This window comes from Orcinus orca, chromosome 16, assembly GCF_937001465.1.
Source record: "Orcinus orca chromosome 16, mOrcOrc1.1, whole genome shotgun sequence".
Lineage (NCBI taxonomy): Eukaryota > Metazoa > Chordata > Mammalia > Artiodactyla > Delphinidae > Orcinus > Orcinus orca.
The window spans coordinates 50,100,052-50,240,325 of record NC_064574.1 but is presented as its reverse complement, the minus strand read 5'-3'; the positions used below and the strand labels follow the sequence as shown (position 1 = coordinate 50,240,325).

Genomic DNA, 140,274 nt, shown 5'->3' with positions numbered 1-140,274 from the left:
GGCCAGGGGTTGCCCAGGACACAGTGAAGAGCCTGAGGGAACAGAGAAGCCATGGGCGGGCAGGCGTTTTCCTGGGAGGAGGGTCTGTGCTTTCAGAGGGTTTCTACCCCAGTCAGGACCCCTTCGGCAGGGTGGACACACGGCTGCCTGGGGTTCTCATACACGGAGCAGGATGATTTCCACATCCCCAGCCCCAGACCCGTGATGTATCCAAGTGCAGTGCAGGGCAGGTGCCGACCACACCTCGGAGAGGGCCACTGCCCCCATTGACTTCCAGGACATGGGGAATAGTTGCCATGGCCCCCAGAGGCTGCCAGGAGGGCTGGTCCAGGACAGCTGCTCTGGCATCCCTTTGGCTGTGTCTGCACCGTGGTCCGGCCCCAACCTCACACACCTGGGTGACAGGTGACCTGAGGACCCACCCGACACGCCCTTGGGAAAGTGCTGGGCTCTGCTGCATCTCAGCCAAACCCTGGCCCCTCCAGACACCAGCCAAACAACCGTGAACATCTCAGTGGCCCAACAAAGAGTGACAGGGTCCCCGCAAACCCCAAAAATGCAGTTAAAGAGAAAGCAACAGACCAGCCAGTGCACGATGTACTCCAGCATAGCACAGCTGCAAAAGCCAGACCCAGTGCCGGGCAGTCTGCAGTGACCTCAGCCCCTCCTGCCCCTTCTGCCTGGGACTCAGATGGCTTTGCCATCCGTTTACACGGGTGCTAATGGCCAAGGGTTGTGGGCTGGGCAGCGGGAGAACCGAGGGGCCAGGCAGTGCCTGTGGGCACAGCCGTCTGCGCAGCCAGGGCTGGAGACGCCAGCCCAGTCGGGCCGTTGCCCTGTCTGTCGCCGGCCCTGCACGGCGTGCCTCGCTGGGTTTCAGCTGCCTTCCGAGAGCGGTCCCCTGCTTGCTGATTTGTGGCCGACTTAATCCCACACTAATTAGATTTCTGCGTTGGTGGCGAAAGGGCCCCGTGCCGTGCGTGCCAACCCCCTGGCAGCCCAGCCTGTGGCTTGTTTTGCACAGAATTTTAATTGTTTCCAAATTAATCCTCGGACTTGAGTGAGCTCAGCACAGATAAGCCGGTCGCCAGGAGGGGAGCAGCCGCGTTCCCATCTCCCCGGGCCGGGGCTGGCAGCCCTCCGGTGGGGCGGCGCGGGGAGGCCGAGCCTCGGACATGACGCGATCGCCCAGAAATGTCCAGGCCATCTCCCACCTCCTGCCTCTGAGAGCGCTGCTGGGCTGCCCGGCCCTGGGAGTTTTCCTTCTGTTTGCTCTTGGCTCAGCTTCCCTCCTAATCCTATTTTCGCCAGTTTCTATCCAATTTAATACAGCTTCTGTAAGTCAGAATTAATTACCCTGTGTGCTTCCAGCCCCGCGTCCTCTGCTCACCATTCGAGGGCTGGGCTCAGAAAGGTGGGGCTTGGAAGGCAGGCAGGTGGAGGAGAGGAAGACAGCACCACACGTGGAGGAGGGTTTGGTGTCCCACTTCCACACCAGGGAGCCCTGCCAGGCTGAAGAGGCTGGGTCCCAACACTGCAGCATGAAGGACCAGCCTCTTCCACCAGGAAGCCTTCCCTGATTGCCTCGGCCTCCCCGGGCTCTGCTGACAACCACAACGTGTACACAACGCCAAGCCCACCGTCCCCACCACCCTCAGGGAAAGACCCACGAAGGACTCGAACACCTTGCAAAATGTGTCCATTACCTTCGGATAAAAAACCGAGAAAGATACCGTAGGCTACAGAAGAAAAAAATAGATAAATGACTTCACCAAATTAAAAACTTCTGTGCTGCAAAGGCACCATCAGGAAAAGGAAAAGACAACCTACAGATTGGGAGATGTTTGCAAGTCATGTATCTGATAAAGGAGTAGTGTCTAGAATATAGGGAAAACTCGAACAACTCAGCAATAAGAAGACAAATCACCTACTTTAAAAAATGGGTAAAGGATTTTTTTTTTTTTTATGGCTGTGTTGGGTCTTCACTGCTGCATGAGGGCTTTCTCTAGTTGCGGCGAGCGAGGGCTACTCTTCGTTGCAGTGTGCAGGCTTCTCATTGCGGTGGCTTCTCTTGCTGCAGAGCACGGGCTCTAGGAGCGTGGGCTTCAGTAGTTGTGGCACGCGGACTCAGTAGTTGTGACTCATGGGCTCTAGAGCACAGGCTCAGTAGTTGTGGTGCACAGGCTTAGTTGCTCCGTGGCATGTGGGATCCTCCCAGACCAGGGCTCAAACCCGTGTCCCCTGCATTGGCAGGTGGATTCTTAACCACTGCACCACCAGGGAAGTGCTGGGTAAAGGATTTGCATAGACATTTCTCCAAAGGAGATACACAAATGGCCAGTTAGTACATGAAAAGATGCTCGACATCATCACTCATCTGGGAAATGCAAACTAAAACCACTATGAGATACCACCTCACACCCACTAGGATGGCCAGGATCAAAAAACAAAACAAACAGGCTTCCCTGGTGGTGCAGTGGTTGAGAGTCCACCTGCCGATGCAGGGGACACGGGTTCGTGTCCCGGTCCGGGAAGATCCCACATGCCGCGGAGCGGCTGGGCCCGTGAGCCATGGCCGCTGAGCCCGCACGTCTGGAGCCTGTGCTCCGCAATGGGAGAGGCCACAACAGTGAGAGGCCCGCGTACCGCAAAAAACAAAACAAAACAAAACAAAAAAACCCCAGAAAATGACGAGTGTTGGGGAGAATGTGGTCATGGAAGTTTGTGCACTGCTGGTGGGAATGGAAATGGTGCAGCCACCAGGGAAAATAGTATGGCACTTCCTCCAAAGGTTAAACACAGGATTACCATGAGATCCAGCAATTCCACTTCCAGGTAGTCACCTGAGGTAATTGAAAACATATGTTCACACAAGAACTTGTGCACAAATGTTCATAGCGTGATTCACAGCAGCCCAAAGTGGAAACAACCCAAATGTCCAACAGAGGAATGGATGAGCATAATGTGGTCTATCCACACAATGGAATACGATTCAGCCATAAAAAGGAAGTACTGACGCACACTACAACACGGATGGACCTCAAAATCATCACGCTCAGTAAAATAAGTCAGATACAGAAAGACACACACTGTACGACTGTCCCTTTATGAAATGTCCAGAACAGGCAAATCCACTGGGACAGAAAGTAGATTAGTGGTTGTCTAGGGATGGGGGCTGAGGAGGGGATGGCCGAGGGGTATGGGGTTTCCTTTAGGGCGTTTCAAAACGGATTGTGATCCTGGTTGCCCAACTCCAGTATCTGTAGTGAGTATCCTAAGAACAATTGAATCCTACACTTTATTTTTATTTTTTTGCGGTACACGGGCTTCTCACTGTTGTGGCCTCTCCCGTTGCGGAGCACAGGCTCTGGACACGCAGGGTCAGCGGCCATGGCTCACGGGCCCAGCCGCTCCGCGGCATGTGGGATCTTCCCGGACCGGGACACGAACCCGTGTCCCCTGCATCGGCAGGTGGACTCTCAACCACTGCACCACCAGGGAAGCCCATGAATCCTACACTTTAAAATGGCAAATCTTGGGACTTCCCTGGTGGTGCAGTGGATAAGACTCTGCACTCCTGATGCAGGGGGCCCGGGCTCAATCCCTGGTCAGGGACTAGATCCCACATGCATGACACAACTAGAGTTCACATGCCACAGCTAAGAAGCCTGCTTGCCACAACTAAGGAGCCCACCGGCCACAACTAAGACCCGGAGCAGCCAAACAAACAAACAAATAAATGTTTCAAAAAATAATTAAGAAATTGCAAATATTACTGCAGGTTAAGTAATCTAAGAAAAGTGATTATAAAAAAATGAATAATGAGTGAAGAAAGGAAGAGGAAGTACCAAAAGAAACCAAGAAGTCCAGAGAGTTCCCAAAGCCCCCAAGACAGTTGAGGTGGGTCACACCCTCTGCTTCGAGCTTCCCGGTAGGCAGAGCAAAGATGGAAATGCACTCACAAATGATGCCCTTTGCCTCCGTGATCACATTCCAGGAACTTCTCACCTGTCAGCCAAGTTCATCCCCAGCAGAAACAGGCAGGAGGCTGGCTTTACAGATGAGAGCACCGAGGCAAGGCCAAGGTCACAAGCTGGTGAATGGCAGAGACCAGATAGGCACCCGGGCACTCCGCACACCCCACTGCCTCCCCACCTGCCCGTTTGTGTCCACAGAGATGTGAGCGGTCACCACCAGCAAGAGTGGCCTTTCCAAACGAGGTTCTGTAACCTGTTCTTGAAGACGAGGGGGGGGTCACCCCCACAGGGTAACACACACCAGGACCAGCCAGGTGTCCCTTGCAGACAGAGGGCAGGATTGGGGGCAGCCGCAGGGAGCACATCCAGGGCTCATCACAGAAGGATGCTGGCCAGAGAGGCGGATCCTGGCCACCACCATGACTAAAGTTTAAAGAATGTTTGAAGCCTTGAGGATTTTATGAAAGGGCCCATTCCTGAGGGCATTTGGGAGCGTCTTGGTCCCTGGGCAGGGAGACCCTGCTTCCCGAGGTTGTCGGCCCGGCCCCCCACCCGATGCGCACACAGAAGCACTCACGCCCGTGGATTTGAGCAACGCTCCAGACATGCCTGTCTCTCCAAGGCCCCAGGCCCTGGGGGTTCCAGGCTTGTGGTCTCGGTGGTGTCTTCCTCTTCACCACTTTTCCCTGGGGCGACATTGGGCGGGGAGCAGGCGCCACAAGAACACAGTTCCCACGGCCAGCAGCCCCTCAGAAGCCCTGGCTGGGGCCCCAACAGAGGGGGAGGCCCGGGGGTCCCTGCAGCCTGTGCCTTGCTTGCTCTTTCCTGGGACCCTCCGCACTGGGCTCTGCCCGATTCTCAAGTGCCCAGCGTTGCAGTCCTGGGAGCGATGCACCAGTCTCGGGTCTCCTGCAGAGTTCGGCTCGGGGGCTGGGAGTCTCAACCCCTGCAAATCCTGAGGCCCTTTGCCAAAGAGAACCATGTCGCTGCCTGTGCCTCACTTCCCTCTACTGGACCTGGGGAAGAGGGGGCGCCCGGCCCCACAGTGACCCTGCCTGGAGTTTAGACAGGTGGTCGGGCCCTGCCTCGGATGTCAGAGTTCCAAAAGTGGCCCCTGGGGCGGACAGGAGTGCAGGGGCCTCCCCCGGGGCACTGCAGGATCTGTCCCGGCCTCTATCCAGCTGCTGGCGGTTCCTGGGCGCCGGGCAATGAGTTGACAGTCTTCACAGGCGCTCTCCCTGAGTGCGCTGTGTCCACAACCTTCTCTGAAGGATTCCAGTCCCATTGGGTTAGGGTCCGCCCCACTCGGGAATGACCACATCTTACCTTCACTAACTATAGCTGCAATGACCCTGTTTCCAAATGAGGTCCCCCTTGGAGGTACTGGGGGTCAGCACTTCAACACAGGAATTTTAGAGGGTCACAATTCAACCCTTAACATCCCCAACAGAATTCCACCATCAATACGACTCGTGTGAGGCTGAAATGTGTGCTGGGGAGTGGACCGCACCCGACGACACTGTTGGCCTGGGTGCAGGTTCTGGGCGTGGGGACAGCTCTGCAGGGCCTGGTTGGGGGAAGGGTTGGTGGTTCTGAGGGGTGCCAAGGCCCAATGGGCTGCACTGGGAACAGAGAGCACAGAGGGTGGGGTCCCTGGGGTCCTGCCACGTGGGGCCCGGGGCCGTGTTACGAATTTGCCCACCAGCTGACCTGAGATGGGATTACCCTGGGTTATCTGGGTGGGCCCAGTGTCATCCCAGGGGTCTTCAGAAGTGGACGAGGAGGCCAAGGAGACGTGAGTGAACATGGAGGAGGGGGCTGAGCCAGGGACGTGGCACCTCCAGAAGCTGGAAAATGCAGGAAACCATTCTGCCCTGGAGCCTCTGAGGGGCCGGCCCAGCAGACCCCGTGATTTCAGCCTGTGTGGGACTCCTGACCACCAGACTGCGAGAGAATAAAATGTCACTGTGTTAAGGCATTGAGTTCGTGCGATCTGTTACAGCAACCACAGGACACCAGTATGCCCCGTCCCCTCCCCCTCCTGGAACGGGGGTTCCAGGAATGAGGCCCAGAGCCCTGTGCCACCAGGTGGATCCAGCTAACCAGCCACAGAGGGTTTTGACTGAATGCTGGGCTAGTGCCACGGAGAGTCCCCCAGAAGGACGAGAAGGAACACAGTACGGCCACACCTGTGACGGACACTGCACACCTGATGCCACGAAAGGCCACGCCCTGTGAGCTCCACCTCGATGAAGGACAACTCACTTTGATGGGTGACCAGAGCTCTGAATGTGCCTGTCCTCGTGGCCTAAGGCCTGGGGCAGCCTTGGGGGTCCTGGAGCTCATGGGAGGCCTGAGGGACCCCGATAGGGCTATGTGCCCCCCGTCCCACCCCAGGCCCAGGAGATCTCTGTCCTCTGCCAACCCCGGCCCAAGCGGCCAGCCTGCCCAGCTGCTCCGAGCAGACGCAGCCACAGAGAGTGGGCCCAGCCCCAATACACACAGCCCAGAGCCCTGGCCGAGAGCAGCCTCCCAGTGGGAGCGGCCGCCAGCTGTCCAGAGCGCCGTCTCCGTCGCTGAGACTGGTGGGGTTGTGCCACCCCCAAACACCGTCCCTAAACTTGGACAGTGTGTACAGTGCTCCGTGCCACCCTACTGCTCAGACAGGGAGACTGAGGCTCAGAGGGCCAGGGGCCACCAGCTCTGAAGCCCACACCCAGATCCCCACCCTAAAGGGACAGCTCACCCATCCTATTCTGTGCACAGACCTGGGGAGGGGCCAGGAGGGGAATAAACACCCACTGGAGCTCAGGCTGCCACTGGGGTGGGGCATCTAGACCTCGGTCCCCACCTCTCCCGGAGCTGGGAATGGTAGCCCACGAGAACTGTCAGGCCCAGAGGAATCCCAAGCCCCTGGCCCATCTCTGCCCTCGGGCCACTGCATCCCCCTCCAAGAAGTGCAGCCCGGGTGGGTCTCCAGGGCCCACACCTCATCAAGTAAGAAGGAGCTCCCTTGGGGGCCCTGCAGTGTGGGTGGGGTCCCTCAAGCCAGCCACTGGCCGTCCCTGCAGCCCTTGCCCATCGTACTCACCCCAGGGTCCTCCAGGGTCACGGCACCTAGGACCTCACAGGTGCTCAGAGACAGAGCTTCACCCCAGACCCAGGGCCCCGCCTCTTGGCACAGCTGCTCAGAGCCCAGCGCACAGTAGAGTCTCCCTAAACACCCGTCAGATGCAGGTAGAGTAAGGGGCTCCTGGCCAGCAGCATCTCCCCCTGCCCCCGGCCACTAGGACTCCAGTTAGAGTTAGACTGCTGCCCTGGGCCAGGCTCAGCTCACCAGCCTCCACTCCCCAAGCACCCGGCCAGCTCCTCCTGCAGCTCTGTGTCCCCAGCGCAGTCAGGACTGCACTGGAGCCAGTGGAGGTTGGAACAGCCCACGAGGAGCCACTAGGGGTCCGGACACAGAGTGGATTCAGGAGAGGTGGGGCTTCCGAGCAGGAAGACCCCAGCACCTGCTTCACAGGAGATGAGCGGGCAAAGAGGACATGTATGAACCTGTGCCTGCAACCTACATGTGTATGAGCACCACACATGTCCGCGTGCACGTCCCTGTGTGTGTACGAGCACGACAGTTTGTGCACGTGTGTGCACTTCTGTACGTGTGCATCTACCTTGTGCGGTGCTCCTGTGAGCTTTGGGAGCCGTGAAGAGCCCAGCCCAGCCCCAGGATCCCTGTGGGCCACAGCCATCTGTCCTCCCTGGACACTGTTGGAGCCGGGCCCTGGGCCTGGGGTGGAGCTGAGCAGGCCCCTCGGCCCTTCCCACCTCAGATACCCACCCTCCACCCACCACGCCCCACTCTGTGACTGTGGGGAGGGCCTGTCGGGCAGGACAACGGCACGGACAAAGGCAGGGAGGTGGGACCCCGCGCAGCCTGTTCCCAGGACTGGGCAACATCGGTGGGACACCCCAAGGCCGAACAGCCAGGACCAGAACGGTGGCCTGAGCGCATGCGTCCCAGGACCCAGGGCAGCCCCTCCCAGCGCTCTGCAGTGACCCTGGGCTGCCTTCCCAAAAGTATGGATTCCAGAGCAGCTGTTCGGCTATCCAATCACCTTGGGAAATACAGACACACACTGCCTGGCAGTGCCGGGGTAATCCACGCCTTCCTGGGGACACGGTGACCACTGGGGAGCCCTGAAGACTGATTTTCCACCCGATTTAGCCAGCTCCACTGTCCCTCCCAGCATGGCCCCCACCGTGCTCTGGGTGAGTTGAAGGGTGTGGCTCCCCCATCGCCCCCCAATGGGCCCCACACTGAGGATTCAGGGGCCTTGGGTGAGAACCCTTCTTGCCGGCAGGTCTGTGCTTCTTCCAGTGTGTGTGGACCGGAAAGAGAACTCCACCAGCATCACAGACCTGCCTCAGGAAACCTCCTTTCAAACAGGCTTGAAGCTCAAGTGGATTTATTTTGAAGAAAAGTAGGTCACTAGTGGCACAGGTGGCCATGGGTCCAGCAAGACAAACAGTGTTGACAACATCCTCCTTGAGTGCGCACACGTCTGAACAAGTATTGGGGAGATAAGTTGGGTTAACAGGTGTCTTTCAGCACCTACTATGCACCCAGCTCCACGCTACCTGCCAGTTGGTATATTTAAGCAGAGAGAAGTGCGTCATCCCTGAGGCCCAGGAGCTGTGATCCCCGCGGAGAGTGGGCCAGGGGCAGGGGCAGGACAAGCCCTGGGGTTTCCTGACCCACGGTGGGAGGAGAGTAAGGCCACTGGCCGGAGGGGGAAGGAGCCGTGTCCCTGGCCTCATGGACACCCAGCTGGTCAATCATGGAGATGGTTTCTTCCAGCTCCCCAGGCCCGCCAGGCACCACACTCCTGCTCTCTCCATTCACCAGCTTCTCTCTCCTCCCCAGGGGGTGTGGTCCATCAGAATCAGGACAGAGTGAACCCCTACGGGAACCTCCTCTACTATGTGGGACAGTCAGGTAGCCGGTGATGGATGGAGAGAGCAAAGGGATGCGGCCACTAGCCAGGAACACCACAGATTGCCGGCAACCAGGAGGCCGCAGGAAACCAGTGCAGACAAGGGTCCAGGAACCCAGGACCACAAATGGGTTAAAACAACAGGAACTTAATCTCTCACAGCTCTGGAGGCCAGGTCAAAAATCAATGTGTCAACAGGGTTGAATTCTTCCTGAGGCTCCAGGGGAGGATCCTTCCTGCCTCATCCAGCTCCTGGTGACTCTGGGCCGTCCTGGGCTCCTGGCCACGTGCCCCAGCCTCTGCCTCCGTCCTAACACAGCCGTCCTCTCCCCATGTCTTTTTTTTTTTTTTTTTTTTTCTTTTTTAATGCAGTACACGGGCCTCTCACTGTTGTGGCCTCTCCCATTGCGGAGCACAGGCTCCAGGTGCGCAGGCTCAGCGGCCATGGCTCACGGGCCCAGCCGCTCCGCGGCATGTGGGATCTTCCCGGACTGGGGCACGAACCCGTGTCCCCTGCATCGGCAGGCGGACTCTCAACCACTGCGCCACCAGGGAAGCCCACCCCATGTCTTCTTAATGTCTGCCAGGGTAGGGCAACTCCGGGCCATGCCCAGTCCTGCCCACGGGACGGAGCCCGGTGCCCATGGCGCTAACCTGCTTGCTCCCCAGCATTCCTGGAATCATGTCCTCCTGGAACCCTTGTCTGCGGACACGCTGGGCTCAGGCCATCTCCCTTGATACCCGGAGATCACTGAGGGGAAATGCTGGCTGCAAGACGCTTGCACAGAGAACACCTGCCTCACCTTTCTGCGTTTCTCCTCCTGTGGAAGTGAGGGTCTCCTGCCTGTGGATGGGCCACATGGACGCATAGCCGGTCACCCCGAGCAGAAGCAGCCTCGGCCTAGCAGTGTCATGGAAACCACCGCGCTCGCCCCCACATGCCTGGAGCCCCGTCCGTCCGCGGCACTGCCGAAGGCCCTCTGGTTTCCGTATCGTGGCTCAGGCTGCCCTGCTTGTTAACAGGCAGGTTTTAAATTCAGCGTTAATACCACGGTCCAGCACTCGGCACCTCAAATTTACAGCAGGAAGTCCTCCGAGGTCTCTCTGCACCCAGCCTTATTTATGGCCTCACACTCAAGATGCCAGACGCCCCCGTCCACCCCACCCCAGGGATCCTGGACCTGGGCACAGGATGGGGCGCAGGATGGGGCGACGGTCACCTAGAGAAGCGTGACTCGGGCCAGGCCTTGCCGGCCAGCAGCTGTGCCTGAAGCAGCTGCTGGCCAAGGCAGCCCGGTCGGGCCTGGAACAGGCAGGCCAGCCAGGTGCCCTGCAGCCAGGCCAGGGCCCCCACCTGTGCAGCCCCCACGTTCGTCTCTCCTGATGGACGAGGAGACCAGCTTGGTGGATGCTGTGCCCGCCTGTCCCTCTGTGGGCGCCCCCCAGGCTGGGTCCTTAATGTCCCAGCAGTAGGCACATAACCTGCAGGGTGTGCTAGGAGGACGGAGGCTCAGACAGCGGCCTCAAGTCTCCCTCTGCCAGCATCAAGATGGCATTTCTGCAAAGCCCTTTCCGTGGACGTTGTCTGAACACCTACTGTGCGTTCAGCCCACAGACCAGCCTCTGTGTTTAGCCTCGGCCCCAGAATGCCTCTGTGCTGCCCGCCGGTCTCCCGTCCCCAACAAGACCTGTGACCTCCCACCCTCATCCCCAGGGAAGCTCTGTTCTCAACTACCCCCCTTCCTCTATTAAAATCACAGGCCAAATCACACCTCAGAATGGGCTCTGGGGTTGCCTTTCTGCGTGGTCCATCAGGACCCACCAGCCGCCCCACCTCCCAGACCCCCCATTCCCCCAGGAGGCAGGTCCCTGGACGCCTCTTTCCCTGTCTGGCAGCTCCCTAGGCATCCATCTCCAACCAGCTCATTCCCCTCAGCGCCTGGGTGTTCCCCTCCCATCCACAGACCCCTGCGCTCCCCAGAGCAGTCTCCCCACCACAGGAGTTGGCCTGGATCTGGGGGCTCCCCCACCTCTCTGGGCATCAACTGCTTGAGCTAAAGTAGGCGCTGCCCTGGGCGGGTAGCATCCCCAAAATTCACATCCGTCAGAACCTCAGAATGAGACCTTATTTGGAAATAGAGTCTTCACAGATGTAATTAAGTCAGAAGAGGTGGTCCTGGATTAGGGTGAGAGTTAATGCTCTGACACGTGCCCTTCTAAGCGGAGAGGACAGACAGAGGGAAGAGGGAGTCACACTGGGGTGAGGGGCTCTGACCTCAGGCTCTGGCCTCCAGAACCTGCAGGCAGTGTTTGCTGCTCTTCTAAGCTGCCCAGTTTGTGGGGGGTGGTTCCCATGCCCAGGACACTGACACAGGCACCTCATCCCTGCCCCTTCTCCCATGGGTATCAAGAGCCCATCAGCCCCATGGTCCCACCCTGAAGGACAGTCTGTGAGCAACGAGGTCCTGCCTTCCCTCGGGCGGGCTGGGTCGGGGGCAAGGACAGGACGCCAGCCATGAGGTCCCAGCCGTGGGTGGACACGGGAGCCCTGGGTGACGGGGTCTGCGGGAGCCAGGCTGGAGGTCCCTGCCGAGAGTCTGCAGGCCCAAGTGGGGTGGCCTGGGAGACCCTTGGGCCTTTGGGGACCTGCAGGGCCTCAAGGATCCCAGGGCCCCGGGGAAGGGGGCAGTAGGGAGTTACAGGAAGTCCGGCAGAAGCTGGTCAGGTTCCCCGCCAGGGCCTGGCAGAGCCCGCAGGGGTGGGAGGAAGACGTGGAGCCTTATGGGGAGGAGTGGGGACAGCCAACCGCCCCCTGCTGTTTGCACAGGGCCAGAGGGCTGTCCCAGGCCAGGCTCTGGTTACCTGGCCTGGCAGAGCTGCCCAAAGCTCCGGGCACATTCATCTTGCTGGGTATCCACACTCTCCTCCCTTGCTGGACGCCTCTAGGGCTATTTCAGGCGCCTGGTGAAGACACGATCCGTCTGGCCAGACAGGGGTATGGCCCCCGCCCACTGGGCCCTCCCTGCCCAGGCAGCCTGGCCCTGCATGCTGTGGTGACTCATGCCCACCATCAGGCCACCAGCCATCTCAGGGCAGGGTGGCCCGCAAGGATTCTGCTCTCCCAGCCTCCACTGCAGGGAGACCCCCATGTCGGGGACCACTGTGCTGGGGCCACCGGGCCTCTCCTTCCAGGTTCCAAGCCAGCCTTCTGCCAGCTACTTCCCCACCCGGAAGGGGGAAATCAGAGTTACACTGCCATCCTCACACTCCCTCGGGGTCCACACCACCCCCCGGCCTCACGCCGCACCAGCCTGCTCTGGGCCACGTCTCAGAACCCCACATTGCCAGGTGATTGAGCTGAGGGCCCACCACTGAGGTCCAAGGGGTGGGACAACCGTGGGTGACAGTTTCCCTGTGGATGGCAGCAGGAGTGACCAGCTCCCGGGCTGTGGCCACAGTGGGAGGGTCAGACGCTGAGACTGGCCTCAGTGCCGTGCCACAGGGGATGAGACCAAAGACTGTCTGAGTCTACGCCCACTGGGGCCAGGGTGAGTTCACACTGGTGGTACCAAGACCCCAGCCCTCACGGGCACCTGGCTGGGTGCAGGGAGGGGGTTATTGTCCTGAATCCAAAATGCCACTCCACATGCCAACCCCTTCACACCGCATGTGCCTGCTCCCTGCAGAGCGACCCCAAACCTAACAGAAGCCCCATACATCATGTGCTGTGAGCACCAGCACCCCTGTTCCCGACAAGGGGGTTCAGCACACGGGGCAGAGCTGAACTTGGACCCCCCACTGCCACCTCCCCTTCATCCCCATCACATTTTCCAAAAATTCAAATATGCACAGAACCCAGAAAATGAAATTGCTTCTGTCCATTTCACGCTGCAGTTCCCATTCTACTCCCTATGTACCGGTTACTGGAAAGCAAGTTTCACAAACGGCTTTCTGTAAAGGACTTGTTTTTGGCGAGTTTATACAGCTACCTTTGTTCATATAAAAATCTGGAAGCTGCCTTCTGTGAGCTGGGCCCCTCCCCCTTGGACACTTAGGGAGGTATTTCTGCATGGAATATGGTCCCTGCTCTGAGGGAAATAACGAGCAGGCACAGTAAATTCTGAAGTGGAATTTGTTTAACCTATCACCCCCACCCCTACCCCCCCGGCAGTAAGTGTGACACTGGGCGGCCTAGAGCACTGAGGTATTTTTATGACGCTTGGCAAGTCCGCTTGGGAGGCTGGAGGAGACCCGCCAATCGGAGCTGCTGCCGGGGTGGGCTCACTCCCCGGCTGACTCCTCTCTCAGCAAAGGTTCTGCAGCCTCATGGGTCTCTGCAGCAAACCATTTAATCGTAAGTTTGTTCGTTCATTCGTTCATCCATTCACGGCCAACTTCGCTCTCTAGCCAGGCTGGCTGCTGCTGGACAGGACCATGAAGATACTGCCCCCGGCCCCGGTCTGCCCTGACACGGTGGGACAGGCCATGGGGAGCGGGGAGTTTTGTAACACTCCCAGAAGGAAGGGCTGAAGGAAGAAGGAGGGTCCCAAGAAGCTTTGCTGCCCCTTGAGCAGCACATGCGGGTGGCCTTCACAGAGGGTGAGCCTCCCGGCTCTGGTCGTAAGCAAGGAGAGGCTGGGGAACCCCAGAGAGTGCTCTGGGCATCTCCAGGAACGCCCTATCTCCCTGCTCGCTCACACACAGCGTGTTCCATGGGCCTCGGTCTGCAGCCACAGGGCAGAGCTGCTTCTTCCTGCCAATGGCAAGGATTTGGAAGGAGGTGATGGGCAGACCAGGAAGGTGAGAACTTGATCCGACACACACGTCCACACTGGAGACACAGCCCCTCACCGAGAGAGGCCCAGCTCATCACCTCATGGCCCTGGGTTTTGTGAGACTCTGACTTTTCGGCCCCAAAGCGCGATTAGGGCCCCATGACCATCCCATGGAGAGACTGTCCCTCCATGGCCATCAGCCTCCAGGGGCTGCTATAGTGTCTGGGATCAGCAGGGCATTCAGGGAAATGGGGACAGTTTCACTGCTAGAATGCCCTCCTGAAATTGACGTTTTATCATTTGAGTCTTAATTGAAATAAGTTAGGAAAATTCTCCCCCACTTGGCTTTGCAAAGCAATCAACCTATGTGAAATGGCGGGTGCCCATGCAGGTGCTGCAGCCCCAGCCCAGCTCACAGCCCGCATCTCTCCCCTCAGCCCCCACCTCTGCCCACAGCCCCCATCTCTGCCCACAGCCCCCTTCTCTGCCCAGCCTGAGGGCTCTGTCCCGCTCAGGCCCTGGGGCCTCGGGCAGCATCCCCACAGTCACCCTGCAGTCTCCCTCCACCCTGGAGGCGTGGCGGGTGCCACCTCTGCTCTGCATCAATATTGACCCAGCCTGGTGGGAGTGGGGGGCCCAGCGGCCCGCAGGGGGCTTGCAGAGTCATTCACGCCTGCCGTGCTCCCCAGGCCCCTGAAATGTTTGTGGAAAGTTGGAAACCACCCTGGGCTCCACATTTACATTGGGAAAAATAACAGGGTGTTTTGGTTTTTTTTTCATGAAAAGTTCGTTAATGGCTTCTGGAGGGGAAAGAAACCTTGAAACCTTGGTATCAAACTTACCAGGAGTGTGAACCTCACTGTTGTGCCTGCCACAAGGCCCGGCAGGCGTGGAGCCAGGGCAGAACATTCCGGGGCGGCTTCTCCTCAGAGCACTGATGCCAAGGTTTGGTTTGGGGGAGGGCCAGTGCGAGACTGGGCACTGTGTGTGTCCAGGCTGTGCTTCCTGCAAAGGGGGACCTGCACAGGTAGCATGGAACCCTGATGAGTAGACAAGATCACAGAAGCTTCTGGAACCTCTCCCAGGGTGTGGACACAGCTGCCTAAGTCACACTGCACTTGACCTGCAAGTATTTCAGTGGCTTTTGTCTGCTCAGGTGGCCAGAGAACAGAGCCCCACTGACAGGGGGGCTTAATAGCAGGAATGTGTCTCCTCCCAGTCCCGGTGCTGGACATGGAGATCAGGGTGTGGGCAGGGCTGGGTCCTCCGGAGGCCTCTGTCCTCGGCATGCACACGACCGCCTTCTCCCTGTGTCCTCCATGGTCTCCCCTGTGCGCGTCGTGTCCTGATCTCCTAAGGACACCAGGCATGTTGATTAGGACCCATCCTAACAACCCCATTTTTACCTTCACCACGTCTGTAAAGACCCCCTCTCCAAATACAGTCACATCCTGAGGAACTGGGGGCTGGGGCTTCAACACAGGAACTTGGGGGACACATTCTGCCCATGAGAACTTCAGTCTCTGACAATCGCCCTGGGGTGATGGTGAAAATAAAAATCACTGCCCAGACGCTCAGAGTTTTGTAGGTGCATCATCCCCCTTCAGCCCCACAGACAGGGGCATCGTGATCTCCCCATTCCCAGGCCCAGGGGTGGGGCATGGAGATGGGGACACACTCGCTGTCCAGGGGTCCCAGGCCTCTGCCATGGGAACCCCAAGGGACATGCAGGACCACAGGATTGGTGGAGAGGATGGAGATGACTTGTAACTCACTCTGAGCAGTCCCCAGGAGTCCTGAAGCCACACCTGCACTAGGCGCACCAACTCTCTGAGCCTCAGTATCCCCATCTATAAAGTGGGTACAACCAGAGTCCCCACCTGGAGGTCACGTGTGTCAGCACTTTGGCTGGCGCTGGAGGAGAAGGTTTCCTTTCCGTGGCCACTCTCATTATCATCAACGACGCCACAGATTGGGAAATCACATCCAGGTGCAAAGGTGGGCAGAGGGCACACAGCTCCTGCCAGAGGCAGCACCCAGATGGGCCTGAGCGACCAGTGCCCTGGAAAGTTTCTCCTCCCCACCTCCCCCAGGAAGGCTGCTGCCTGTGCGTACCCCTGACACACGGGCCCGGCCCCCACACGCCCGCCCTAGCAAAGGTGGGGCCTGGCCATGGAGGAGCACGGCCTCCTGAGATGCCACGGCCTCTGGGGGCACCAGGGGCCACTGCCTGTGGCCAGCACTTCCTGGGGGACCAAGGCCTTCCCGCTCCCCATGGAGATGCACCAGCCTTCCACCTGACCGTTAATGGGGCCTGATAGCTAACAAATAATGAGAGGGAACAGTATGCAGGTGGATTTTCACTGGGGGGTTTGCCTCATGTGCTCTCTGGGGAGCAGGGTGAGTGGGACCCTGGGTGACCAACGGCCACTCCAGCCCCTTCTGGGGCGTGTCTGGGGTTCTAGCCCAGCTGGGCTGTGTGAGGGGCCCATCCCTGACTCCAGCCATGGGCAGCACTTTCCAGGAAGCCTGGAAAATCTCCTTGGGACCCGCCCCTTCCTCAGAGAGTGGTGGGTGACTTGGGGAGGCGGGTGAGCCCCTGGGCCCCACGGGGCCACGTGGACGGGTACAGGGTATGTGTGCACGCAACCTGTGGGGCCCGGACGAGGAGCACCAGCTCCTCACTCTGAGCCACGGTCCTTGGCTCTGGGTAGACCCCGTCCACACCCCCAGGGAGACCACATCCCCTCCTGCACCTCTGCAGTGTCTTCTCCATGCCAGCTTCTCCCAGGAATGCCAAAGGCTGTCCGGGATCCTGGGCCCACACCCCCGGCCTGGCCCAGGCCCCCCACCCCTCCTGCTGGGCCCAGCCCTGACAAGGACTTTCATTTCTCCAAACTCAAAGCCACTCCCCGACCTGGGAGGGCCAAGCCTGCATCCACTGCTTGTATGACATGGCACCTGAGCTTCAGTCCCCTCCTGCCTAGGAGGAAACCCAGCCACCTGGCCGGTGAAGCCTCTGCTCAGCCAGTGCGCCTCCACCCTCCCTGGCCCGAGCGACCTCACTTTGGTCTTTCAGTTTTTGGAAAAGTTCGGATTTGTCTTTAAATGACCACAGTACAAATGGTCTGGATGAGTCACCCCCAAACCTGGGTCATCTTGGCTGCCATGAATCTTTCTATTTTAATTTATTGAGTTGAGATTCACATAACATAAAATTAACCATTTTAAATGAACATTCTCAATTCGGTGCAGCCACCACTTCTCTGGAGTTCTGGAAATTTTCTACCCCCCGGAAGGAAACCCCGGCCCCATCGGTCACTCCCCATGCCCCTCCCCCAGCCCCTGGTGATCAGTGATCCATTTTCTGTCTCTGTGGATTTGCCCGTTCTGGACATTTCGCATACATGGAGTTACACACTATGTGGCCTTCTGTGTCTGGCTTCTCTCGCTAAGCATCATGTTTTCAAGGTGCATCCATGTTGTAGCAAGTGTCCGTGCTTCATTTCTTTTCATGGCTGAGTGATACTCCGAGTGTGGACGGACCACACTTGTTTACCCCTTGGCCTGGCCCTTGTCACCAGTTGTCCCAGGGCCACGGGAGCAAGCACTGCAGAGCCTCCACACTTGGTCCCAGCCCACGTAGCTGGCCACCACGCACCAGGTTTCGGCTTTGCAGCGGTTTATTCTGGGGACAGGCTCTCCAAGGACAGGTTGGATTTCACTAATTTTTTTTTTTAAGTGAGCTTTTTTTGGGGGGCCGCACCGCATGACATATGGGATCTTAGTTTTTCCTGACCAGGGATCGAAACTGTGCCCCCTGCAGTGGAAGCACAGAGTCTTAACCACTGGACCATCAGGGAAGTCCCTGGATTTCACTCATTTTAATCAGCCCTGGTGTGGCGTATCAGGGCCTCAGGGCCGTCCCAGCTGCCCCTCTGTGCAGAGACACTAATTCCCTGTTCACAGAGGTCACTCACGTCTGCCGTCCCCACCAAAGGGCAGCCCCCATCATTTCAGAAGCAGGCTCTGAGGCTGGTGTAAAGGGGCCACCTGTGTTCAGTCACCTGATCACTGCAGAGCCCCCACGTGAGGAGCAGTGCCCAGACAGGCTAAGAAGCATATCTCAGGCTGTGTGGCCATGGGCAGAGCGGGAGGCCAAGCCCCGCAGCCTGCCCAGGGTCCAGACCTTCCCTCTCCGCTCTCCTGAGCTCAGCTTCCAGCTGACTTTCCTGCTGGCATTCCGAGGAAAATCCAATCCTCCTGGGTGGAAACGGCATCTGTCCAAATGAGTTTTCCGAGTCTGGTTGAAAACACTCTGGGAAGCTCCAGGAGAGAAAATGTGGTTTTGATTTTCTGGGGCAGCCAGGCCCCCAAACTCAGCCCACGTGGCCCAAGCACGAGTCTCTCCGATTCTCAGCCAGATGCAGCGCATCACTGAGCAGGAGCTTGCTGACAGGTGGCCTCTCCCCAGGGCCTGGGGCTCCTGTCCTAGGGTGCTGCTCCCTCCGGCCTCACCTTGGACAAAGCCCGCGTCTGAGCTCTGACTGGTCACTTCTCAAGGTCACTAAGAAACTTGGGCAGGGAAAGAGCTGACCCCATGGGGCTTCCGGGACATCCCGACCAAGCCTGGGTTCACAGCTGCTGCCTCCTACCTGGGACTGTCCAGCTAGGTAGTGAGCTCCTCTGCACAAGAAGGTTGCCAGAGCAGCTGGGCACGTGGACAGAGGCGAGGTCCTCCCAAGCGCCCATGCCCATTCTTGTCTGAAGTCAGAGGTGTTGGTTGTGTCCACCTCTGGCTGGAGGATCCCAAGCCCGTAGGCAGCAGGGAGGGTCCGGCCACCCAGAGTCCATGGAGGGGGTCTGTGGGCGGCTCCTGCTTCCTCTCCCAGGCCAGACTCTTGGGAGCCCACAGGAGCACTTTGGGGGAAACCCGTGGCCTCTGGGGGCTGAGGTCATGGTGAAAAGGTCCTCCTGCTCCCAGGGGTCCCTGGGGTTCTACTCACTTCCCTGCACCCCACATCAGCTAGAGAGCAACTCAAGAGGCCTTACCAGTCTCTGATGCCTTGTAACACGGAGACCCCAGTTCCCCATCGGCAGAGCGGGGAGACCCCCGCCCAGGCAGGGAGTCTGAGCAGTATCATGAGGGGTGTCGGCAAGTTCCAGGGCTCAGCTGGGGGATGGGACTGGGAGGTACCCGAGCACCCCCCACCCACCCAGACTCTGCCTCCGGAGCCCCTGTCCACCCCTGATGGTCAGCTCATGTGCCTGACATGAGGCGTTGGGGTCAGCAGTGACCACAGTGGGCCCGCCGGTGCCCTCTTGGGGCTCATGATGTGTGGGCAGGAGTCCCACCTGTTGCAATGACAGCTGACGGTGACCTGGGCTACTAGGGAAATAATCAGATAGGCTCATTATGTGGGGTAGTGCAGAAGGCTTCTCGGAGGAGGAGGCATCTGGGCCGAGGGTGACGGGGCCAGCAGGGGAGAGGCAGGGCAGGCACGTTTAGCGCTGAGGACACCACTCCCCACTTCTCCCAGGAGGGGAGATGTCCCCTTATGGCAGCAACTTGTAGGACGGTCTGGCTGGTGCGCCTTCCCCTTCCTCCCGACAGTGGAAGCAAACAGGTAACCCACTCAGTTCCCGTCAAGTCTCCTGGGAAGCAGCAATGCCCGTTCCGGCCTCTCTTTCTTCCCCCATCTCTCTCTCTTTAAGTCTGGTGCAGGGACGTTCTGGCCAGCCAGCCCGGCTCCCCTCGTTGAACCCTCCCTCCCTGCCCATCTCCTCCACCTCCCCTGCAGCCCCCACCCAGGGGCGGCTCCTTGGAGTACTCACCAGGCCAGGCTATTTGTATCCCCTCTTGGCACCCACCCAGGAGCCAGGCGCTATACCTGGTTAATTGTTTCCTACCGCTGTTGGGAGCCCCCACCCACACACCTCCCACAGGCTGCCCCCTGCCTGCTCCAGAGCTCTCAGAGTCTGTGTGCACCCCTGATGACCCAAGGGCAAGGTCTCTGGGGCCGCTGGGCACGCATGTCTCCGTTTCGTGGGCCTCCTCCCCAGGGACCACCCAGCCTCGCAGCCTGGCCCCAGCACCCATGGTTCTGGCTTATCCACCCCATGGCTGCATAGGAATCTCCCAATTTAGTCCATTGCTCAGGCTCCGTGGGGCTCAAGCCTCTGCTCACTCAGGCTGACCTCCTGGCTGCCCATGGGGGAAGCTGTTCCTCTCTTTCCCCGTTGGCTCCCTCGCCGCTCTGAGGTGCCCAGGCAGGCGGACTTGGGTGCCCATTTCCCAGATGGGTAAACCGGATCTGAGCCTTCCCAATATGCCCAGCCCAGGGGAACCAGCAGGGACCGTGAAGCGGCGTCTTGCTGGGGTCCCAGCATCCATCTGGGTGGCAGGGGTAGGAGGGCATTTTGCAGACTGGAGCTTCAGGGGCTCAGTATCAAGGAGGATTTGGGTGGGGCCTCTCCGGGGCTTCATGCAAATGAGCCTGCGCTGGGGCTGTTTTGTAACAGCCTCGCCCACACTCCGGATCTGCCGCGCCCGCTGCCGCCCACGGACCCTGCGGAATTAGCTCGCAAATGGGAGGAACAGGTGACAGGGAGCCCGCGTGAGGGGAGTCAGCCCCGCCAATCTCACACCCGGGTGTGCGGAGCGGGAGGCAGGCGGGGGCGAGGGCCCGCGACCCCATCAACCCATCACAATCAAGATGTAGTTTGTCTCCTTTCCAAAGGCACCGAGCTGGCTGTGTCCCTGCTTTGCAAGAAAATGACTTTCCTGTCAGCTGGGAGCAGGACGCCCACCTCCCCAAAGCTCCAGCTCTGTCTTCCTCCACGACAGCGCCTGCTCCATCCACACTGCGGGCATTCCCGAGGCGATGAAAACCCCCGCTCAGCCTGGCCTGTGACATCCATCTGCCCAGGGTGGGGCTGGGGCTGGTGTTTCATGGAAGGAAACACTCCAGCCAGCGCTTCCTGCTCAGGTTGCCTTCTGTCCCTGCCGCTCCCTCTGGGCCTGGCGGTCAGGTCAAGGAGGCAGGGCCGGGCCAGGCTCCGCATCCAGCAGCCCCCAGTGTGCACCCCACCCCCACCCACCACTCAAGCCAGCTCCCAAGGGTGCCTGCGGGGCCTCCCTGGCCTCAGGGCCAGCCTGAACATCCAAATGTGCTGGCCGCCCTCCCGGGGTGTCCAGAGGGGTCCAGAACATTTTCTCAGCCTTAGATCGTCCTCTAACTAGGACACCCAAGAATGCTTCCCTCTGTGGGTGATGCCAGCGCATTCGGGTCCCCTGGCAGGCCAGCTTGGGGGCTGATGGGGCAGAGGCACCTCTGGCATGACCCACCGAGGCAGAGCCCAGGAGGAGCATCTGAGCCCACAAGCCCCTTCCATCCAGCTGACAGAGTGAAGGCCCTTCCCCTTCCCAGCGAGGAAGCCCACAGTGCTCAGAGGACAGACAGGTGTAGGGTGTCCTTTAGGGCAGGAGATCCTGGCACGTCCTGCCGCTGGGGCCTTGCCCCACTTTGCTTTTCTGCCCAGGGCTTGGCCTGCAGCCCTGGCCAGCAGAGTGACCACGGGGGAATCACAGACCCTTCAGGCCTTTGCTGAGATCACACTGGCTGAGCACAGGCCAGCCCAGTGCCCAGCACATACTGTACGGTCGCCACTGTCCTCACGCCCCCTACCCTCTTCTGCACACCCACCTGCCCCCCCAACCCCTTACGAATAGATGCCTCCCCAGGTCCTCACAGAGCATGTAGGTTTCCTCTTTTAACAGGACCATGCTCCCCACCCAGACATTCCTCTCCGGGGACCTGGGCAGCTGTGAGGGGCCCCCGCCTGCCTTGCCCTCCTCACCCTCAGCAGGAGAAAGGCGTTCTGGACTCCCTTTCACCATCGCTCTCTTCACCATCACTTACCTGTTTCAGGATATTTTCTTTCTGTCTGCTGAATAGAGTGGAACATTCCACAGTGTGGAAACGTGGGGACATGGGTCCCCTGACTCTGGGAAGAAAAGTTCCAGAGACCCCACTTTCCATAGAGTGATCAGAAGAACTTTGGGTTGATTTTGGAAGAAATCCTCCTACATGTTTTTCTCACTGCCCTGCCTTAAAAAAACAACAACAAAACAAAACACAAAAACCCTTATCCTGGATGTGAATGGAATCTCCCGGGTGAATGGAATCTCACGGTGATCCCTGCCTTGGGAGGCTCCGTGATGCCTGGCTCCTTCTCCCAGCCGTGATGGACCCCAATGTGTGTAAAGATCATAATTCACTTACTTACTCAAAGGGCACTTGGGAGGCTCCCAGTTTGCAGCCTACAGAGAACCTTCTCGTCCTGTGAGCACAAGAGCTTTTGGCTGTGTGTGCACACCCAGGAGCAGGACTGTGGGGTTGTAGGGCACCTATGTGTCACCTGCAGGTAGGACTAAAGCCGTTTTGAGGGATGAGGCCCTGGTTCCCCACATCCTCTCCAGCACTTGGTGTTTTCCCTCCTCTTAATTTTGGCCTTTCTGGCAGGTGCCACCCCTTCTGGAGAAGGGAGTTCACACACGCTTCAGCTGTTTCTTGATAATTCAAGGTCTCAATCATCAGTGTTACTCACAGTTCCAGATTAAATAGCTCAGAGCAGACCAGCCCTCCCCATGTTGTGTGCTTAGCACCCCTCTCACAACAACTCACCGTGCATAGACCACCAGACTGCCAACCAGAGTGCCCGGGGCTCCCAAGACCTCCTTTGTGCCCTGTCAGCCACCCCTTTTCACTCCCTGCCACTCCTGTACAAATATTGTCACTATCTGAGACATATTGGAAGAGAAAACAGTGAGTCCCTGGGCATCCTGCCATGCTGCTGCCCTGCCCTTCTGTGACCACTGGGCCTTCGTCCGGCTTCAGGCTTTGGAAGAACTGAGACTCGCCTCATCTTCCTCTGTTCATTCACAGATTCATAGTCAGCAAATACTCCCTGAGCATCTGGTCTGTGTCCAGAACAGCCTATGTCATGGATGAAGCTCAAGCACAGCCACAGACCTGACCCTGTTGAGCTCGTAAGGCCACCCAGGGGCACACTACCCATGCTGGGATGGGGTTGCCCCCCCCAACACTGCCCCCACCCAGAACCCAAAGTGCATGTTTTCCACAGAGGGGCGTGGGCAGTGTGGGACCTCCCACACTTGTTTATTGGGTGACCACCGTCCTGGTTCTCCAGGGACAGAGGGCCTCCCAGGATACATGACAGTCAGTGCCAAAGCTGGAAATGTCTGGAGAAATTGGGGTGAGTATGGACCCAGAGTTGTGGGGGGCTGCACCTGGGTCCTGGCCCAGACACTCTGCCTGCCTTGGGCATGGCTCAGGTCTGCCCCTGTGTCTTCTCAGTGCTGTTGCCCACTCAGGTCCAGTGAGAAAAGAGCCAGCCAGGGCTGCCTAAATGGGCTTCTGAGGCTGAGTGAAGGAGCGAAGGATGATGCCATTTACCAGGATCTGTACTAGGCAAGGCTGAGGTCACAGATCCCTGCTCAGAGGCAAGACTCTGTGGAGGGGATTTCCCTGGTGGTGCAGTAGTTAAGACTCTGAACTCCCAATGCAGGGGGCCCAGGTTCTATCCTGGTCAAGGAACTAGGTCCCACAAGCATGCAGCAACTAGCAGTTTGCATGCCACAACTGAGGAGTCCATGTGCCGCAACTAAGGAGCCTGCGAGCCGCAACTAAGGAGCCCACCTGCCGCAACTAAGACGTGGCGTAACCAAATAAATAAATAAATATTTAAAAAAAAAGACTCAGTGGAAACATCTCAGGGAGACGTCTCCATGACAACCCGCAGAGAAGGCTGGTCCCTGTGTAGGTTCCTACAGTCCCCTCCACTTGTCCTGTGTGACCCTTTCTTGATGCACTGAGAAGGGGGCAGGGCTAGGTTAGTCTCCTTCTCCTTTAAAGTCCTATACCTGGTGTCTGATGGTCATTGGATGGATGGAGGGATGGATGGGGAGAATGTCGGCCCTGTCCAGCAAGCAGGCCGACTCCTTGCTGAGGTGTGAGTCCTAACTTCAGCTCAATGACAACTTTGGGTGATGTGTATTTAGTGGCTGCTCCTAACCAAATCCTGTGCTAAGGACTCATCTCCCATGCTTCTGATCACCGTTCCTGGGGAGGTACACACCATCCTTCCCATTTTACAGAGGGACCTCAGAAGCCAGAGAGGCCTACCAGATGCCAGGCACCGTGACCCTGTCTTGATAACCCCCTCCTGTTTGGAAAAATGTAGAGACTCAGGTTTCTAGAGCTAGGGTCATCCAGGCCCTCTGGCCACCTTCATCCCACCCCTCCCTCTCCCTTTAGTGAACAAGCTCCTCAGAAGACCCATGTGACCCCAGGAAATTGGGCAGAAGGAAGGGGAGACCCCCCCTTTGGGGGTGATGCCCAGAGTGTCCAGGCCCACCTTAGTCCCACACTTGTGTGTGAGCGGGGACGCACACACAACCATCGGGGGTACAGGGTACAGAAGCGTAGACAATACTTCCCAGTGGTGTCCAGACGCCCTGCCACCGATGAGACACTTGTTATCTGGAAATGGATGTGGCCTCTCCTCCATGCAGCCCTGGCTTGATGGAGCTCCCTCCACCCAGGGACACCCAGCACTTGCCCTCTGCCTGCACTAGGGGCTGTCCTCTGGACAGAGCAGCCCCTCATCCTCCATCAGCCGGGATCTGGAGCTGGTCCAAGTGTCCCAGTGGTGGTGTCACCTGTCCCTTAACATCCAGCCCAGGAAGGGACATTGACTGCCTGGTCAGGTCACACACCCTGCTTATTCTCCCACATCCCCTGCTTATTCTCCCACATCCTCATCGCCCCACGGCAGGGGGACCCCTCTCCCAACTTGTCTGGCATTTCAGTCCCCTCCCTTCCACCCCCAAGATGACACCCAGGAGGCACAAGACATGCCGTGAAGGAGCAGGAAACCAGGGAGCCGGCACCGGATCCTCTAGGCGGTTTCCAAATCCAGCCCCCCAGGGGGTCGCAGGGAGGAGCCGGCTGATCCTCCCCCGCGATGCACTCCTAAGTCACAGGCTCAATTTTTCTGGTGGGAGAGCTAGATCTGTGGGTGGCACTTTTTTTCCGGGTGACGTCTAAATAACCATGACAGCAGCAGCAAAGGATGGCAGAGCCTGGCTCTCGGAAGAGTTTCTTCTGGGTCTTCCAGGCTCCCTCTACCCTCACCCCTCTCTTCCCCTCTTCTCTCTTTTTTTCTACCCTCCTCACCTCACCTGTCTCCTCTTTCCTCTCCTCTCAGTCTCTCTCCTCCCCCCTCCCCATCCCTGCCTTCTGCTTCTCACAATGCAGGGAGCACAGCCACTGCTGGCCTCTGTCCCCTGAGCCAGGAAGTAGAGTCCAGGGGCCAGGATGCCCACCCGCCAAAGTCCCCTCTGTATCCAAATATTTACACTGTGTCTGCACACAAAAATTAATACATCGATTTTGTCAGCCGATTCCCACTGCCCGCTTGGCCTCTGGAGAGTCAGGCCGGTACTGGCCCGTCCTGCCCGCCACAACGGCAGCACCCACAATGCTGCCCAGAGGCCGGCTGGTAGCGCATACAAAGCACCCGTCCGGCCATTATCATTCCGGAGCCGAAATCCACCCCGGCGTGCATCTCATCGGTCATTCAGCAGCCCTTAATGACTTGTCAGTTCCTTGCCCTGCCATTTTCTGTCTAATTAATTCTTTTATTGTGCACCGGATAAAGCAAGACAAAGGCCTCCCCGGCAATAATGATTCATTAAAATGCAGCGCCTTCGCTGGCGCTCTTGGCCCTGCACCAGCCCGGCTGCTCTGCTCAGCCGCCTGCACTCCCGCCAGGCCTCCAGCACCTTAACCCTTTGCGGGGTCCTGCGGGTGGCACCCTGGCCCAGGGAGCCAGCGAGCAGGGCCGACCTGACCCGGTTAGGGACCTCTTGGAAAGGCCCAGCAGCAGCCTCAGCAGACCGAGCCCTACATTCTGGCCCCAGCCCCCTGGGGACGGCAGGGGTTATGGAGAGCTTGGGGGGGCGGGGGCGAGGTATCCGCTGCACACAGGACCTTGCTGGGGACAGCCCAGCCTGGGCAGGGGAAGCAGGAAGGCTGTGCAGGCCTCCACCACCGGCCATTCTGGGGCTGAGCTGAGGAAGTCACTATGAGGCTGGGGGAGATGAGGGGAGGGAAGACCCCAGGGGTCCGGGGACAAGTCTGCCAGCAGGATGGGGCAGGAAGGTTCCTGTCCCATGTGTCCAAGTGCTGGCCTCAGGCTCACCAAGTAAATCCTCAAGGCACCTCGGTGAGACCATCATCACCCCATGGTCATGGGGGGAAACTGAGGCACAGAGGGGTTGACAGGAAAGTGGCAGAGCTTCTATCCACCGGCCCAGACTGCCTTACTGCAGGGAAGCTTGGAGGACACCTCGGTGCAGCAGGAGGGGTCCCAGAGGCAGAGGCTGGGACGGGGGCATCCCAGGCCCCTGGCCTTTGAGTGCACATTCTCTGCCCATTTCACTTTTACTTAATTTTCTTACCAGCAAATCCACCTTATTCTGCAGATGAGCAAGAAGCAGCATCATGTGATTGAAGGTGGTAATAATAGAACCAAGAGTTCTCTCAGGTATCTGTGCAAACGCTCCATCGCGGGCAGGTCCTAATCTCACTGAGTCCCCCCAGTATGTCAGGGGGTCTTTTCCATCTTTCCTCCCTCCCAGAGGGAGGCCAGGTATCCCAAAGCCAGCCTGAAGAAGCAGAAGAGAGGACACCTCTCACAGCCTGGTTGCCCAGGCACGCAGCCAGGGGTGGGCAGTGCTGGGCTCTCAGGGCCAGTCCTCGGCCCCACTCTCTGCTCCAGGACGTTCCTCACATGAAGGGGGGGCTGGAGCCCCATGTGCATCTCCCTCTTTTGCTCCTTCCCTCCCTGACTTCCCCTTTGTAGCCTCCTGCAGCCCCATCCTTGGAGATATCTGTACAGCTGCTCCCTCCTGGAGGAGAAGTGCCCGGGCCAGGGGGCCCGAGTTTGGGGGCCGAGTGCGGCTACAAGTCTCCTTCCTCGAGAATGATTCCTTACCCCCAGTGCCTGGCAGAACAGCCCATCTCCCTTGTCCTGGGGTCTACACTGGCTCTGGGGTGAGACTGGGGGATTTGGCATCACGGGCTTTGTGGCCTCCAGACTAGGTCCTGGTCAGCACAGGTTTTCCATGAAGCCTGTTGGAATGTGTCCAAGGAGGCCGTCCACACAGGGTGTGAGGGCTTGCCTAGTGTCTGGTGGCCATCGAGTCACCACCTGGAAACACATCCTCCCAGCCCCACCTGATGCCATGGACCGCAGCCGCTGCAAACCTGATCAGCCAGAGATGGCATCCACAGAGACCCTAGAGCCCTCTGTCCTGGGCTGGACTGGAGACCCCAGCTACACACTGGGGAGGAAAGAGTTGGTTCCACACCAGGCCAGGACTCTAAGTCTGTGATGCCCATCCTGAGTGCTGTCCCCCTAAATGTGGGCCAAAGTTGCAGCAGGCTGGGTGGGTCCTGAATCTGACCCTTGGGATCGGCCGGGTGAGCAGGACTTTGGGCCTCTCCCAGGCAGCTGCTCAGAGGACACGGGCATTCCCTGAAGCTGACAGCCACACTGGCCATGAACTCCCATCCAAACAGAAAATCCACTTCTGAAAGCCGATATCATCCCAGGAAGAGTGATTGTGAACCAGAAGGGGCCTTTCCAACACATCAGAGCAGGGCTGGATCATAAATGCCATTTCCCCTTTCTCCCTGAACAGGGCACTCTGTTCATCTGAGATCAGAGAGGCAATGCTCTCTGTTCTGCATGAGGAAATGAAAAATGAGGAACTTTTCCTGCCAGCCTGGCCCTGGGATGGGCCAATGGAACAGTCTAAATGAGAACAAGACTCCGGACCAGCTTGAGCAGACACTCTCTTAGACTTGGGGCGAGGCGGGGCGAGGCCGACCTTGGGAGTAACCTCATCAGCTGGGCTTTCCTCAAAAATCCTTCACCAGCCTGAGGACCAGGGTAGCCCAGGGAGCCCTCTCAGCAGCCCTGACCCCCGGGGGGCCGCCCCAGCTGGCTTCTCAGAGTGTCACTGAGGGACCCAGCATTTGGGGAGACAGAGACCCCACCACTTCTAGGGTCCTTGGCTGTGGGCTCGGCCTGCGATGTCTGCCTGAGAATGCTCCCAGCGGGGAAGCCACCAGCCCAGGCCCCAAAGACGGGAGGGGGCCCTGGAGGGGCAGGGACAAGGTGCAGGGCACTGGGTCTCCATGCCCTGGGCCAGGCAGGGTGTGGTTGCGCCAGGACCACATGGCTGTCCTTCCTCTCCCTGGAGCGTCACGAGCTCAGATGTAGGAAACCCATGGGAACCCTGCCCAGAACCCAGGGCCATGGGGGCTGTCACACAGGGTGGGTCAGCGGGAAAAGACCGGGACCTGGGGAGTTAATACGCAGGAGCCCCTCCAACTCCAAACAAAACTGGCAGAGCCTCCAGCCCTCGGGAACCTGGCAAGGCCTGAGCGATCCCAGAACAGCAAAGGGGAGGCCTTGCTCCCTCTGTCAGCAAGCTGGATGCTGGGGGCTTTCCTTGGTTTGGGGTGTCAATGCGAGGGCTTAGAGGGCCATATGGACCTGGACAGCCCTTCGCTGGATGCAGGGCAGGCTGGGTTGGCTCCTCGCAGGCGGCCGGCTGTGAAGGCAGCGGGCCTCCGTGAGCCTGGATGTCTACATCCCCCCACCTCAGACCCGCCTCACCCGGGAAGCTTGGCAAACACTGGTCTCACGAACCCTCATAAATCCGGGCAGCTCTTCCCAAACGCTGCTCTTGGCAGGCCCTGGATGTGGCTCCCCAGTGCGGGGTGAGGGACGCGCCCTGGATTGCAGCCACGCGAGTGGCTGGGCAGGCGAGGGGACGGGTGCGTGGCCCTATACCCAGGCCATCCATTAAAATTGCATAGGTTAACTGCCTTGCGTATCTGGGTTCTCTTGAGAAGCATAATCTTCCTCTCACCCCCAGATGCATCTGCACAGCTCAGAGGTGGGTGCCTCCAGGCCCGTGTGCTGGGGAGGCCCAGCCGGGGAGCGAGGCTGCCCCTCGCTTGCTGTTGCTCCCACAACCGTTTCTTCCTAGAAACCCTTTCTGCCAACCAGACAGTCCTGTCCGGGGCCTGCAGGGCAGCTTTTATCCAGCTCCCAGCCTGGCTCTGAGCCAGTGCCCGAAAAATGTCATCAGCCACCCAGAAACCAGCTCTGGGATTCGCCTGGGAGGAAACCACGGCCCAAATCTGGCCCATCTGGACCCATTTTGCCTACTGAGAAGGTTCCCCCCCCAACACACACCAGGAGGAAGATGCATCCCCCGCTTCCTGGAGGCTTCTGAGATCTATTCTTTTCAAATTCAGATGCAGCACCCAAGAGGGAGGGTGGTCTGGCCAGCCGGCCCCTCCCCCCGGGGAGCCTGGGGTTAACCCTCACAGAGCCCACTCCTGCCTTGGCCAAACTCCTTCAAAACAGGACCCCCATGGTCTCGGAGACCCACAGCCCCCACGCTTATGGAAAGCAACACACAAAATGCAGCCCACGTAGATAAAAAGCATTTTTTAATTTTATCAAATTGATCTGTACAAAAGTTAGCGTTGCTTGGTCAGAAAGTAGCGAAACACAGCAGGTAAGTGACAGCGAAAGTCCAAACTTGACACCGAAAAATATATTGCATAAAAATGAGTTTGCTGTAGTTCCCTGCCCCCACCCCCAGGAAGAGATATGCAAAACAAAAAATTTTTTTCTAGAAAATGGTAGGAAAAAGTAGAAAAAGTAAAAAGAAGCAACATCTCAGATGTACTTAAATTTACAAAGTTTTAAAGGCACAATTTTCCATGAAGTAAGCGGTTATCATCGCTCAGCACACAGCAGAAGCAGGACAGGGAAATCAGGTATTATTCTTCTAAAACTAAGAATCTAAAAGCGCTTAGTGGAGAAGGTTTTAGTTTCACAGCTTGTAGGTGGCGCCTGGTTCCTAAGAGCCGAGATTAATGCATTTCTGGAGCCACCACGTCCCAGGAAATTCCCGCCTCCACCACTTGGCACGGTTGTGAGCAGGAATGAAATTCAGCGACACCCTGCCTTCTAAACCTTGACTTAATGCCAGGTGCCAGGGGCACCTCAACCTGATCAGAGACACCACAAGACAAATCCCTTCTCCTGCCTCGGGGTTCCGGCCACCTCTGGGGGCCCTGGAGCTGGGGCTCTGCCTGATGCCTCCCAAACAGCCAGGCTCGCAAATGCCTGGAGCAAGGGCCCCACCCCATCTGCCCCCACCCCCAGCCCTCACCCTCAGCTCTGCGGCTTCCGTTTTGTCTTAAATTCTGCTCTCTGCACAGATTACTTCATTAATTAAAGATAAAATAATACAGAACATAAATACATTTTAACAGCTTTCAAAACAAATCAAACACATTGAAGCTTCAAAAATAAAAATTAAAAAAATAAAATAAAAAGAGAGAAGTGTTAATCACAGCCAAACCTTGCTCGGAAGAACCCTAACTACAAGGAACACCTCAGGTCTAATGAGCTGGTCCCAAGAGGTGCTCCCGCGGACACATCCCCGCCAGGCTGTGGGTGACGGGTGATGACCAGCCTCAGGAACGTCATCCATTGGTCTCGGGGAGCTCTCAGCGCCAAGGGTGGCCAGGACCTTGGAACACGGGCGGCCTGGAGACCCCACACCTCTTCCCTCCTTTTGTCCTTTGTGCTGTGGCTGCTGCTTTGCAGACACTGAGGTGCAAAACCCAGACGCTGGCGTCTGCTCGGAAGAGGGACCCAGTGACTGTCCGTCAGAGTCGCAGTCCCCGCAAAAAGAGAGCGAGAAGGGAAGGAGGGCTTTGTCCATGGACAGGAGTTTGGAAGTCTGGAAGCAGAGGGGACTCGTTTACAAAGCCTGGCTTCCCGCGGACCTCAGCAGGCACTTGACGGAGCCGCGGCTCCTCCCCACGTCACACACCTTCTGGAAGCCCTCGGAGGTCTATCTATCTTTGCCGAGATCAAGGTTGTCCTCGGCCGCAGCCCGTCCACGCGGCCGCACCCTCAGGGTCTGGTCAGGGTGGTGTACACGGGCTGCTCCCAGTTACTGGGGGGGCTGTGGGCGGGCGGCACGGAGAGGCCACCGAGCAGGGGCGAGGCGTAGGGTCGGCGGGGCGAGTGGAAGTAGGGGTACTGGTAGAGGCCGGACGGGTAGCCGGGGTATGGGCCATAGTAGTTGGGGGCCTGCAGGTCGGTGTAGTCGCACTGTGAGCTGGTGAAGGAGCTGGCGGCCGCGGCAGAGGCGGCCGTGGTGACACTGGCCTGAGCGCTATAGGAGCCGTAGTCGGTGTGCCCCGGAGAGCCGTGCGACTGGTCGCTGTAGTGGCCGGGGCTCAGCTGCTCCGTCTTGATGTGCGGCCTCGGGGGCCCTGCCTCAGTGGGCGACGCAGAGGCCGATGGGGCTCCCTTGTGGGCCCACACAGGGGACGCCCCGATGCCAGCCGCCCCGGAGTGCGAGTAGGAGGTGCCTCCGTAGGAGCTGGCGGCCGCGGGCTGGCCTGGCTCTGTGGGCAAGGCCGAGTGGCCGTTGAGGGGCAGGTACTGGTCGAACTCGTGGACGTCAAAGGTGTCCATGTTTCCGATGACCTCACTGCTCAGCTCAGAGATGTCCACGTTGCTGAAGTCGATGTTCTGGCGCCCGCTGTCCACCAGGCGGCGGCCTTCCAGCTTCAGCTCCTGCTTGCCCCCGTGGTGCAGGTCAGTCTTGGGGGTGGTGGGGGGGGTGGGCGGCCCATGGGTCTGCCCTGGGGACAGAGCACATTTCAGGGATGAATGCCCCTTCTGTAGGGGGCGGCCAGGCTGGTGACGTGCACACAGGAGGAAAACCAGCCCCGCTAACTGCCGCAGGTAGGAATCAACGGCTTTTTGTTCCTGTACATTTCCCAGAAATTCCAGCAAAGCCAGACCTAGACCTCACTCCTCGCCGAGGAAATTCCGTTAAGCACTGTTCTAGGGAAAGGCCTGGGGCCAGGGAGGCCCCATCGTGAAGAGCAAGCTGGGGGCAGGGGGGAGGAGAGGAAGTGCCCAGCCCCTCGCCCACGGCAACAACACAGTCCACACAAAACCTGTCTCCCCAGGCCCGTGGCTGTAGCCAGCATGACTAAGACTGCTCAGCTGGCCAGGATTCCACCCGGGTCAGTCTGATCCTGAAACTGGGCTGCTAACCACCAGACCGGTGGCATGGGTGAATCCTAGGTCAGAACCAGCAAAAAGGCCAGCGGAGCAGAAACGCTTTCGGGAAGGACAGAAAACACCCAGGTCACAGTGCGCTAGACCAGGGCAAGATATCAGGCCCTCAGTCTCAGAGGGGGCTAAGCAGGCCCCCGTGGGCATCAGAAACAGCTGCCTTTTGGGGCTATGGGGCCTTTTCCCAGGTACCCGGGGAAGGTTTGGTTCTCTTGAGGGTGCCTGCCCTGGGAGTGAGCCCCTGCTCCCACCCCCAGGAGCCCACCTGTGTGGTCACCGTGGTGGTGTGCGTCACCGAGGCCGGCGTCAGTCTTGTAGACAGCACCGCCCGGGTGGTGGCCCAGCTCGGCGCCTGAGTCTGAGTCGCTCTGGCCAGTCTTCACACTCTTCCTCCGGCGTGGCTGGTACTTGTAATCTGGGTGGTCCTTCTTGTGCTGGACCCGCAGCCTCTCTGCCTCCTCCACGAAGGGGCGCTTCTCACTCTCACTCAGCAAGCTGCAGGGCAAAGGGCAGGAACAAGATGACGAGGGGGCCGGCACCACCCCAGGTGTTGGCCCGCGCATCAGGTGAGGCGCTGGGTAGGACCAGGGAAGCCCGAGTGCATGCCCGCAACCTGGTGGGCACCAGGCAGGTGCTCCCCTTCTCTGAGGACAGAAGGGATCAAGCCGGGGGTGAGGGCATTAGGTGAGGTCAGAGGAACAAGCCAGAATAAGACCCAAACCTTCCGGCTTCCATCTTCCTCCTCTGACTTCCCCCCTCCCTGAACCTGTCCCCTCCCTTTGGGACTTTCTATGGCAGGTGGGTGAAGAGGCCAGGACCCAGCTGAGAACACACTGTGGACAAAGGGAGGCTTCTGGGAACCAAGCTGGGACTTTGTGGGCAGCTGGGCTTCCCAGACTTCCAGAAACACTGGCAAAACCCAGTGGTCCTCGCTAAGGCTCAGAACACACACCGGCCCCCCATACCCTTCCAGAAGCTCATGTCTGCCTGCAGGACAGGGTCTAGGGATACAGAGGCACAGGGCTGCCATGGGTCCACAGCACCCTGACTGGACAGAGGCCGGAGCACAGAAGACATAAACACAAGCTTTGAGCTCCCACTCATGAGGTGAGGAGCAGGAAACGAGACCAGCACCCTGGATCCAGAGCTTTAAACCCCAGTAGAGAGCGTTTGGTGGGGATGGGCTGTCCCAAGCAGCAACCTTGTCACTGCTGCCCACTGCTTGCCGTCCTACTTTCTGCAAAACGGCCAGCCTCATCACACCAAAGTGCACACCAGTGCTGAATACCCCCTCCATCCCCTTCCTTCCCTGGTGAGGGTGCAGAGGTGGCAGAGCATTGGGAGAAGCTGCGGGGAAGGTGCCGAAGGTGCTGGTGGGGCAAACACACACCATTCCATCTGCCTTCTGGACTCCCTCCACAGGGTGGTCGGGGAGTCCTTTCCAAGGAGGGGGCACCTCCAGAGAGTTGTGTTCTGCTTCCAGAAAGAGGCCACTTTCCTCTGGGAGGGACAAGCTTCCAGGCTCTGCGGCCACTCACAGCTGGGGTCCCCAACTCGGCCTGCCATCCACTGCCTAGAGAAGGCTGTTTCTGGGCTCAGGGAATGTGCTAGGGGCTGCACACTGCTCCTGCTGCCCTCTGCGTGCCCAGGCCGTCCTGTACCCCGCGTCCCATCCGTCTGGCCAGATCGGGTTTTTCCACTACGACTCGCCCTGGGAACAGCCACTGGGAGCAGGGCCGAGGCCGGGCGCTGCGCCACCGCCCAGCTCCACGCACCCCAGAACCCGCTCCCCGCCCCGGCCTCGGGACAGTGCACTCACCGCCACAGCTTGCCCAGCGTCTTGCTGAGTTCCGCGTTGTGCAGGTGCGGGTACTGATCCGCCAGCTTGCGGCGCGCTGCTTGCGCCCACACCATGAAGGCGTTCATGGGCCGCTTCACGTGCGGCTTGGCCTTGAGCGCACCGCCGCCGCCGCCTCGCACCGGCATGGGCACCAGGCTCCAGTCGTAGCCCTTGAGCACCTGCGACACGGCGTCGCGGATGCAGGCGGGGAAGCGCTCGTCCGCCGCCTCGGCCGCGTCGCCCCGGCCGCCGCCCCCCGCGCCGGCCGCACGGCCCAGACCCTCGGAACCGGCAGGCGACGGCGGCGCGTCCGAGTCTGAGTCCTCCACGTGCGACATGGAGCTAGCAGTGCCAGATGGGCTGCAGGGCGGCTGGGCGCGGGTCTCGCTCATGTCCAGCATCGGGGCCGCGCGCGGAGAAGCGCGCACCAGGGAGGTGCACCGAGTCCGATGCCCGGCTGCGCTGCAGCCTCTCTGGGACCCGAGGTCGTCGCGCGGTGGCCCGACCCGCGTCCCGCAGCCTCCCAACCCCGGTCCTCTTGCCGCCGCCGCCGCCGCCGCCGCCGCCGCCGCCGCCGTCGCCGCCGCCGGAGCTCAGTCCCCGCTGGGCTACCCGCAACAAGTTTCTTTAAGCAGCGGCCACAAGGCTCCGCCCCCCGCCCGGCTCCCCATTGGCCGGCGCGCACCCCACTGCCACTGGGGGCGGAGCTTGGCCGCCCCCGCCCCCTCCCCCCACCTTAAAGAAAGCGCCGCAGTTCCCCCTGCGCCCCCGCCCACCCCGCCTGGCGCCGCACCACGTGGGGCCGGCGCGCCCGGCAGCCGAGGACCGGATCCCGGGCTGTGCAGCACGCCGAGGGTCCCCCTTCCAGGAGGGGCGGGAAGGAAAAAGGGGGCAGAGACGGGTAGAGGTGGGCGCTCCGGGGTGCCCTTTGCCTGCTGGGGTTCTCCGCTGCGCTCCCTCTGCTGGCTCATAGCTGCTCCTGTGCGTCCGGGCCCCGGTCCCATTACCCAGCCTCGGCCTCCCGCTGCGTAAGGAGGCGGGTCCTCAAGAGCCTCCCCCACAGCTTGCGTTGAGCCCCGATGTCTTGCCCACAGCCCAGAGGCGCCGGGGTCAACTGCTGCCAGCCTGCGGCCCAGGGCGAGGGGTCAGCTCCCCGCCCGCAGGGCCGGCGCGACGTGCAGGAGCCTCCCGCGCGCCAGTCTGCACGCCGCGCACGTCCAGGTAACGGCGCGCCCAGGGACCACGGCTCGGAGTTGGGCGATCCCAGGACCCCGATCCCGTCCGGGCGCGGAAAGTGCGGCAGGGGCGCTGCCGCAGAAGCCGCGGCCGCCGAAGGGGGCGGGAGCGCTGGGCGGGGCCTGGGCTGACCCTAGCTGAGTCCCTAGGGCGGCCCGGCGGATGGCGTGGCCGGACGCGGGGGCCCAGGGCCTTCCGGGCGTGACCCGGGGGTTGGGGGCACAGAGGCCGTCCGCCGGGGCGGTCCTGGGTGGTCTGGCGGAGGCGGAGGCCGCTCCGGGCGCTTGGAGTGGAGGAGGTGGGCGCGCCAGCCAAGGAGAGAAGGGGGCGGGGTGTGCCGCCCTGTTGGGGGCGGCGGGGTCGGAGAGGGGACATTTACCCGGAGGCAAGCGCCGGGCCGCGGCTCAGAGTCCCCGCCCGAGGCCGCCCCCGCCAGTTGGCCGTGGGCCCGGCGGTCCCGGAGGGCGGCTCGGATTCTTTCGCCAAACCCGCCGAGAGGCGACGGCCCGGCCGCCCAGAGCTTCGCCAGACTACCCCCCCCCACACACCCAAGACAGCCAACACAGAACACGCGCGTCTCCGACCTTGCGACCCGGGTGACCCTAGTCAAGGGCGCCCAGTTCCCCAACCATGCACCTCCTTCCGAGTCATGGATTCCCGGGCGAGTGGCCACGGCAGCCTAAGGAGTAGAAGGGGCGGGTCTGTTAGCAGAAAACACCAAAGCTGAAGAGTCTCCCCTATGTGCTTTTACCAACCCAGGAGCTCCCTCCAAGGCTCTGACCTCGCAGGGAGAGCCTCCTGCCCTCACCCCGCCCCCACACGTAAGACAGGGCTCCAGCCAGTTTCCAACTGAGTGTGCCATTGCCTGGGCTGTGAACTCCTTAGTTAGGCCTTGGAGACAGTTTCTGCCAGACGTCTAGTGGGCTCTGGGAGATGCCGGGGATGCCCGGGACCCCCGCAGCCTTGCATCTGGAACAGCTGGCACAGGGCCTAAGAGGCAGGGGCCAGCGCCCAGGCTGCCCTGTTCCCCACCACCTTCAGGTGATGGAAGGGCTACCCCACTGGCCCAGGTCAGGGAACCCGACCTCCAATCTTCCAGGAAAGCACCATGAGGAGCCTCGCTGTAAGGCGAAACAGTGTGCTGGGAGGACGCCCTGATACCAGAGGGAGAGCTGGCCTGTCCCTTTGCCTCCCCTCCTGTCATCTGCCTGCCTTTGCAAGGTCACCTGCCAGGAACATCCTTCCCGCTGGTCTGCGGTGGCTTCCCTTCAGAGGTCCTGCCCTCCTCTTGGAGTCCCACCCTGCAGTCGGAGGACACCAGGGAGGCCCAAGTGAGGGCTTCCCCAGGGGCATCCACCAGATGCAGAATTGAAGTGGGGGGAAGGAGGTAAGGATGACAGACCCGGCCCAAACTGTCCTGCCTCCAACCCTGTCCTGGGGATCAGATCCCACCCCTCCCTGCACTGGGCATGCCGTTGGGCACCAGGTCTGCGTTTCCATGAAGAGCTTTGCTTTGCCAGGGAAAATGGAGCACGGTCTGCATTGGGTACACTGGGCAGGGCAACCTCTCCCCGCTCCCCACTGACCCATGGTGGGGCACCACACAGCTATGTCCCCTAGGACACAATCAGTTGACCACTGGGACCCTTGGAGGAAAAGAGGCTGAGCTAGGAGAGTCCAGTGCCAGATCCAGGTCACAGTGTGTGTGCAGTGTGTGCCACAGTGTGTGGCATGTGCAGTCCTAGGCCCCACCCTCAGCTCCACCGGGCTGCAGTGACCACCTCAGGGACTGATGGGGTCCTGGTGGGCAGCTTCTGTCTTATATGTGCAGGCCACCATTCCCAGGGGATGGGCAGGCAGATCCCTGCCAGGGCTTGTCTCAGGCTGGCTGCTGACACAGAGGGTGGCACCCAGAAGTGCCCCAAAGCTCCCTCGTGGTCTTGAAGGCTGTAAAATTTGCCATGTGCTATCTGGCCCCACCCATTAGTGCTGACCTCGATTCATATCCTCATCTGCTAGGCAGCCCCTGAGTGGACACCAGGACGTAGCCTTCAGAGGAGGTGGTGGCCACAGTTAATTCCTGTGTTTACCAGTATTGATGAAGTGCCTGCTGTGTGCTGGGCTTTTCTGGGCAACACAGCACAGAACCACACTACACCGTCCTAGCCTAGAAGATGTGGCGTTTGAGGAGGGGACCAACAGTGAACACACCAAGGGGCTGAGACATTCACCATGGGCGGCAGGGGGGTGGTGGTGGTGGGGTGATCCAGGAAGGCGGCTTTGAGGAGGTGACAAGTTGGGGCCTGACACTTCTGACCAATCGAAGAGAGAGGAAAGAGCATGGTGGGATGGGGAGCATGTGCGAAGGTTCTGTGGCAGCAAAGAGCACAGGTTATCTGAGAACAGAGCCAGGCTGAGGGGCAGCTCTCAGTCCACCCCCGGCTCCCCTCTTCTCTGAGCTCTTCCTTTCTGTCCCCACCCACCCCAGTCCACATGCCTCTACCTTCATCTGTGGGCTCTGCGGTTTCAGGGAGACGATCTGATTGGCCAAGTTTGGACCAGGTACCTGCCCCGGGACTATCAGCCTGGGGCGTGGGAAAGCTGACGTAAGCAGGTTTCTAGACCCACACCCCTGGCAGAGGCTCCAAGGGGACCTGCAAAGAAGGAGGTGTGGGCTGCCAGGCACCCCCCGTGCCTATGAGACCTGGCCAGTGGAGGGCTGGAGAGCTCCAGGGAAACCTCTTCCAGGTGCAGAGACACCCCCCAGCCCATCCACTCGTTGGCTTCTAGGCCGGCTTGGGAAGTCCATGTGAAGGGGCTGCTGAGGGCCAGATCACCACGGAGAAGGACACCTGCCCATCCTCTGCCCGTCCCCTGCCTGGCTCTTCTCTCAGACAGTCAGGGCGGCCATGTGTGTAGTTGGTAGAGTCTTTAAGAGAAAGACCTTGGGGGCAGGTCATGTGGGCCCATGAACCCCAGGCCGATGTGTCCCCTGTGTGTCCGCAGCCCTGGCCTGGGCCTCTTGGCAAGCCAGCCTGAGGCAGTTGGCATTACATCCTGGGAACCCCGGCTCAACCTTGGGGATTAATTGGTACTTTTAATTACTGGCCGGTCTGCAGAACCAAACTTCCAGGCCAAAGATGAAGGGACAGCTCTGAGCAGAGGCCCCATAAAGGCAGCCTCGTCCTGGCCCACCAGGTCTCCAGAGAGAGAAGAGAGGGGGCTCCCAAGGGTGCCAGGGGTCCAGCATCCCCCAGTAACAGACTCTCGGGGCTCTGGGCCAAGCCTTTTGCTGAAACTCCCCTCCCCGACATAATTGCCAGCTGGTGTGGAAGTTCTGGTTTGGGTGGAAGCCTGCCCCTTGGTTGGGCTAATATCCCCTCGGGAGCTGGCCGTAGCTGTTCCTTGTCCTGTGCAGAGGACACTGGAAGATCACGCCCAGATTCCTCCCCTCTCTGCCCGCAGGGCCAGGGTGTTGGGGGCCAGCCCGTGGCAGGCGCTGGTCCCATGTAGCTTGCTCCTGAGCCCTGTTACTGCTTCCAGCAGACACCTCCTCAGGATGCCTCCCCACCTCCAGGTAGGGAGAACCTGCTCCAGGCTGTCCCTCTGCACCTTTTCATCAGCTCTAAGGCCTCCTGATAAGTAAACCCATACGGCCTGGGGGTGACTGCTGACTGCTGGTGGGACCCCCTGCTGTGGCTGTTCTTCTCTGGGGAGGGGGCAGTGCTTAACCCAAGGACCCCAAAGTACATTGTCTGCCCAGTGAGATGTGTGTGCACAGATGTGTCGGAACAGCTGTGGTCTCTGCTCTGGCCTCCACTCACCCCCTCCTGGTAGTGGTCCCCAAGCCTCCGGCTGTGCCCATCCATCTCTCTCTGGCCAGTGGGCCTGGAGCTGACTCCACCAGCAGCCATTAGGTCTCTTTGACTGCGGGAAGAGGGTGATTCTGCAGCCAAAAACGTCTCCAGGCAGGGTCCCGGGGGTAGAGGGAGCACAAAGGGGTCCAGGCCAGGCACCAGCAGCGTCTTCCACAGAGGAACTGAGTGCTGAGGCGTTAGCGTTTTGGCATCGGTGTGTGCCTTCCTCTGGACGTCTCCCCCGTCAGCCAGTAAATTCCATTCCTTGTCCCTGCAGAAGGGCTCTGCGTGCTACCAGACTCCTGGATCCCTGGACCCCAGCCCCATGCTGGGCCCTCACTCCCCTGGGCCCTGGACTCCACCCTCATGTTGGGCCCTCAGTCTCCTGAACTCCCAGACCCCACTCTCATTCTGGGCCTTTGCCCCCTGGACCCCAGCGATGGGGCCAGGAGAGACTTCCTCAGCCCCCCTGCAGGAGGGGACCCAGGACATTGAAGCTGACTCTCACTTCAGAAAATCAGCTTTCTGAGCCCGAACAGGCTGCCAAGAGCTATGCTTGTCCTTCCAATCTTGGCTTTCAGATTTAATGAGGCCTCTTGTCCAAGTTGAACCCCTCAGAGTGTGACTGGGATGGGCCAACATGGCTGAAAGTAGACACGTCACAGAGAAAATCCCTTTCTGAGTAAGGGGCTCTGGCCAGCAGGGACCTGGCCGCCTCTGCCACAATGGAAGGTTCCAGAGACCCACTAGTGTCAAAGGCAAGTTAAAACACACCCTGTCAAAAGATTACCACCCAGGTCTCCCAGGTATTTGTTTTTCTGAACACAGAGTAGGAGGGTTTAATTAAGATGCTCTCAGGCGGGCACACTGGGGTTCTTCTGCAGTGAGGTGGGAGCCGGCCTGCAGGAGCTCAGACATGGGTGTGGCAAAGCTTTGCCTCTGGGGTTGTTGGGCTGGGGCAGAGGTGCAGGAAACTCCTGGTCTTCTCTTCGTGGGTCCCTTGGTCCCTCTGGGCCTGGCACGAGGAGCTGGAGGGGCAGCCGCTGGCAAGAGAAAACCCAGCCTCCTCGGCTGCAAACCCCAACGTCTCCTTCCTCTTGGGACATGGCGTGTGTAGAACAGGACTGTCAGCCACCTGCTCCCGAGCCCCAGGACCTGAGGACTTCAAGATACGGGCCAACTTTGCCACTTAAACTGGTGATTCCCACCCAGTCACCTGGTGTTGGTTTGAGAAGGAATGGGCTCCTTGGCCAGGTGCAAGCAGGAGCCTGGCAGGTCATCAGAGGAGGTAGCTGGCACCCCGGGGGCGGGTATATTGGAGCCTCCTGAGGGCTGGTGGCCTGCTGCTCCCTCTCCATTCCCTTGCTCAGGAGGGGCCCTGAGCTGGCTGTGTGGAGGTGGGTGCTGGAGTGGCCGGGATGAGCCAGCTCCGAAAGCTCTTGATCACGTGACCCCTGTGCGTTATCTGGAAGTACAGTAATGAATTAACCCGAGCGGTTAGAAGCAATTTCTGGCAGCTTTCAACATTTCCTGTGACCACGATGAGATGGAGAGCCCCCAGTGGCCGCTGTGCAGGGCCATTAGACTAGATCGGGATGGGGGAAGTAAGCGTTCTGTATTCTATAGCTCATTCTGAAAACACTTTTGGGGCTTCCAGGCCAGACCTGTGTTGGTGCTGGGACAGTGGGTGACGTTCACAGGGGCTCTGCCCTGTAGAAGCTTATGCCGGCAAAGCGTTCTAATAAAGTGTGGAAGGAGGTTTCCCAGCTGGTCTGTGAACTGGGGCTGCACAGTGGTCCCTGCCCCTGCCTCCTGCCTCCTGCCCTTGGGGTGTGGAAAGGGGCAGGAGGGAGTTGTGGTGCTCCCCCGAGAAGGTGCTGGAGTTCTAGAAAGGAGGGCGTCTCCAGGTCATGGGTTCTGATGCTGTTCTCTGTGGCCTCTAGCTTTGGGCAAGTTACGGGGTTACTCTGGGCAGCAGAGTACCTGTCTGTCCCGGGGGCCCCACCAGACCTGCACAAGTTGATGTCCGTAGGATTCTGGGTGTGCTGTAGACAACACCTGATGTGTCCTGCATTTTCTCAGTGACCTCACCATCATGCGAAGCTGGCAGAGTTCCGAGCACATCTCCCACTGTCAGGCCCACTGGGCGTCCTGTAGGAGAACCTGTAACAGCAATGCTGCCCTCTCTTTCCAGAAATGAATCGTCTGCTTTAATCACGGGGTGAGTCTTAAGAAGGTAAGATCTGGTGATGCATGGCACTGGGCACAAGCTCCCCCAGCCCAGCCCTCAGCACCCCCCAGGTTTGGGCCAAATCACGGTCTTGGATGCCGGTGCCTTCAGGAGCCAGGCAGGGAGGGGAATGTGGAAGCTGTTGAGGGCGAGGCTATAAGGAGTGGTGCGGCCTGTGGGTGGCCGGAGAGAGGCCCTAATGGCCAGCCAGGGCTCTGCTGCTACCCAGCCCTCAGCTGACTGCAGAGGCATACCTGAGCCAGGCTGGATGGGAAGCACTGCCCAGCGACACAACAACTTGTGGCTTTGAGGCTGTTTGTTACGTGGCATTATCGTGGTGATTGGTAAATGATACAGTTCTGTGGGCCGAATTCACCTGCAGGCCTCCTGATTGTGACCTCAGCAGTTTTCAAGACTTCTTCCAGTTCAGAATATGATTCCGTGAGAAAAACATAACTGTACACTCTTTCCCCTATAGGGCTCTACAACCAGAGAATGTCACTGCACTGGGATTATTTGCTTTCCACTCTGCCTGGCAGTCATGGCTCACCAGCTTGCAGGTCCACACAGGGTCACATCTCCTTCTGGGGATCAGGGGTAGGAGTGCTCGTGGCCCGGAACCGAGGTGTGGGGACAGGAGACGGGCAAGCCAAGCAGAACAGCCGTCCATGAGTCATGGTTCCAGAACAACCAGCAAATGGCCAGCACCTGCTCACCCACCCCCTCCCGCACCTGCCAGCCTCACCAGGGGGTTTTGGCCGCTGGACAGGCAGGGTGGGGCCGGCCCAAACTGACCACCCCTCCAGAAGAAAGTGACAGATGTTAGCACCAGCAGGTCCTGCCCTCCCCATCAACAGATGTCAAGACATGAAAAATTGGGGTAAATGAAGGGTGCACGATTAGATTTGGGCCCAAGCTGGGTTCTTGTGGGTGCCAGAGACAGCTGCAAAGGCACGTCAGGGACAATCACCCTGATGCGGTGGGGACTGCCAGGCCCGTGTGCCCAGGGACAGCTGGACGAGGTGCTGACATGGGGCTCCTTCCTCTGAAGCCGTCCCGCAGCTGCTGGGAGTGCCGCCAGCTGTGAGCTTGTGCGCCTCGGCTCCAGGGCCGTGCTGGGGAAGCTGCAGGCGGACCCACCTAGGGGTTCCTGGGACACTAGCCCATCTTGAGCTGAGAGCTCCTCTCAGGGGAGCTCCCTTTCTCCCCTCCCCTCCCCTTCTTGGCCCTTTCTGGCTCTGTCCAGGTGGGGCTCAGCTCCAGGTCTCTTGAAACCAGCCCGGAGGGTAGTCAGGCCTCCTCTCAGCACCTCTGGCCTCTCCTGTATCTTGGCTTGTTTTCATATAGTTTTTTCCTTGAAAATGTAGGTTCAGGAGCCTCCCCCAGGCTCCTGGCGTTGGTGAACAGCTGCTTCATAGAGACCCCAGCATGCAGGCGCTGAGTGGTGGGGCAAGAGGAAAGCATCTCAGTGCCCCGACCCAGCACCAGGCCCCGGCCCTCCGGCTTGGGGTTTGCAGAAGAGGTGTGTTTTAGAGTGGGGCATCTTCGCGGGGCACAAGATGTACCCATGTCTGAATATTATTTTAAAACTGTTAGTTGCTCTCTAGCATAGATGAAGATGTAAGTTTAAATGAAGATGTAAGTATAAATGACATGACTTATTCCAACAGGTAAAAGCAATGCCTTTTTAGGTGATTCTGAAACAAGGACCAGAGCAGATTTTTTTTTTTAATTTTGGTGAAATTCACATAGCATAAAAGTAAGTTTTTTTAGGTGTACAATTCAGTAGCATTTAGTACATTCACCATGTTGTGCAAGCATCACCTCTATTTAGTTCTACAATATCTTCATCACTCTACAAGGAAACCCTGTCCCTGTTAGCAGTCACTCCTCATCCCCCTCCCCCAGCCCCTGGGAACCACTGATCTAATTTCTGTCTCTGTGGATTTGCTTATTCTGGATGTTTCATATAAATGGAATTGTACAATATGTGGCTTTGTGTGTCTGTCTGGCTTCACTCACTGAATATGTTTTCAAGGTTCATCTATGTTGTAGAATGTATCAATATGACTCTTTTTTATGGCTGAACAATACACCAGTGCACGTTTGATTAAATTCAGGCTGAAACGGGCACAAACTGAGCCACTGGCCAGCCCTTCCATGGCCAAGCCCTGCTCGATGGGGTTCATTCCCGTGAAGGTTCTAGACCCTCAGATGGACTGGACCTCTGCAGTCAGCTCAGAGGAGGACCCTGGAGGAGACATGAGAACATGAGCTCCCGGTGGACCCTCTGATGGCCTCGCCCACCCTGTGCAAACCCGGGGAGGGAGCCCAGAGCCCAGCGAGCTGGAGGCTGGACAAGGGGCCCCTTTCTGCTCTGCACAATGTCCCATTGTGCCCTTCTCAGGGGGGAACAATGCAGCCCCAGCCAGGGGAAGCTGAGGACAAAGGGCCCTTTGTGAAAACTGTCCCCACCTGAAAAGCAGCACCCGGGGTCACACCTGACAGCAGAGCCATCCTTCCTTGCCTCCATCCCCTGTGCAGCTCCCACATCCAGGCGGGGACCCAGGGAAGCTCGGGCAGGCTTGGGCTGGGGGCCCTGGACTCTCCCCACTCTTCCCAAGTGGCTGTGTGGGCTCATCCGAACGTGGCACCCGGACAACAGCGGGTATGGAGGGGAGGTGTGGGTTGTGGGTTCCTGTGGAAGGACCTGGAAGCAGGGCACGGCCAGGGCTCCCCAAGGCTTGAGCCCTCAGGATGAGGGCTCAAGGAGCTAGGGGCTCTCCAGGCTACAGAAGATGTTTGCACCCTCCGTTGAAAATCTCTTATAGGTCTTAGAGATGGGGTCCGAGGGAAGGTTTTTCATGAAAAAGAAAAGGGAGCTTTTTAAAAAAAATCACACTATAATATACACGTAAATGCTATTACCCCAACAATGGGAGGGTGGGGTGGCAGCTGAGGGCTGGAGGGGGGGTTCCGGAAGTTCCTGGTCAAGCCTAATTTGGGAGAGCCTATGTCCAGAGGCAATCACTGCCCTCATGGGGCTTACACTACAGGTGAAGATATAATTAAACATGCCAGAAAAACTGATCATTTGACTACACAACTATTGATAATTTACATACCAAAGACTAGGAACAAGACGTAAAAACAAACAAAAAACCCAGAACATTTGCAATATACAGACAAGAAGATCTTTCTTGACAAAATTCACCACTCACTTGTCTGGGCTTGTTGTGTGTAGTGCATTTCACATCGTATGACTAGGTGGTTGTCTCTCCCCTACTAGACTGTGAATTCTTTCAGGATCAAAACTATTTCATATTTACCTTTGAATTCTCAGTGGCCAACACAAATGAAAATGGTATAGTTAAAATGAAAACTATACCTCATGGACTTTAATGTTTTTTTCTTTTAAACTATAAAGTGAGAATGTTGATCTACTTCCACTTTGAAATGGAAAGATATTTTAAGTAGATAAAATCCCAAGCAATATTAAAAAAAGAGGATCTTTAATATGTAAAGAGCTCTAACAAATGAATAAGAAAAAAACACACCTACCTCAATCATTTCCTTCCAAGCTCCCCACAGTTTACCCAGTAACCCCTAAGGTCCACTCTCTCACACAGCTCTTCCTTCCTCTGAGGAATGCCTACCATTCCACCTGCTTAGAGACACCTCTCCTGTATCTTCAGAATGTAGAGTTGCTTGTGTCCTCACTGGGGTTATGCTTGGGTCATTGGTCAGTAAGCTCTTCCTTAATCTGAATCCTCAGCCCACCACTCTCCCCTGCGGCTGGAGGTCCAGTCTTGAGGGCCAATAGGAGCGCTGACCGTCTAAGGGGACTTTGCTGTCCTGTGCAGAGATGTTGTGGGGTTGGTGGGGGGTAAAGGGAAAGAAAGCTGGAGCGTCTGAACTTTAGGGCCCAGCCACTGCGTGCACTGTCCCTCACTAGCTGTGTGATCATCACCCCAGCACCCTCCTCAGACAGCAGAGATGGGGAGTTGGGAGGGGACACCTGTGAGGTACCGGTCCACACCACCCGTTCAGGCAGTGGCAGCCTGGAGCCCTGGGGTGAAGCTGCTGCTCTGGCCTTTCCTCTGCAGGAATGCAAGTCTACACACTGCCAGGGCGTGCAGCAGGAGCGCAGTACCCTCCAGGGTCCTTGGCTGCCCACATCTCAGCTGCCCTGGACGCGGAGAAGGCCTGTGGTCTGATACGTGCTTTCCAATAATCTCTTTCACATTGCATTTCTGCTTCTGAAGTGCCATCCGTCCCTCTCCAGTGTGAGGGTCCAGGAGGGGAGGCGCCTAGGTAGGGGAGTGCACTGGGGGCCTCTGCAACTTTGGCTAATTCAATGAATGAATGAGCGAGTGAATGAACGAGTGAGTGGGTCAAGCCCGCTCCAGGTGGGGCGACGAGCCGTTCTCCACGAACCCACCCCGTTACTCTCACGGCTGCAGCGCCCCGAGCGACCTGCGGGGAGCGCGAGCGGTATCGGGCCAAGTCCTCACTCCCCGCGCATGGGCGTGGCTGGCCGGAGTTGGTCGGACCTCTAAGTGTGGGCGGGGTCTCTCGGCGTGGGCGGGGCATTTTCAGCGCGCGGCGCTCCTCGCGCATGCGCTCCGACGGCCCGGCGATGGCGACGCCGGAGGAGCCCTTGAGGAGGCGGAAGGCCGGGGTCGCGGGCCCGGCGCCTGAATCTTCGCCAGGGCCGGGGCGCGACCCTGCGGGCTGCCCAGCCCGCCTCCGCGCGGGCACCTTCTGGCTGACCAGGATCGTGCTCCTGAAGGCCCTCGCTTTCGTTTACTGTGAGTTCGCGGGGCCAGGCGCCCCAGTGTGGTCCCTCCGCTCGCGCCCTGCCCCCCACCCTCAGGCCCACCCCCAGGCCCACCCCCAAGCGGGTTCGCGGCCGAGCCTCGGCCCTGCGCCCCCCTCCGTCCTGCAGGTCCGGGGGGCCCCCACGCCGACCCCGCGCTGACCAGGAGCTCGTGAGGCGGTGACTCCCCTTTGCCGCCTACAGGTCCCACGAGCTGTGGCCCCGCCGCCTCCCCGCGGCTCCAAAGCTTTGAGGCCTGAGCAGCAGGTGCGGCCTCACCTGCGGGGTTCTGTGCGCGCCAGGTTTGATCAGGCGGAGAACCGCGTGGTCTGCCCCAGTCTCCCTCTCTCCCTCCCCTCGCCCCAGGCCGCCCCCCAGAACACCGCTGGACACCCGACGCCCCCCGTCCGCGCGCGCGCGGAGTGCACACCCCCCCAACCCCGATCCCCACGCCTGGAGGGGCACAAACGCCCTGGGTCGAGCATTGGTGCCTGAAGCCAAACTGGGCTTCTCAGACAAACGTGGCAGTGCGGGGGCCAGTGGGGTTGGGGCACAGCCCCCGGCTGAGATGGCCTGGGGCCAGTGGGCAGTCGCCCTTCTAGAGGGTTCCGGAGGGCGCTGGTACCCGGCGGGCCGGCCGGGATTGCACGCCGCGGGCACCGGCCGTCCCGGCGTCATTTCTGAGTTTTCAGAACATGCGTTCCAAGGGAGTGGAAATGCCACGCTTTGCACAGCGACCGTCATCACACACCGAGCGGGGCGCCGCGGGGACCAGGGCCCGGCGCGCGGTGAGGCTCGGTGTGCGGCGCTGGGGGATTCAGCTTCGACTCTCGTGCGCTCTAAGTTACTATAGAAAATACTTCTTGCCAGTATTGCTTTATTCTCCACGGGATTAGTCATTCTAAACGGTTGAGCTGTCACTTAGTAAAAGATGGAGTCAAGACAAAGTTAATCTCCGAGACTTTAACAGACCCTTAAACCGGCGCCATGACAGTAGAAAAACCCCGGTGGCTTAGCTCGCAGAGAGCACAGCTTATAAAAAACTCAGCTTGGCTTTCCAGTGTTAGGGGCTGCCTTTGATCTCCACAGGGATTCTCTGTTCGGTTCAGAAGGAAACCGTTTTGAACCAGTGGGTCAAGAAGATATTTTAAGGCCGGTACTGAGCACAGAATGATTTGCTTTGGCATATGCATTCCCCCCACCCCCATCTTTTCTCGCTATTTGGGGTAGAGTCAGTGCTTTTCAGCTGCACGAAGGAACCAGTTTACCATCTTCAGGGACGAGGGTCCCTGGCTGAGATGGCTCTGGCAAGTAGGCAGTCGCCCTGTATTGATTTCTTTCTGGAGGGTTCCAGATCTCCTGGGGACTGTGAGCTACCTCAGAGTCCCTTAAGTCCCAGGAATTTCCCACAATGCCACAGACTGTCCACAGCTTTCACTTGACGTTGAGTGTTACAGTTGCCCTCATGGACTGCTGACCCCACCAGGAGGCTGAATAATGGACCCCTAGCCTATGCTTCCTTCACCCTCTGCACATCTAACAGAGTTCTTAGTGTCATTAGTCTACCTGTCTGTGCGACTCCCTGGGAGCTCCTTGAAGCCAGGGTCGGTGTTTAATACCTCCGTCCTCTGTCTTCTAGGAGCAGCTCCTGCTCCATAAAATTTCCTTGACGTTTTGCAGCCTTTATCATTGCTCTGTGCCACCACAGGATACTTTTCCAACTGTGTCCTCCCTCCTCCCCAGCTCGGCACCCCAGGCCCCGGGTGTGACACTCAGGTCAGAGACTGCCCACCCGAGAGGCCCCTGGTTCTCTCTGAGTTGTAGTTGTAATTCCTCAGATCTCGTGTCTTGTTTTGGGGTTTATTCTCTCTCTTTACTGGAGCATATCCCAAAACAACGTTCCAAGAAAAGATACAGAGAAGGTGAACTTTCTGTGTCCTTCCTTGCACACGTAGAAATTGGCCACTTGCCTGGGTCTGTGGCTCTCAGAGCAGTTTTCCTCAGAACTTTGTGATGTCAAGGGGTCTTTACACAGTCTGACTCCTGCTCTTTTGCAGGTGACTAAAGGGAAACACTTTTATTTCTTCTGCTTACATGCTTGTGACACCAGATGTGGGTTTTTTCTCACAGCGAGTAATCGTCTGATTGTCCAGACACCACGTGAGTGTCCTGCAAGTCAGTGCGTTTTGACCCTAACTGCCCGGCGTCCCCACAGGCTGAGGGCTCAGTCCCACGAGACACCCCCCAACACCACAGACGCCAGTGAGAAGTCCAGGCCGTCACCTGTGCTTCTGACCAACCATATGTAAATTGGGGTTCCCACGACCCCCTCCTCGGGTTCCATAACTTGCCAGAACAGCTCACAGAACTCAGGGGAACACTTTGCTTATGTTACTGGTTTATCATAAAGGACATGACTCGGGAACAGCCAGATGGGAGAGATGCCCAGGGAAGGTGTGGGAAGGGGTGCAGAGCCCCCACGCCCTCCCAGGGAGCCACCCTCCCAGCACCTCCCTGAACCCCTCCATTTGGGGTTTGTGTGGAGGCTCCATTACACAGGCAGGACTGATTAAATCCCTGGCTGTTGGAGATCAGCTGCATCTCCAGCCCCTCCCCGTCCCGTGAGGTTAGAGGTCAGGAGTGGGGCTGAAATTTCCTCTGGCAACCAGCCCCCATCCTCCAAGAATCACCTCATTGGTATAAACCCAGGTAAGGTTGAAAGGGGCTTGTTATGAATAACAGATGCTCCTCTCACCTCATCACTCAGGAAATCCCTGGGGTTTTAGGAGCTTTGTGCCAGGAACCTGGACGAAGACCAAATAGATATTTCTTATGATATGACAATACCACAGGGACCTTTTTTCCTCTCTGGGAGCTTTTCGAGTCTGCTGCCTTGCCATCCTGGCCCGGGTCCTTGTCATGTGATGGCGTGGCTCTGTGAGCTCCCTTCCTCGTTCCTTCGCAGGGCCCAGGTGAGCTCACTCAGACTTAAGACTCCTGCCCTAGTTCTGGACGAGCTTCTCTGGCCCTGCCCAGTCTGCTGACTCCAGGCCGCTGTCTGTTCAGACCCCCCAGTGGGTCCCAGATGTACCCCTTTGGGGACCACCAATGCACTGAGGCTCCCAGCTCAGACCTGAGCCTGAAGCTAAACGAGGATCTGTTGCAGAAGAAGGTGAGCTCCTCCCAGGCCTCGGGAATTGTGCCCTCATATGGGACCCACCGCCGTGATGGCCAGGACCGTATGAGTAACCATGTGTAGGTGACTGCCGCCATGGTGCTCTCCAAGGAACTGCAAGCACTGGAGCGAATGGAGGACTTTTTGACACATCAGCAATATTATTTATCTCCCCAGTTTCATATGGTACCTTGGAGTCCCCGGGATAATATATCTTTTAAAATCCTACTTCAAAAAGATCTCACAACTAGTTTCAGCCCAACTCTGATTCCTGGCTTTGCCAGCTTACGGTACTGTCCTTTTGGTTCAGATTTGCTGTGCAGTGTCATGCTTGAGTCTTTCCTTGTTTACTTTACCTGTAGTAGAGTTTATTAGGTCTTTCCTCCCAGCTGCCAGTCACTGTTAGAGCGTCTGAGGTGAACCTAAACTGCACCCTCTAACAGCGGCAGCTTGTCTCACTCATGGTCAAGAGGTCTCACCTGGGGTCTGGTAGCTTAGCCTTGCGGCCAGTCAGCGCCCAGGCCCAGCACTGGCGCAGCCCAGCAGAACCACACACACCTGCATTTGCTGAACTCTTAGGTGTTCTTTGGAAATTTTGAGGAAGAAAATGGAACCAAAAGAGTACTCGAATCTTGCTTCATTTTCTGTTGTTCTGAGCTTTCAGCGCTTCCAAGATTCATGGGAAGTTAGTTCTTCCCTCCAGGCCCCTTGATTGCTAATGAAATGCTCTGCTTGGTTTCACAAGCTTCTCTGTAAAATGCTTCCAGTTTGTTTAAGAAATAAACCTGCCCTACGTCTGAGCTCTCTACAGCACACACCTTTAAAGAAAACCTTTAAAGAAAAAGTACTGGAGGTTATTTTTCTAAGGCCCAGAATTTAGCCACAGTCCATAAAACCACCCATCGGAGAGTGACATTTCGGAGATGATTCTGTTTTAATTTTATAGCACTTTATCTGAAAGGGAGAGAAAACTAAATTTTTTCTTTTTGATATTTTAAAGAAAATATTTGCAGACATCCTTGATAATGCATATTAGGTGACCTGGTAACCTCTCCTAGGTCAGTCTGTGGGTTACCCCACCAGGGAGCAGCTGAGAGTCTCATGCCTGGGCCCTGTCTCCTTCCTTCCTAGAGCTGGTCAGGGGCTGTCTCCTCCTTTCCTAGAGCTGTGGGGGGGGGGGGGTGTCCCCTTCCTTCCTAGAGCTGGGCAGAGGGCTGACTCTTTCCTAGAGCAGAGTGGGGGCTGACTGAGCCTTTCTAAGTTTGGTTGTTTGGTTTAGCTTTGAGATCCTATGATTTTTTGAAAACTTTTTTCTTTATTTAGGCATTTCTATAACAGGAGTGAAAAATGAATAGGTTCTTTTCATCTGAAATTTAAATCCATTCTATTTTCATTTTTTCCTGTAAGGTAGGAAGTTTCCTATGATGCTTGCCTTAGATTTACTTTTTTTTTTTTTAGTTAAGATGGTATGTTTTATGCTTTGTGTATTTTACCACAATTTAAAACTTTAAATTTTTTTAAATTAAAAATTGAAAATATCGTAAATGGATGTTGAACTTTGTCAAAAGTTCTTTCTCCATCTGTTGAGATGATCATATGGTTTTTATTCTTCGATTTGTTAATGTGGCATATCACATTGATTGATTTGCATATATTGAAGAATCCTTGCCTCCCTGGGATGAATCCCACTTGATCAGGGTGTATGATCCTTTTAATGTGTTGTTGGTAGATTTACTTTTTAACTAGTGAGACCAAATTTCGTTTTTCTTTCATGGCATTGGAGTGTGGTTGTGGGGAGGGAGGATGTCCAGCTGTTCAGCCATTGCTAATTAGGTCCCCACGTAGTCTGAGTCGGGAGAGACAGGCTCCACCTGGGTGCGTGTGTGTGGATGTGCACACACACGGCCAGGGCTGGGTGGGCACCACTGTGGGGGTGGCCTCCATGTTACCAGGAAAGTCGGTGGCATATGGACTTGGGCAGCTTTTGCCCAGTGATGGAGGCAGCAGGAGGGGTGCGAGGAGAAGACCAGGGGAGCACTCCCTGCTGACCCTCTGGTGTCCAGTGTTCTGTCTTTATTCCTGACATCCTGGACATCTGCTGTCATGGGGGGGATCAGGTCTCAATTTTCTTCCTGCAGTTACAGTGAGCCGCACGTAGTATTCAAGAAACATTTGCCTTTAAAAACAAAACAAAACTATTAACCAAACTCCAGACCTTATTGGTTTTCCACCAGCACCCCTTCCCATCCGGTGTCCCCGCACTGCGTTAGCCGTCATGGCTCCTCTGTCCCCTCTGGTCTGCAGCAGTCTCTGGACTTCCCTGCCTCTTCATGACCTTGACAGTTTTGAGCATGTCTGGTCATGTGTTTGGTAGAATGTCCCTCAAATTGGGCTTGTCTAATGTCTTCTCGTGACTGGACAGGTTGTGGGGAGAATCTCACAGAGGAGAGGCACCCTTCGCATCACGGGTGATACTGACCTGGATCACCTGGTTGGGGTGTGTCTGCCAGGTGTCTCCTCTGTCAAGTTCTCCTTTTTCCGTCCGTCATGGGGTCCAGTCCATGCTCCAGGGACCCCCCGAGGTGGTATCTCCACATGTTATTTGGATATCCTCTGTAATGAATTTATTTGGCAATTGTCATATTTGTTTACACTGTGGGTTGTGGTCCAGCAGTGTTCCTCGTGGTATCAAATTGTCCAGCTCTGGTCAGTGGTGGTTCTTCCCAGTTGTCTCCCGTATCCCTGTGACATGCCTCCATTCTTTATTTTTCGAGAGCTTCCTTACTTTGTGGTACTACAGGATGCTGCAGGCTCCTCTCATTTCCCAGCCCTAAAACCAGCCATTTCTCCAGGAGCCCTCGTTCCTTTTGAGAGTGGTGTTAGGAACCCAGATCTGGGTGCTGTGCTGAGAGTGCCCATTGCTACTGGGGTGTCACTGCTTCCAGACTCTTTTAGCAAACAGAGCTAGGTTACATATGTGGGTGTGCTCACTCACATATGGTCATTTCTCTGCATATCCATTTGAATGTATATTAGGGTAAACATGAATTCTCATTGGCATCTCCGATTCTCATCCAGTATGTGGGGTGTGTGTTGGCCTTCCCTTTTTGCTTATCTGGAACCTCCTTCTCCACTAGTGAGAAATCTTGCCCCACCATCCCCCATGGTTTATTTGCTTAACCCCAATGCACATGCAAAGCAGTCTTAGAATTGTTCGCCTACCCCCAATTAGACTCCGGTGTTTCTATACAGTTACTTTTGTCTTTGTCCTTAGTTTTTACTCAGAACAATTTCCAAAGTTTCTTAGGCCAGCCCTCCCTCTTTCCTTGCATTCAGTGTGGCCGAGTTATACATTTGTGATAGAGTTTGATTCATTTGTCACAGTCTGCATTCCATGCTGGCATCCCCTAACCTCCTGCCTAGGTTGTTTTGATAGTTTATATACATTAAAGTTCGTTTTTTATGATGTACAATTATGGGTTTTGACAAATGCATAGTTATCAGTCACTCTAGTACTGTACCAGAATAGTTACATCTCTTGAAAATTCCCCTGTCTACGTAATCGGCTTCCCCCCGCAGCCCCTGGCATGCTCTGGTATGTGTTCTGCCCCATGGTTTTGTCTTTTCCAGTGTGTCAGATGAATGGAATCCTACAGTGTGTAGCCTTTGGGTCTGGGTTCCTTTACTTAGTAAAATGTACTTGAGATCTTTCCATGCTGTTGAGTGAATCAACATTCCGTTGATATTCTCTCTGAATATCATACCGTTTTATGAACGCACCACAGTTTTTATCCATTCAAGCTCTGAGGGACATCTATGTTGTTTCCAGTTTTAGCAATTATGACCAAAGCTCCTGTAAACAGTTGCATGCAGGCTTTTTTGTAAATGTAAGTTTTCAGTTCACTTGAGTGAACACATAAGAGTATAATTGCTGGGTCATATGGTAAATCTGTGTTTAACTTTATAAGAAACTGCCAAACTGTCCTCCAGAGTGACCGTACCAGTTTGCCTCCTACGAGCAATGAATGAGAGTTCCTCTTTTTCTGAATCCTCTGGAGCATTTGATATTTTCAGTTTTTTGGATTTTGGCTGTTACGATAGGTGTGTGGTGATACTGCATTGCGTTGTTTTTTTTTTTTTAAGTTTTTTAAAATATTTATTTATTTAATTAATTTATTTTTGACTGCGTTGGGTCTTTGTTGCTACACGTGGGCTTTCTCTAGTTGCGGTGAGCGGGGGCTGCTCTTCATTGCGGTACGCAGGCTTCTCATTGCGGTGGCTTCTCTTGTTGCAGAGCACCATGGGCTCTAGGCACGTGGGCTTCAGTAGTTGTGGCTCGCGGGCTCTAGAGCGCAGGCTCAGTAGTTGGGGCTCCCGGGCTTAGTTGCTCTGCAGCATGTGGGATCTTCCCGGACCAGGGCACTAACCCGTGTCCCCTGCATTGGCAGGCGGATTCTTAACCACAGCACCACAAGGGAAGCCCCTGCATTGTGGTTTTAATTGGCGTTTCCCCACTAACAAATGATATTAAGCATCTTTTCATGTGCTCATTTGCCATCTGTGTATCTTCTTTGTGTGAAGCAGATGACTTTCAGTATCTGTTCAGATCTTTTGCCCTTTAAAAAACTGGGTTGTTTGTTTTCTTGTTGTTGAGTTTTAATGGTACTTTATTCTGGATGCAAGTCCTTTATCAGATATGTGATTTGCAGGTATTTTTCCCAGTCTATGGCTTGTCTTTTCGTTCTCTTAAAAATATCTTTTACAGGGCTTCCCTGGTGGCGCAGTGGTTGGGAGTCCGCCTGCCGATGCAGGGGACTCGGGTTCGTGCCCCGGTCTGGGAAGATCGCACATGCTGTGGAGCGGCTGGGCCCATGAGCCATGGCCGCTGGGCCTGCGCGTCCGAAGCCTGTGCTCCGCAACGGGAGAGGCCACGACAGTGAGAGGCCCACGTAGAGCAAAAAAAAAAAAAAAAAAAAATCTTTTACAGAACAAAAGTTTTTCATTTGATAAAGTAGAATTTATCAGTGTTTTCTTTCATTGGTCATGCTTTGGGTGTTGTATCTAAAAACTCATTGCCAAACACAAGTCACATAGATTTTCTTCTATATTTTATTTTAGAAGTTCCATACTTTTATGTTTTACATTTAGGTCTCTGGTCCTTTTGAATAAATTTTTGTACAAAGTGTGAGTTATGTGTCAAGGTTCATTTTTTTTGCATATGATGTCTAGTTGTTCCAGCACCGCTTGTTGAAAATACTGTCTTTGTCTGTAATTGTCTTTGCACCCTTGTCAGAAATCAGTTGACTGTCTTTGTGTAGGTCTACTTCTGGACTCTCTAGTCTCCCATTGATTTATGTGTCTGTACTTTTGCTAATACCACACTGTCTTGATTACTGTAGCTTTGTAGTAAGTCTTGAAATTGGGTAAAATGAGTCCTCGAACTTTGTTCGTCATCGGAATTATTTTGGCTATCCTAGTTCCTTTGCTCTTACATATACATTTTAGAATCAGCTTGTCAATATCTATGGAAAAGCTTACCAGATGTTTTGATTGAGATTGCATTGACTCTATAGATCAAATTGGGGAGAACTGACCTCTTAATAATGCTGGCTCTTCTTCCAGTTCATGAACACAATGAATCTTTCCATTTATTTTGATCTTCTTTGATTTCTCTCATCATGTTTTGTAGTTTCCCATGTACGGATTCTGCATATATTTTGTTAGTTTGTTATCTAGGCACTTTTTTTTTTTTTTTGCGGTATGTGGACCTCTCGCTGGTGTGGCCTCTCCCACTGCGGAGCACAGGCTCCGGATGCGCAGGCCCAGCAGCCATGGCTCACGGGCCCAGCCGCTCCGCGGCATGTGGGATCTTCCCGGACCGGGGCACGAACCCGTGTCCCCTGCATCGGCAGGCAGACTCTCAACCACTGCGCCACCAAGGAAGCCCTAGGCACTTTTTTTGGTGGCTATTGTAATATTTAAACATTCAGCTTACAGTTGTTCATTGCTGATATATAGGAATATAATTGACTTTTGTATATTGGTCTTGTATTCTGTGACCTTCTTAAACTCACTTATTAGTGCCATGAGGGCTTTTTTTTCTTCTTCTTTCTTTTTTGTCGATTCTTTGGGATTTTCTACATAGGCAGTCTATTAATAGAGATAGTTTCATTTCTTCCTTTCTAACCTATATACCTTTATTTCTTATACTTGCTTCATTGCACTAGCTAGGATTTCCTATACAGTGTTGAATATGAGTAATAAGAGAAGAGATAGTCTTGCTTTGTTCCAAATCTTCAGGGAGAAGTATTCAGTCATTAATCTTTAAGTATGATCTTGGCTGTAGGTTTTTCATAGTTACGTTTTATAGACTGATGAAGTACCCTTCTATTCCTAATTTGCTGAAAGTTTTTTTACCATGAATGGATGAATTCTTTCATGTACTTTTTTGTGGGTCTATTGTTACTATCTTATGGTTTTCTGATTTAGTTTGTTAGTGTGGTGATTACATTGATTTTTTAAAAAATATTTATTTATTTATTTGTTTGGCTCCCTGGGTCTTAGTTGAGGCACTTGGGATGTTCCTTGCCGCGTGTGGGATATTTAGTTGCGGCATGCAGAATCTTTTAGTTGTGGCACGTGGGATCTTTTAGTTGCGGTGTGCAGGATCTTTACTTGTGGCATGTGAACTCTTAGTTGCGGCATGTGGGATCTAGTTCCCCGACCAGGGACAGAACCCAGGCCCCCTGCATTGGGAGTGCAGAGACTTAGCCATTGGACCACCAGGGGAGTCCCCATGGATAGTTTTTTGTTTGTTTGTTTTGTTTTGTTTTGCGGTACGCGGGCTTCTCATTGTTGTGGCTTCTCCCGTTGCGGAGACAAGGCTCCGGACGCGCAGGCGCAGCAGCCATGGCTCACGGGCCCAACTGCTCCGCGGCATGTGGGATCTTCCAGGACCGGAGCACGAACCCGTGTCCCCTGCATCGGCAGGCGGACTCTCAACCACTGCGCCACCAGGGAAGCCCTTAAGTTATAAATAAAAGTAAAATAAGGTGTATATTATTTTTATTTTTTTTTTACATCTTTATTGGGGTATAATTGCCTTACAATGGTGTGTTAGTTTCTGCTTTATAACAAAGTGAATCAGTTAATACATATACATATGTTCCCATATCTCTGCCCTCTTGTGTCTCCCTCCCTCCCACCCTCCCTATCCCACCCCTCTAGGTGGTCACAAAGCACCGAGCTGATCTCCCTGTGCTATGCGGCTGCTTCCCACTAGCTATCTGTTTTACGCTTGGTAGTGTATATATGTCCATGCCACTCTCTCACTTTGTCACAGCTTACCCTTCCCCCTCCCCGTATCCTCAAGTCCATTCTCTAGTAGGTCTGTGTCTTTATTCCCGTCTTAAACCTAGGTTCTTCATGACATTTTTTTTCTTAGATTCCATATATATATGTTAGCATACAGTATTTGTCTTTCTCTTTCTGACTTACTTCACTCCGTATGACAGACTCTAGGTCCATCCACCTCACTACAAATAACTCAATTTCATTTCTTTTTATGGCTGAGTAATATTCCATTGTATATATTGCCACATCTTCTTTATCCATTCATCCGATGATGGGCACTTAGGTTCCTTCCATGTCCTGGCTATTGTAAATAGAGCTGCAATGAACATTTTGGTACATGACTCTTTTTGAATTATGGTTTCCTCAGAGTATATGCCCAGTAGTGGGATTGCTGGGTCATATGGTAGTTTTATTTGTAGTTTTTTAAGGAACCTCCATACTGTTCTCCACAGTGGCTGTACCAATTCACATTCCCACCAGCAGTGCAAGAGTGATCCCTTTTCTCCACACCCTCTCCAGCATTTATTGTTTCTAGATTTTCTGATGATGGCCATTCTGACCGGCGTGAGATGATATCTCATTGTAGTTTTGATTTGCATTTCTCTAATGATTAAGGATGTTGAGCATTCTTTCATGTGTTTGTTGGCAATCTGTATATCTTCTTTGGAGAAATGTCTATTTAGGTCTTCGGCCCATTTTTGGATTGGGTTTTTTGTTTTTTTGATATTGAGCTGCATGAGCTACTTGTAAATTTTGGAGATTAACCCTTTCTCAGTTGCTTCATTTGCAAATATTTTCTTCCATTCTGAGGGTTGTCTTTTCATCTTGTTTATGGTTTCCTTTGCTGTGCAAAAGCTTTTAAGTTACATTAGGTCCCATTTGTTTATTTTTGTTTTTATTTCCATTTCTCTAGGAGGTGGGTCAAAAAGGATCTTGCTGTGATTTATGTCATAGAGTGTTCTGCCTATGTTTTCCTCTAAGAGTTTGATCGTCTCTGGCCTTACATTTAGGTCTTTAATCCATTTTGAGCTTATTTTTGTGTATGGTGTTAGGGAGTATTCTAATCTCATACTTTTACATGTACCTGTCCAGTTTTTCCAGCACCACTTATTGAAGAGGCTGTCCTTTCTCCACTGTACATTCCTGCCACCTTTATCAAAGATAAGGTGACCATATGTGCGTGGGTTTATCTCTGGGCTTTCTATCCTGTTCCATTGATCTATCTTTCTGTTTTTGTGCCAGTACCATACTGTCTTGATTACTGTAGCTTTGTAGTATAGTCTGAAGTCAGGGAGCCTGATTCCTCCAGCTCCGTTTTTCGTTCTCAATATTGCTTTGGCAATTCGGGGTCTTTTGTGTTTCCATACAAATTGTGAAATTTTTTGTTCTGGTTCTGTGAAAAATGCCAGTGGTAGTTTGTTAGGGATTGCATTGAATTTGTAGATTGCTTTGGGTAGTAGAGTCATTTTCACAATGTTGATTCTTCCAATCCAAGAACATGGTATATCTCTCCATCTATTTGTATCATCTTTAATTTCTTTCATCAGTGTCTTATAATTTTCTGCATACAGGTCTTTTGTCTCCTTAGGTAGGTTTATTCCTAGATATTTTATTCTTTTTGTTGCGGTGGTAAATGGGAGTGTTTTCTTAATTTCACTTTCAGGTTTTTCATCATTAGGGTATAGGACTGCCAGAGATTTCTGTGCATTAATTTTGTAACCTGCTACTTTACCCAATTCATTGATTAGCTCTAGTAGTTTTCTGGTAGCATCTTTAGGATTCTTTATGTATAGTATCATGTCATCTGCAAACAGTGACAGCTTTACTTCTTCTTTTCTGATTTGGATTCCTTTTATTTCCTTTTCTTCTCAGATTGCTGTGGCTAAAACTTCCGAAACTATGTTGAATAAGAGTGGTGAGAGTGGGCAACCTTGTCTTGTTCCTGATCTTAGTGGAAATGGTGTCAGTTTTTCACCATTGAGGACGATGTTGGCTGGGGGTTTGTCATATATGGCCTTTATTATGTTGAGGAAAGTTCCCTCTACGCCTACTTTCTGCAGGGTTTTTATCATAAATGGGTGTTGAATTTTGTTGAAAGCTTTCTCTGACATCTATTGAGATGATCGTATGGTTTTTCTCCTTCAGTTTGTTAATATGGTGTATCACGTTGATTGATTTGTGTATACTGAAGAATCCTTGTGTTCCTGGAATAAACCCCACTTGGTCATGGTGTATGATCCTTTTAATGTGCTGTTGGATTCTGTTTGCTAGTATTTTGTTGAGGATTTTTGCATCTGTGTTCATCTGTGATATTGGCCTGTAGTTTTCTTTCTTTGTGACATCCTTGTCTGGTTTTGGTATCAAGGTGATGGTGGCCTCGTAGAAGGAATTTGGGAGAGTTCCTCCCTCTGCTATATTTTGGAAGAGTTTGAGAAGGATAGGTGTTAGCTCTTCTCTAAATGTTTGATAGAATTCGCCTGTGAAGGCATCTGGTCCTGGGCTTTTGTTAGTTGGAAGATTTTTAATCACAGTTTTAATTTCAGTGCTTGTGATTGGTCTGTTCATATTTTCTATTTCTTCCTGATTCAGTCTTGGCAGGCTGTGCATTTCTAAGAATTTGTCCATTTCTTCCAGGTTGTCCATTTAATTGGCTTAGAGTTGCTTGTAGTAATCTCTCATGATCTTTTGTATTTCTGCATTATCAGTTGTTACTTCTCCCTTTTCATTTTTAAGTCTATTGATTTGAGTCTTCTCCCTTTTTTTCTTGATGAGTCTGGCTAATGGTTTATCAATTTTGTTTATCTTCTCAAAGAACCAGCTTTTAATTTTATTGATCTTTGCTATCATTTCCTTCATTTCTTTTTCATTTATTTCTGATCTGATCTTTATGATTTCTTTCCTTCTGCTAACTTCCGGGTTTTTTGTTCTTTCTCTAATTGCTTTAGGTGCAAGGTTAGGTTGTTTATTCGAGATGTTTCCTGTTTCTTAAGGTAGGATTGTATTGCTATAAACTTCCCTCTTAGAACTGCTTTTGCTGCATCCCATAGGTTTTGGGTCATCGTGTCGCCATTGTCATTTGTTTCTAGGTATTTTTTGATTTCCTCTTTGATTTCTTCAGTGATCACTTCGTTATTAAGTAGTGTATTGTTTAGCCTCCATGTGTTTGTATTTTTTACAGATCTTTTCCTGTAATTGATATTTAGTCTCATAGCATTGTGGTCGGAAAAGATACTTGATACAATTTCAATTTTCTTAAATTTACCAAGGCTTGTTTTGTGACCCAAGATATGATCTGTCCTGGAGAATGTTCCATGAGCACTTGAGAAAAATGTGTATTCTGTTGTTTTTGGATGGAATGTCCTATAAATATCAATTAAGTCCATCTTGTTTAATGTATCATTTAAAGCTTGTGTTTCCTTATTTATTTTCATTTTGGATGATCTGTCCATTGGTGAAAGTGAGGTGTTAAAGTCTCCTACTATGAATGTGTTACTGTCGATTTCCTCTTTTATGGCTGTTAGTATTTGCCTTATGTATTGAGGTGCTCCTATGTTGGGTGCATAAATATTTACAATTGTTATATCTTCTTCTTGGATCGATCCCTTGATCATTATGTAGTGTCCTTCTTTGTCTCTTCTAATAGTCTTTATTTTAAAGTCTATTTTGTCTGATATGAGAATTGCTACTCCAGCTTTCTTTTGGTTTCCATTTGCATGGAATATCTTTTTCCATCCCCTCACTTTCAGTCTGTATGTGTCCCTAGGTCTGAACTGGGACTCTTGTAAACAGCATATATATGGGTCTTGTTTTTGTTTCCATTCAGCCAGTCTGTGTCTTTTGGTGGGAGCATTTAATCCATTTACATTTAAGGTAATTATCGATATGTATGTTCCTATTCCCATTTTCTTAATTGTTTTGGGTTTGTTATTGTAGGTCTTTTCCTTCTCTTGTGTTTCTTGCCTAGAGAAGATCCTTTAGCATTTGTTGTAAAGCTGGTTTGGTGGTGCTGAACTCTCTCAGCTTTTGCTTGTCTGTAAAGGTTTTAATTTCTCCATCAAATCTGAATGAGATCCTTGCTGGGTAGAGTAATCTTGGTTGTAGGTTTTTCTCCTTCATCACTTTAAATATGACCTCCCACTCCCTTCTGGGTTGCAGAGTTTCTGCTGAAAGATCAGCTGTTAACCTTATGGAGATTCCCTTGTGTGTTATTTGTTGTTTTTCCCTTGCTGCTTTTAATATGTTTTCTTTGTATTTAATTTTTGACAGTTTGATTAGTATGTGTCTTGGCGTGTTTCTCCTTGGATTTATCCTGTATGGGACTTTCTGTGCTTCCTGGACTTGATTAACTATTTCCTTTCCCAATTTAGGGAAGTTTTCAACTATAATCTCTTCAAATATTTTCTCAGTCCCTTTCTTTTTCTCTTCTTCTTCTGGGACCCCTATAATTCAAATGTTGGTGTGTTTAATGTTGTCCCAGATGTCTCTGGGACTGTCCTCAGTTCTTTTCATTCTTTTTTCTTTATTCTGCTCTGCAGTAGTTATTTCCACTATTTTATCTTCCAGGTCACTTATCCGTTCTTCTGCCTCAGTTATTCTGCTATTGATCCCTTCTAGAGTATTTCTAATTTCAGTTATTGTGTTGTTCATTGTTGCTTGTTTCCTCTTTAGTTCTTCTAGGTCCTTGTTCAATGTTTCTTGCATTTTCTCTATTTCCAAGATTTTGGATCATCTTTACTATCATTATTCTGAATTCTTTTTTAGGTAGACTGCCTATTTCCTCTTCATTTGTTAGGTCTGGTGGGTTTTTATCTTGCTCCTTCATCTGCTGTGTGTTTTTCTGTCTTCTCATTTTGCTTATCTTACTGTGTTTGGGGTCTCCTTTTTCCAGGCTGCAGGTTCGTAGTTCCCGTTGTTTTTGGTGTCTGTCCCCAGTGACTAAAGTTGGTTCAGTGGGTTGTGTAGGCTTCCTGGTGGAGGGGACTAGTGCCTCTGTTCTGGTGGATGAGGCTGGATCTTGTCTTTCTGGTGGGCAGGTCCACGTCTGGTGGTGTGTTTTGGGGTGTCTGTGGACTTATTATGATTTTAGACAGCCTCTCTGCTAATGGGTGGGGTTGTGTTCCTGTCTTGCTAGTTGTTTGTCATAGGGTGTCCAGCACTGTAGCTTGCTGGTCATTGAGTGAAGCTGGGCGTTGGTGTTGAGATGGAGATCTCTGGGAGATTTTTGCCATTTGATATTGCTGGGAGGTCTCTTGTGGACCAGTGTCCTGAAGTTGGCTCTCCCACCTCAGAGGCACAGCACTGACTCCTGGCTGCAGCACCAAGAGCCTTTCATCCACACAGCTCAGAATAGAAGGGAGAAAAAGTAGAAAGAAAGAGAGAGAGAGAGAGGGAGGGAGGGTGAGAGAGAGAGAGAGAGAGAGAAAGAAAGAAAAGAAGATAAAATGAAGTAAGATAAAATAAAGTTATTAAAATAAAAAATAATTATTAAGCAAAAAAAAATTTTTTTAAGTTAAAAAAAAAAGAACGGATGGACAGAACCCTAGGACAAATGGTGAAAGGAAAACTATACAGACAAAATCTCACACAGAAGCATACACGTACACACTCACAAAAAGAGAAAAAAGGGAAAAAATAATAAATCTTGCTCTCAAAGTCCACCTCCTCAATTTTGGATGATTTGTTGTCTATTTAGGTATTCCACCGATGCAGGGTACATCATGTTGCTTGTGGAGCTTTAATCCGCTGCTCCTGAGGCTGCTGGGAGAAATTTCCCTTTCTCTTCTTTGTTCGCAGGGCTCCTGGGGCTCAGCTTTGGATTTGGCCCCGCCTCTGCGTGTATGTCGCCAGAGGGCGTCTGTTCTTCGCTCAGACAGGACGGGGTTAAAGGAGCTGCTGATTCCGGAGCTTTGGCTCACTCAGGCTCGGGGGAGGGAGGGGCACAGAGTGCGGGACGAGCCTGCGGCGGCATAGGCCAGCAGGATGTTGCACCAGCCTGAGGCGTGCCGTGTGTTCTCCTGGGGAAGTTGTCCCTGGATCCCGGCACCCTGGCAGCGGCGGGCTGCACAGGCTCCCCGGAAGGGAGGTGTGGATAGTGACCTGTGCTCGCACACAGGCTTCTTGGTGGCGGCAGCAGCAGCCTTAGCGTCTCATGACCGTCTCTGGGGTCCGCACTGTTAGCCACGGCTCGCGCCCGTCTCTGGAGCTCCTTTAAGCAGCGCTCTTAATCCCCTCTCCTCGCGCGCCAGGAAACAAAGAGGGAAGAAAAAGTCTCTTGCCTCTTCGGCAGGTCCAGACTTTTCCCTGGACTCCCTCCCGGCTAGCCGTGGTGCACTAACCCCTTCAGGCTGTGTTCACGCCGACAGTCCTCTCCCTGCCATCCCCTCAGCTCCCAGCCCCTGCCCGCCCCGGCGGGTGAGCAGACAAGCCTCTCGGGCTGGTGAGTGCCGGTCGGCACTGATCCTTTGTGCGGGAATCTCTCCGCTTTGCCCTCTGCACCCCTGTTGCTGTGCTCTCCTCCATGGCTCCGAAGCTTCCCCCCTCTGCCACCCACAGTCTCCGCCCGCAAAGGGGCTTCCTAGTGTGTGGAAACCTTTCCTCCTTCCCACTGGTGCAGGTCCCATCCCTATTCTTTTGTTTCTGTTTATTCTTTTTTCTTTTGCCCTACCCAGGTACGTGGGGAGTTTCTTGCCTTTTGGGAGGTCTGAGGTCTTCTGCCAGCGTTCAGTGGGTGTTCTGTAGGAGTTGTTCCATGTGTAGATGTATTTCTGATGTATCTGTGGGGAGGAAGGTGATCTCCGCCCATGGATAGTTTTTTGAGGGTTGAACCAGCCTTGCATTTCTGAGATGAAGTTGGCTGGTTGTGATGTATTATCTTTATTTCTTCTTTTGTGAGTTTTGGTAGTTTGCGTCCTTCAACTAATTCTCCTATTTCATCTAAGTTGTCAAACTCAAGATCTTAGAGAGATGTGTAGTATTCCTGTATTATCTTTTTACACCTGTGGGATCTGTAGCAGTGTTCTGTTTTGATCCCTGGTATTGGTGTCTTCTTTCCTTGGTTAATCTGACTAGAGTTCTAACAGTTACATTGATTTTATCGAAGAACCAACTTTTGGTTTTATTGATTTTCTCTGTGTTTTTCCCTGTTCTCAATTTCATTGATTTCACCTCTTTTTAAAAATGTCTTTTGTGATGCTTGTTTTATATATAATTTACTCTTTTTTCTGATTTCTTAAAGTAGAAGTTTAGATTTGAGGCCTTTCTATTTTCTAACATGAGTGTTTTACTGTAAATTTTCTTTAAGCAAAGTTCATTCTGGGATAGTTAACCATTTTATGTAATCAGGCACATATTTTATATAAATGTGTGTCTATTTTATATACACGTATACGTTGTGTATAAGTAGATACAACACACATAGCTATGTATACATATACACATACATTATGAGTTCTCCAGGTTGGATCTTCTAATATCTCCCCCAAGATTTTGTGAAATACCCTTGAGTCCACGCTTTGATTCCAAACCACTGGTCAGACTCTGCCTCATCTTCTTGCCTAGCCGAGGCCCTGCACGTCTGAAAAGTATCTACAGAGGGCTGTGTTCCTGTTCATGTTCCTTTTGTCTTCTTTTCCTTCCAGTTGTGGCATTCTTGGTGGCCTTCCATCAGAACAAGCAGCTGATTGGAGACAGGGGACTGCTGCCCTGCAGAGTGTACCTGAGGAGTGTGCAGCAGCACTTCCGTGGGCAAGTCAGCTGGGAGACCGTGAGCTATGCCCCCACCGTCCTCTGGCTGCTGGACTGGTCTCACATGGACTTCAACCTGGACGCGCTGGCTCTTCTCGGGCTGGGCATCTCCTCTTTCATCCTGGTCTCCGGCTGTGCCAATATGGTTCTCATGGCTGCTCTCTGGGTCCTCTACATGTCCCTGGTCAACGTGGGGCAGATCTGGTAAGAGGGAAGGATGGGGCACCTATAATGCAGGCACGTGGTAACTCAGGGTTCTAGGGGTGTTACCCCTCAGAGCCCAACGAGGCCTCCTAGTAACAGGAGCAAGCAAATGAGCTTACTTCTTACGTTAATTTGGAAAATGTCACCCTTTTAATTAGGCTGTGGTAGACCCTGCTGGTCGCATTCAACCAAAATCCGGGAGCTTCCTTATTTGGGTGTAATTGGGATTCTGTTAGGAGTGTCATGGCCACACCTGAGATAGCATTGCCAGCCTCTTGTGCTGGGGGGCCATGAGATGGAGGTGGAAGCTGCTGGGTGGGCTGCTGGGAGCACTCTGGTGGTGGGGCTTGATTTGGAGGCTTACTCCTCTGCTCCTGCTCCCACCTGCTCCTTCCTTGTTTGTGAGGAACTGGTGCCAGTGGTCACAGTTCAGGCCAGCCCTGCTGGGGGGAATAGGCTCCAGTGCCGGACAGGTCAGAGGCAGCGTTGGGCTCCATGGAGGGAGAGTCACATGGGAACACGACAGGGGCATCAGTGCAGCGTGTGGCTTGGATAGGCTTGGAGGAAAATTGAGGGCCATGAAGTGCTGTGCCATGTTTGACAGTGGAGGAGGGGGTACCGCTCTTCTTCAAGTTCTGGGCTCCGGCCCTGGGGAAGAATCACCTACCAGAGGAAGCACAGAGGACTCTGTAAGAGAGGGTGAAGCCTTGAGAGAAAGCTCTGGGGTCGGGGCGGGTGTCTGTGTAGACATGGAGGAAGTAGACAAGGGGGTGGTGTCTGCGTGGATGAGCAGGAAGTGGAGGAGGGGTGGTGTCTGTGTAGAGGAGCAGGAGGTTAAGCACCTGTGGGCCTCCTCCTGCCATGTTCCCACCAGAGCCTTTGTTTTCTGGGAGGAAAGGTTCATTCGGTGGCCTGACATTCTTGGCTGCTGGCCCAGGTCAAAGGGGCTGGCTAGGTCCTGGACCATGACATGAATGGGTTTTAACCCAGACGCCAGACTCCTTCAGTGTCACTCACTCAGCTCGTGAGCCATCAGAGGTCCCCTCCCAGCTCCTGTCGTCTGGCCCTGGTCCCCGAGCAAGTGTGAGTGACACTCAGTGTGTGAGCTGAAGACACCTCTCCCCATCCAGTCTACGGAAAAGAAGGCTGACATCTCAGTCACCCTGGCTCCCCTCCCTGCTTCCGGGGCCTTCATGTTGATATTGAACTATTGACCAGCTAACACCCTCGTAGTCAGAGCCAGAATTTATTCAGAGACTTTGGGAAACTTCAGTGCCCTGGTGTTGTGGCGTGGGCTGCGTGGATCAGAAGAAACAGTGATGGGCGTCGGCTACCAGGTTTTGCAGGGGTCACCAAGTGGGTGGCAACATCGTACTGTGGTGGTGCATCCTGTGTCCAGTTCCATACAGAAACTGTGTGGGTTCCTAGACAAATGATATTTACATCTGATTTATGGCATTTTCTTTTCTGAAGGCCCAAGCAGTGAGGGTAGAAATAGGGGCTGGCTCCCGGTAGGTGGAATGTGCCTCGTGCCCGTCAGGCAGCTGTGAGGCGAGGGAAGCGTCCTTCATTCCTGTCTGCTTCTCCCCACCTGGGATTCACGGGTGCTGCCACCTCGGGCTGTCTGACCTCCTCGGCGGCCACAGGCATTCACTGCCCGCCTCTAGTCTCTGGTCAGTGGATGTTTACAGCACAAGAGGACTCTGGCTGGGGTTGTCTGTGATGTCTAAAAGGCTGCTGTTTCTTGGCACGTGTGATTTAGCGCATGTCAGAGGAGGGAGAATTCTGGGTACGTTTGCCCCGTTTTAACAGCTGGAGTTACAGAGAGGGGGAGCGCAATGCCTGGCTCCAGTGTCCTGCTCAGAGGATGCACCTGTCTGTAACACGGGGCTCAGGCCATACTGTACCTCACCCAGCAACCGGGAAAATTGTATCCACTGTCAGTTTGGGGTTTTTTTCTTTTTTTTTTTTTTCTTTGCGGTACGCAGGCCTCTCACTGTTGTGGCCTCTCCCGTTGCGGAGCACAGGCTCCGGACGCGCAGGCTCAGTGGCCATGGCTCACGGGCCCAGCCACTCCGCGGCATGTGGGATCTTCCCGGACCAGGACACAAACCCGTGTCCCCTGCATCGCAGGCGGACTCTCAACCACTGCGCCACCAGGGAAGCCCTCTTTTCTCTTTTAATTTATTTTTGGCTGCATTGGGTCTTCGTTGCTGCTTATGGGCTTTCTCTAGTGGTGGCGAGCAGGGGCTACTCTTTGTTGCAGTGCACGGGCTTCTCATTGCAGTGGCTTTAGGCATGCGGGCTTCAGCAGTTGCAGCACGTGGGCTCTAGGGTGCATGGGCTTCAGTGGTTGTGGCACGCGGGCTCTGTAGTTGTGGCTCACGGGCTCTAGAGCGCAGGCTCAGTAGTTATGGCGCATGGGCTTAGTTGCTCTGCGGCATGTGGAATCCTCCCAGACCAGGGATTGAACCTGTGTACCATGCGTCGGCAGGCAGATTCTTAACCACCGTGCCACCAGGGAAGTCCCTCCACTGTCAGTTTTGTTTTGTTTTGTTTTGTTTTTTAATAAATTTGTTTATTTTATTTTTGGCTGTGTTGGGTCTTTGTTGCTGTGCGTGGGCTTTCTTTAGTTGCGGCAAGTGTGGGCTACTCTTTGTTGTGGTGCATGGGCTTCTCACTGCAGTGGCTTCTCTTGTTGTGGAGCACGAGCTCTAGGCGTGCGAGCTTCAGTAGTTATGCTCGTGTGCTCTAGAGCGCAGGCTCATTAGTTGTGGTACACGGGCTTACTTGCTCGGCAGCTTCCCAGACCAGGGCTCGAACCTGTGTCCCCTGCATTGGCATGCAGATTCTTAACCACCATGCCACCAGGGAAGCCCCTCCACTGTCAATTTTAAACAGTAATTTCTAGTCACATCTAGAATGTGTTGGTCAGGAAGATTTTTGAAAACTGGTCTGAGTACACATGGCCAAAAATAGAGTCTTGTATTTTTTCAGTGAAAAAGATGTTCTGCTCCCTTCCACTTGGATGTGTTTAAAAATGTGATTTGAATTAATTTAAGCTCACTCAAGGAAAATAAAATAAAACTGTTTTCTCAGAAATGACACATGAGGGCTTCCCTCATGGCGCAGTGGTTAAGAATCCACCTGCCAATTCAGAGGACATGGGTTCGAACCCTGGTCTGGGAAGATCCCACATGCCGCGGAGCAGTTAAGCCCATGCGCCACAACTACTGAGCCTGCACTCTAGAGCCCACGGGCCACAACTACTGAAGCACACACACCTAGAGCCTCTGCTCCACAACAAGAGAAGCCACTGCAATGAGAAGCCCGTGCACTGCAATGAAGAGTAGCCCCAACTCCCTGCAACTAGAGAAAGCCCGCATGCAGCAACAAAGACCCAACACAGCCAAAGATAAAATAAATTTATTTTAATAAAAAATGACACGAGATGTTTTAGGTGAAAAATGTAAAAAAAAACAAAACAAAAACCTGTCAGTGGAGACCAGTGGATTATTTACCACATTCTTGATGCCGAACATCTGTGTTCCCAGCGGAACTGCAGGCTGCTTGCTGTGGCCCACGTGTGGGGCCCCAGGCGAGGCTGGGCAGGCCACTCGATCTGGAAGGTGTCTCAGGTCACCTTGACTCGGGGCTCCTTAATGGATGATAGTTTCCAGGTTGTCAGAGTGATGCTGGAAACTTACTGGGAGAGTGAGGACCCCTTAAATGGAAATTGGGCTTTCGTTTTCTTGATGCCCCAGCATGAGAGTTAGACACACTCTGTTCTTTCACGTCCCATTTATTCTAAGTTGAGGGAGAAGGATATCTGTTTGGGGTGAGATCCTCAGATAATGGACACTGTTGATTGGATGTCTTTCAACTGTCATCCAGCTGGTGGCCTGCAGTGGGGACAGGAAGCCCACATGGGGCAAGGAGATACCAGGCAGGTGCACGGGGCACATCTTGGCCGGCACCGAGGCCCCTGCCCTGGGGTCCCATGGTGGTGGCTTGGCGCCTGCCCAGTCTGGCTTGTGTGCACTATGGCCACTGCTTCACTTGAAGCCTTGCTCACTTCCTTCTCTTAAGTGGGTGTCCCCTCTGCTCCTGCTGACCCCAACTGGCATCTGTGATGAAGTCCCAGCGTTGGAAATGAACGTCCTCAGCAGACATGGGATGCAGCGTTGCTGCCAAGTGAGGCTGGTGGGGCCCCATGTCGATATCTTGGGCAGAGTCAGGCAGCCTTCCAGACAGCCTGCTCGTTCTGGGATCCTGGGATCGTGCCCGCCCTTCTCCCGCCCTCCTGACATGGTCCTAGTACATGCGTGGTGAGGCTAGCAGGAACCTGATGAATCCAATTCATGGCGGCAATGGTCAGAGATCTTCATTTTGGGGAGAGTGGCTTTAGTCATGCAGTTAGTGCTTTGTAGGGTGATGACCCAGGTCCTCAGACTCGGGAAGCAATACTTTCAGAGGAGCCAGAAAAGACTGGTGTTACCAACTGCTTGTCTAGTGGTGGCAGGAGGGAGAGCAGGATCACAGTGTTCCCACCTTGCAGCAGAAACAAGGGAACCAAGACAGGGCCAGCTGGGGTGGTCTGCCCCTGGGTGAGGGTCCAGCTCTCTGGGGTCCTCTCCTGGAGCTGCACCCTGGAGGCAGCGCAGTGCATGGGTAGGCTTGGGGCCAGCCATGGCCATGCTGAGACCCAGCCCTGGCCCCATAGACACCTGGGCTGTGTTGTTGGCTTAGCTGTGTCCCTAGCTCCACAAATCAGCATGTCCACACTCAGCCTGTCTGCCAGGTGGGATCCTGGGGAGATCTGGGACTTGTTTGTGAGTCTTCCTGCTTCCCCCATGTTTCACCAACCTCCACATCCTCCTGATTTCACCTGCAGGGTATCTCCGAAACCTTCCTCTGCTGCCAGCACCAGTGTGGCCCTGAGTCCATAGTGGCTGTCAGCTCTGCTCCTCACACGCCCTGTGGTTTGTCAGGGACACGTGCCAGCTTCCTCTGGGTTTCTGCTGTTCCAGGCCCGGCAGTTAGAAGGTGATACTTTCACATGTGGGCAGATCTAAGACGAGGACCACAACCGCCCTCCCCACCTGCCCCACCTCGTCTTGAAGAGCAGGGCAGGCATGGTTTTGGGTTTTCAGGCCTTGGAAGCTGGGCCCTGTTGCCTCTAGACCAGGGCTACTGTCAGGCTCCTTTCAGGGAATGGGAACGACTCCCAGGGCCCAAAGGGAACGACTCCCACGGCCCGTAGGAGGGGGCCCCATAGGGTCAAGGTGCCACAGACTCACAAAGCGGGCCAGGTGGGTCGGAGCTACGGGGTGGGTGAGGGAGTCCTTGGACTTTGCTGGCCAGAGGGAGGAGAAGGAGGAGCAGATGCACTGCCGTCGTGGTGTTTCCTTAGGCTGTGGTTCTGTTCTGTCTGGGTTGGTTGAGAAACTCTGAGAGAGGGTGCAGCAGGCAGCAGGGGTGCACCTTCCTGACACCTGTCGTGTCTTCTGGACATGGGAAGGAGACGACGCCAGGCGGTTCTTCAAGACAGGAAGTGAGGCAGAGGCTTGGCGCCCAGGGGCTGGACATTTGGGGGCCTCCCTGAGGACAGTGCTGCCACCGAGAGCGGGCAGTAAGAAGCCCACCAGGCCAGCAGGTCCCTCAGGAGAGGTGCAAGGTCGGCCCGGGGGGCCCAGAGTTTCCAAGGACACAGGTGTGGCCGCGCCGCATGGCTTTGGGATCACACACCGCCCCCCAGAGTCTCAATCAAGCGTGGCGGGAGTAGGTTCTGATTTAATGGTGCCCAGGGACTGGGTGACAGCAGGAGTCATAGTCGTCCCCGAAGGGCAGACAGCCAGGGCCAGCTCCGTGACACTCTTGGTTCCATGTCTGGGTTTCATAGAGGAGGCCTTGCTGGCAGAGGGCGCAGCTCTGGCAGGCGGGACGGGGTGGGGGGTGGCCAGGCGCTGGGTCTGCAGCAAGGAGCTTTGGGCCAGGCACATCAGATGCAGGGCGAGTCTGTCCTGTTCTGGCCAGAACTTGAGTTCACCTCCCTTGGCCGTTGCCAGAGCCCCCGGGTGTTGCACTCACAGGAGGGGAGCTGGGCTGGCCTTGAGGTGACGGCCGTTCTGTGCGTTCTGTTTGCGGGGTTGGAGGCAGCTCTCCTGACAGGTGCAGATGCTGTTGCTGCCCAGCTACCTCGACTTTTCTTAATTTCACAGACTTCATTTTTAGAAGAGTTTGAGACCTACTGAATTACTGCAGAAGCAGTGTGGAGTTCCTGTGTGTCCCACTCCCAGTTTCCCGTTATTATCCTCTACATTAGATGGTGCATTTGTCACACTTAACAAGCCAGTGTTGACACTATTGTTCATTCACCTCTTCTCAGTCCTTCCCATCCCGGGACCCCATCCAGGTCCCACAGAAATCTTGTTTGCCGCATCTCCTTGGGCCCCCTTGGGCTGGGACTGTGGCTCAGACACCCCTGTTCTGGACGCCTAGACGGTGTTGAGGAGGACCGCTCAAGGGTTTTGTAGAATGTCCCTCCGGCGGGATTTGTCTGATGTTTTTCTCATTGTTGTCGTGGTGATGGGTTTGAGAGGAAGACCAGAGGTAAAGTGCTGTTGTCGACACGTCGGATCAGGAGTCCCTGCCCTCAGCATGACCTGTCTGCGGACGTTGCCCTGACCTCTGGCCGAGGTCATGCCTATCAGGCGTCTCCACTGTCCCAAGTCTCCACCGTGTCCTCATTGGAGGTCATCACAGCACAGCCCACACATGGAGGGGGTGGTGGTGTCAGCCCCTCCTCGAGGGGGGCACACACAGTGACGTGGGCTCTTCCCCACAGGTCTCTCTGGCATCCCCGTGTTTACTCAGTCATTGGCCAAGTCGCCGTGGACTGGAGCATGTTTATTGGTGCCCTGGGTGCCCGTCCTCTTGCTCTAGGCATTGAAACATCTTGGGGTCAGTGACACTGAAGAGAGACAGAGCCAGAGCTCAGTGACTGTTGTTGCGTGAAATGCGAGTGACCTCACGGAAGACGGACCAGCCCAGTGCTGTCCTGCTCAAATGGCATCGGAAGCCCGAGTTGTCCCTTCTTCTCCAGTTTCTTCAGTTAGTATCAACTTTCCCAAAAAGTTGGATTTCTGGTTCTGTTATCTGTGCTTTGCTTTGACAGGAATCCTAAAGGGCTTCTTTGTTGCTCTTAAGGATGGCCGTGTGGCCGTCCTTTCCTCTTCCCACCTTCCCGGCCCCCACAAAGAAGAAAGGATTATCTCTAGAAACTTGGAGCGAGGTCGGGGGCTCCGGAGGTCCCTTCCTGCAGAGGAAGCCGCCTTGGCACTTTCCTCTGGCAGAAGGGACAGAGTATCAACTTCAAAGAGTGCCGGCAGCAGATGCCCGAGGGCTGCAGAGGTGCGGAGGGGACCCCTGCATAGCGGCCGCCTTCAGACTGTTGAGGATGAAAACTTTATTTTGGCCTTAAACGCAGTTGATGTCCACGGCTGCCCCTGCCCGTAGCCCCAGGTGCTTTTACGGGTGTAGATAGATTTGATGTGTAGAAATGAATTCCTGCTACGGTTTTGCAAGGTCCGGGCAGCAGCATGGTGCCATTTCTGCCGTGTGGCCATGCAGCAGGGCCCTGTCCCCTGGGGAAGCCCCATGTCCTTGTCGAAGGAGTGGCTCACCGCTGCCCACGGTCATCGGACACTGACACAGGCCTTCTCTGCTCTCTCAGACGGTGCCAAGATGTGGCAGGTCCCAAGACAGACCATGTTCCTGGACTGGGGGCGGGGTGGGGGCAGTCACCCATTGGCTGCATCGGTCGGGCCACTGCTTCACCCCCTCTGGCCTTTCTGTCCTGCCCTGCTTCTGTTCAGCCGTCTCCACGCAGCACTCACGGACACGGCTTGGAAGAACATGCTTTATCATGAATTCCCATCCACCTGCTTCCCGAGTGGGCCTTCGAGAAGCACTCTGTGCCAGGCAAGAAAGTGGGAGAATTCTACAAATTCACAGCTGCCCCTCCACAGCCAGGGGAGAGCAATCTAAAATATTTATCCAGGGCTTCCCTGGTGGCGCAGTGGTTAAGAATCCGCCTGCCACTGCAGGGGACACGGGTTCGTGCCCTGGTCCGGGAAGATCACACATGCTGCGGAACAACTAAGCCTGTGCGCCACAACTACTGAGCCTGCACTCCAGAGCCCGCGAGCCACAACTCCTGAAGCCCAGGCACCTAGAGCCTGTGCTCTGCAACAAGAGAAGCCACCGCAATGAGAAGCCCGTGCACCACAACGAAGAGTAGCCCCTGCTCACCGCAACTAGAGAAAGCCCGTGCACAGCAACAAAGACCCAACACAGCCAAAAATAAATAAATAAAATAAATCTTTTTTAAAAATTTATAAAATAAAAATAAAATATTTATCCATGATGCCTTCTTACAAAGTGAAAAATCTCTGGGCACTGCTTTAGTTTTCTAATCAGAGGCTTTCTGTAAAACAGGAGCCTTGCATAGAGGTCGCTGGGGTAGCTCAAGGCCGAGGGCTGCAGACATGGGCGCGAGGAGGCCTGGCACACACACCCCTCCCTTCTTGGTTCTCTGCTTCCTTGCCGTGGAGATGAGTGGTCGGTGGGCTGTGGGCCACCTCTGAAGGGGGAAGGCCTGTCACTAACAGACAGTTGGAGGTAAGGCGTTAATACAGACCATTTGGGAGCAAAATCTGGAACTCTTAGACCAGGGAGGACTTGAGTTTCTTTAAAGAACAAAACAACAGACCATCCCCCAAAGTAGTTCCGTGGACAGCCATCTCTTCTAAAATAAGTTCCAGCTGTTAAAAATATAATAAAAGCTGTAAAAGTCTAATGAATACTTTTTAACTTTTCATGTAATTAGATATAACTGCCTATATTTAAAAATCTTAAGCAGCCTTGAAATTTAAAATTCAAAACAGGTGAAGTTAGGAGAGAACGCATTTCCAAATGCCCTCAGCAAATTTGACAGCAGTGATGCCACAAGCCCGTCGCCGGTGTCCACGGGGACACTGTTCTGGTGGCCAGGCTGTGGGTGGGAGCTAGGCCAGGCCTCCTCTGTCCTGTTAGCTTTCAGTCTCTTCCAGTTGGTTCTGATGAAAATGTAAAACGTGCATTGTTTGTGAGGTTTTAAAAGTGAGCCCCGGGCTTCCCTGGTGGCACAGTGGTTGAGAGTCCGCCTGCTGATGCAGGGGACTTGGGTTCGTGCCCCGGTGTGGGAAGATCCCACATGCCCCGGAGCGGCTAGGCCCGTGAGCCATGGCCACTGAGCCTGCGCGTCCGGAGCCTGTGCTCCGCAACGGGAGAGGCAACAACAGTGAGAGGCCCGTGTACCACAAAAAAAAAAAAAAAGTCAGCCCCTTCCCTTTTCTCTGCTCACCAAGGTTGTTTATTGGGAGAATTTACTGGGTAAACTTATTTGTCGCATTAGCCAGTGTGTACACTGGCTGTTTATAGGTTTTTATTATGGAAACTCAGAATCCTGCTCAGAAGCAGAAGGAGTAACGCAGAGCGCTCAGGCCCATGTTCTATGCTCGTTCTGTCCTCGCTCCTCCGTGCAGCTTTCCCTGTAGGAAGCCAGCATCTCTCTGGGTCGGATTGTTAAAACGCCCCTACTCTGAGGAAGGGCCCTGGCCTCACCATGTTCTTTATTGCCTGGCCTGCAGGGTCTGTGTCCTGCCTTCTCAGGTGGGAAATTGCTTCGTGTGGGAAACAGGCAGTCAGGGCGCCCTCCTCGCGACCCCGCACCCTGCCCTTCCCTCCCCTTTGGGAGCTTCCAGCAAATCTCAGACTTCGTATTGTTTCATTCACACCTCCTTAATCAGACAACTTTTTTTTTTAACATCTTTATTTACAAACCATAAAATGTAACCATTTAACACGTGTAAGAACAATCACCATCTGCCTCTAAAACATTTCATCAGCCTGGGCCTGCGTCCTCACCCCCGGCACCCGCTCTTGCTTCCTGTCTGTGCGGACATGCCTGCTCTGGCTGCTTCACACAGATGGAGTCACCCTATGCGGCCTCCCTGTGCAGCTGCCGTCACTGAGGAGGCGCTGCATGGCTCATCCACAGTGTAGCTGGGACCGCTGCCTTGCTCCTTTCACTCATGATCAGTTGCAGAGGCAGTTAGAGACAGTTGTGGCCCTTTGTATTCTCGGGTCCTCCTGCTGGGTGTTGTGTTAACTTGGGCAGAGTGACGGGCAGAGGATTCACAGGTGTGAGGAATGTGTTCTGGAGCCACTGCGATCCCAGCCAGGGCCACTTGTGTTACATTGTGGGGTTCCTTTCCATGACCTGGGGTCCATACACGTTTGTGCTCCCCAGGGGTGCATCCTGGAAGCCCTTGTGGGCGAAGACCCCCAACTCCCTCAGATTCCACAGGGAAGGCATGTCTGACACATCCTCCATTTAGGGTTGCTTTTCTAATAACCTGTGCTCGTGGTAATGGGGTGTCCTTTGAAATTAAAGATTCTAGGGTAGGACATTTTCATGGTGTTTGAAGGAAATTATTAACTGCAGTAAAACCAAGTACAGTTGACCTCTGAATACATGGGTCAGAATTGCGTTGAGTTCACTTCTACACAGGTTTCTCACTAAAACCTATGAGGAAACCACTCAACCTGCAGTGAGAGGGCCGATCTAAAAAAAACCTCCACTGCAGAATAGCCTGCCTAAATGCCAAATTGTTCAAGGGTGAACAGTATTACATTTACTTTTCCAAACATGTTTATTGATACCCTGTTGTGGGCGTGGCCCTGTAGTGTGATTGTACATTGGGGCAAATAGGAAACACTACTGTCAATGACAGTTACCTGGGTACCTAAGGTGTGCACCCCAAGTTCAGTAAACTAGGACAGGTCTCCCCTCAGCTTCACCTCCACTCAGGGACCTGAGGACAGGTCTTCCCTCAGCTTCACCTCCACTCGCACACCTCTGCACAGGTCTACCCTCATTTTCACATCCACTCAGACACCTGTAGGAGGTTCTCCGCTCACCTTTACCTCCACTTAGACCTTAGAGGGAAGGTCTCCGTCACCTTCACCTCCACCTGGAAACTTGAGGGTGTATCTCCCCTTAGCTTTCTCTCCACTGTGTCACCTGATGGCAGGTCTCCGCTCACCTTCATATCCACTCATATACCTCAGGACAGGTCTCTTCTCACCCTCATCTCCACTCAGAAACCTCAGGTCAGGTCTCCCCTCACCTTCACCTTCACTCAGACACCTGAGGGCAGGTCTCCCTGCACCTTCATGTTACTCAAACATCTGAGACCAGGTCTCCCCTCAGCTTCATCTCCACTCAGACTCCTCAGGATAGGTCACCCCTTAGCTTCACCTCTACTCTTACACCTGAGGTGACTTTTCCCCTAACCTTCACCTCCACTCAGACACCCAAATACAGGTCTCCTCCACTCAGTCACCTGAGGGCAGGTATCCCCTCAGCTGCCCCTCTACTCTGTCACCTGAGTGCATGTCTCCCCTCACTTTTTCCTTGTACCTCAGTAATGTGGTGACCTCCGTAACTTGTCCCCGTTCTGTTTGGAGACACTGTGTTAATCTTTCTTTAGTGGGGTGAAATGATGCTTAAATTAGAAGTTTTTGGTAAAGCCGTCCTAAATTAATACATTCTTCCCCTTCTGTCTTTCAGGTATTCATTTGGTAAGTGGCAGACACTTAGGATAGCCTACCATGTTAGAGTTAATCTGGGGTATGTATCTTTGCACGTGTCCTGGCTTCTCGTGCTGGCATCTCTCGTTCTCTGTGGTTGCACCGTCTCTCTCTGATAACCCATTTGCCCTTGACCTGCATCCTCATCCACGGCCTTCCACCAGATGGGGGACTAATGCTACTGTCATGCCTCCATCTGTCATGCCCTCATATGCTGACATCTGTTTTCATACTGGTGATGGGCACCCAGCGGGGTGTCCCAGGACATTGTCATTGGTTGTACCCTTCTGGTGGTGGAGGGACTTGTGGCATGAGGACTGCAGTGTCCTGCAGGCCTGCTCTCCACTCCCAGGCGTCCCCGGGGACACCCCATGCAGCACAAGTTTCCTGGGTGCCCCACAGGCTCAGGTTTTGCTTGGTTCTCTGTGGGGAGACTTCAGGTCCCACCCGTGCTCTGTGAGCAGCGCAGCCCCAGAGGCTCCCGAGCCAGTAGAGGCGCAGGGCTCTGGGCACGTGGCCGGGAGTGATCAGGCAGGCTGAGCGCGCAGCTGGTCTCGACCCCGAGGCCTCTGGGCAGCCCTGGGGACATAGCGGGTTCAGCAGTTGACGCGTCTCAAGGGTCCTCCCAGGCTCAGGAGGCAGAAGCAGGGGTTCCCCGGGGCACCAAGATCCATGTCGGGTGGGATGGGAGCCCAGTGCCCTCCCGCCCCTCCTGCTCCCATGCTGACCTCTCCCTCCATGCACGGTAGGCAGTCGGGGTCCAGGGCTGCCCCCCTCACCGTCTCCGCCTGGCCTCTGAGGCGCATGCCCCCTGCATCAGAGGTCACTGTCTTTGCGCTTCATTCCTTAAAGGTCATTCCCTTACCAGCCGTACAGGGCCTCCTGTGACAAGTATGACGGGTGACTTGGAGCTTGTGGCCTAGACCAGGAGCTGGAGATGGGATTCCTTGACTGTCTCACAGTTATTACATCAACAAGAGGCAAAGCAGCGCATAGCATTTGTTTTCAGTTCTGTTCGAGGGGACTCTGGGTGAGGAGAGGCCGTGTGAACACAGGAGACCGTGGTGCCCACCACCATGCACTCTCTGCTGTGCACTTTGGAGGCCACTAGTGTTGCAACTTTTACTTCAAAAAATAGGTCTAAAATTCTGTGCCCTGTAAGTGCGGCCTGTTTCCTGCTCCCCTGCAGGAAGTGTGCTTTTTTGATATTTGCGAGCTTGGGGCTGGGAGCCTTTTTCGAACTTCATGCTGGTCCCTGTGCATTTGAAAACTATGCAGGAATCTGGCAGTCCTGGCTTAGCTGAGGCTTCCAGGAAGGGCTTTCTGGTCTTTTCCCCCAGGATGAGGCTGCTCTTGGCCCAAGGCTGAGTCCTGTGGGGCTCCAGGCGGGGCCATAGGGAGGGGGGCTCCAGGAAGGGACTCCCCTCTGCCCGCATGTGCTCAGGTCAGGGTGAGTGAAGGGTCACCTCAGTCGTTTTCTCCAGGCTGAACTGTGATTCCCTCCAAGTGCTTCTGCAGAGTCCACACTCAGAGGCAGGCCCCTCCCAGGCCTGGGCAGGCGAGAGCGCCAGAGGGACAGGCCAACCCACTGGAGGATGGGTGATGCACGCTGGCCAAGCCCAGGTCGGGATCTCCTCGGCTCCGGCTCTTGGCCATCTACCAGGGTCCTCACGCCCAGGCAGACAGACAGACAGACAGACAGACATGGGGATGCTGGTGCTTTCCTGAGGCCTCACTCCTTCTTTCATGGCTCCTGAGGCCTTGGGAGTGAATGTTTTGTAACTTCTTTGATTTGATTTTATCTTGAGGGACCTCAGTGTGTGCAGATGGTGCCTCCAGGTGACCTCCTGGCAGGTGACCTTCAGGGATGACCTCCCAGCAGGTGACCTCCAGGCAAGTGACCTCCAGGCACCTTCATCCCTGTCTCCACTTTTCAGCACTGAGATTCATCTGTCAGGAGCCTGACAGGCACAACATAAGTGCGTTTGATTCACTCCTTAGGAGTTTTCTCTTAAGGGACATATTTCCCTATTTCTCAACTCTGGTGGGGAGGGAAGGGGAAGAGGGAATTTTAAGGAAGGATTCCGAAAGGCTCCATGCCCAGGATGTTCCTTTTGAGGATAAGTGTTCACTGTTTTACTGTAGGCTCATCAGGCTAAGAATTGGACATTTAGGGATCCTTGGTTTTATTGAGAAGCTCAGTGGATGAATTTTTGATTTAGCCTAACGTGAAAACTGTGTCAGCTAGTGCACAGTCTTCCTTGGGACTGGGCAAGTGTTGGGGTCCCGCCTCGAACTGCAGGGTCAGGGAACAGGACCACAACAGAGACGGTGAGGGCTGACCACTCGAATTGTGTGTGCCATGTGAGCCGGGAGCACACCAGGTCCTCTCGGCAGGTGCACGGAGTGGATCGCAGCGTTTAAAATAAACACGCCCAGGCTGCGGAGGCCCATGCGGGTGAGGCCGGGGAGGCGGGGCAGGCGAGCAGCATCCTAGGCAGGTAGGTGTCTGGCAGCGGAGCTGCTGTGTAGTGGGGCCGTGCCTCCTGTGCGGGGCGTGGAGAGCCTGGGCTGCGGGCAGGACGCGAGCAGACAGGCCGTGTTTAGGTCTGTCACCTGCCGCCATACCTTTGGTGCCTTGCTCTGCTGTGCTCTTGCCGAGTGGGCCACCCTCACTCCTGTGTGTTGAGTCTGTTTCCAGGCAGGCCGAGGGCAGGTCAGATGTTTACGCGGCCTGCACCCCCAGACCCCACGTCCCCTGTCACAGCAGCACCTCCCGGCAGCCGTTGCAAATTAAATGCTCCCTGTGACCTTTACCTCTCTTAAATTCATGCTTTGAAAACAGCTTAATGAGGGGTTTACTGGCCCAATTGGAAGTTTTTATTAAAACCCATTGGTGCTGGAGTGGAGCCTGCCTGCAGGAAGCGATTAGCCAGCCTCGTAGCTCAGAGCTGCCTTGGCCACAGCAGGGCCACCAAACCGTTTCCAGACCCTCACCGGCCCCGGCTCCAAGATTCGCCTGGTTCTCATATCCTCCACTTTAATTCATGGTTCGTCTAGTTCTCCCTCCAGCCCCATGTCCAATGAAGCAGTTTCTTGTGATTAAATTATTCCCGTAATCAGAGGCAGCCGTGGCCGCCCTGTCCTGTGAGCTCACCAGGCTGCAGACCCTTCCGGGGAGCCTGTCCCTGCTGACCCCTTCCTGGCCCTCCAACCTACCCCCTGGAATGTGAGCTCTGCTAGGCAGTGTCGGTCTTGATCTCATGTCTTGTCGTGTCCTTCTTAGAAAGGACAGAGAGCCTGGATCAGGTGACTCTCAGGGCCGCCATGTGACCCAGCAAAGGTGGTCATTTCCAAAGTGAGGGAAACAGGCACCATTAGTATTCTCACTGTGAGTGGTGACCCTCCCTGCTGGGGGCTCCCGGCACCCGCCTGCCCCCTCTGGTCTGAGTCTCCTCCTTGGTGTGGGCCAGTGTGGCCTTGCTCTTTCGTCTCCATCCCCCTCCCGGTCATGGGGAATGCAGTGCAGGAGACGTGCTGCCCAGAGGTCACTGTCCATTGCTGGAGGGGAAGGAGCAGCAGGTGAGGGGCTGGAGCCGGGGTAGACTGAAGGTGCCATCCCCACGGTAACCACCTACCTGGTCATGCCTTCCTTACCCTGGAGCCTGATTGGATCTGCACATAAGCACAGACCAGGCGGGCCATGGTATATGCATTTCTGCCCTTCTCTTTTTTTCACTTGGTAATATCCAGTGAAAATTACTTAGTGGAACCTAAAAGAAAATATATTTTAAAGACTTTTTTCTTGTTCACATGATTATTAACACTTTGCTTGTTCTAAATTTTTCCCATCTAGTACCCGTTTCTGCTTCTAAAACAGAATGTGCAGAATTCTGGAATACCAAAGAAGCATTTTGTGGCTGTGATTCATATTTCCAGTCCTGAATCCTTTTGGGGGTGTTTTGTCTGGAATATTCTAAATAGCCTTTTATTTTTATTAAATTGTGTAGATGTTGGACTAGTATTGCCTGTTCAGTTCACAGTATAATTAATAATGACAGCATTGCAGTTGACTGTGGAGGCTCCTGGGTGCTGGCACCCTGGCCATTGAAGGCAGGTTCATCACCACCCATTTTCCAGAGACTTGCTGTTAGTCCTGCAGCCCAGGGTCTGCCTGCTGGCCATCCGCCCTCCTGTTCATGCCCTGGCCTCACCACTCCCCCACCCGTGGTGCTGCCTCGACTCTCCTGTGATGCCAAGTGCGTGTTTGGCTCCTCCCTCCCCCCACATCACAGTAGCCATATGGGTCCTTTCAAAGAACTGGCTTTATTTATCAGATTTTTTAAAAATGTGTTCTGGCTCATTAAATTTTACTTTTTACAGGTTGCTTCCTCCTTCTGGGAGGAAGGGGTTTAATATTTTCTAAGATCTTGAGTTGATTAACTCATTAATTGTCCATTCTCCTTACCTGCAAATGAAAATATGGAGAGGGGTGATCACTCCCCTCTGAATGTGTCCCTGGCCACCCTGGCAGCTGACCCCAGTGTCCCCGACAGTGGCAGACAGTGTAGTTTTATAACCTTCAGATGCTGATGCCTCTTTGTCCCAAGTGCTGTTTAGAGAAGAGTGTCAAATGCTTAAGGTTTTATAGGTTATCTTTTGTTAGTCAGTTTCTGATTTTATTACACTATGGCCAGATAACATGGCCTAAAGACTGTTCTTTTTTTTAAAATTTTATTTATTTATTTTTGGCTGCATTGGGTCTTCATTGCCGTGTACTGGCTTTCTCTAGTTGCAGCAAGCGGGGGCTACTCTTCGTTGCGGTGCGCAGGCTTCTCACCATGGTGGCTTCTCTTGTTGCAGAGCACGGGCTCTAGGCGCATGGGCTTCGTTAGTTGTGGCTCACGGGCTCTAGAGCTCAGGCTCAGTAGTTGTGGCACACAGGCTTAGTTGCTCCACAGCATGTGGGATCTTCCCGGACCAGGGCTCGAACCCATGTCCCCTGCATTGGCAGGCGGATTCTTAACCACTGTGCCAGCAGGGAAACCCGATTGTTCTTTTAATTATTATTTTTTTTAAGTTAGACATGAGAGTGGATTAGAAATTCAAGTTGTATTACACAGCTTCTAACAAAAACAGCTTACCTTCTTTTACCTGCACTCACCCCATCCTGTTCGCAGGGTAACTCCTTCATCTCCTCAAGCAGTTCTGACTAACATGTTTATATAGATTATTCTTACTGTATCACCTCTAGACATTATCCGTGTACTTCCTGTTATTACTCTCTCACACTTCTAATGCTCTTCACCTATCTCAGTTCAGCTGTCACAAATGTAATTTTTATTAAATTAATATTCAGTCTTTACATTATTGCAACTATGTAATATTGTTGATTGCTGAGCTGGTAGAGACATATAATGATTTTTTTCTAATAACTTTTTTTTTTGGCTGCGTTGGGTCTTCGTTGCTGCGCACAGGCTTTTCTCTAGTTGCAGAGCACAGGCTGTAGGCACGCGGGCTTCAGTAGTTGTGGCACGTGGGCTCAGTAGTTGTGGCTCGCGGGCTCTAGAGCACAGGCTCAGTAGTTGCGGTGCACGGGCTTAGTTGCTCCGCAGCACGTGGGATCTTCCTGGACCAGGGCTTGAACCCGTGTCCCCTGCACTGGCAGGTGGATTCTTAACCACTGCGCCAGCAGGTAAGTCCCTCTAATAACTGTTTTTGGGGGAGATACGCAGTTTACGGGATCTTAGTTCCCCAACCAGGGATTGAACCTGGACCCCCTGCAGTGGAAGCACAGAGTCTTAACCACTGGACCACCAGGGAATTCCCTAATAACTCCTTGTTTTTCCTGGAGTTAATAGTTGCCTCTTCTTTTTTTAAAAAAACACATTTTTTCCTTCCTTTTTTTTTTTTTGGCCATGCCACACGGCTTACAGGATCTCAGTTCCCCGACCAGGGATTAAACCCGGGCAGTGAAAGCATGGAATCCTAACCACTGGACCACCAGGGAATTCCCTAGTTGCCTCTTCTTTTTTTGGTTTGCTTTGTTTTTCATCTCTGATCATGTTTCATTCAGCAGTTTGTTCCAAATACAACAGCACAACTGCTTGACCCCTCCCGATAACTGTTTTTTTTTTTTACTGAATCAGACACATTAGATAATCTATCAGTGCTTTCTCCCCCTTCATAGAGATTTCTCCTTGGGTGCTGTTACCACCTGGAGTGCATGCTTTTGAGGCCTTGGATTTGGAGATGGTGGGTAGGTTAACTCTGCCAGATTAGGTACCACTGACTGACTGGTCCCTCTCCCCATCTCTGGGATCCTTGTGGTTCACAGGGCAGGTGCCTTGTTGTGCTGGGGGTAAGGCCAGAGATGCATCCATGTCTCCACTGCCTTCCTCCCCATTGTGTTCTGGAGCAGTATTCTCAGGGAGGATCATTTTTAAGCCCTTTCCTTGATCACATTTATATAAAACAGCTAAAAGCATCTGGCGAGATGGGTCCTTCTCTTTACTTCTCCAGCATTAATAGTCACCTGTCTGAGGCAAGGTGAACAGGCTGATTTTATTCACCTTGCCCCAGTGCTGCTTCCTTTCCAGGTAAACACCTGTGTGTCCTGAATCCTGAAAAGCACTTAGGAGCCAGAGAAGGGCTCTTGGTCTCACTGGACACCATCGCAGCCACTGGCTGGCCTGGAACCTCCAGAGTCTGGTGTGTGTCCCTGGAGCTTCCTGGCTGCAATGCCCCATTGTCGGGTGCGGGAGGAACACAGCGTCGGCAAGCCTGACCTTTGGCAGCACAGTAACAGGGAGAGGCATTGTTAGGTTAGCTCTGGAGCAGCAGCTGTGTGCCAGTTTCTTTTGTAAATGCTTTGATATTTTAAAACAGAAATTTTAAACGAGGAAACCATGCTTTGTTGCTGTTACAATAGCAGCTCTTGTCCATGTGGGTTCATTGAATGGAGACAGACACCGATGCAGCTTTAGTACCATTAATGGCTCCCAAGTGTGTCAGACAAATCTCTTCTTGATGACTGTGTCCTTCTCTTACCAAGAATGTTATACCTCTTTTAAAGAAGGATCCTGTACTTATTACGGACATGTTGGCTGATCTCAGATTAATGTCCGTTTGACAGGGTTTTCCATTTGTTTGCAGCCTCAATGCCTGTCTTTTGAGCATTTAGAAGATTGACATACAAACAGGATTCAGGGGTAAAATTTGTGTGATGTCCACTGACCCTTATGGGCCTCCGTATGGGCTGTTCCTGCTGTGGGATGTGGCCCCTGGAGCTGCGTGCTCCCCTGCCGCCAGCATCCTGCACATCCCCGGGGGCTCCTCCAGCCGCTGCACCGGCCTTGTCCTTCCCTGGCCCAGATCCCTGCCACTCCTGACGTGGATCTTCTTGTGCACTGGTGCCCCTCCCTGCAGTGTGCAGACCTAGTCCCAAGAGGAACTTGATCACGGCTTGGTGCCCGCATGTGGGATGGGGACTCTGGGTCCCCCAACTTGGCATGGGGGCGGGCAGGTGGTCAGCCCCCTGGAGGGAAGCCTCACGCCAGCTCCGGGCACCCACTCAGGAGGCCATGCTGGTGGTGCACACGCACATTGAGAAACCCGAGTCCTTGTTTCCTTTGATTGTCTGTGAAACAAGTGTGTGTGCGCCCTGGTGTCTGGGCGATTGCGGGTAGAGAGGCTCATGGGGCCTCCTCGGGCATCAGCCCATGCTCTTGGCCTTGGTGCGGACCCGGGAGAGCACTGAGCAGAACCTCCGCAGTCAGTTCCCCCCAGCAACGGCAGCCGCACAGCGAAGGCCATGGGCTGCCTGGCTCTGCTCTCCTTGTCCTGGGCCCAGGCAGCAGCAGGATGGGCAGCGGCCACGGCCATGCATTGTTCCCAGGTGGTCTGAGGCAGAGTCCCTGAGTCTGTCCTCTTCAGGCAGCTTGTCCTGGTGAAATGTGTCAACAGCACCTTGAAAAAGATCTCGACGTAGCTTCCAAGTCAGTTCAGAGCCCAGGGGCGCTTCGCCCAGCCCCTCATAGACATCTTACTGACCCAGCACTGGCCACCACAGCTGGACTGCAGACAAAATTGGGCTTGTCTGGTGTTTTCTCAAGACTGGACAGGTTGGGAGTTGGGGGCTGGGTACCACGGGGCAAGAGAATTGCTGCGACCTCCCTGGAGCACAGTTATGCGCCTGCCAGCAGCCTGCTCCCCTCAGGGTTCCTACTGCAGGACCGGGAAGGTGCGGGCAGGCTGGGACAGGGCTCCTCACTGTGTTAGGGCTGGAAACGGAGGTGTGTCAGAGGCTTAGGTGGGGAGCTGGTTAAGTAATGTGCATCTCTGCTCTGGGTTACTGCATGATAGAATTCAGTGACCACAGTGCTGTTTAATGAATGAAGCCGTGTTTATGATGTGTTAAGCAGTGTGTCCTGTATTCCATTTTGTCTCTAAAAAAATCTAGCAGATCTGTTTTGAAATCCATGACCAAGGGGTTAACCAGATTTACCTCTGGGTGAGCAGGTCACTTCCTTCTTCTCTCTGGTTCCGATTTATCTTCACTAAACATTTTTGCTTTCAATGAAGGATAAATACATTAGTTTTTTTGGGTTTTTTTAATTTGTTTTTAATACGTTAGTTTTAACAAGTTAGTTTTAATAAAGGAAATCAAAGGTGAAGGGACGTGAGCTGGGCACGTGGAGCCTGTGTTCACGACAGGGCTCCTGAGGCTGTGGGACTTGCCTTGTGGGAAGGCGATTCCTTCCCTGGGATGAGGTCTCAGCTAGGCAGAAGCGGGTTGCAGGCAAGGTTCAGGCCCCGTCTGTGTTGGGGGCCGGGACCCAGCGTGCTGGGATTTGGGAGGGTGGAGGTTTTCGGGGCTGGGGGGATAGTAGGAGGTCAAGCCACCAAGTAGGGGCCTGTCTCTGGCCAGGCCCAAGGTTGACCTGCTCTCTGCACCGCTGCCCAGCAGGAGGCACTGGCCAGGGATGCCTGGATCCCACACATGGTCATGGAGACAGTCCTTAAAGGAGGGCCCATCTGTGAGGTGGTGTCGAGCAGGCAGGGTGGGACGTGACGGTCTCGAGGTCTGAGCTTCAAGGACACCCAGCTGCGGGCGTGGAGGCTGAGCAGGAGGAGGAGTGTGGGTGCAAAGAGCTTCTGACCTGACCTCTTCATCTTCTGTGCCGAGTGCTTGGGTGGGTCTGCAGAACGTGGGGCAGGGGTGTCACTGGGCCCTCGCCAGGCACTTGGCACTTCATCGGGGCCTGGCTAGTTCAATATCCTTCTACCCGTCGCCTTTGTGCTGTGTCTTGGGTTTTGTATTTTTTGATGGCAAGAAATCTCCTTTCATCTGAGGAAGAGCTCTTTGATCTGCCTCAAGAAAGGCAGGAGTCTTGAGGGATGAAAGCAGTGACACAGGAAACAAAACCTGATTCTCGTCACGCAGCGGACGTCTCCAGGCCTCGGACCTTCTGGACTCTCCGTGGCCCGGGCCCCTTCTTCCTGCATTCCGAGCGTGCGTGTGTGGTTTTGTTGAGAGGCTTACGTGAAGGTCTTACTACGTCAGCGCGTCCCAGGCTTTAATTTGGTGAAAAGCACTGTTCCAGGATGGAGAGAGTGGGTCTCACCCTGGTCTGTTTACACAGGACAGTGTGGTAAGCGTCAGCCTTTCAGCTTAAGCGCTGTTAAGCGGTTTTCACTGGTGAAACCTTGCCCCTGCCACCACCACTTGGTTCAGGACCCAGATTTGGGAAGTTGACACCATTGAACATTTGGCTCATCTTCAGTAACCGGACAGCTCTCTTCCTTTTTTCCCCTTTTGGATTGTGCCAAAATCAGCAATTTTGTCATAATCGCAATGAAAATAACAGTTGAGAAATGTCAGGGGATTTGCAGGTAGCCAGCAGGTGTGCTGTGGATGGGGCATGGCCAGCTCTCTGGTTTGGGAACAGGAGGCCCTGGGTGGGTGCCCCTTCTTTCTTTCCTGAACACTGAACTGGAGCAAAGCCCTACAGTTTTCTTAGAGAACGTGGCTGTCTGCACAGAATCCTGGGTCCTAGTTTTCTTCCCTCAGGTTTTCATAAGGCCTCGCTCTGTGTGGGAAGAGCCCAGGGCATGAGCAGTTCAGCGTGCAGGGCACGTGGCTCTGCTTCCACCTTACTCCCACCTCGGGCTGCAATTGGACAACCTCGGAGTGGGAGGGAACACATTCAAAGAAGCTCCATCAGTCCCATTTCAGCCTCTAGCTCTTAGCCTCCTTGGGGAAATCAGTCACTCTGAAAAACACACCTCCTGTTTTGTTCTGGAAAAAAGTTTTGTTTTTAGAGTTACACCTGAATAATTTGATCAGACTCACTACTGCAGCTCCCAAGATGATGACTTGCAGCTGTTCTGTAAAGTGAGTGCTCATTCTGCTGGGAATTTTAAAGACTTATTCCCACACTCACTGTAAGTTTGGCTTCTAGAACAAATGGCAGTGTAAAAATAGCATTTCAGGGACTTTCCTGGTGGCGCAGTGGTTAAGAGTCTGCCTGCCAATGCGGGGAACTCGGGTTCAATCCCTGGTCCGGGAAGATCTCGCATGCTGTGGAGCAACTAAGCCATGCACCACAACTACTGAGCCTGTGCTCTAGAGCCCACGAGCCACAACTACTGAGCCCACGCACCGCAACTACTGAAGCCCCTGCCCCCTAGTGCCTGCACGCTGCAACTGCTGAAGCCCACATGCCTAGAGCCCATGCTCCACAACAAGAGAAGCCACTGCAGTGAGAAGCCCACGTACCGCTACAAAGAGTAGCCCCTGCTTGCTGAAACTAGAGGAAGCCCGCATGCAGCAACAAAGACCCGACGCAGCCCATATGTATGTATATATATATATATATATATAAAAAACATTTCCCAATTTGCTTGCGCTCAGAGAGAATGCCAGTGATCAGTTTTAAACGTTTCTTTAATTTTTGAATATGAAAAACATCAAACAAATCTGAAAGTAAACAGAGTGGCCTTGTGAGCCCCGGCAAGCGTCTCAGACGCTTCATTGCCCAAGACGTGCCTGTCTTCCATGTGCGGGTGACCCCTTCCACTCTGCTATTTAAAGTAAACCGTAGGCGTTGCGTTATTGCATTTAGAAATACTTTGTTGTACACCTCTGAGAGATGGGGTCTTTTAAAACAATGTGACTACAATACCAGCATCACACCTGAAAGCTTAGGACGAGTTCTATCAAATGTGTAGTCAGCATTCCAATGTTCCTGGTTGTCTCCTAAATAATGTCCTTTCTACATTTTGTCCAAATAGGGATCTGACACATTTCATTGATGTGCCCTTATTGCCTCTCCAGAGGCTCCTCCTTTATGCTCCCAGACAAGGTGTTTCTCAGTCTGGGAGTGCCAGGCCCCCCGCCCTCACTGTGAGCTGGTAGGAGAGCTCCAGGCCGCATCAGTCAGCTTTGCTTCTGGCAAAGATGCTTCTTGGGTGCTGGGACTTTCTGTTGCCGCCAATCAGGAGGCACAGCCTGCCTTTCCCGTCTCTCTCTGCAATGGTGAGATTGCTGAGGTCAGGCCTTCCCAGCCTGATCTGTCATTAGAAAGTTCTCCACCAGCCGCACTGCTGGGCCCCAGCAGCCTCGGTGTTCATTGCCTGGACTCATCCGCTAGGGCCTGCAAGCTGGCGATGTTCTAATTCTATTGTTCTGTTTGCATTTGTTATTGGGGATTTTTTTTAATCAAAGTAACTTTCCCTCATCAACTCTCTTGTTGCTCTAAATGCAGTTTCTCTGGGGATGTCAGAATAAACCCTTCACCCTTTCCTTTACTTAATTTTCAGAAGAACTTCGTTCCCAAGCACCCCAGAGGATTCCCTTTTTTCTTTTGGCTGTGTTGGGTCGTCGTTGCTGCGTGCGGGCTTTCTCTAGTTGCCGCAAGCAGGGGCTACTCTTTGTTGCAGTGCATGGGCTTCTTATTGCAGTGGCTTCTCTTGTTGCAGAGCACAGACTCTAGGTGCACGGTGTCTGGAGCACAGACTCAGTAGTTGTGGCGCACGGGCTTAGCTGCTCCGCGGCATGTGGGATCTTCCCGAACCAGGGATTGAATCTGTGTCCCCTGCATCGGCAGGCGGATTCTTAACCACTGTGTTACCGGGGAAGTCCAGCAGAGAATTCCTTTTAATGTCATTTCCAGTCAGTCTGTTACCACCACTCAGTAGTTGAGCTCGTTTCCTGTAGATTCTCTTGTTTTTTTTGTTTTTTTATTTCTATATAGGCAATCTCATTTTTTTCCACTTCAGACCTTAAACTTTTATTTCTTTTTCTCATTTTTGCAGTGCCTAAGAACTCCACTACAGTGTTGAATAGACTTTTAAAATCATTTATGAAAAATTTCAAGCATACAAAAAAAGTTGAATTGTATAGTAAAAAACCCATCTATGGACCACCTAGATTCTACAGTTTATATTTTACTAGTTTTTGTTGTGGTGGTGGTGGTAGCTTATATGTTCATCTTTCTATCCACCACCAACCCTTCATGTATTTTGATGCAATCCAGAGTAAATGTCAGTTGTCAGTATCCTGCCCCTAAATACTAAAGACTCAGTGGGCAGGTCGTTAACAAGAGCTCAGCGCACCTTCAGGGTTTTGCCTTGATGAAGAATTCACACACAATGAAATGTGCAGATCGTAAGTGGACATTGTTAGTTCTGACAGATGCATACACCTGTGTAATCTAGACTCCCATCAAGATGTAGAAAATTACCATCACCCCAGAAAGTTCCCTCATGCCCCCAACTAGTCACCACTCCCATTTAAGAAAAACACTGAATCTATTCTGTTCTAAGATTGAGTCCATGTGAGAACTTACAGGACTTTTTGTCTGTTTGCACCAGATGCTCCTCATGAGGAGGGAAGGTTTGCTTCATGCCAAGCTCCTCGCCTAACTTTCCAAAGGACCTGCTCAGTTAATATCTCTCTTCAAAACCCTCATGCCCTGTCCTTTCCACACAAGAGATCCTTGGTTTCAGTGGCCGGTGGGGAAGGGCATGGTTAGCTATGTGAATGACAGCTGGAGGATTCTGCATATCTGGCAAGTGAAATTAAAATTCCTGAAATGAAAGCATATCTTAGTTAATAGAGAAGTTTCACCTGCTTTCTCATTTATAGGCTATAATGTTTTTTATAAGGATGGGTAGTATTTTTTCTGTTTATTGTTATTAATGTAAGGCACTTAAGTCACAATCTTACCTCTTTATGTCCTAGAGAGAACGGCCTGTTTTTACTGAGTGCCTTCTGAGAATAGTGTGTGATGATGCATGGCTTTCCATCTCTCCTTGCTTGGACAGACGGCCTGATAGATCCTCCTGGAGGAGGTAGTGATTCCTCCCTCCACACCTATACTGCTTTATTTCCCCTTTAAATTTTTGATTATGCTCAACATTGTCCTCATGCAAGCAGTTTGAGTCTCTTGCTGTCTGAAAAGCTTCTGGATTCTTGGCTCTGATCTCGGAACAGACAGTTCCGTCAGGTGCAAGACTCTGCACTCAGTTCACCGTCTTCTCATCTCCGTTGTTGCTGACGAGAACTCGTCTGCTGTTCCTCTTGTCAGTTCTCTGAGCATAATGTCTTTCTTTTCTCTGACTGCTTTGGAGGTTTTGTCTTTGGTTTACAGCAGTTTGACTACGACGTGCCTGCATGTGGCATTATCCTGCTTATGATTCCCTGAGGTTTTTGAGTCTGTAATTTATGTCTTTTACCAAACTTGGCTAATTTTTGCCAGTATTTTTTAAAAGTTTTTTATGCCCCATTTCTCTCTCCTCTTCTAAGATTCCAATTACATATATGTTAGAGCTTTTTTTTTTTTGCTGTACGCAGGCCTCTCACTGTTGTGGCCTCTCCCGTTGCGGAGCACAGGCTCCAGACACGCAGGCTCAGCGGCCATGGCTCACGGGCCCAGCCGCTCCGCGGCATGTGGGATCTTCCCAGACCGGGGCACGAACCCGTGTCCCCCGCATCGGCAGGCGGACTCTCAACCACTGCGCCACCAGGGAAGTCCCTTCACCACCTTTTTATTCTCTGTCATCCAATCTGCTATTAAGCTCATCTAGTAAAATTTTAATTTCATATATTTTATTTTTCAGTTCTAGAATGTTTGTTCTTTTTTTATAGTTCTGTTTCTCTTCCAAGTTCTCTCGTCTGTTTATGTCTTATGATCGGTCATATTTTCATTTATGTTCTTAAGAATTCTTACTATGGTTGCTTTACTTTGTCTGCTTGGAGCTTGTGTTCTGGGTGCAGAATGAGTGGAGAATGGAAATAATTGAGATGAGCAGTGTGTGGTGGGGTGAGTGTTGCAGGCTAGGCAGTGCCGGGATGGACTGAGGCCTAGGTGTATGTTACATCCAGGGAAGGTGTATCTGAGCAGAGACCTGACCAAAGGGCCATAGGGATGGGCACTGGGGGCAGGGACTTGACGCGCCTGGGCCGCCAGCAAGGGAGGAGACCCCTGGGCAGAGCAGAGGAACAGGTGAGGCAGTCAGGGGGGCCCTGGTCAGCTTCATTCTCTCCCTGTGGGTCTCTCTGTGGGTCACCTATGGTGTTTTCCCATGATGACTTGCATCAGCTGACTTACCTGAAACCTGACCCTCTGCCGTACACTGATCCTTCTAGAAGAAAGGAAATCTCTTCTAATGGCATCGAGGACATGATGCTGGAAACTGTCACTGCCCCTCCCCGAGTCCCTGAACCACCACCAGGCTCCCTTGCAAATGACCACTGAGCAAGATTGTGGCATCTGGCGGAGTCCACTGGGTACTGTGGCCGAGACGCCCTCCCTCCCCTCCTCATTCCGTGGGTGTACGTGCCACCCAGAGAGGGTCTGTGAGGCTCCCTGCCCTCATCAGCCATCCCGGCCTCTGGGCCCAGGAGCTGCCCGTCACGCTGACCTCACGGAGGGCCAGAGACAGCGAGCATCCGAGAGTCATGGACAAGTAGAGGCAGGAAGAAGGCTGGTGTGTCCCCTGCCATGGCCCCAGCGGAGACGGTGTCCACGTGGGGCAGAGGCCTTGGGGCTGGCCCGACCTCTGCCCTGACCTCTACCCTGGGCGCCTGCCAGGTGGAGAAGTGTATGTGATTCCCTCCTTTCCAGAGGAGCTGACCCTCCCTGTTATTTCTGACGAGTGTGGACACACTGGCCTCTCCTCCCTCAGGTGACAGGGCCTGCCCATGGGCAGCGAGGAGGACGCCAGGAACCATGTCCATCAGTGTGGGGAAGCTCTTGAGAGCTGTGGGTGAGTGGGTCACCCTCCAGGATTATGTGGGTGAGGGTTACCCCAATTCCATGGCACAGGGGTAGGGGACAGGAGCTCGCCCTGCTGTGGTGCTGGGTGGGCGTGGCCGCTCCGCACAGGACCTGTGGACACACGTGCCTCCTGGGCTGACAGAGAGCAGGTCTGCCCAACCACCGCCAACCACGTTTCAAGCTCAGCAGCCCCACATGGCTAGTGGGCCTGGGCTGCACAGGCAGGAGGCAGGTCAGAACCTCCCCTCGTCTTGAGCAACCCCAAGAAAGCACTGCCCGGCATCTCGTGAGGGGTCTCACAAGGCACTTTGAGACGAGCTTCAGCTAATTTTCTTTACTTTTTTTTTTTTTTAAGATTTATTTAGTTTGGCTGCGTTGGGTCTTAGTTGTAGCACGCAGGATCTTTCATTGTGGCATGCAGGATCTTCGTTGTGGTGCGCGGGCTTCTCTCTAGTTGTGGCGTGCAGGTTTTCTCTTTTCTAGTTGTGGCATGCAGGGTTTTTTTCCTCTTCTCTAGACATGGCGTGCAGGTTTTCTCTCTCTAGTTGTGGCGCACAGGCTCCAGGGTGCATGGGCTCTGTAGTTTGCAGCATGCAGGCTCTGAGGTACACAAGCTCAGCAGTTGTGGTGCGCGGGCTTAGTTTCCCCGTGGCATGTGGGATCTAAGTTCCCTGACCAGGGATCGAACCCACGTCCCCTGCATTGTAAGGTGGATTCTTTACCACTGGACCACCAGGGAAGTCCCATCAGCTAGTTTTCATGCACAGGAAACAAAAGACAAAGAAATGGTAAGGCATTGTGCCCTTCATCCAGATATATGTTAAATATTTTGAATATGTTAATCCTGAAAAATCTCTGTTGCCAAGTCTCATTTCCGTTGACAGGAAGCATTCTCATATTTATCCCAAACCAGTAAAGCCAGCTAAGGTCATTACTATGGATTTTGTTTTCAGGCTAGCTGGTGACACCTGTGTGGATCTGAGCAGCAGGGGACACCTGGGGCTATGAAGTCTGGTTGCCACAGCAACCAAGTATGAACCAGCACCGTGACAAAGTGCAGTGGGAGGAGGGTCACTGTGCGGGTCACACAGGTCACTTCCCGTTCCCTGCAGCGCCCAAGGACATCCGTAAAACACAGACTGGCAATTTGCTAAGCGCTTCCTAATTGAGAGCGTGCAATTTAAAATGATTTTACTTAAAGCGTGAAGCATTTAACCAGGTCTTTCAAAAACGTCTTCTTGCTAGAAGACGTGTTCCATTTACCATCTGATCTCTGGCTTAAATCCTCAAATATGTGAGAAGTGACCAGAAAGCCGGACAGACAGGGTCCTGTCCCAAGAGACCTGCCCAGCTCACGCCGGTTCTGGAGGATTCCTGGGCAGACGTGGCTCTGAGCGGGTCCTTGTAGGGGGCACGGGAGGCAGGCCCGGCACGAGGGGGGCTGAGGTTGGGGAGGTGAACAGGAGCATGGCTGCACCTCTGGGGCAGGGCAGCATTAGTACCTCCTGGGCCCTGGGGACAGGCCCCAGTCTGTCCCCTTAGGGCAAGGGCAGCTCTGCCAGGTGGTTCTTATGGCCGGAAGGGGTTGGTGCACCTGGGCAAGGCCCCGTGCACTGTGGTGACTGCAGGAGGGGGTGTGAGGTGGATGTAAGGTGTGAGCAGGCTGGGCGGGGCTCTTGACCTCGCTGGACAGGTGCACACAATCACCAGGTGCCCCGTCCAGATGGGGAACAGAGAGAGACGCATGTTCCCCGTGACGTGCTGGACAGCGGGCGGCTATTTCTAAACACCAGCAAGAGTTTTCCTTCAAGTTTTGTTGTAGCCTCCCTTGTGTTTTTTACCTGATCTCATTTTATATTGTGTCTCAACAAAAGAGGAAAGTGTGTTAGCCAGTCATTGGGCAGGGCGTGCTGGTCTGGACTGCAGTGTTTGCAGCAGTCACCAGCAGCATGCAGCTCTCCCTAGTCCCTTCTGGGTGACGGGCGGGCAGACGGTTCAGGAACAGTGTCAGTGGAACCTCCCCCCGATTTCCCGGCTGCCATGCAGCCCCCACTCCCCAAGGCCCGACACCACACAGTGAGGCCTGCCCTTTGCTCAATACCCCGTGGCTCCACTCTGGTGAGCATCGGGGCTCCAGCTGGCCCACAAGAGCCCATGCAACACAGGAGTTCCTCTGCCTGCACCTGGCTGGCACTCTGCCCTCAAAACACCAAATCCCTCCAGTGGAGTCTGCGTCACACATGCCAAGCAGCCATGATAAAAACTCGCAAGCATGGCTTTGCAGATCAGAAATGTGGAGAAGAACACAGGAGTTCGGCCCCGGGCGGCCTGGACCCCTGGGTCGCCTCTGACACTCTGCTGAGAAAGAGGGGCTTTTTCTCCACCTGCCGCTCAGGCCATTCCAGGGTTGCCCACTTCTGTGAAACTCGTACTTTGCAGGCGTTGAGCACGGAAGTCACCAGAGTCAAAGACGCAGGGAGGAGTGGGGTCTGCAGACTGTGCTCCTGGACCACGCCAGCTGGACATGTCCCATGACTCAGGCCCCGTGTTTTGGACACAGGCCCGGGTGGCCCTCTAGCTTATTAGCCCCAGAGTCTGAGCACCTCTCCTGCTGCCTGAGGTCAGCGAGGGGGCCCAGGGCACGTGGCAAGCAGCAGCCAGTATCACAGCAAATGGATTCGGGGCTGCCCGCTTTGTCCTGCCACCTTTCCGACCATGGTCTCTGCCTGGGCCACCCCCCACCCAGGAGCCACTGTGCCTATCGCGAGGCCCCCAGTAGGGCTGTGAGCGAGACCCAGAGCTACCCCCACCAATGCCAAAGTGACATCCTCCCACCGGATGGGGCCAAGGACAGTGGACCAGGCACTCCCCCAGCTGGCCCGTCACCCTATGTCTCGAGCTTTGGCCTCTGAACCCCACCTGCCCATCACAGTGGGCTCTGACTGCACTTGTAGGAGGCATGGGGCTCTGTGGCAGAGCGAGCATCGGCACCTGGGGGGACAGGGTGGCCCCAGAACTGTCCCCAAGGTGTAAAAACAGCCCTTCTTTGCCGTCAGAAGCTGCAGAACGGGCTACTCTGCCCGTGAAGACTGGGAGTGACTTACAGCTCCGAGTGCTCCCAGGGTGGGCGGCTCAGGCAGGAGTGACAGCCCGTCAGGAGGGAAGCGCTTTCCCCTTCTCCCGCTTTTAACCATGAAGCTAATGGGTTTCCTACTCATAACGTGGATGGTGCTGTCATCTTTGAAGGATCCATGCCTGTGACATTTAATTACTCTAAGTAACTGTAATAGTTTCGAGGAGGTTGTGAGGCCTCAGTTGCTTTCAGAGCCATCGGGTGGCCTCTGCCACTGAAACCTTGCTTTAGGCCACATTTCCTTTCTGGTTGGTTGGTTAGCCTGTGCCATCCTGACCTTGACTCTGGGTGACCACAGTGCCTGGCGAGCCCCCTCTGAGCCCCCTTGACGGTCAGCAAGAATCCTCCACGAGGAGCCGCCCGGCCCCATCCTCATCCGTCCTGGAGTGCCATGCCCACTCTGCGGTGGCCGTGTGTTCTGCATCACCAGGCCCATGCCAGGCTGCCCAGTGGTGGATTATCCAGTCTTCGATAGAAGAGCATCTTTGCTCTTCACAGGCCCAAGAGGACAAAGCCAGAAGTCAGCACCACATCCACATCGGAGCTGTTTGGGGAGCAGGTGCCCCATGTGGCGAAGGAGTGAGGGACCCACGGGTCACAGGTCAGGCCAGGAGACTGAGGGGCCGGATTCAACATTTGTAGGCCTTCCTCAGACTCGTGTGCAGCTCTGGGAGACACGGGCTGGGTGATTCAGAAGCACAAGTCGGGAGGAGGGGAGCATGGAGAGCATCCACTTCCTCTGACCACCAGTCTGCTCGGCTGCAGCCAGTCCAGCCCACAGGCGCCCAGACTGCCCAGAGCCTGCAAGGCAAGGGACTGTGTCTGCTCTCAGACCTGGAGGCCACCGACTACGGCTGGCCCTGAGCTCTGGTCAGGACAGGGCTGGACGACCCTGCAAGTCCCTGTCAGAGCCGTCCCCAGAGACAGTGGGCAAGCGGCTCCTTGGGAAGGCCACCGCCGCCACACCTCACCCAGCATGGAGGGTGGGCGCCGACCCTCAGTCTCACGAGGACGCCTCCCAAACGTAGCTGGACGCTGCGCCGCATTCCTGGAAACCAGCCAGTAGCTGCCGAGGTGAAAGTTCTAGCAGCAGGTGGTGCAGCCCACGGAGACTCCCCTGGTCACTTGCTCACTGTCACCCCAAAGCCACTGGTGGGATGTCCCATTCTGTGGGCGAAACCTTCCAGGCCCCCATGAAGGGGCTGTCGCCTTGCCCTCCTGAGGGGTCTGCGCATAGGCTGGGGTGCATGTCTGGGAGGAGGGCTTGTCTTTCTGGGGCCACGGAGAACAGTGGTGTTCCTTGTGCCAGCAGCATAGCTGCTGACCACCGGCGGGACCCCAGCAAAGGAAGCGGAGCAGGTGGGTGTAGGCCACCCTCTCCTCCTAGCGGTGCTGGTGAGCACTAATGGCTGGAGTGGCGGCCAGCGAGCAGGCAGCCTCAGCTTCGGCCTGGAAAATGGCTATGCCGAGATGGGGGGCGGGGGTGGCCCCATGCACCCAGCAGGATGAGGGAGGTTCCGAGTTCAGGAGGAGGCAGGAGGGCCAGGTGACACGTACATCCCTAGGGTGATAGCGGGTCCCCGTCACCTGCTTCCTGGCACTTAGGAGGGTCTCTGGGCTCTGCCATTTGCATTTCGCTTTGATTGGTGTCACTCAAACTGCACATTAAAATTCCGTTCGTCGCGTCTGTGCAGAGCGAGGTGACAGAGAAGGCAGACCCGGGCTCTGGGGACCGCTCTGCCCGCCCACGTGAGGTCTGCAAGCTGCTGAGGGGCTTCCAGGGAGCATGAGCAAGGCCGGGTCCCCACTCCTGGGCGGGTACATGGGCTGTTCCAGCCTTGCTTCCTCTGGGGCCTGCCCAGCTCAGCCTGGGACACCGTGTCCGCCTGCCCTGCTTGCGGGGCCACATTGAGGAGGGGTGGGGACAGCGTCCTTTGAGGTCCCTTCTCAGATCTGAAGCGTCTGCAGATAAGTCCTCCCAGAGCCGTGTCATCACTCCCATGTTCTGCCGTCATAAAACCACACGTTTTAAAATGCCCCCATGTGGAAGGAGTCCAAGCTTAATAAAAACGACTTCTCAAGATAAAACCAGAGAAGGTGTCGCATAAGGAACAGAGTCCGCTTCTTCCTGTTGAGACAAGAAGGGGGTTTGAAGCACATTGTGAAGCAGAGGTCGTCATGTCCACGAGCAGAAGGACGAGACCTGCACCCAAAATGAGCGACGCTCAGTGTCTGGAACCTCGTAGAGCAGATGAGCACGAGGGCTTCCTGCTTTCTTCCTTTGAGGCATCTGGGGGAAGCCGGGTGTGTGCCCTGGAGGCCAGCTCAGCCCACGTGGGCATCCCACATACTGGGTCCCCAGAGGAGGGTGGCACCGATGTCCCCATCTCGGCCTTGGCCAGAGCGCCCTGTGCTCTGCCTTCCTCTCCCGTCGGTGACAGCTGTGCCGACAGGCCCACCGTCTCCATTGGTCGTGGCCTGGCCACAGCCTGGTGGCGCTCTGGGCTCCAGTCGCCCGCCTCACTCGGCTCCCTCCCCCGGGCACCCCTCCCCAGCACTGTCCAGGCTTCTTTCTGCTTCTGGAATCATCTCCAGACAGTGCAGGGCGCATGCTGGTGGCCCCAGATCCCCCAGCACAGGTGGCTCAGCCGATGCAGTGAGCCCACAGAGACCCTAGGCAGTGACGGCCCACCCGTCGGTGCCGCCCTGGTGTTGGCACTGCTGCCTTTGGGCAAACTCACCTGTTTGTCTTCCAGAGAAGAATCGATGTGGAACTGAGCTTCAGAAATCCAGAGCATATGAGAGTCAGTGGGATTTCTCCCTCCACATTTTACTATGAAAAATTTCAAGCCACAGAAAGTTTCAAACAGTTGTACAGTAAAAACCCTCAAACCCACCACCTACATTTGGCCGTGGCTGGTCCTTGGCTCTATTGGCATCATCACACATCTGTTCATGCCTCATCTTAACGTTCAGTGTGTTTCAGAGTGGGGTTCAAAATTCATTTAGGTTTGTCTGTTTTTTTGAGAAGTTTACAAACATTGAAATGCACAGACCTTAAGGTGCTTTTGGTAAGTCTTGGCCAGTGCACCACCATGACCAGCACTCCCACCCCCAGGGCGCAGACCCCCCCAGGCAGCCAGGTTCTAATTTCTCTCACCTGCATGGGGGCAGCTTGTTCTGGAACCTACATCAGTGGAACTGTAGAGTGTTTGCCCTTGTCTGAAGCGTCTCTGACGCAGCAGAATGTTTTTGAGGTTCATCAGTGTGGGGTGAAAGGGAAGTTGTGCAGCCCACAAAGCGCAGCGCAGGCTCCTTTTGATGCAGCCCAAGACCAGCTCCATGTTGTGGGTGTCCCGGGGACGCAGTGTGAGGGGCCGTCTCCACGATAGGAGCGAGAACTCAGGTGTGCTGCTCACACCTGCATTTCTCACATGGGCTCCCCAGCAGGAAGAATGACTGATGCCCCCCATCCAGCGGTGCCAGGCTGAGCCACGCAGGGCCTGTACTTGCTACTCCCCTGGCTCCCTCCCTCACCTGGGCAGATGGGACCACAGTCTGCTCCGCATTTAGCAACTCACGTCCAGGTCGTCCAGCCTGCTCGGTGCCCGTGTCCACCCTGGTGACTCCTCAGGGGCTGCGCCGTGTCTTTGGGCGCCCTGCGAAGGGCAGGAGCCATGGCCTGAGCAGCTAGGCTCAGCCAGGAGCTGTGTCTCGGTTGCTCTTTGTGCTGTTTGAAGGACTGTCTGGGTTAAGCCGGGTTTGGTGCAGTTGCTTCCTCGGAAAGTGTCCACTGCTGCTTACTCGTCCTTTGTGTTCTGTTGCCCTCATTTCAGGATGGGAGTCCCAGCTTCTGGAGACGGGCTTCCTGGGGATTTTCCTGTGCCCTCTCTGGACTCTGTCTCCATTGCCCAGGGGGACCCCCACGTCCCGGATCGTCCTGTGGGGCTATCGGTGGCTGATTTTCAGAATCATGCTCGGAGCGGTAAGTAGAACTTTTATTTGTTATACTTGGAAGGAAACGTACTAAAAACGAGTGGCTGCCTTGCTGCTTTCCCGCCGGCCAGGCCAGCCGTGCCCCTTCCACCACTTTCCATGATGTCCGAGGCCTGTTTCCGAGCACTCGATGCTCCACTGGCCCCTCTGGCATGGCCATTTTCTATGGGAAACAACCAGGACTTGAGTCATTCCACGGAGACACTCAGGGGAGGGCCCCCTGGTCACCCCTTCCCCCCCAGTCCTCCTGGTGTGTATGGAGCATCTGAAATGTCGGGAAACGTGTTAGCGGGTCACACGACGTTGTCTGTGACCCCGGCCTCACGCCCTCCTGTCTCTCTGCCGGTGGAGCCCCTTCTCCCAATGCCTCCCCGTGTGGTTGCGGTGGTGCTCAGCTATCCCGCTTCCCTGCCACGTCCTCTCCCCCTCACGCCCTCCTGCTGCGCCCTGGGACCAGGCTCCTCGACTCCCACCTGCCATGCAGCTGTGGAAAGTGCACGTCTCAGTTTTAATTACACCTTTGAGTTTTCAGAAACTTAAAATCAGGAGTAAGGTGGTTCACCAGGCAGAAGTCTGGGCGACTTCGTGTACTTTCCCTTCCGCCTCTGCCCTGCTTGTTACGCTAAAATGTAAAATACCCATTTCTTTCACATCGTCCAGACAGTCTAGTGTCTGTTTGCTCTAAGTTGTTCCTTGTGGGGGAAAATACAAGCCTGCAGGGGGGTGGGGGCCGGCGCTGGTTCTCCTGCAAAGTCGCTGTCCTCCACTGCGCCATGCTGCCCCTTCCTTGTCAAATGTTCGGTTTACTCATGGGCTTCTTACGTGAGGGGGGCCACGTCCCCCGGGCAGCACAGCGCCACCTTGCCCTATGCGGCTCTCTATATTTGAAGCCCCCATCGCCCCACGTCCTGGCTGGTGCCACAGTCTGCTGGGAAGACTGAACTAGCAAGTGATGGCATCTGCTGTCGAGGGGGACGGGCCAGTCCTCAAGCAGGACCGTGGGTTCCCACTCCCACAGGCTCCCCTCCTGGACTCCCAGGGTGTTGGCCGTCACGCCGTGGTGGTTCAGGTAGCTGCCACGTCTGCACCGTCTGGCCAGGCTCCGGGGGCACTGCAGGCAGCTGGGTGCAGAGGGATGAGCTCTGTGGCAGGGGGGTGGGGGTGGGGGGTGGGAGACAGGCCAGGGTGGTTGGCCAGGTTCCCAACCCAGCGGGGTATGAGCAGCTACAGACACTTGGAAACACCGTGTTGGGTGATTGTGTGGGTCCAGATTCCACGGCAAAGTGTGATGCTTTCCCTAAACTCATTTTTCCATTTAATTAGAAAGATGAGCATGGTTTTCATAGGTCCCTTTGATGAAACACGAAACCGTGAGCGGTCTCGCCACCGCACAGGTGTTCTTAGCCTCAAGGCTGCTGTTCCTTGTCCGTCTAGGACTCAATTGTAAAAGCATAAAAACATATGCATTGTTTCTAAGGACTTTATCAGGACCCTCCTGGGACAGTAGCTTCGGCTGCAGAGCTCTGGGTGGCGGAGCTGTCAGGTTGCTCTGAGCACGGTTCGCGGCTGCACAAACTCCCACGATGCCTCACAGGGGCGGCGAGTCATTAGCATGTTGTAAAGCACCTTTTATGGCATTTTGATTGACTGTTAGCACCAGCTGGATAAAAAATTATCAGGTGCACTAAAAGGTGTAATTACTTGATTCCGTCTGTACGTTGGATATTATTAACCTCCCTTCGTAGGAAAGCAGAACGACAGAGTTGACTTGATAAAAAGGAGTGACAGCAGCAAGTTGTCCAGTCCGTAGGAGCTGAGCAGACGCTGCCCGGGATGAGCCCGGCCCCGATTTTCTGCTGCTCGATCAGAACTGGCGACTGTCCCGGACGCTCAGACCCGCTTGTGGTTCTGTAGTCTGGCCATGCTTCACATGCCCCAGAGGACAGATTGGTCCTTTCAGAGCTCAGCCTCAGAGGGGACCCCAGGTCGTGTGGGTGGGGGTGCCCGAGCAGAAGGAAGGAAACCTCTCTGCCCGCTGATGGCCTGGTCCCCCCAGGTGCCCGGGGTGCAGTCGGTGCGGCCACTCCATCCTTGGGTGTCTGGAGAGGTGGCACCAGGCTGCCCTTCTCTGGAAGCAGCTGGAAACTGGACACATGGTGACACAAATGTTTTCACACCCGACGATAGCCAGGTGGGCCGGGGTCCAGAGGGAAACTCTCGAGCCGAGCCCTTAACTGCCTGGCTCTTCGGGGAGGCCGGGGTCCTTGCCGCGGGGAGGCAGTGATGGCCGGAGGGCTTCCTGCTGGAGGCAGCGGCCAGGGCACAGAGGGGAGGAATCTGTGCAGAGGATGCAGCTCCAAGGACAAAGCATCAATTCTGTCCAAAATGCATCCTCTGATCTAACCATGAGGAAGCATCAGACATGCCCCAACTGCGGGACGTTCTGCACAGCTTCTGACCAGCATCTCAAGTATCCAAGTCATACCTTAATTAAAGTCTAAGGAGCCGTCAGCCAGGATGTTAGTGGGAAGCTGGTGAAACTCAAGTAGGGTTGAAGTAGTAGTGACACGTGTACAGAGTCTCCTTGTCATTTTTACAGCTTTTCTGAAGTCTAAGATTTTCTTCAAAATAAAAGGTTAAAGAGAAGTAGTATGGGCAACTTTATGCACGTGAAGTGGGCAGTTAGAGGACATAGAGGTAGGTAGGTTTCTGACACTGACACAAGAGGGTCAGCACAGCTGAATCATCTTATAAACTGAGTCATTAAACATACAAAAGGTACCTCCCACAGAAAACTCCAGGCCCAGACGACTCCACTGATGAGATTTATCAAATATTTAAGGAAGAAGTGATAGCAAATCTACACACACTCATTCAGAAAACGGGAGAGGGGACCCTTCCCAGCTCACTCTCCTGAGGCCGGTGAAGACAAGGACATTTCAAAAAGGGAAGTTACAGAATACTGTTCTTCAAGAGCACAAACAAAAATTATCAAGGAATTATTCGCAAATGAATCCAGAGTACATAAAGGTGTCAAGTCCACGTGGGATTTTCCCCAGAATGCAAGGCTGGTAGGACATGAATAAATAGATGTAATTCACCAAGTTACCAGATATAAGGAAGAGAGATCAAATGATATGTTCATCTCATTCTAGGTACAAAAAGCATTAGACAATGTTAAACACTTATTCACAATAACCAAAAAACATCTCAGCAAACTAGAAATAGAAGGAAACTTCTTCAACCTGATAAAAGATAACTATACAAACTACCTACAGCTAACATCATACTAAATGGTGAAAGACTGAACACTTTTCCTCTAAGACTGGGAACAGGGCAGTGGTGGCCAACCTCCTCATGGCTAGTCAACAGTGTGTTGAAGATCTTAGCTTGTGCATTAAAGCAAGAAAAAGTGGTGAAGGCCCTGAAGATCGGAACAGAGGAAGTAAAATTATCTCTGTTCATCACGTATGTGGAAGATCACAAGGGCCGTAGAACTAGGGATTGAAGTCGACCAGTGTGCAGGACTCAGGGCCAGTATTTCCATGAGCTGGCAAAAACTGTCAAAAACACGAAAGTTTAAAATATACCCCTAACATCCACAACCATAAAATACTTAGGAAGTTTTCACAGAAGTGCAACACTTGTGCTCTGAAAACCACCAAACGTCACTGAGAGGAGACTTGGGCAAGTAGGTCTTCCACATTTGTGGTCAGAAGGCTCGTTACCAGCCAAGGGTCAGTTGTCCCCAAACTGGTCGATAGATTTCGTGCAGCCCCAAACATAATCCTAGAAGGGTTTTCTTTTTAGAAATTAATGAACCAAGTCTTAGGTGTGCGTGGAAATGCGCAGGACCTAGTCTTGAATGAGAGCAAAGTTGTCGGCATCACACTGCTTGTGGGTTCAGGCCTTCCCAGAGGATGTGGCCCTCGAGGCGCCAGGGGAGGTGAGAGGCCAAGAGCCGTATCGACGGGGTTGGTCAGTCTGGAAGTAGTCCCACACTGAAGTCACGGTCAAGTGACCTCTGGACAAGACAGCAAGTCAGTTCAGCTGAGAAAGAAAAGTGTCTCCCCCGCCAGTGCTGGGTATCCACACGGGCACACGGACCCCACCCCCCACCACACCACACATGACAGTTCGAGGTGGACGCAAACGTAAAACCAAGACACTCCTCGCAGATAACTTAGAACGTTCACAGTCTCGGAGAGGCAAAGATTGCTTACAGCACAGAAACCATTAACCATAAGAGAAAAAAATGGGTAAACTCTACGTCAAAACGATGAAAATCTTGGGTTCTTCAAAAGACACCATGAAAAAACGGCAAGCCACAGGTTGCAGGGAGCACTCACAACACACACCTGGCAGAACCTCCGTGTGGAGTATGTGAAGAACTCATGCATGTCACTAACGGACAGTTCACTCTGAAAAAGGGAGAGGTCTCGGCAGGCACGCACGTGGCCGTCCCAGCACTTGCACGAAACACACATGGATGGACACTGAGGTCCCACCCCCCCAAGAGGACAGAACTTAGCAGCTGACCAAACCAAATACTGGCTCACTCAAGTTGCTGTAACAAAACACCACAGCCCAGGTGGCTTAAACCACATTTATTTTCTCACAGTTCTGGAGGCTGGAAGTCCGGGGTCGGTGTTGCAGCCAATTCTGTTCCCGGCGAGGACTCTTCCTGGCTTGCAGATGCCACCCTCACACTGTGTCCTCACCTGTTGGGTCAGCTGCCCCCCCCCACATGACCTCCTTGACCCTGCGTGACTCCCTTGGTCCAGACGCAGCCACACTGGGGGTCAGGGCCTCGATATACGAATGTTGAGGGGCACGAGCAAGAGGGACTCCCTGTGTGCTCTCCTGTGGGCGTGTAAAACAGTGCAGCCACTTGGGGAGGCAGTTTGGCATTTACTTTCTGAGTTGACCCCACGCCCACCCTGTCCCCCAGAGTTTCCACTCGATACGTAACCCAGGAGAAGTGGAAACGTGGTCACAGAGGCCTTTTACACAAACACTCGCGGCAGCATTATCCACACGCACCAAGAACTGGAAACCAACCACAGTCCACCAGCAGGAGGATGGGGGCAGCCTGGCCCAAATCCCCCAAAGGCAAACCACCCAGCCGGACAGGGACCCAATGCCGAGCCCACAGGCATCATGTGGCTGAGAGCACTAGCCAGGAAGGGGTCCCGCGTGAGTCCTTGTGAAGGTTCTGGAATCAGCGGAGCCAGCAGGCGGCCACAGACCCAGAGGCTCTGTCACATCTGGGATGTGGGGTGGGGATTGATGGGCGTGCAGGAACTCTCGGGGCAATGGGGTGAGGCTTCACGGGCATGCACATCCACACAAGCCCCTCAGCTGCAGCTTCAGGACGGGACATAAGTCATTTCCTGCAACCTAACAAGAGGTCACCGTAAGGGGAGCCTCGGGAGGTGGTCCATCAGCCCCACAAAGAACAGAGTTGTGCACATCCATCCGAGCAGGGTTTTCCTGGGCTGAGCACCAGTTGACACAACATGCCTTGAAGCCCTGGAAAGACCATCAGCGCCGCCAGGCACTGCAGCTCGAGACAGGCTCCGAGACGCTGCTTCCTACCTGTTGCCCAAGCCAACCGCGGGCCTGGCCTGTGCGGCGTGAGTTCTCGTTATTCGTTCCCGCTGATAGAGGTGACTTGACGGCCCCAAACTGTCGCCACACGGGCCGGGGGGGCAGGGTGGCCACCCCACATTGGTGTGATTGGAACTGGAATTCAGGCCGTCCCACGCTGGGGCTTCACAGCTGTGCGGCAGTTCTGTGCGTTGGCATCCTGGGGCCAGACCGAAGCAGCGAGGAGCTGCCAGTTCCTCACAGGAGAGGGCAGACCAGGCCCAGATGCACTCCTTCCTTTTCCGTCCTCAGAGCAAAGAGTGGAGACTCTCTCACCTGCAGGAAATGGTAGATGGTGTAGATGTTCAAGTCACTGTGGTTAAGCCCTTTAATTATGCTTTAAAGATAAAGGTTTTCACTTTTGGACTTCCCTGGTGGCACACTGGTTAAGAATCCACCTGCCAATGCAGGGGACACGGGTTTGAACCCTGGTCTGGGAAGATCCCACATGCCGCAGAGCAACTAAGCCCGTGTGCCACAACTAGTGAGCCTGTGCTCTAGAGTCCCAGAGCCACAACTACTGAAGCCCGCGCGCCTAGAGCCTGTGCTCCACAACAAGAGAAGTCACCGCAATGAGAAGCCCTCGCGCTGCAATGAAGAGTAGCCCCCACTCACCGCAACTAGAGAAAGCCGGCGCACAGCAACGAAGACCCAACAAGCCAAAAAATAAATAAGTAAACAAACAAAAAACCATTTAAAAAAATTTTTTTCACTTTTATCTCAATCTGTTTTTGTAGCTGAGTTCATACTGGCCGAAGTTTTCAGCTGGACCATGTTAAACACCTGTCGTGGAAGCCAGAGCCCTTGGCTCCTGGTCCCTGTGCTTATTCCATGGGGAGTGGGCGGGGATGTTCCACACGGGCGTCCTCAATGGTTCCAGCCCGTGCTGGGCCTGAGAACCGTGCTCACTCGATGGCTGACATTCTGGAAACTGAGCCAGTATCCGTGCTACTGGGAGTTCTCATACCTGGACAACGCCAAGGGGATATCAGTTGAGTCAGTCTGACCCCCGGGAAGTCGAAGAATGAAACCTGTCTCTTTTCTGCACCTCCCTCCCTGCAGCCTGGCCCCCGGGGGTGTGTACACGTGGCCGTCGGGTGGCAGTGGCTGGCATCTCCCTCTTCCCATAGGAGCCTTGCTTGGTGTGAGGGCTGCCTCACAGGGGTGTCCTGGGCCCACGGGGAGAGTGGCAGTGAGAAGAGGTGGTGCCCGGATGTTCAGAGTCATCAAACAAGGGAAGTAGGAACCTGTCCTGCTGCTAAATGTCTGGCAGTGAGGGGAACCCATCCTGCTGCTGGATGTCGGGAGTGGGTAAACCGGTCCGGCTGCTGGATGTCTAGGTGGGTGGGGAAGGCTGTCCTGCTACTGGATGTCTGGAGCGGGGGTGGGGGGACCCGTCCTGCTGCTGGATGTCTGGGGGTGGTGGGGGTAACTGTCTCCTGGACGGCTGCTTCCACTTGCATTAACTAGGCTGTTAGCGTGGCTTTTGTTTTCCTGTATATTCTCTCTACAGTTCTTCCAATGTCTTTTACTACCTTTCTCCTGATACTAAATTGTTTTTATTTTATTGCTTCACATTTTGAGTTAAGAACTTAATTCCCTAAGATGACATGATACTATACATAGAGAATCCTAAAGACGCTACCAGAAAACTACTAGAGCTAATCAATGAATATGGTAAAGTAGCAGGATACAAAATTAATGCACAGAAATCTCTTGCATTCCTATACACTAATGATGAAAAACCTGAAAGAGAAATTAAGGAAACACTCCCATTTACCATTGCAACAAAAAGAATAAAATACCTAGGAATAAACCTACCTAAGGAGACAAAAGACCTGTATGCAGAAAACTGTAAGACACTGATGAAAGAAATTAAAGATGATACAAATAGATGGAGAGATATACCATGTTCTTGGATTGGAAGAATCAACATTGTGAAAATGACTCTACTACCCAAAGCAATCTACAGATTCAATGCAATACCTAACAAACTACCACTGGCATTTTTCACAGAACTAGAACAAAAAATTTCACAATTTGTGTGGAAACACAAAAGACCCCGAATAGCCAAAGCAATCTTGAGAACGAAAAAAGGAGCTGGAGGAATCAGGCTCCCTGACTTCAGACTATACTACAAAGCTACGGTAATCAAGACAGTATGGTACTGGCACAAAAACAGAAATATCGATCAATGGAACAGGATAGGAAGCCCAGAGATAAACCCATGCACATATGGTCACCTTATTTTTGATAAAGGAGGCAAGAATATACAACAGAGAAAAGACAGCCTCTTCAATAAGTGGTGCTGGGAAAACGGGACAGGTACATGTAAAAGAATGAAATTAGAACACTCCCTAACACCATACACAAAAATAAACTCAAAATGGATTAAAGACCTAAATGTAAGGCCAGACACTATAAAACTCATAGAGGAAAACATAGGCGGAACAGTATGACATAAATCACAGCAAGATTCTTTTGACCCACCTCCTAGAGAAATGGAAATAAAAACAAAAATAAACAAATGGGACCTAATGAAACGTCAAAGCTTTTGCACAGCAAAGACAGACCCTCAGAAAAGACAAAAGACACGAAAAGACAACCCTCAGAATGGGAGAAAATATTTGCAAATGAAGCAACAGACAAAGGATTCATCTCCAAAATTTACAAGCAGCTCATGCAGCTCAATATAAAAAAAAAAAAAAACCCAGTCCAAAAATGGGCAGAAGACCTAAATAGACATTTCTCCAAAGAAGATATACAGACTGCCAACAAACACATGAAAGGATGCTCAACATCACTAATCATTAGAGAAATGCAAATCAGAACTACAATGAGGTATCACCTCACGCCAGTCAGAATGGCCATCATCAAAAAATCTACAAACAATAAATGCTGGAGAGGGTGTGGAGAAAAGGGAACCCTCTTGCACTGTTGGTGGGAATGTAAATTGATACAGCCACTATGGAGAACAGTATGGAGGTTCCTTAAAAAACTAAATATAGAACTACCATACAACCCAGCAATCCCACTACTGGGCATATACCCTGAGAAAACCATAATTCAAAAAGAGTCATGTACCACAATGTTCATTGCAGCTCTATTTACAATAGCCAGGACATGGAAGCAACCTAAGTGCTCATCCACAGATGAATGGACACAGAAGATGTGGCACATATATACAATGGAATATTACTCAGCCATAAAAAGGAACAAAATTGAGTTATTTGTAGTGAGGTGGATGGACCTAGAGTCTGTCATACAGAGTGAAGTAAGTCAGAAAGAGAAAAACAAATACCGTATGCTAACACATATATATGGAATCTAAAGGAAAAAAATGGTTCTGAAGAACCTAGGGGCAGGACAGGAATAAAGATGCAGACGTAGAGAATGGACTTGAGGACATGGGGATGGGGAAGGGTAAGCTGGGACGAAGTGAGAGAGTGGCATGGACATATATACACTACCAAATGTAAAATAGATAGCTAGTGGGAAGCAGCTGCATAGCACAGGGAGATCAGCTCGGTACTTTGTGACCACCTAGAGGGGTGGGATAGGAAGGGTGGGAGGGAGATGCAAGAGGGAGGAGATATGGGGATATACGTATATGTATAGCTGATTCACTTTGTTATAAAGCAGAAACTAACACACCATAGTAAAGCAGTTATACTCCAATAAAGATGTTTTTAAAAAAAGAAAACTTAATACTGTAACTTTTCATTGAGCAGAATTGCAGCTAAAATCAGCAGTTTTCATTGAGATTTGCATCTTGGCTATGGCTGGGGCAGGTCATTTTCACTTTTTTTTTTTTTGGCTGCTCCATGCAGCTTGTGGGATTTTAGCTCCCCAACCAGGGACTGAACCCAGGCCCTCAGCAGTGAAAGCACCAAGTCCTAACCACTGGACCACCAGGGAATTCCTTGGAGCAGGTTGTTTTTATGTGAAATGGAGGGGATGCAACATAAAAGGAGGCTCTGGAGAACCTGGGCATGAAGAGGAGCCTCTGGGCCCTCAGAGGCGGCAGGAGGATGTGCTTTCCTGTCCGTACCTGGGCAACCGCCATGTAACCCGCAGGCTGCAGACAGCGGCCTCAAGTCCCTTCTCTCTATTCAGAAGGGGCTCGGTTGCTAACCACCTGTGCTGCCCACAGCTCTGTGCTCACACCTGCTGCACACCCCATGGGGCCCCGATGCTCCTTGTGTGCAGACTGTCCCTGTCTTGTTAACACAAAAAAAAGCTATATCTAAGATGGAGAAAATAGAGGCCCACAGGACCTACCGTTTCAGGATCAGAATTCAGCAGGGCCGGGAGCCACAGCCATGCTGTGATTGAAGGACACCATGAGAAAACACTGTCTTCACCTAACTGGCAGTTTTGTCTGAGATCCTGCCGTAAAGTCACCTGGAATATTATGAAAGCTTCGGGCCAATAAATTTGACAACATAAGTGAAATGGAGAAATTCCTTGACAAGTGCAGCTTACCAAAACTGAGACAGAAGGAAACAGGAAATCGAAAGGGCTCCATATCTGGTAAATAAATTGAATCTGTAATCAAAAACCATTCCAGAAAGAAAGTAGGCACAGTGAAATCAAACATTTGAAATAAAACATTTGAAACACCAGTGAAATCAAACATTTAAAGAGGAAATAATAGCAATCCTACACAAACTCTTGGAAAATAGCAGAGGCAGGGACACTTCCCAAATTGTTTTCTGTGACCAGCATAAGAGTGATACCAAAACCTGATGAGGACAGGACAAAAAGGAAAATAGAAACCAGTGTCCCTCACAAAGACACAGAAACCCTTAGCAAAATATTGGCAAACCAAACTCGGCAATAAAAGAGGCATGGTTTATCTCAGGAATGCAAGATTGGTTTAATATTTGAAAATCAACTAATGAAATTCACTATACAACAGAATAAAACTGAAGAATGATTTTTTTCTCCTCAACAGATGTAAAAAGTACACGATACAATGCAGTACCCACTCAAGGCGTGTTAGACGGGGCTTCCTCAGTGGTGATAGAATGAGAGCATTCATGTGTGATTAGAAACAGGCCTGTTGTCTGTTTTTGCTGCTGCTCTTCATCACTGTATTGGAAGTCCTAGTGCAATAAAACAAGAAAAAGAAAGCCATAAAGATTCCCAAAAAAGAAATGAAACTTATTCACAGACATGGTTGTACATGTACAAAACCCAGTGGAATCTTAAAAAGCAACTACTAAAGTGAATACATTAATTTAGCAAGGTTGCAGGATACAAGGTCAATGTGAAAAATAAACTGTACATCATATACTATTACAAAGTCATTAGAGGGGACTTCCCTGGTGACGCAGTGGTTAAGAATCCACCTGCCAATGCAGGGGACACGGGTTCGAGCCCTGGTCTGGGAAGATCCCGCATGCCACAGAGCAACTAAGCCAGCGTGCCACAACTACTGAGCCTGCTCTCTAGAGCCCGCGAGCCACAACTACTGAGCCCATGTGCCACAACTACTGAAGCCCGCATGCCTAGAGCCTGCGCAGCAACGGAGAGTAGCCCCTGCTCGCCACAGGTAGAGAAGGCCCGTGCACAGCAACAAAGACCCAACACAGCCATAAATAAATAAATAAATAAATACGTCGTTTTTCACCCAGGTTTATATGTAGACTCAAGGTAATTCCTGTAAAATTCCCAGTGGGCTTTTTGGGAAAAGTGACATGTTGATTCTAAAACTTACATAGAAATAAAAAGAAATTTGAAAAAGAACAAAGTTGGAGGACTTATACTTCCTGATTTTAGAGCTTAATTTAAAACTGAAGTATGGGGACTTCCCTGGTGGTCCAGTGGATAAAACTCCGTGCTCCCAATGCAGGGGGCCCTGGTTCAATCCCTGGTCAGGGAACTAGATCCCACATGCTACAACTAAGGAGCCTGTGTGCCTTAACTAAGGATCTGGCGAGCCACAACTGAAGAGCCCACCTGCCACAAGTAAGACCTGTGCAACCAAATAAATATTAAAAATAAGTAAATAAAACTGGGCTTCCCTGGTGGCGCAGTGGTTGAGAGTCCGCCTGCCGATGCAGGGGACACGGGTTTGTGCCCCGGTCCAGGAAGATCCCACATGCCACAGAGCGGCTAGGCCCGTGAGCCATGGCTGCTGAGCCTGCGCACAGCCCGGAGCCTGTGCTCCACAACGGGAGAGGCCACAACAGTGAGAGGCCCGCGTACCACAAAAAAATAAATAAATGAATGAATGAATGAAACTGAAGTATGGTATTGATCTAAACTGGAAAAATAGATCAGTAGAAGAGAAGAGAGTCCAGAGATAGTCCCACACCTCTGCTGTCAGCTGATATTCACCCAAGGTACCAAGTCAAGTCAATGGGAAAATGAAAATCATTTTTTATAAATAGTGCTAAAATAATTGGAAATCTGTATAGAAGAGTAAAATGAGCTTTGAGTGCTCTTTCATCTGTACCAAACTCTAATTTGAAGTAAATCATGGACCTAAACATAAAAGCAAAACCAAAAAGTTCTTAGAAGAAAACATAAAAGAATATCTCCCAGAAACAGACCCACACAGATGCAGTTGATTTATTTTCAACCAAGGCAATAAGCCAAATCAGTGGGGCAAGAAAAAATAATTTTTTTAACAAACATAAAAGGTAGAATCATAAAATTTTTTGAAGATAGCATAGACAGTTACCTTAGGGTACACAGAGATTTCTTGGACAGGGCACAAAAAGCACTAACCATTAAAGAAAAATATTGATAAATTATACTTCACTGATATTAAATTTCTCCATCTTCAAAATACACCATTACGAAAATGAATAGGCAAGCCCCGCCTGGGAAACACCTGCAGTGTACAAGTCCAGCTGAAATCTAACATTCGGAACCTGCAGATCACAGTAGGAAGGTGGGTGCAGGACCTGAACATACTTCACCCTCGAAGGGGTGGGAACGGCGACGAGGACGTGAAAACTGTGCAGCGGCATTTTGCACCCAGGAGGGGCTGGGTGTAAAGCACTAGCAGCGCCCCAGGTCGGAGGGTCTGTGGGCCATGGGATTCCTGGTGGGAGCGTCACTTGGCTCGTAGGGGGTGCGGTGGTGCAGCCTTGCTCAGCAGCTGTAGGCCGGTTTCCTACAAGGCAAGACATGGCCCCGCCTGTGAGCCCACCTTCCGCTGCCGGGAAAGAAAACCTGTCCACACATGTCTACAGCAGCCCTGCTCATCATGACCGCAGACCTAGGCACCAGCCCAGTGTCCATCGATGGATGGGCAGCCTGGGCAGCCTGTGGTGCATCCACACAAGGGACAGCGCTCAGCTGGGAGAGGGAACCAACCCCCCGAGGCAGTGATGCAGACAGACCCAAAGTCCCTGGAGGAGCTCGGCCAGCCTGAGCCCAGGGCCACGGGCCACCAGCCCCTATGAGTGTGAAACCCTGGGGGCAGGCGGAGGCGGAGGTGGCCCCCTGGCCAGTGCGTGTGGAATTGCCTGGAAAGTGGTCACGAAGAATGTTCTGTGGGATGGAAACCTGTGTCGTGTTTTGGGTGGATTCCTGATTGTGTACAATTGTCAGACACATTGAACTGGACATTTCTGTTTCATGTGAATTGTAGCTCAACCCTTTGACTTAAGAATCCGTGTGAGTTTGCTTTTTCACGCAAGGATCCCTGTGAGATGCAACCCCATTAAAGCCACAGACCTTGGAGATTAGGGGGTCACAGCTTACTGCAGCCCTTGGGCCTCACCCCAGAACCTGCCATCGGGAGTGAGCCACGCCCCTTTCCATCCAGACGGCACACATTTCAGCCTGAGCTTGCTGGCAGCGATTCCAGGTGTGGTGACGGCCCTCTGTGTCCTCCTCCGAGCAACGCTGTCACTGCTGTAGCATCTGCGCTGGGCCCACAGCTCCCGCTTCCCTCGCTGGCTGGAGAAGGAGGATTCCTGGAACCCAGCAAGTCTGCACTTGGGTCTGTGCACTTTCTCTGGAGGCTGGAGGCCCAGGACTGCTCTGAGTGGGTGAAGCAGGTCATCTGAAGCAGTTTCCGCGTTGCCGTTTGGGGTCCCAGAGATGCTCCGGCCCCACAGTGGCAGCAGCGGCGCTGAAAGGTGAGCGAGCGAGACAAGACACCAGACCCGTTAGTAAATAAGAGCAGGAGCTCGGTAGGAAAGAGCCTTCAGGTCGGGGCCTCTCTGGGAGTCAGTTCCTACAGTAAAATCTTATTAACATAATGAAATAAACGTTGGAATGTGACTCACCCCCAAGACCAAGTCAAGCGGGTATCACTGCCACTTCCTTGACGAGCCTGCCGGGTCCTGGGATCACCACTCCAAAATGAGAGCGGTTATTCTAATTTGCTTTATTGCATCAGTGTGGGCTGCTCTGTCCTCCTTCCCATGGTGCCGTCGGTGGAGGCGTCCTGGGAACCTCTGGGGAGCGCCGTCCACGGGCTCTGACCTCTGCCCAGCTGCACGCCCCTCACATCAGCCCCCTGCCCAGTGGCTCAGTGCCCTCTTTGTGCTGTCTCTCTGCCACTTGTCTCAAACCAGCCTCGGCGGGAGGACGGTCATACCCAGCCCTGCAGTAGCTGTGAGGACCCGAGACTGTCCCCTCCACCCGCTCCACAGACCCTGCAGGTCTGGGCAGTTTTCACAAGCTCTCAGGGTTCAGGGAGGGGGCACAACAAGACCCCCCACCAACAGCATCCACGATTTCTCTCTCTCCCTGCACATTCGGCTCAGAGGTTCCCCTGTAGCTGATGCAGTGCCTGCTATCTGCGTAGATGCACTGCACTGGTAAATTCAGAGGGTGGATTTCCATCTAATCATACCCTGGAGTCTGAAAGTGTAGACACTGCCCCAGACCTGGAGAGAAGGGGCTAGGTGGAAACCCTGTGTAGTCTGGGGCCCCTTCAGATGTGGAGACAGGTCAGTCCCGAGAGACCCCAGGCCAGCCTGTGCACACTCAGGTGAGATCTGGGCGCTAAGCCATGAGCCTCACTCTGCGGTCGTCCACCTGCTCACAGAGCATGTGGGGTCCCGTGGGTCCAGCTCAGCTCCCAGGGGAGATGCAGAGTGCTGCCGGGTCTGAGCAGAACCGAGGCGTCCCGACCCCCACCCCCCGTGGCTGTGAGCACGTCCCAGACCAGCAGGCCTGCTCCAGGGAGGGAACAGCCCCTCTTCCCGTACCTACAAACCCAGGTTGATGATGCTTCTCCTTTGTGGGAAAGGAGCAGGTGTAGGACTGATCACCCGTGTCTGCAGATGGAGAAAAGGATTTCCAGAGAGACAGACTCTGACGGTGAGAGAACGGGGTGCAGTGTACGTGCAAAATGGGGGCACTGCCGAGGGAGCTCTCGGTGCTGGCTCGGACCCGAGGGCTGTCTCCCCTCCCCCAGCTGCAGGCCTGGGAGCCCCCCACCCAGTTAGGTGTGATGGGACTTGTGCAGCGTCACAGAAATTGATGTTCTTTCTGTGGCAAAGGCCTTGCTTTTTCCCATTTCCAAATGGGAGATTTTACGGAGCATGTTCTTGGAGCCGTGAGCTTTAGAGAGAAGCCCCTGTTCATCCCCCGGGCACCTGCCCCCACCCGCTGCCCATACGGCCTGAGGTCTCCTCGGTCGCCCCAGAGTATTCTAGCATCCTGGCACTCACCCTTTCCCCAGGGAGAGCAGAGGTTGTATGGACAGCTGGAGGTCACTCGGTGTGTTACTGGTCTGTCTGTGCCATTTTTTTGGAATTAATTTTGGGCTGAAAAAGGCTCAAAGAAGGCTTTGTTCCTTTGACACTTACTCTGGAAGAAAAAAAAATCCGTGGAAAATCTGACATCTGCATTGTAGAGAGAAATCAATAGATGGGGAGGAATATAATTATCCTCCACTCCCAAAAGAATGTTTCAGATTTTTAAGTGTCTCATACCAGCTTAGAATTTGAATGACATTTTAATTATTTTGTTTTTTTTCTTCTTTGCCTGGTTTGAATCTCCAAAGAGTGCCTCTTGGATTCCAAGGGATGTAGGGAGCAGAGCCTGCACTCACGGGGAGTGAAGTGTGACAGTGGCTGTGTTTTCCAGCCGAACGAGCAGGCACGTTGCCACAGAAACCAGCGGTTCATCCGCGCCGGCAGGACACGATAGGCTTTCTGTTTCTGTACAGATGCGACCGTGTATGGCAGAGTTCACACTGGAAGTTGTCTCCGGCACTTCTGTGATCTAAGCAAACCCAGTTTCCAGAGACTTGACTAACCGCCTCTCAAGGTGACTAGTTCTGTGAGTCTGTAGACAGAGCAGGCGGGTCCTCGGAGTGCGGCTCCACGTCCGCTACACAAGCTCCCCTGACATGGGATTGGCCCCACTGCAGGGCGCCAGGCCCCAGAGAGGTGGGTGCGGAACAGCCACCGGGTGTGAACGGCACCCAGGACAGCTGAGTATTGTGCCCTCTGTGGGACATATTTGTAAACTCTCTGCTGGGCCGCACAGCTAGCTCATGCCTGGCCCATGTGCTCGGCCAGGACACGGTCACTCAATCTCACTGTGGAAGCTGCCAGCATGGCCGCCACGTGGGCTCTGGCTTCCTTGTTGTTTCTTGTCCCTGCTCCTTCGGGTGTCGCTGCGTCTGTGCCACCCACAGGGGCCCAGGCCAGGTGTCAGCTGCCCCCTCGGCCCATCCTGTGGGCTCCACGGTCCAGGCAAGTCCAGGGTGGGCAGTCTTACACCCTGGGCAGCCATCCTGCCTTGCTGGCAGTGTGGCCGTCAGAGGACCTGTCGTCTCACACTGTCCTGCCCCCGGCTTAGAGCCCTCAACTGCCCCAAAGTTCTTCCCCTATGGGAAGGTCAGTTTTATGTGCGAGTCTGGCTGGGCTGCCACCCCAGGTATTCAACCAAACCCCAGTTCGACGTGGCTGCCAGGCTGTTTTGCAGACGTGATTGAAGTCCATGGTGGGTTGGCTCCAGTGAGGAAGGGTGCCCGGGACAGGCTGGGCAGGTGCGAGGATGGGCTGAGGAGACTCGCCCCCGAGCAGCTGCAGCTGCAGAGACCACCAGCCAAGAGAGCCAGGCCGCCATCCAGGCTGCTTTCTTGGCGACACAGTTTCTCACCTTCCAGACCAGCTGTCATGTGAGACAGACGTTAGGGCTGAATCTGTGCATCCAGCAACAGTTTTACTCCCGTTGGTGAGCAGTTTGCTTCTGACCGTGAAGGGATCGCGTGGAGCTGTGATTCCCAAGGGCAAGTGAACGGGGGAGTGCGGCAGGCAGTGAGCTGACTGTCCTCCTGGCCACTGTGGACCGGCCATGCTGGCCACTGCCCGGCAGGGAGACTGGCAGGGCTGCCGACAAGCCCGCCCACAGGCTTCACAGCGGAGGCCCTCTCTCCACAGCCACTGTCCCGGTGGACTGGGCAGCACAGGAGTTCCCTGGAGCCCCTCCTGAGCCTGAGCACCGGGGTCTCCCACGTGCTGTGGCCTGAGCACTGGGGTCTCCCATGTGCTGTGGCCTGAGTACCGGGTTCTCCCTTGTACTGTGGCCTAAGCACAGGGTCTCCTGCATGCTGTGGTGGGTGGATATTCTCACTGAGGCCACCAGAGCTCCTGAATCATCATCACCTTAGCAGTTGGGACATCGTCCCTCCCACGTCTTCCTTGGCGTCTAAGTCAGGTTGTGCTCATATGCTTTGCGAATTTGCCCTTTTCTAAAGCCTCACAGGTGCATTACTATGGTGATGCTCAGAGTCTAAAAGCTGGGTTTTAAAGAAACACAGGAGGAACTGATTTTATAAAAAGGAAAGAGTGGGATTTCCCTGGTGGTGCAGTGATTAAGAATCCGCCTGCCAATGCAGGGGGACACGGGTTCGAGCCCTGGTCCAGGAAGATCCCACATGCCACGGAGCAACTAAGCCCGTGCACCACAGCTACTGAGCCTGCGCTCTAGAGCCCGCAAGCCACAGCTACTGAGCCCACATGCCACAACTACTGAAGCCCACGCACCTAGAGCCTGTTCTCCGCAACAAGAGAAGCCGCTACAATGAGAAGCCCGCGCACCACAATGAAGAGTAGCCCCTGCTCGCCACAACTAGAGAAAGCCCACTCACAGCAACAAAGGCCCAACACAGCCAAAAATAAATAATCAATTTTTTTTTAAAGCGTTTCTTTTTCCCTGTGTTTGCTACTTTTAGTCCTCAGAAACCCTAAACATGTCTTTCCTGGACTTCGTTAAGATTTTCCCTTTCATGTCGCTTCAGGCATCACATGAGGTCCGTCACTCCCACAGGTCCATCCGGAGGTGGCTCACATTCCTCTCTGTCTCCTCGGCAGGGCCTGATCAAGATCCGGGGGGACCAGTGCTGGCGGAACCTCACCTGCATGGACTTCCACTACGAGGTGAGCGGTGCGGCGATGTGGGGGCACAGGTGCAGGCTGGGATCGTTTCCCTGTGAATCACCCCGAGGGTGTTTGGCGGCGTGGTGTCAGCTCATCCACATTTGCCCTGCGTGCCTGTCACTACCTGTTTTCCTCACGTGGGGCCCTGCGTTCCTGCTGGGTCTGGGGCACCACCTGTCAAGCAGGATGTCTTCCTCGTTTCCTTCCCCGGGGCAGCGGGCAGCAGTCTCCTCCCTCCTGGGATCTCACTTGGGCTCCTGGAGAGGCCCTGCGGGAAGGAGGGCCCCTTGCAGACACTTCTCTCCTACCTGTGTCCTAAACCCGCCGGGAGCCGGAGCGAGGAGGCCAACGCTGCACCCCGACAACTGCCTCAACCACCCCGTCACATCAGCACCAGGGAGCCCTGCCCCTTGCCTGCCTCATCCACTTGCCTGTGTCGGCCACTTCTGGGTCAAGGGTGGAGGTCTGGGGACTCAGCCCAGCAGAAATCCCAGGAGGGGCAAAACAAGGGCCAAAGGTCTCATGGGCAGGAGACCCCACCCATCCCTGGCCACTGGGGTCCCAACCCACTGGTGCCTGGCTCTTCCGCCTGGGCGTCTCCAGGACTGGGGGTCGGTGGGGGGGCAGGGGGACGAACAGGAGAGCCTTCAGGAGTGCTTCAGCTCTGAGTCTGCGTTCCCTGCTGGCTGCCAGCCAGGCCCTCTCAGCCCCAGCGGGCGAAGAAGGTCCCCCCGTGGGTGGGGAACCTCAGCTGGTCTGTGAAGGGGTGGGAACAGAGAAGGAAGGTCTAGCTGGCTCGCCTCCCACCTGGAACGGCTGGTGGGCATGCAGTGGATGCAGTGGGCACACATCCCGCCTGCCTCTGGCGGGGGGCAGTGCAGGGGATCCCAGGCTCCCCTTTCCCTCTGTCTGGTGGGCGTAACCTGTGTTGATGAGAGGCAACGTCGGGGGCAGGCGGGGGTGGCTCCCCTTGAGGCCTCGCTCCCCCCAGCTGCCTGTGGCTGTAGGTAACGTGGGGCCTTCAGCCCTGAAGAGCGTGCAGGGTCACATGTCCCTCTGCTGCCCGAGGCTGGGCCGCCTCCTGAGCTGGGTCCTGAGATGTGGCAGAGGGGCTGCTCCTGTGCTCCGTCACCGTTCCCAGTGCTGCCCACGGTGTGGCCCATCCACAGCACGCACCTGTCCAGGGGCCACGGCGCCTTCCGGCAGCCTCGCTCTCACGTGCACACATCCACATACACTCGCATACACATGCGTGTACACACCGTATCCAGGAAACGCTCTGTTGTTTAAAAAAGCTGAAACATTTGGAACTGATTTGATGCTGCCTTTTTGTGTTGTTAGTGAAATTGCTGCTAACCACCAGAATATCTCCAGTTTTAGGACTATGGTGGTTTCATTCCACTCAGGCGTTAACCGTCATGTGGTGAATCTGGCGTCAGGAAACGCAGGCCTTTGAGCAGAAAGGGCCCCGACAGTTCTGCTCCCCCAACCCCGTGTCTCCCCAGGGCCCTGCCCCCACTGAGCCCCCCACCCCCCAGCCCTGCACGCCCTTCCCCAAAGGGGCTGCCTCTCTGTGTCTGATCCGCCCTCCACGTTCACAAGGGGGGAACCTCTGCAGCCAAGACAGAGTGAGAAAACAGTTAAACGCAGTTTTATGAGCCAGGCCAGCAGGAATGCGGGGCAGGGAGACAGCAATGCCCAGACCGGGTTTCTAACACCCGTCTCCACCTAGAGGGACCAGGCTCCTGGAGAAGCGGCTGCCCCCGGGCTGGAGCAGGAAGGGGCTCAGGTGACCCTGAGCATCTTTAGAGCCGGATAACAGGGAGACGCTCAGGGTGGTTACAGCCCAGCGAGTACGACAGCCCATGTGTCCACACCCACGTGGGTGCGAGTGGAGAGGAGTGACCCTGTCCTCACAGCAGACGCGGCGCCCTTCACGGACTCACTCTCCACAGACGGCAGAGGCACAGTTAGCCTTATGGTGGGTGCTGCGGGTCCACCGGGTCTGGGGCTGCCGCGGCCTGGTGTCCCACCCCAGCCAGCTCAGCATGGAGGGCCACCTGCACACAGTACCCATCACCGATGCTGGATGTCCACACCGGGGCCACCCCAACCCCACACAGTGTCAGCACAGCTGGCCCTTTTGAGCATGGACGGCCGCGTGAGCGGGGAGGACAGGGCCTGTGGTTGGAGGCGCAGGGCCCATCAGCTGGGCCCTAGGCGGCCAGCACCACGGCTGAGTCAACACGTGGGCCTCGGGGACCTGCTATGCCCTCCCACCCCGCACACGTGTGGAGGCTGTTCCCAGGAACACACACGTGGGGCCAGGACCCGCTCCCCCAGCCTCCACTGTCCTCCAAGAGGAAATCCACCATGTGTGAGCATCCTACGGTCCTGCCTCTGCACCTGTGCCCTGTCCCCTCGCGGGGGGCATGCTGGTGCCCATGCTGCTCAGGGCTCTGACCACAGACTCTTCCCCAGCATCTGAGCTCCTGCGTTACCAGGGCCCTCAGGGTCCCCTTGAAGGGGTCAGTGTCAGAATTACAGGAAGCCAGGTGAATAGAGAAGGTCGGGACCCATGGCCCCCCACCATTCCCCATCCTGGTGACGTGTGAGCTGCTGGAGGGTGGGCCACGCCGCCGGTCTTCCCTGCACCTCTCCCGGCCAGGGCGGCCCCATGCACCCCACTTCCCCAAAAGGCCACCAGCGGGCACCACAGAGCAGGGCCAGGGAGGGCAGGTCCCCACCTCCAGGCACAGCTCACGGGCCTCCTTTCATCCCACAGACGCAGCCGGTGCCCAACCCCATGGCCTACTTCCTGCACCACTCCCCATGGTGGTTCCACCGCTTCGAGACCCTCAGCAACCACTTCCTGGAGCTCGTGGTGCCCTTCTTCGTCTTCCTCGGACGGCAGATGTGCATCCTCCATGGGGCCCTACAGATCCTGTTCCAGGTGAGCAGCCGCTTGTCAGTTCCCAAGGAAAACCTGAAATTTTCACGTCCTGTTCACCTCGTTTATGGAGGTTTGACCTACAGCGTATTCGTTGCTCTGCTAGTTTTGCCTCCATCTTTCTGTTCCTCGGTGTCCAGGGGCCCGTGTGCTGTGCCGCCCCAGATGACGGGTGCGGCAGCAGCAGGAGTGGGGCATCCCACACCTGGGGGAGCCACCTGTGGCTTGCTTGGTTGGTTGTTTATTGTGGCCATATCTACCAAGTTCTCTTGTTTCTTCTTTACTAGGAAGTTCTATGGGTTTTGTTTGGGGTACTTTTAGTCATGAATGGGTGTCGAAGTTTAGCAAATGGTTTTTTCTCCACCAGTTGTGAGAAGATCACTTTTTTGCCCTTAATTTGTTAGCATGAATTACATTACCACTGCTAAAATGGAACCAATTTTACCTTGCTAGGATAAATCAACTCAGTCGTGCTGTGTATACTGTAACATGTTAGTGGGTATAACTTGGTACCATTTTGTTTGGGTTTTTCATGTTGTCAGTGAGTGAAGTTTGTGGTTTTCCATCCACACTGGCCTTGTCTGATTCTGCTCCAGGTTTTACTCTCACCCTCGTAGACAAGACAGAGTTGGTTCTCCTACATCACTGCCTGGCCCAGGGGGAGGGGGGGTGGTCTTTGTGGACACTGACAACCCTTTTGTGGCTGCCAGACAGGCAGAGTCTCTGTTTTTTTCTGGAGGCAGTTGTGTTTTGTTTTGTTTAATATTTATTTATTTGTTTATTTTGGCTGTACCAGGTCTTAGTTGCAGCATGCGGGATCTTTTAGTTGCGGCATGCAGGCTTCTAAGTCACGGCATGCGGACTTCTTAGTTGTGGCTTGCGGACTCTTAGTTGTGGCATGCGGACTCTTAGTTGTGGCACGCGGACTTCTTAGTTGCGGCTTGCAGACTCTTAGTTGCGGCTTGCGGACTTAGTTGCGGCATGCATGCAGGATCTAGTTCCCCGACCAGGGATCGAACCCGGGCCCCATGCATTGGGAGTGCAGAGTCTTACCCACTGGACCACCAGAGAAGTCCCTGGAGGCAATTTTAATGGCAGACATTTTCCTGGGAATTTGTCCATTTCATCAGTTTTCAAATGTGTTGGCCAAGGATCAAGTCATAGTAATCTCCTGTTTTGCAGAGTCTGGATTTGTGTCCTGTTCTTCGGTGTTGCCTCTGTGACAGCACGGAGCAGGATTCTTTTTCCAAAGAGGCTCATGCTCTTTAAGTATCACGTATCTCAGCTGGTACATTTGCATTTTATTTCCACATCTTTGTGTATTCTTTTTGCACTTTTTAAAAAGCTTTCTTTTGAGGTTTTTCTCGTTCCATTAGTCCCCCTTTCCTAATTAGCAAGTTATACACTCTGTTTCTTTCAGGTAAGTACACAGTTAACTAACTGAAAGTCTAAATTTAATCCCCGTCCTTGCCGCCCTTAGGGCCCTGTGGCCTCGAAATGCTTTGATTGTCTCCCCCTACCTGCTCACCTGCTTTTTTTTTTTTTTTGCGGTACGCGGGCCTCTCACTGTTGTGGCCTCTCCCGTTGCGGAGCACAGGCTCTGGACGCACAGGCTCAGCAGCCATGGCTCACGGGCCCAGCCGCTCCATGGCATGTGGGATCTTCCCAGACCAGGGCACGAACCCGTGTCTCCTGCAACGGCAGGCAAACTCTCAACCACTGCGCCACCAGGGAAGCCCTGCTCGCCTGCTTTTGCTGCCAGTATTTTAAGTTGTATTTTGTTTTGTTTTTAATTAATAGACTTTTAAAGAACAATTTTAGATTCACAGAAAAACTGAGCAGAGAGAGTATAGAGTTCCCATATCCACCACCACCCCCACAGTTTCCCCATCAGGAACATCTTGCATTGGTTAGTGTGATACATTTATTACAACTAAGGAACCAATATTGATACTTTATTGTTAACTAAAGTCCACAGCTTACATTGGGGTTCACTCTTGGTGTTGTGCATTCTATGGGTTTGGACAAATGTAAAATTACATGTATCCATCATAATATCATACAGACTCATTTCACTACCCTAAAAATCCTCTGTGCTCCCTGGATTCATCCTTTTCCCGCCCCTAACCCCTGGCAACCACTGATCCTTTCACTGTCTCCATAGTTTTGCCTTTTCCAGAATGTCATATAGTTGGAATCATCCAGGATATAGCCTTTTCAGACTGGCTTTTTTCCTTAGTAATATGCATTTGAGGTTCCTCGTGTCGTTCCGTGGGTTGAGAGAGCGTTTTTTATTGCTGAATGATATTCCACTGTCTGGATGCACCACAGTTTATCCGTAAACTATCTGGACTTGGCTGGAGGGCAAAATCCTGGCTGGTGGGTGACCCTTGCTCCCAACAGTCTCCAGTGAGGGACACCCCCAGGAGGCCATGAGTGCTCTGCACTGTCCCTTCCCTGTGCATACTTCAGCCCAGTGGCTCCATCATCCTGAGCTGCAGGAGGAAGCTCCAAACAGAGGCTCAAGCATCCTTGTGAGCGTCCACTAGCATGGACACTGCCTCATGCTGGACCTTCCTCCATTGTCAAAGGATGCCCAGCCATAGGCTCCCACCTTCCTCTGCTGATGGAGAACATGGGTCCAGTCCCCAAGGCAACTTGGAGGACCTGCCTGGCACACAGTCTCAGCAGGAATCTGGGTCTGCTTAGGCTGTGTGGTCACCACGGTGACCAAGAATCACTCTCAAGGCTGCAGTGCGTTAATTAGTTGCTGCTTCAGCCACTTTTACAAGCCTGGGACCACTGGGACCCTTTCAGGCCTGTAAACTCTACTGAGCCTATAGGGACCCTCCAGACATCCCTCAGGCTGTACTGACCACCTACCACTTTCTGTCCAAATAATCTGAAGCCCACCTTTGGCAAGCAGTGAAGAAAAGCAAATTGTCATATCACTTAAAAAACACATTTGAAGGAAGTTTGATTTACTAGTCCAGGTGAAAGGGTTCAGCTACTTGAAAATAGGATTTGGGAAGATATTTACATTGACCTTTGACCCAGCAGCGTTGAAATGTTCTTGTTTATTCACTTGGCATGAGTCTCATGGTGCTTCAGGATGAGGACCCGCTAACTGGACCCAGCCCAGCTGAGTCTGTGTCCCAGCCTGGGGCACCGGCGCCTCCACCATGGGGGACTGTGCAGACCCGGGGCAGGTGGGGGGGACTCAGGTATAGACGGCTCCCAGCAGCTCAGGCCACATGACTGAGTCTCCACCTGATTCTGGGTCTGGTGCCCGGGTGGACAGCGGTGGCACAGGGACACTGGGCGGGGTAGGGCCAGAACAGGACCTTGAAAGGCCTTGCTGCCAACCTGCGGCCCTGGACGTTATTCCCAAAGGCAGGCCATGCACTCGCCTTCTGTCCCCCAAGGCCTTGGGAGCCTCAGTCCAGGTGTGTCCCGAGCATCATCCTCCCCCACCCACACCATGCCCAGGACAAGGTGGGACATGGCCCAGGGCTGTGGCTCTTCTCTGAGGCCTGGTCTGATGCCCCCCAGGGGCCGGACCTCAGCTGTCCAGAGCAAAGAAGACAAATGGCCCCCTGGCCCAGCTGCACGTGTCCAGCCTCGCAGGCAGCGTGGGGCATGCAGGGCAGTCTCATGGGGGCGCGTGGCCCTCTGCAGGCCACAGTGCTGGCCACCCCTGGACTTGAACGTTGCTCCCGTCTCCGCGCCCGTGATCCCGAGGGTCCCTGGTTCTGTTTGTTTCCGTTCGTTCCCCGGGAGAGGGTTGAGGATGTGAGCACACACGCACCTCCTCCCACTCTCAGTTTGCACAGCTGTTCCGGAAGGTTCTGCAAGGCCTCCAGAGACAGCCTGTTGTCTACTTGGAGAGGCGCACCACCCCCGCCTCAGACCCCCACTCTAATGCCAAGGAGAGATGCTGGAGGGGCAGTGCTCGGCTTCCACTGTAGGCCAGGCTGGACCTCCCATCCTGGCGTGGAGCGGGCACTCACCAGGCTAGTGGCTCCTAGTCAGTGCAAAGACGCATCTCAGATCCCAGACTCTCCTCCCCAACCTCCCACCATGTCCTGCTCTTTCTAATCTCTGTAACGTCGGCCACAGACCAGGGGACATCACTGTGGGGAACATCACTACGGCTTTGGGCGCAGAGAGCTGCCCCCACCAGCCCCTGAGTGATCCACCCGGAGCTGGGGTCACAGCATAACTGTCCTGGGGCTCCTGGCTGCAGAACATCATCTGCGAGCACACATGTCCTCTGCTAGGCCCTGGGACCCCAGAGCCCAACAGGGGAGTCCCAGACACCTAGCCCCTTCCTTCAGGGGCGTCTCCTGGGCCCGGGGTCCCACTTCCCAACTCGTCTTCCCACCCGGCCCCCACCGTGGGGTCACAGCCAGTGTGTGCCAGACAAGCGCACGAAGACGGCATTATGAATCCTCAGGCCTCCTGCTGCTTTATTAGAAACAGGGTTCCATCTCCAAAACTGCTCTGGTGAACCCTAGTCTCTGAGTCAGAGCCCCCTAGCTGGTCTCAGGGTGGAGTGACTGGGGAGGGGTGTCTTTGGGCCCCAATGGACCAGGGTGGTGGAGGGAAGCCGGGCATCACTCAGAGGTCATAAGGACCCCACGGCCACTTGGTGGCCTTTAGACAAAGGCTCCTGAGTTCTCACCGGGATAGAGAATCCTGTTGTGCCAGAGAGAGAATCCTGTTGTACCAGAACAATCCGGGTCATGGCGTGTGGACCAGGCATCAGGGGCTTCAGCCCCATCCCAATGTGAGCTCTTCCTGCCACATGCAGGGGTCAGGGCCGCTCGGGTGGCCGTGCCAGGAGGATGCGTCCTCAGCTCGAAAGTGGGGGAGCCCAAGCCAGGAGCTAGAGAACAGTGCCAAGGGCATCCTGGCTAGACGCTGACCCGCAGTGGGGGCAGCTCATGAGCCTGGCCCTCCTGTAGCTGTTTGGAGAAATGATTTTCCCTGGGGCTGGCCCCACGCTGCTCCTGCACCTGAATCTGCAGCCAGGGCTGAAGGTCACGGGGTTACTGGGCAAAAGGCTGAGGCCGCACCAGCACAACCTCCTCAGGAAGCAGAACTCAAAGCCCCCGCCCGCCAAAGTCATCGTGCCAAGTGGACAGCATCGCGCCCGACCTCAGAAGGTTGACTCAGGCTGTGCCGTGTCCTCGCTCACGTGGCCCCAGGGCTACAGGGTGATGGTCTCTCTCCGGTGCTCACACGCGGGGCGGGGGCAGGTGCTGCTTTTTCCAGTTTTCCTTTACAGAGGTGGGGACGCTGCCCTCTCAGGAAGGCACAGGTGTCTGAGCTGACTGCGCAGCCCTGACAGTGCTGAGCCGCTGGGCTCCTCCCCTGGGGCTCTTCCTCGGCCCCCAGTGGCCCCATCAGGTCTGCCGCCCCGTTCGCTGTGGGTGGGTAGGCGGGATTGTGGTCCACCAGGGGTGGCCTGGGCGTCTGTCCCTCCAGGAGGGCTTGGACTACAGCCAGCAGGACGACAGGGTCCCAAACCAATGCCAGGGGAAGGATGTGCAGCATCACCGCTGTGGGAGCCACGCTGGCCGAGGCCTTGCACCCGCACCCCTGGGGTGTGGCCCTCACGGGTCCAGAGGCACCAAGAGTCTCCCCAATGGCACTCATTTTGAATGGAAAATAACTATGGTTTGGAACAGAAACAAGGGAAGGAAAGGACCCCCACGGGTCCCTGCTGGTCACGTGTGGGGTCTTCCCTCCACGAGAGCATGTGCCCAGCCACAACCACGTATTCTCACTCACTGTTAAATCTTTGCAGCCATCATTCCAACAATTGCAACCACAACATGTGACTTTTCATTTAAACAGCTGGTTGTCTGTGTTTAAAAATCGCCCACGGGCTTACAATGTCCAGCCCCCTGCCCTCCTGTGTGTGCAACCTGGTTATTTTTCTTCTGCCTGAGGGATGTTTCGTTTGGTTTTTTTTAATATTTCTTAGCAGAAGCTGCTGGTGGATGTCTTCCCTTCAGCTGTCCATGGTCTCTGCCCACAGCATCTCTGCTGGGGAGTCTGCAGGACCCTTAGCCCCACTCCTCTGTCTGCGACTTTTCCCCTCTGACTGCTTCTACGATTTTTCCCTTTTTCACAGTTTTTCAGCAATTTGGTTTGATGTGCCTTAGGTGTGGCTTTCTTTGAGTTTATCCTCTTTGAGATTTCTTAGGCTTCTGTGACCTGTGCATTTATAGTTCTCTTCAATGAGGAGAATTTTCTTCACGTTGTGTCTGCCCCCTTCCCTTCCTGGGGCTTAAATCACACGTCTGTCAGGCCAGTGGGTGCTGTCCCCTAGGCCCTGAGGGGCTGCCCAGGCTCTGCTCAGCTTTGCTTCTCCTTGTGCTTCACTTTGCAAAGTTCCTGTTGTTCTGGGCTCATATTCACTGACTTTTTCCTTTACAGTGTCAGTTTTGTCAAAAGCCTATCCAGTAAATTATCTGTTTTGTATTCAGTAAGTCCCCTACATACGAACAAGTTCCGTTTTAGGAGCACGTTCATAAGTCCAATTTGTAAGTCCAACAAAGTTAGCCTAGGTACCCAACTACCACAATCGGCTATATAGTACTGTACTGTAATAGGTTTATAATACTTTTCACACAAATAATACTTAAAAAACAAACACAAAAAATAAAACAATTTTAATCTTACAGTACCTTGAAAAGTACAGTAGTACAGTACAACAGCTGGCATACAGGGGCTGGCATCTAGTGAACAGGCAAGAAGAGTTACTGACTGGAGGAGGGAGAGGAGGTGGGAGATGGTAGAGCTGAAGGATCATCAGCAATAGGAGACGAGGGCAAGCTGCAGTTTCACTCTCGCCTGACGTTGATGGCACAGGTTCTGGTTCCTGGCTGGATTCAATTCTACCTACCCTCTTGAAAAAACGATCCCGTGATGTCTGGGTAGTAGCTCTTTTTTTCTCATCATAGATGACATGGTAGCACTGGATTGCATTCTGAACGGCTGCTGCAACCTTCATATACCATTCTACATTCAGGTCCTGTGCCTCAAAAACTAACAGTGCCTCCTCAAATAAAGAAAATCCCCTTGCCATTTTCTGCATCGTCCGTGAATCTCTTCGGTTCTTCAGTTACTTCTTCTTCCTCTTGTCTCCCTTCATCCTTTCTTGGCGCTTGGTGCTTCTTAGCAGTACCAGCTACATCAACACTTTTACGCTTGCTTCCAGACATCCTGGGCTTGAAATAAAGCTACTGTAATACTGTACTCTATACAGCACTGTACAGTAAAGTACACAGAAGCATACTACTTGTAGAGGATGCACGCACATGACAGTGTATGCCAGACACGTGAACTAACTTATGTGATTGGACTTGTGAATACATGTTCGCATCTTTGAAAGTTCACAACTTGAAGGTTCATATGTAGGGGACTGACAGTATTACCTTTTTTTTTTTTTTTTTTTTTTTAGCTGCGTTGGGTCTTCGTTGCTGCGCACGGGCTTTCTCTAGTTACAGTGAGCAGGGGCCATTCTTCGTTGCAGTGCACGGGCTTCTCATTGCAGTGGCTTCTTTTGTTGCGAAGCATGGGCTCTACGTGCACGGGCTTCAGTAGTTGCAGCATGTGGACTCAGTAGTTGAGGCATATGGGCCCTAGAGTGCACAGGCTTCAGTAGTTGTGGCTCTTGGGCTCTAGAGCGCAGGCTCAGTAGTTGTGGCGCACAGACTTAGTTGCTCCATGGCATGTGGGATCTTCCCAGACCGGGGATTGAACCTGTATCCCAGGCATTGGCAGGCGGATTCTTAACCACCGTACCACCAGGGAAGTCCCTGTATTACCTTTTAAACTCTCAAATTATCATCTGGTTATTCTTTGGCATTTTCATATTTCTCTTATGACTATGTTTTCTTTTAAACCCCTTAATTTTTGTTTTTGTTTTTGTTTTGCGGTACGTGGGCCTCTCACTGTTGTGGCCTCTCCCGTTGCGGAGCACAGGCTCCAGACGTGCAGGCTCAGCGGCCGTGGCTCACGGGCCCAGCCGCTCCGCGGCATGTGGGATCTTCCTGGACTGGGGCACGAACTCGTGTCCCCTGCATCGGCAGGTGGACTCTCAACCACTGTGCCACCAGGGAAGCCCTAAACCCCTTAATTTTTGACAGTAGCTGTTTTCACATTCTTATCTACTGGCTTCAGGCCATCTCTGGTTTCTGACTCTGCTCCCAGCCTGTTTTGTCTCTGCTAGTGCCTTGCAGGCTACTAACCACCAACTTGGAGTCTGTTAACTTTTGATTGCGTGCTGGACACTGGTGTTGTTGATTCTCTCCTGACAGCAGCTAATTGACTTGCAAATCAGTTTCAGAGCCTCCTGGGCAGGTCTGAATGTGCCTTCCCTGTAGGGCCAGCCTAGTTCCACAGGACAGGGCCTCGGCCTGGCTCTCCACGTCTCTCCACACGGGTTCGCAGGACTGGAAGGTCCTCTAGACCCACATGAGCTCAGCGTTGGCAACAGCCTTGGTCGTGTGCTTTCCTTGTCCTCACGGAATCTCCACCCTGCGAGCTCAGCAGCCGCGGGGACCCAGGCAGGACCCACAGCTCCTGGCTGCTGCGCCCATGTGGCATGTGGCAAGCCAGCCTCTCGAGCTCCCCCAGCTTCAGGCTCTGCCCCCTGCCCTGCCCTCCCTCAGTGCCCAGGCCTGCATCTCAGACAGTCGCTTTGAGGGTCCAGCACCGCTACCTCCCTTTTGGCCTAAAGCAGGAGTCGCTGGTGGAGTTTTAGCCTTGAAGTCAACGTGAGGCCACTGAGCGATGAGGCAGGACGGACGTGGACCTGGGTTCCGAGGGGTAGCCCTGCTTCTCCAGGGTAAAGGAGGCGGCGGTGGGGGCAGGTTGGGTCTTGGGAAAGTCAGCTCAGTGGAGCAAGAGGAAGTGCACGCCTGGGAGGGGGAGACGCAGGAGGAAATGGGCGGCTGGCAGGTTGTCCTTGGGCCTTGTCCTCGGTCAGGGCAGTGGGTCCTAGGGTGACACCAGGCCTTGTGCTCAGCTCTCAGTTGGGGCCAGGCCCAGCAGCTGCATTCTGGTCGTCCTTTATGTTCCCACTGCTGCCCGCCTACTTCTCTTGTTCATGGAGGTGAGTGGCGACTACTTCAAGGGTCCCACCTCCTTGGGCCACCTTCCTCACTTTTCTTTCCTTTTCTTCTCATTGTTTATATTTTTCAGTCTAAATGCTTATACTGTTTTACTTATGATTCATCCTTGGAAACGAGAAATGGCCAGAACATGTGTGGGCCCAGGTCCTGCTCCAGTAACTGGTCCTGCACCCCTCATCCCCTGAGGCCCAGGCCTCCTTCCGCCTCGAGAGTGCCGAGTCTATTTTTACATCATTCTCATCCGGGAAAGTCAATTGTGTAGCCATTGACTCTGCTGAATCTGTAGTTTCCCTCAAAGGTTCTCCCATTTCTGCACCACATTCTGGAAGGATTTCTCAAATCAATCTTCTAAATCACTAATTCAGACTTCAGCATCATTCATTCTGCTTTTCACCTGTTAGGGTTTTAACGTTGTGCATGTTACACATGAGGGTGTAGACGAATAGATGCCGTTTACTGATCGCGGTCCTTCAAATTAGCAGTGTCTTGTCTGGGTTTCTCTGGACGCCTCTGGGGTCTCGGGAGCCCCGAGTGGCCACAAAGCGAGGCTGTGCCTCAGCGAGGGTGTAGGCTGCACCAGCTACACCTGGAGAGGTTGGTGAGTAGGCCGTCTGGGGTGAACTCGGGCAGGTAGGCCCCCCAGGAAGCCCGCGGCTGCCCTGCTTTGCAGCATTATGGTGGCCATGTTTCCCAGCAGTTTGAGTGTCAGTGGAGAGGTGGGTGCTGATGGCTTGGGCTGGTGGCTGCAGAGGACACAGCTGCCCATCAGTTGCCTGCCAGGTTTGAGTGTGGACCAGCCCTGAGGGGCGGTGTGATGGGCGAACAAGGCGGGCTGTTCCCCGCATGCCTCCCCAAGGGCCGTGGGACATAGGCAGGAGCCCCCAGGCCAGGTGCGGAGGTGTCTTCTAGCTGGAGGCTGCCATGCGCCGGGTGCTTCTCCCAGCTTTGGCCGCCGTCTCATCCGAGAATTAGGCAGTAGAGGGCTCTTGTCACCCATGTGGCCCTGACAGCTGCACCAGGATGGCAGGCCCTCGGGGAAGCGGCCTGTTCTCACCCTTGATCACCACTCCTGGTGGCCTTAGCTGCACAGCTGAGCCATGGAGAAAAGGGGACCCCCATGCAGCTGACCATCCCACCCCAAAGCAAAACGCATTTGTCAGGAGGTGTCAGGAGGGGCACAGGGACCGTTCCCCTTAAGCCCCTTGCTGACGCAGTGGAGGAGCTAGTGGAGCATCTGAGGTCTCGCTGGTCTGGGAGATGAGAATTGAAGGTCGGGCCCCCCCAGTGCTGACCACGGGGAAGCTGGGCCCAGGCCACGGGACCCCCGCTGTCCCCCGCAGTGGAAGAGGGCCTGGCGGCACCACAAACCCAGACTGTCGGGAGCCAGCAGTTTTCAGGAAACTCCAGGGCGAAGCCCAGTCGGCCCGAAGCAGCTCGAGACCAGAGGCCCAGGGACCCCGACGGGCCAGGCAGGGCTGCAGGAGAGACCACCAGCCCAGGGCGGGCACACTTTGGGCACAGGGGTTTGTTAACATCCTAGACAGTGAAGAATAAGAAATAATTAGTTTGGGCCTCAGAACCAGGAAAACTGGTTTTCCAAATTAATCCAGGAAGAGCTGTGAATCCACACCATCTCCTGCCACACACTGTAAGACCCTATCGTGATCCATAAAACTGACCTATTGAAAGCCTAGCTCCTCTCTCTCCAGACCCTTTTGAGGCCGGCGTCTGTGACCTCACGTTCTCCCCAGTCACTAGGATCAAGACCCAGCTTTAATTACAAATCAGAAATTGAGGAGCTGGGTGTCAGCTGAGTCTCATCCGGCCGTGGGGCCCCCGGCCTGGGTCTTTGGTCTCACCTCCTTCCTCGATGCCCCCACGTGGCTCCGACCCGTCGGCTCCTGTGCAGGGAGGCCCGCAGGGCCCCGGCAGATGCGCGTGAGTGACCTGGACAGGGACATGGCCGTTCTGCTACTCAGGGGCTGTCTGCTCGTTCAGGTCTTTTTTTTGCAGAAATGTGTCCATTTGGTTGGACAGTTGAAAATCTCCTTATTTCTCTTGTCACTGTGGCGACTGTACCATTTTCATTGTGGGTTTATTTGCTGGTGGTGCTGGTCCCCATTTCCTTCTACTTTGCTGACCTGTGGCTCCTAGTGTCTTGTTTCCCCTTTTCTGAGGCACATGCTTGAGGCAGTTTGTCTCCCTTTACACACGTCCGCCGTGGGCCCGTGTGCTCTCACCTCCCAGCACCTAACACCCCGGTCATCCCAGAGGCCCTGGTCCCTCCCAAGTCTTACCCCCACCTCCCCAGCCAGGGGCAGAGCCTGGACCAGAGCAGAGCCGGCTGGTGTGAACCTTATATCACACCTTTCATAAAAAACTAATTCGAAATGGATCCAAGACCTAAACATAATAGCCAGACCTGTAAAACTTTTAGAAGATCTTTACATCTTTGGAGGAGGAAAAGATTTCTTAGATGGGACACAAAAAGCAGAATTGTAAAGTTTTTTTTAATTGATAACTTGGACTTCCTAAAAACGTAAACTTTGCCTCTTTGAAAACTGTGTAATGAAAAGGCCGCAGCTGGCAGTCATACATCTGATGGAGGACTGGCTCCGGGTTCTGCTAGGACTTCCAGCTTAGGGAGGCATGGGGGTGTCCTGGGCTGCACCCCAGAAGCCCTCGGCTCTGCCTCTTGCCCTCCCCAGCCTCCAGCCTGCCCTCCCACTGTGGTCACCTGGAATCTCCTCACCCGCGTTTGTGCAGCCCACAGGAAGCTCTGCGTGCAGCTGGCACTGGGGTCCCTGGGGCTCCACAGAGGCGTCTGCCGGGGGGGCAAGCGGGGCTGCTCTGTTCCACCTTTGCTCTAGGAGAGCCTGGCACCTGGTAGGGAGGGCGGGATGTGAACCCTGCAGCCTCTCCTCCCCTCAAGTGAAGACCACCCACTCCCTATTCCCACCCGCATCTTCTCCTCCCCTCAAGTGAAGACCACCCACTCCCTATTCCCGCCCGCATCCTTGACGACAGGGTCAAAATCAGGTAGGAAGGTGCCATTTTCAAGTCACTAAAACAACTTACAAGCCTGTCCTAAGCACCCCCCACCCCTGTGAGGGGCACGTACCACAGGTGCGTGGGGCTGGTCCTGGCCCCGACACCTGGGTGGACCACTGAGCAGCCAGCTGGAGTCCTGGGGCTACCCAGGGCCTGTTGATTAACAGTCGCCACAAACACAAACTTGTCACCTCCCAGTTGTGTAACTTCAGTGGCCTCCAAGCAGGGTCAGAGGCCGGAATCACAGTGTTGGTAGGTGGGGTCCTCACCAGAGGCACTGGGTAGCGTCTGCCTCTGAGATCATTTAGGATGTAGACATTGTGGGGTTGGTCTGAGGGAGGCGGGGCAAGTGGCCTGTCGGGGGGCTTGGGGCCTGGGCCATGGCCTCCTGGGGGTCAGCACATTGCTGCTGGGAAGGACAGGACCCCCAGCCCCCATGCCTCTGGTGTGGACTCCATGCATCACCATGGAGCACATGAAATGCAGTGGCTGGAGGGATCTCTCTCTCCACCCCCAGATGGTCCTCATCATCAGCGGGAATCTGAGCTTCCTGAACTGGCTGACCATCGTGCCCAGCCTCGCCTGCTTCGATGATGCCACTCTGGGCTTCCTGTTTCCCTCGGGGCCCGGCTGCCTCAAGGACCAAGTCCTGAGGATGCAGGAGGAGGAAGCTCGAGGGGCCAGGGCCCCATGGACACACGGTGGGTGACACCTGAAGGCGGATGCGGCTGGGCAGCCCGGGTGGTCTCGAGTTGATGGCACCCAGCCCTGTGCCCACACCAGTGCCCTGGGAGACAGGGCAGCATCTCCATGCCTGGACAGGGTCACTCCTGTCTGCTTGGTATGGACATTGTGTCCTGGTCCTCAGGAAGGGAGGCCCAGTGACCTCAGCTGGGGGGGCCTAAGAGGGAGCTGCTGTGGTGGGGGCAGCAGCACCTCCTTCGGCTTCTGTAGGCCCAAGGGGCCGAACAGAGGCCAGGCCTGGGGGCAGGAGCCCACCCACTATTCCCCCTCCCGGCAGGCAGCGTGGCACGGCACACAGTCAACCTGGCGCTGGGCGTCCTGGTCGCCTGGCTCAGCATCCCTGTGGTCCTCAACTTGCTGAGCCCCCAGCAGGTCATGAACAGCTCCTTCAACCCTCTCCGGATCGTCAACACATATGGGGCCTTTGGCAGGTACCTCGGGGCCACCATGACCCCAGGGGGGAGATGTGAGGGTGAGGCCAGCCCTGACCTGCAGCCCCCCAGCCTCGCCCTCGTCTGGTCAGGTCAGGGGTTGGGGTCAGGGTGGGGAGGTGCAGCCCTGACTGGTCTCCCCCCCACCCAGCATCACCAAGGAACGCACGGAGGTCATCCTGCAGGGCACCGCCAGCCCCAATGCCAGCGCGCCAGACGCCAAGTGGGAGGACTACGAGTTCAAGTGCAAGCCCGGTGACCTGAAGCGGCGGCCATGCCTCATCTCCCCGTACCACCACCGCCTGGATTGGCTTATGTGGTTCGCCGCCTTCCAGGTGAGGCCCTCGGTGGGGAGGCCCCGCTGACACAGCGAGGCCCGGGAATCCTGTGCTGGGGCACAGCCCGTGGGGAACCTTCCCAGGCTCCTGGCACGGCCCTCGCACGAGGATCTGTGGGTGCCCAGGGCTGGGCCTCACAGCCGGCTTCTCAGAGCGCTTCCACCAGAGGGGCCGAGGCATGCGTGGCCAACGCTGGGGCAGCCAGTGTCCACAGAGGCTGCAGCACTGTCGCCATCCCTTCTTGCCCAGGAAGATAGCCTCCAGCGGGCTCGGTCACTTGCCCGAAATCCCTGGCCCGGCAGGTGACAAAGCTGACAGGTGAACTGGGAACAGCCCCGCTCCATCCAGGTCCCTGCGGACAGCACAGTGGCGGCGGTGCCCAGGAGAGCGAGCAGAACCGGGGGCCCTGCAAAAACAGGAAGGAGGTGGTCCCAAACCAAAGAACTGCAGCATAGGCCCCCAGGGCAGCCCCCCCTCAAGAGAGGCTGGCCATCAGCCACACTGGAATCAGGTGCCCCCAGGACAACAGACTGAAGGCCGGGTGACCGTCAAGAGGGAGCACACATCCACGGGGCTCTCCAAGGGCCCGGTGGCAGTGCAGGCACCCAGCTATCTGCGCCCTGTCCTCTTCTCACCCCCAGACCTACGAGCACAACGAGTGGATCATCCACCTGGCAGGCAAGCTCCTGGCCAACGACGCCCAGGCCCTATCCCTGCTGGCCCTTAACCCCTTCGCAGGCAGGGCACCACCCAGGTAAGATTCCCCTCCCAGACAGGAACACACACCCCACCCCACCCCCACCAACTGCAGCCTCAGCTGCCTTTCAGGGCTTCTCCCCAAATGCAGGGTCTGCTCTGGGGGCTGGGCCCACCTCCTGGAAACATGCCCAGACACAATGGTCTGCGAACCTCAGGTACCACTCACCTGCTGAAAGGATGCAGGGCTCAGCCCGATTGGCTCTGAGCACTCGGCCCTCCCGGTTCCAGAGCCCTGCCCGCCCCGCCATCATCTGGTCAGGGGCCTGGTTGTGCCAGGGGCTCCAGGGGCTCCTTGGGGCTCTCTGGCTTCCCCTGGGTGGCCTCTCCCTCTGAGGACTCCAGGCCTGTCTTGGGGGCGGAGGCTGACTGTGCTGCCCTTGCTCTGCAGGTGGGTCCGGGGAGAGCACTACAGGTACAAGTTCAGCCGCCCCGGGGGCACACACGCCGCTGAGGGCAAGTGGTGGATCCGGAAGAGGCTCGGCCCCTACTTCCCCCCACTCAGCTTTCAGGACCTGAAGGGTTACTTCAGGTCACGGGAGTGGCCGTACCCCAAACCCGAATAGAGGTGGCCCAGGGCTTGTGCCCCAAGAAATAAAGTGGGAAGACCACGGGCTGGCTGCTCTGATTGGGGTCTCCACAAGGACATCCAGGGAAGCTGACCCGGAGAGGAGGGGCTGCCAGGGTCCTGGGTGGTCGTCTGTGCTTTCTTATCTCCCCACAGTCAGTCCCTGTGGTTCCCAAGTCTCTTCACTTTGGGTTCGTCAGAGGAATCCCCAGAAAGCCCCCAGCCCCGCTCCACCCAGATCGCACCCCTTGTCACCAGGCACCCCCCGTCCCAGACACCAGCATCCCAATGTTGCACCCAGCTCTGGTCTGTCCCAGGACCACCTGCCCATGCGGCCAAGAAGAAAGCCTGCCTCTCCTCTCTGCTCCCCCAAGCGGGTCCCCACCACGTCCAGGAGGGTCCTGCATGAGGAAGTAGTCAGGGCTCCCTCTCAGAACCCACATGCGCCCACATGCGCTCTCCACAGTGACCAGCACCTGAAGGTGTGGACAGAGGGCCTCTGTCCTCCTTGAGTGGGCCACCCCCACCAGCCCTGAGTGATGTGCCTCCTCCCCTCCTTTGTGACCACGTTGCCCAGTCTCACACCTGGAGCCTCCGGCTCCCTGACCTAGGGTGGGAGGACGGGACAGCAGGGCGGTCAGCCCCAGCGCTGGGGTCCCCAGGGCAGTGATTCTGAGGCCCGGTCACTGCAGGTTGAACTGGATTAATGGTGTGTTGCTTGGCAACCCTACTGGTCTGTGGCCCAGAACCTCTACAGCCTGATGTCAGTGGTGAGTGGACACCCACCTGCCCCCCACCATCCGGGGCGCCTGCCGCACTGTGGAGGGTCCCAGTGAGAATGAGGTGGTTCAGGCTAGGAGGCCAGGCTGAGGTGGGCACAAGTGTGGATCTGTGTGGAGGCCTCCCGCCTGCCTGGGGGCCTGGCCGGCCCAGGTGCCAACAAGAGAGGCTGTGTTCCTGCTCGCAGGCAAACAGGCGCCCTGTGTCTGTCGCAGGACAGACAGGGCCTCAGACAAGGAGCCTGGAGCCAGCAAGTCTGCCTGCAGCAGCCGCGTAAAACTACCACCAGCCTGCTGGAATGGGCAGCCCTTACTGGGGGGCTGTCCTTGGGACCCTGCCAATGGGTAGGAGCACCAGGGGTGCCCCTGTGGGGCCCGGGGTGGGTAGGGGGCCTGAGGAGATGCTGTATCTTGGCTCGGGGTGGCCCTGCAGCCCCAGAACCACAGGTGGCCTCCCTGCCAGGAGCCATGGTGGGTCCCTGCTCTGCCAGCCCTTCCCGCCACACTCTGGGCTCGCTGCCACCCAGGGCTCGGGCAGGGGAGGCCCCCAGCACTCCTTGGTGTGGGCTCCTCTCTGAGCCTTGGTCCAGCTGTGCCCCCCAAGGCTCCTGGGACAGCCCCCCAGACATACATAGGAGGCTGTGCTTAGACCTGTGGGCTGGGTGGGGCCGGGGCTGGAGCCGGTGGCAGGAGTGACACAGGAGGCCCTGAGCCCATCCAGGGGGTGGGGGGTGGGGGGGCAAGAACTAAGTTGGCCCCACCCTTCCTGGGACAGGGCAGCATCCTCTCACCCTGGGGGATGTCCCAGGTGATCCCTGGTCAGGGTGGGCACATGGCCCTCTAACAAACCAAAGACTCTGCCAGACCTGCACACCCTTCCAGAGGCTCTGGTTCCCCCAGGGCCCACCCATCTGCCAGAAAGGGTGCCAGCCCCACCTTCAGAGCCTGTCCTGAGACCACACCCTCCCATCAAGGACAGCCAGACTGCACCTCTCCTCCACTCAGAGCCCTCCCAGGGCCCCCACCTCACTGAGCATGAACCTGGGGTCCCTGCCTATCACCTCCGCCCACTCCCCTGCATCCTCTCCATCCCACATGCCCACCAGCCGTGTTGGGCCCCAGGGCCTTTGCACTGGTAGTTCGTGGTGCTCACCTCTCCCAGGGCCTCCTCTCCTGCCTCTGCTGGACTCCAGGCTGCTCCTGGTCACACACGGGTTGGCGGGGGGCTCATCCTGGCCCCCCAGTGCTGGATACACTGTTGACCTGATGAAAGAGAAAGGCCCAGACACTTAACGTCTGCTCCACCTGATGCTGCCTCAGTCCAGCTTCAGGACAGTCAGCTGTTTCGGGGGCAGGCGGTGGGGGGGGAGCGAGTGCAGGGCAGGGACACAAGGTGGGGCCTTGGCTTGCCCCTCCCGGCAGCTGTGTCCCCATGAATCATCCACCTGGCAGCAGGGGATGCTTGCAGGTGAGGGTCCGCCTTATTCAACAGGAGGCTCAGATGCATGTTGGAAACTGAATTTCACCTTCTAAAACCAGGAGTCAGCCTGACGCTCCTGGGGAGGTGGCAGCAGGAGTCTTCTCAGACCACAGGAGGGGCGGCCTGCTTGCGGGAGGGGCTGCCCTGGAGAGGGGTGAGCAGGGCATGACCAGGGCACCCTGACTTCCAGAGGGACTGGGAATTTCAGATCTGTTCTTCCCACCTGCTCTCTTGAGCCGACGCCCCCTGGAAACCACTGCCTGACAAGCTGGCCCTTGCTGAGACCCCCACCCAATCTGAGGGTGTCTCCCCCTGCAGAGCACTCTGCCCCATGGCTCTCACACATCTGAATGGGGTCTGTCCGGTGCTGGCAGCAACGCCCAGGCCCAGCCGGGACCCTGTAGGCTGCAGAGTGTGCCCAGCCCCCCACCCACCCCCCAGCTCTCCAACTGGAGGGCGCTGTGCTCAGCCCTCTTGCTCCAGGATGGGATGTGGGACTCAGGACTCCAGTCACAGGGCAGTGGCTGAGCTCAGGTGATCCGCTGAACCTGGCTGTCGGCCCATCCAAAGCTGTGGGCTCAGCCAGGGGCCTGTCTCAGGGAGGACCCGCTGTCTCCCTCTTGCTCCAGGACAGGGCGAGGGGTTCGGGTGCAGGTCCCGTCCCCACGAGGAGGGTGTGTACCAGCCTCCTTCTGTCAGAGGGCCTCTGGGCATCTTCCCCTTCACCAAGAGGTTTTCACTCAGAGGTGATCAGTGCAACTTGGGTGCCTGCTGAGGCCAAGCCCACCCTCTGTGCAGCCTAGTTCAGATCAGAGCCCTCCCATGGGGCATCCCTGGGCAGGGTTCACAAGCCCTCCTCTCCCTGGGCTTCTGCATCTGCACGGGCATGGCCTGACGCTTTGCGCTCTTAGGCCACCAGCTCTGGAGGGACAGGGTCAGCAAACTCCCAGCCTGGTGGCTTTGTGGGAGCAGGAAGATCTCCACATCAATGCGTGTTGAGTTCAAGCATGTTACCAGTTATTAGAACGGGCCCGTGAAGACGCAGAAAACCTGAGCTGTCGTGGAGCGCTTCGCTGCCTTCCTCCATTGTCTCCAGCGTCCTCCACAACCTCTGGGCCCCACGTGGAGTGAGGCTTCTCCCTCCTGATGTTCATCCAGGGCTTCTCTCTTGTCTCCTCATCAGTCTTCTCACAGCTCCAGCTTTGGCTTCTTCAGTCAACTGTCCTCTTCCACTTTCTGTTTCACACACATACGTTGTTATTTCCTTCCACCTTTTTCAGGTTTGCCTTCCGTCATCTCCTCGAGTTGCAGACTTTATTTCTTTCTAACCCTCCTTCTGATTTCTAGGAAACACAGCTAAGGACCACACACACACAAGTGGCTGCACCCACAGGCTCTGTTGACCACTGTGGGCTTTGTCTGTGAATTCTAGAGACTGTGATGTCCTCTTAACACATCAAATAATAGAGGTGGGATTTAAATGTTCAAACGAATGGATTTGGGAGGCAGTCTTTTACCTTGAATTTTATCACCGTGTTTGCCACTCCCAGCACCCCTCACCCCCCCATTGCTCCAGCACCCTGGATTAATGCCCCTTTCACAAGTGAACAAATTCTGGTGGAAAGGATACCTCCAATTCTGAGACAGCTACTTGCATCCCTCTGCTGAGGGGTTCCCTAGTTCAGTTAGCATCATGACAACCTGTCCCCTGGATCCATCCCTGCCCTGTATCCCACAGCCTGAGGATACCATGGACCTTTGTCCCCAGGGATTCAGTTCCAAAGCCACTGGGTAAGGTGGAACTCACATGTCAGCAAACTGACCTTTAAAGCTCCTAAAGTAATCAGCAAAATTGATAGAACTGTAGCTTGACTGACAAAAAGAAGATACAAATAACTAAAATCAAAGTTAAGTGGGGACATTACTACCAACATTACAGACATAAAAAGGATTACAAGAGAACAGTATGAATAACTGTAGGCAACAAATCAGGTAACCTAGACAGTGGACAAATTTCTAAAGACACACAAAATGCTAGAAGTGACTCAGGAAGAAATAGGAAATTTGAAGAGATCTATAGCAAGTAAGGAGATTGAATCAGTAATCAAAACCTCCAGCAGAGAAAATTACTGCATCAGATGGCTTTGTTACTGAATTCTCCCAAGAATTAAAGAAAAATTAACACCAATCCTTCCAAAACTTTTTCCAAAGAATTAGAAAAGGAGGTAGGACTTCCCTGGTGGTGCAGTACTTAAGAATCCACCTGCCAATGCAGGGGACACAGGTTTGAGCCCTGGTCCAGGAAGATCCACATGCCTCAGAGCAACTAAGCTTATGTGCCACAACTACTGAAGCCCGTGCTCTGCAACAAGAGAAGCCACCGCAACGAGAAGCCTGTGCACTGCAGCAAAAGATAGACCCCGCTCGCCGCAACTAGAGAAAGCCCATGCACAGCAACGAAGACCCAACACAGCCAAAATTTAATTAATTAATTAATTTTAAAAGAGGAGGGAACACTTCCTAACTCATCCTGTGGAGGCCAGTATGACCCCGGTAACAAGGCCAGACAAAGACACTAGTATCCTTCGTGAATAGAGATACAAAAATGCTCAACAAAATACTAGCAAAACAAATCTATCAGCATATTAAGAGGATTATATGCCATGACCAAGTGGTATTTATCCTAGGAATGCCAGAGTGGTTCAACATAAGAAAATCAATCAATGTAATACACCACATTAACAGAATACAGGAGCAGAAAGAAAAACATGATCATCTCAACTGATGCAGAAAAACCATTTGAAAAAAATCCAACGCACTCTCATGATACAAACCACTCAGGGGCTTCCCTGGTGGCGCAGTGGTTGAGAGTCTGCCTGCCAATGCAGGGGACACAGGTTCGTGCCCCGGTCCAGGAAGATCCCACATGCCACGGAGCGGCTGGGCCCATGAGCCATGGCCACTGAGCCTGCGCATCCAGAGCCTGTGCTCCGCAACGGGAGAGGCCACAACAGTGAGAGGCCCGCGTACCGCAAAAAAAAAAAAAAAAACAAACAGAAAACTAGGAATAGAAGGGAACTTCCTCAACGTAATAAAAGGCATGTATGAAAACTCCACAGTTAATATCATACTCAATGGTGAAAGACTGAAAACTTTCCCTCTATGACCAAGACCAAGACAAGGATGCCCCTTTTCACCACTGCTATTCAACACTGTACTGGAGGTCTAGCCAGAGCAATTAGTCAAGAAAAATAATTAAAAGGCTTTGAATTGGAGAGGAAGAAGTAAAACTATATTAACAGATGATATAATCCTATAATATAGAAAATTCCAGCAATCCACAAAAATATTACGGGAGCTAATAAACTAATTCAGCAAAGTTGCAGGGTATAAGATCAACACACAAAAATCAG

At 54.3% G+C, this 140,274-nt stretch overlaps 2 protein-coding genes and 1 long non-coding RNA gene across 7 annotated transcripts; 2 read left to right on the top strand and 1 right to left on the bottom strand.

The window, feature by feature from the left end:
- Nucleotides 1-29,349: 29,349 nt before the first annotated feature.
- SOX8 (SRY-box transcription factor 8) lies at nt 29,350-34,471 on the bottom strand. The gene is made up of 3 exons (XM_004270348.3): nt 33,851-34,471; nt 32,297-32,526; nt 29,350-31,589 (listed from the first exon to the last, which is right to left on the bottom strand). Exons 1-3 carry the CDS (start codon nt 34,270-34,272, stop codon nt 30,850-30,852), a joined length of 1,392 nt encoding a protein of 463 aa, XP_004270396.2. The 5' UTR covers nt 34,273-34,471; the 3' UTR covers nt 29,350-30,849.
- A 171-nt stretch (nt 34,472-34,642) lies between these two features.
- Nucleotides 34,643-43,191, top strand: LOC125961439 (uncharacterized). Of its 3 annotated transcripts, XR_007472171.1 has the most exons (4): nt 34,643-34,778; nt 34,966-35,092; nt 41,047-41,185; nt 41,673-43,191. It is a non-coding gene; the product is annotated as an uncharacterized LOC125961439 (long non-coding RNA). The 3 variants fall into 3 exon arrangements; XR_007472169.1 differs by having other exon boundaries at nt 34,653-35,092; XR_007472170.1 differs by having other exon boundaries at nt 34,653-35,092; nt 41,047-41,200.
- A 2,612-nt stretch (nt 43,192-45,803) lies between these two features.
- Nucleotides 45,804-139,922, top strand: LMF1 (lipase maturation factor 1). 3 transcript variants are annotated; one of them, XM_049698860.1, is made up of 11 exons: nt 45,804-46,005; nt 64,179-64,488; nt 98,439-98,587; nt 116,550-116,615; nt 118,538-118,596; nt 119,401-119,568; nt 132,283-132,466; nt 132,787-132,940; nt 133,092-133,275; nt 133,920-134,032; nt 134,426-139,922. In XM_049698860.1, exons 1-11 carry the CDS (start codon nt 45,813-45,815, stop codon nt 134,598-134,600), a joined length of 1,755 nt encoding a protein of 584 aa, XP_049554817.1. In that variant the 5' UTR covers nt 45,804-45,812; the 3' UTR covers nt 134,601-139,922. The 3 variants fall into 3 exon arrangements, with proteins under 3 accessions (XP_049554817.1, XP_033285156.1, XP_033285157.1); XM_033429265.2 differs by lacking the exon at nt 118,538-118,596 and having other exon boundaries at nt 116,506-116,615; XM_033429266.2 differs by lacking the exons at nt 45,804-46,005; nt 118,538-118,596 and having other exon boundaries at nt 64,183-64,488.
- The last annotated feature ends 352 nt before the right edge of the window (nt 139,923-140,274 follow it).

What these genes read in the sequence shown, in the direction of transcription:
- SOX8 (XM_004270348.3), bottom strand. Translation starts at nt 34,272, where the DNA reads ATGCTGGACATGAGCGAGACCCGCGCCCAGCCGCCCTGCAGCCCATCT. An exon ending in ACGCTGGGCAAGCTGTGGCG is followed by an intron (nt 32,527 to 33,850) that starts GTGAGTGCACTG and finishes TTTGCCCTGCAG; the next exon opens with CTTGCTGAGTGAGAGTGAGA. An exon ending in CCACCACGGTGACCACACAG is followed by an intron (nt 31,590 to 32,296) that starts GTGGGCTCCTGG and finishes CTCTGTCCCCAG; the next exon opens with GGCAGACCCATGGGCCGCCC.
- LMF1 (XM_049698860.1), top strand. Translation starts at nt 45,813, where the DNA reads ATGCGCTCCGACGGCCCGGCGATGGCGACGCCGGAGGAGCCCTTGAGG. An exon ending in GCATGGACTTCCACTACGAG is followed by an intron (nt 116,616 to 118,537) that starts GTGAGCGGTGCG and finishes TCCTCACAGCAG; the next exon opens with ACGCGGCGCCCTTCACGGAC. An exon ending in CCCTACAGATCCTGTTCCAG is followed by an intron (nt 119,569 to 132,282) that starts GTGAGCAGCCGC and finishes CTCCACCCCCAG; the next exon opens with ATGGTCCTCATCATCAGCGG.